Consider the following 125,033-nt stretch of genomic DNA (forward strand, 5'->3'; position numbering starts at 1 on the left):
ACAGGATGTTTCCCATGATGGGACAGTCTAGCTCAAGAGGGCTCAGCCTCAGGATAGAGGGGCGCCCTTTCAAAACAGATGTGGAGAAATTTCTTTAGCCAAAGGGTAGTGAATTTGTGGGAATTAGTTGCCACATGCAGCTGTGGAGGCCGGGTCGTTGGGTGTATCTAAGGCAGAGATTGATAGGTTCTTGATTGGACATGGCATCAACTGTTACAGGGAGAAGGTCAGGAACTGGGATTGAGGAGGAGATGGAAAAAACAAACAGCCATGATTGAATGGCAGAGCAGACTCGATGGAACAGATGGCCTAATTCTGCTCCTATGTCTTATGGTGTTGTGGTCATAACACAAAGTGCCACATATTAACAATGTCCAATGAGAAAGACGAATGCCCTCCCCTTTATATTCATTGGTACCGCCTTCAACCCATCAATCACCTGGGGGGAGGGGGGGTCAGAGTAATTAGAAAGCCTCCAAGTTCAAGGTCAAGGTACCTTTATTATCGAAGTATGTATACATTATACAACCTTCAGATGCCATTCGGCCCTTCAAGCCTGCACCGCCATTCTGAGATCATGGCTGATTATCTACTATCAATACCCGGTTCCTGCCTTGTCCCCATATCCCTTGATTCCCCTATCCATCAGATACCTATCTAGCTCCTTCTTGAAAGCATCCAGAGAATTGGCTTCCACTGCCTTCCGAGGCAGTGCATTCCAGACCCCCACAACTCTCTGGGAGAAGAAGTTTTTCCTTAACTCTGTCCTAGTTGACCTCCCCCTTATTCTCAATCCATGCCCTCTGGTACTGAACTCTCCCATTACAGGCAGCAACAAGACAAAGAAACCCAAAAACAAACCCTATACATATACGTAAAAAAGACCGTTGAACACCCAATGTGCAAGGGGAAAATCACATCAGACAAGCAGTAACCACAAGCTAATAACATTTCTGAACTGATGTGATATCAGGTGAGGTAACTCCTGATGAAGGGTTTCAGCCCGAAATGTCGTCACTCCCTCCTCCCTTAGATGCTGTCTGGCCTGCTGAGTTCTGCCAGCATTTTGGTATCAGGTGGTCTTTGTAGCGCTGTGAGACATGCCCATAACTTGAAATAATGCCAATGGAGAGGGAGAAGCTGAGCCAAGTCACAGACTGATGGCCGGTAGAGACGGCCCATTCTGATCCAGATAAAAACTGTCAGAGGGTTTGCTGGTCAGCCGGGATCTAGTGACCTGTTCCTCCAACTTGCGTTAAACTTCACGGTAGCAGTGTGATGTCAGAGCTCGCCAAAGGCGCTAGAAGTAATTCATCTGAAATGTTGTCCTTCACCCATTGATGTCTTTTGTAAATCTTTTTAAAGGTTAGAAATGGCAAGTCATTTCTGTCCGGGAATGTCAAACACAACAGCACAACGGTTCTGCTGTGTCTGTCCAGATATTTAAGGAGTGGCCAGATAGTTCGTTTGCAACACCAATATTTGTGCTGTCAATCCTTGAAGATGAAGATGAATCTCACCCCAACTGGAAATGTGCTTCGTGTCTGAACTGAAGTGAAGTTTTCTGTTTTAACTCCACTGGAACCGGGGTGCTGAGAACACACCAGCACTGGTTCACCAGAGATCAGTTCTTCAACTGAGGAATTCACCATCTGACACCTGACTTGAGGATCACCAGAGAATCGATAGCAGGGGGATATCATTCCCCCGCGCTCAGTGTGGGAGGGGATACACTCGCTCAGCCCACCCGCAGACACACCAGGAATTTACAAGGGAGGGAGACTGTTCAGCTGTTCCGTGTGTTGACAGAGTTCCGCTCGGACATCCCAGGTACAGACCCACCAGTCGGTTCACACCGGAAAGATGCCGTTCACCTGCTCGGACTGTGGGAAGGGATTCACTCGGACATCTGACCTGTTGGCACACCAGACGGTTCACACTGGGGTGATGCCGTTCACCTGCCCAGACTGTGGGAGGGGATTCACTCAGTCATCTCAACTGAAGGTACATCGGCGAGTTCACACCGGGGAGAGACCGTACGTCTGCGCTGAATGTGGCAGGGGATTCTCTCAGTCGTCCAATCTACAGAAGCACCTGTCAGTCCACACTGGGGAGAGGCCGTTCACCTGCTCGGACTGTGGGAAGGGATTCACAAAGTCATCTGACCTACTGGCTCACCGGTCAATTCACACCGGGGAGATGCCGTTCACCTGCTTTGATTGTGGGAAGGGATTTACTCAGTCATTTCAACTGAAGGTACATCAGCGCGTTCACACTGGGGAGAGGCCGTACACCTGCTCTGAATGTGGGAAGGGATTCACTCAGTCATCTAGCCTACAGACTCACCAGCGAGTTCACACAGGAGAGAGGCCGTTCACCTGTTCCATGTGTGGGAGGGGATTCACTCAGTCGTCCCAACTGCAGACACACCTGTCAGTTCACACTGGGGAGAGGCCGTTTGCCTGCTCCGACTGTGGGAAGAGATTTACTCTGTCATCTCAACTGAAGGTACATCAGCGCGTTCACACTGGGGAGAGGCCATTCACCTGCTCTGAATGTGGGAAGGGATTCACTCAATCATCCAGCCTACAGAAACACCAGTCAGTTCACACTGGGGAGAGGCCGTTCACCTGCTCAGACTGTGGGAAGGGATTTACACAGTCATCTGATCTACTAGCACATCAGTCAGTTCACACTGGGGAGATGCCATTCACCTGCTTATTCTGTGGGAAGGGATTCACTCGGTCTTTTGACCTGCTGGCCCACCAGTCAATTCACACCGGGGAGAGGCCATTCATCTGCTTAGAATGTGGGAAGGGGTTCACTCGGTCTTCTCACCTGTTGACACATCAGCGTGTTCACACCGGGGAGAGACCGTTCACCTGCTCAGTCTGTGGGAAGGGGTTTACTCAGTCATTTCAGCTGAAGGTACATCAGCGGGTTCACACTGGGGAGAGACCGTATGTCTGCTCTGAATGTGGGAAGGGATTCACTCTGTCATCAAATTTGATGAGACACCAGCGAATTCACATGGGTTGAGAGAACGTTCACCTGTTCGGTGCGTGGGAAGGGATTCAATACTCTGAACACAACCGAGTTCACACTGGGGGGAAAGTTTAAACAAGCTGTATGCTGGATGTTTCACCGTCACAGTTGCTGAATCCAGAGGCAAGTTCAAAAGGGACAGTTGGGTGTCGAACTCTGCAATTATCGCTGCTGATGTTCACCTGTAATGGGGCTGGAGTTTAATATTCTGCATCTGTGACTAATAATTAAATTCTATTTTAAACTCTGTCTCGGGTGCTCAGTGAATCTACGGCATACACAGTGAACAGTGGGGGGTCAATTCAGCCCAGCTGGTCCTGACCATGTTTCTGTTCTGTGACAGCCCTTTTAACCCCATCCCTGCTGTTCACCTCTCACTCTCCCTGTGGTGACGGGTTCCAAATGGTCACTGTGCTGTGTGTGAGGAGGTTTCCCTGGAATTCCCTGCGTGACTCTCTGCAGACCGAAGAAGAACGAGCTCACTGCAGTTATGTCTCCCGGGTTCTTTGTCCCTTAAATCCCTGCACTGAGGAAGAATGACGTTGCTTGTTAATCTCCTTATTCCAGACTCATTTCAATGTTGAGGGTCATTCTCACTGCTTCCAAAGAGCTGTGTCTCACACAGCCGGGTTGTTAGAATGCACCACTGCCCCCTGAACTGAGAGAGGAGAGTGGGGGACCATTAGCTGGGTGTTCAATGGAGCAGGATGAGAAACCTGAGACGGGTCGGCAGAGGTCAGGGTTTGGGGCTGTGGGCAGAGGTCAGGGTTTGGGACTGCGGGCAGAGGTCAGGGTTTGGGACTGCGGGCAGAGGTCAGGGTTTGGGACTGCGGGCAGAGGTCAGGGTTTTGGACTGCGGGCAGAGGTCAGGGTTTTGGACTGCGGGCAGAGGTCAGGGTTTTGGACTGCGGGCAGAGGTCAGGGTTTGGGACTGGGCAGAGAGGGTTTGGGACTGCGGGCAGTGGTCAGTGTTTGGGACTGCGGGCAGTGATCAGGGTTTGGGACTGCGGGCAGAGGTCAGGGTTTGGGACTGCGGGCAGAGGTCAGGGTTTGGGACTGCGGGCAGTGATCAGGGTTTGGGACTGCGGGCAGAGGTCAGGGTTTGGGACTGCGGGCAGAGGTCAGGGTTTGGGACTGGGCAGAGGTCAGGGTTTGGGACTGCGGGCAGAGGTCAGGGTTTGGGACTGTGGTCAGTGGTGGGGGTCGGAGCAAATGACGAGGAAGAGAGGTGAGGCAACGAATGACAGAGTGGCAACATTGGGAGGCTGAAGGACAGAGAAAAGAACTCGGTAAACTTTGACTGCACACACACAATGCGCTTTCCCCATCCCGTGTTTTGGCTGCACACGGCACCACGCCGGATTTGTCTGGGCTCTGGTTGCAGACACATGTTTGTTTTGTGGAAGATCCCAGAAGTCCTGTTATTGGGTAAAGGGACTGTTAAAAATTAAGACCGGACATACTTGTTGCCTGGTTCCGATTGATCGGTCACAAACAGGGGAAAATCTGCAGGTGCCGGGAATCCAAGGCCACACACACACAAAATGTAGGGGCAGGTGTGGCACTTGTTCCACTTGCAAGGAGAAGTGCCAGGAGGGAGATCAGTGGAGAGGGGTGAGTGGACTAGGGAGTCGCGCAGGGAACGAACCCTGCGGAAAGCTGGCGGAGAAGGGAAAGATGCCCTTGGTGGGTGTCTGTTTGAGATGACAGAAGTTATGGGGAATAACGTGCTGGACGTGGAGCCTGGTGGGGTGGTAGGTGAGGACAAGAGGAACCCTATCCCCAGTGTGGCGACGGGAGGAAGGGTTGAGGGCAGATGTGCATGAGATGGAAGAGATGTGGGTGAGGGCAGTTTTGATGGTGGAGGAAAGGACTTCTGGAATGAAAAGCGGATGCGGGAGAGACGGAGGAACTGAGAGAAGGGATGGCATTTTTGCATGTGGCAGCGTGAAAGGATGTATAGTGCAGAATCCCTTGTCATTTCGTCCCTTCCACTGATCTCCCTCAGGGCGCTTATCCTTGCCAGCGGAATAAGTGCCCCCACACTCCTATTCAAGGCCGCAAACAGTCCTTCCAGGTGAGCTGACAGTTCACCTGTGAGTTTGTTGGGGTTCTCTGCGTCTGGTGCTCCCGTTGTGGCCTCCTGCATATTGCTGACGCCCAGTGTAGATTAGGAGATCGTTTCGCCGAGGAGCTACGCTCCGCCAGAAAATGCAGGATCTCCCAGGGCCTCCCATTCCCATTCCAACATGTCAGTCCGTGGCCTCCTCTACCGCCGCGATGAGGCCACGCTCAGGTTGGAGGAGTAACACCTTAAATTCCGTTTGGGTCGCCTCCACGCTGATGGCACAACATCGATTTTTCCAACTTCTGGTAACTGCCCCCGCACTTCACTACCCCCCATTCCCGTTTCCCTCTCTCACCTGTCCATCACCGCCCTGTGGCGCTCCTCCCCCTCCCCTTTCTTCCCCGGCCATCTATCCTCTCCTATTAGAATCTGCCTTCTCCGGTCCTGTATCTCTTTGACCAATCAACTTCTCGGGTCTTTACTTCACTCCCTCCCCTTCTGCTGGTTTCCAGAGATGCAATCTGGCTTCCGATTGGCCACTGGGGGTTCGGAGCAGATGACGAGGAGCAGGAAACCAGAGACGGGGCGGCAAGAGGTCAGGGTTTGGGGCAGTGGGCAGTGGTGGGGGTCGGAGCAAATGATGAGGAAGGGGAGGTGTGGCAACGAATGACAGAGTGGCAACATTGGGAGGAGAAAAGAACTCGGTAAATTTTTAACTGTTAACACACACAACACTGGTTAACACCGAGGGCATCGCTTGTGGAGTGTGCTTCGTTAAATTGTTGGCTGAATTCTCATCAACGTATTTAGAAACGGAATCAGGTTTAATACCACTACCACATAGAACATTACAGCACAGAAACAGGCCCTTCGGCCCTTCTTGGCTGTGCCTAACCATCTTTCTGCCTAGTCCCACTGACCCGCACCTGGACCATATCCCTCCATACACCTCTCATACATGTATCTGTCCAAGTTTTTCTTGAATGTTAGAAGTGAGCCCGCATTTACCACTTCATCTGGCAGCTCATTCCACACTCCCACCACTCTCTGTGTGAAGAAGCCCCCCCCCCCATGTTCCCTTTAAACTTTTCCCCCTTCACCCTTAACCCATGTCCTCTGGGTTTTTTCTCCCCTAGCCTCAGTGGAAAAAGCCTGCTTGCATTCACTCTATCTATACCCCTCATAATTTTATACTCCTCTATCAAGTCTGTCAAGAACTTTGTTTTCCGGCAGCAGTACGTTGCAATACATCATTAAATATACCAAATATGATATTAAGAAATATATATTAAAATTAAATGTAGTGCAGAGACCAAATAAAACAGTGAGATAGTGTTCACGGGTTCATTGTCTGTTCAGTAATGGATGGCAGAGGGGAAGAGGCTGTTCCCCCATCGCTGATGTACTGGTGATACGCAACTGTAGACCGATTGGATATGCTAATACAACTAAACCAGGAGATTGCTATAAAAAATGCTATACACAACGACTAGCTCACTGACTGTCTCAGCTTTGATTTGCAAATTGAAGTTTAACCCTTCTTGAAGAATCTTCTGCGTCTCCTGGTCGTTTGCGGGGCACGAGAAACCACGACAATAGTCAGCGAGGAGGCATTATCTACAGATACAGTACTGTAGTTTCCCGGTGAGGAAGTCAGGATCCAACTGCAGTGGCCCAGGTTTTCGATGAGATTGAACGCTGGACTGTAATGAATAAATAGCAGCCTGAGGTAGGCGTTGCTATTGAGTGAGGTTGCGTCTGCTGTTGACCTGTGGTGAGTCTTCTTCCTGAGGCGCATTTACCGTTTCCTTAGCATTTGTCTATTTTTACGAGTCCGAGTTGTAAAGCGTGCAGTGGGCCGGCTGGGTTTGAACCCGGGACTATTCGCCTCACAGTCCGCTGCTGGCGCCACTATACCACCGGCCGGCATTACTCAGGACTGACAAAGGGTCTCGGCCCGAAACGTCGACAGCGCTTCTCCCTATAGATGCTGCCTGGCCTGCTGTGTTCCACCAGCATTTTGTGTGTGTTGACGGAAACAGGCCATTTCGGCCCTTCTAGTCCGTGCCGAACGCTTACTCTCACCTAGTCCCACTGACCCGCACTCAGCCCATAACCCACCACTCCTTTCCTGTCCATATACCTATCCAATCACCGTGGATGTGAGTGCAAATGGGTGATAGTCAGTGAAGCGGCTCACTCTGTCCGTCTTGGGCGGGCACTGGGGTGATTATTGCCCTACCCAGCTGGTGAGACGGAGAGCGCTCCTTACACATGCGCATTTATCGCACACAAACATCGCCTTGTCATTTTGCAGTCATTTCTCGGAGTGAGCGCACTTCAATGTCTCCCCCACCCCGGTATATTCTCATATAATGGGTCCTGGTGCGCTCGGGTTGCCTTGTTGCGGAAATATCCATTTATTTAGTAATGGGGATGCGTAAATGTGTATATATTGCTTGTATACTGCATTTAAGGTAGATACTCCTGCTTATTTTGTAATGTGATTGTAACTACGTTGCGGTATGCGAAAATATTCTAATCCATGTGTAGTCTTAAGTTAACTGTGTGGGTAATTAAAGATGGTATGTCCTAGTGCCTGAAGAAACGAGGCCGTTCGCTCTCAGTGGCAGGGAGAGAGATCGGGCTGCCAGGAGTTCACACTGAAAATAATATGGAGCTATTTATTGTGCTTTTTTATAGGTATCTTTTGTAAATATTGGCAGTTTGCTTTTCACTAAGTTTTGTAAGATTTTTGACGCACCGAATAAACAACTCTTGCACTAAAGTGCTAAGCGATTCCAGCCATCTTTATTTTCAGTCAAAACCCACGTATGGTAACAGGTGAGGGCCGCCGGCTGCGGCAGTGAGAGATTGGAGATGTCCCTGAATGCCCCCGCCAGTTGGTTGGCACGGGTTTTCGATGGCCTACCAGCTACACCATCAGGGCCCGACGCTTTGCAGGGGTTCAAACACCTTGAAAGGTGTTCTGACGTCGGCACAGAGTTACCAGGTGCACGAGTGTAGTTTTTATTCTCCTTTTCATATTGGTTGGATTGGTGCCATTTGGAGGGCGGGGACGGGACAACGCTTGCAGTTGCTTCAATGGTGCTGTTATCACCCAGAATCCTCTGAGCTTCAGAAATTACTGTCACTGCGAATCGAGTGCGCAGGTGCCGACAGTCCAAAGTTGAGCCGAAAGACGTGTCAGCGGTCAGGAATGGTCAGGGCATCAAAGGATAGAGCGAGAAGGCAGGTGTATGGGGTTGAGTGGGATCCGGGATCAGCCATGATGGAATGACGGAGCAGATTCGATGGGCTGAATGGCCCAATTCTCCTCCTAGTAGGTAAGTGATTTTCTATCAATTGAAGTGGAATATTGAGATCAGGCCCGACGTCCAGAACCAGCTGATGTCCATACCTCAGTAGATATCGGGAATAGTTGGTACTGGAGATGGAGCTGACTCTTGACCCAAGCACAGAGCAGTGGAGACAATTTAGCAGTGAATGATAACTTCAATAATAAATTGCAAAATAAGCTGGGAAGGGCATTAAAACGAGAGAGTACAGATACTTAACTCAACAAGGCAACAAGAAAACTGAAGACTAGGAGCTGGCTGGTTCATATGAGTGCACAAGGAATGCGGATGAGAGGTGGGTTTAAATAGGCTGCAGGTGATGAGATGGAAACGAGCGGCAGCTTGCTGCAGTTTGCAGGGTGGAGCCTGCACGTGCAGGCCTGACAGGATCCCCCCACAGTCCAGAATGATACAGATAGACAATAGGTGCAGGAGTAGGCCATTCAGCCCTTTGAGCCAGCACCTCCATTCACTGTGATCATGGCTGATCATCCACAATCAGTACCCTGTTCCTGCCTTCTCCCCATATCCCTTGACTCCGCTATCTTTAAGAGCTCTATCTAACCCTTTCTTGAAAGCATCCAGAGAATTGGCCTCCACTGCCTTCTGAGGCAGAGCATTCATTAGATCCATAACTCTCTGGGTGAAAAAGTTTTTCCTCAACTCTGTTCTATATGCCCTACCCCTTATTCTTAAACTGTGGCCTCTGGTTCTGGACTCTCCCAACATTGGGAACAAGGTTCCTGCCTCCAGCATGTCCAATCCCTTAATAATCTTATATGTTTCAATCAGAAACATCCTTCTAAATTCCAGTGTATACAAGCCCTTGCTTACCCAGAAACACCCCGCGATTCAGAAGCTGCCGTCGGTGATCAGGTGCGCATGTGTCACCTCTCGTCGTCGGTTCCCGAAAACTGCGCATGCGTTGCGTGTCGCTGTCGGTTCCTGAAGACCACGCATGCGTCGCGTGTCCCAGTCTGGTCCCGAACACCGCGCATGCGCCGAGTGGACGAGCGCCCCTCAGTAATCGGCAACAGGTAAGAGCGGGGGGCCCGGGTGGGGATTTAATCAGCGCCGGCGCTCTCCCCCCTTTGAGGGACAATTGCTGTGAGCTCCGGGCACACCTTGGCCCCCGCTACCCCCGGGTGGTGGGCAGTCAATTCCGCCCAACGCCCAACGCGGCACGTATTCTGCCCCGGTCCTCACTGTGGGAGACACGGGCAAGTTCTGGGTGTCAGGGGGCGTGAAGTTCGTCAAGTTACCTTTACTGTGAAGAAGGTTCTTGGGAAGCCGAGAGGTCTGCAAGCTTCCTGCAGACATCCCACCCTGCAAAATCTCATTTCAGGGAGGGAGAGCTCCACCCCCCCCCCCCGTCCCCCGCAACCCCATATCCCGCCCCCTCGGTCGACCTCCATTGTCTTACGAGGAAAACGTGACATTAAAATAGGTAATTATGATGGAGCCGCTTTTTTTTCTCTATTACAACTTTCAGCAAGTCTACAGGGAGTTTGGCCTCATCACATAGGACATCAATAGAGCTGCTCCTTAGCAGCTCGCCAGCTAGTTTAAATAACGTTAGCTACGCTAATGAACGAGTGACAGCTGTTAAACTCAGTGTTGTCTGGGGTGAAGTACGTTTTATTTTTTTTTGGAACACTCTGCCATGGTGCTGCAGGACACTAAACCGAACTGATGGACATAGAGAAAGAGAGAGAGAGAGGTCGACTGTAAAGCCCGCCCACGAAGAAAACTGATAGGCCTACTTAGCACGAAGAGTGACCAATCAGGATGCTCTCTCTGTCTCTCTCCCTCTCCCTCCAAAAAAATCGATTTCAATGATACTGTATATAATTGCGGGAGTGAGGGAGCCGCTATCAATATGCGGGAGACTCCCGGAACTTCCGGGAGAGGTGGGGTGTCTGCAGCTGGACCAGGTGGAGTACACCCCAGGGTTCTGAAGGAGGCACTCGTAGTGATCTTTCAAGAACCACTCGATTCTGGAACGGCTCCAGACGACGGGAGATTGCAAATGTCACTCCACTCTTCAAGAAGTGAAATGGGCAGAAGAGAGGAAATTATAGATCAGTTACTCGTGGAAATCTGACCCCAGTCAGGTGAAAAGAATACTTGACTCCGGAATCTTGTTTTGGGACCTCTATTGTACTTGGCATCAAGGAGAGAGAGAGAGCTGGTATTGTATAGAAATATTACCACACGCTAACAATATTTTACCGTTTACTCAAGAAAAACTTAAGGGGAAAACAGCGGCTCAATGTTAAACTCTCTTGCAGAGCTCAGCAGATTATTTCTTATTTCAATGGTTACAGCAGATTACACTCATTCCTCACTTTGCAAGAGTTAGCACACAATGTTCTCTATTTGCACGCAATGCCCTTTGCGTTGCAGCCTTCCCTGCTCATGTAGCTTATTGATCCTTTCCTCCACACTGTGACCTCGGGTTAGGCAGATGTTGGAGTCGATTATAACGTATGAGGTCTCAGGGTACACGGAGGCACATGATAAAATAGGCCGTAGTCGGCATGGTTTCCTCAAGGGAAAATCCTACCTGGCCAATCTGTTGGAATTCTTTGAAGAAATAACAAGGAGGTTAGACAAAGGAGAATCTGATGGTGTGTATTTGGATTTTCAGAAGGTCTTTGACAAGGTGCCACACATGAGGCTGCTTAACAAGCTATGAGCCCATAGTGTTACAGGAAAGATTCTGGCATGGATAAAACAGTGACTGATTGGCAGGAGGCAAAGAGTTCAAATAAAGGGAGCCTTTACTGATTGGCTGCCGGTGACTCGTGGGTGTTCCTCAGGGGTCTGTGTTGCAACCACTTCCTTTTATGTTATACGTTAGTGATTCTGATGAAAGAATCGATGGCTTTGTTGCAAAGTTTTCAGACTATACAAAGATACATGGAGGGGCATGTAATTTTGAAGAAATAGTGGACTAAGAAGGATTTAGGCAGATTAGGAGAATGGGCAAAGAAATCGGGAAGTGTATGGTCATGTACTTCCATAGAAGAAATGAAAGCATTGACTGTTTTCTAAATGGAGAGAAAAATCAAAAATCTGAGGCACAAGGGGGCTTGGGAGACCTCGTGCAGGATTCCTTAAAGGTTAATTTACAGGTTGAGTCGGTGGTGAGAAAGGGAAAGGTGATGTCAGCATTCATTTTGAGAGGATTAGAATATAAAAGCAAGGATGTAATGTTGAGACTTTATAAAGCACTGGTGAAGCCTCATGGAGTATTGTTAGTAGCCCCTTATCTTAGAAAGGATGTGCTGAAACTGGAGAGGGTTCAAAGGAAGTTTATGCAAACGATTCCAGGATTAAATGGCTTGTCATATGAAGTTTGTTTGATGGGTCTGGACCTGTATTCACTAGAATTCAGAAGAATAAGGGGTGACCTAATTGAAACCGATTGAATGGTGAAAGGCCTCGATAGAGTGGATGTGGAGAGGATGTTTCCTACGGTGGGGGAGTCTAGGACCAGAGGACACAGCCTCAGAATAGAGAGGAGTCTTTTTAGAAAAGAGATAAGGAAGAATTTCCTTAGCCAGAGAGTGATGAATCTGTGGAATTCTTTGCCACAGGCAGCTGTGGAGACCAAGTCTCTATGTAGATTTAAGGCAGAGGTTGGTAGATTCTGGATTGGTCTGGGCATGAAGGGACACGGGGAGAAGGCAGGAGATTGGGGCTGAGAGGGAAAATGGATCAGCCAAGATGAAATGGCAGAGCAGACTTGATGGGCCGAATGGCCTAACCCTGCTCCCGGATCTTCTGGTCTTGTGCGTCTTTAAGGGGTTTGTACATTCTCCCTGTGACCGTGTGGGGGCACAGTTTTAAGGTGTTTGAAAGTAGGTACTGGGGGGATGTTAGAGCTAAGTTCTTCACACAGAAAGTGGTGGGTGTGAGGAATGCACCACCAGAGATGGTGGCGGAGGCGGATACGATAGGGTCTTTTAAGAGACTCTTAGATAGGTACAGGGAGCTTAGAAAAATAGAGGGCTATGCAGTAGGAAAATTCTAGGCCGTTTTTAGAGCAGGTTACATGGTCGGTACAACATTGTGGGCCGAAGGGCCTGTAAAGTGCTGTAGATTCTATATTCAAACTGAGTCCCAGAGCAGCTGGAGTAAACCCCGAGCCTCAGTCATCACACCAGCAGGGCAGAGACACACGGCTTGCCGGATCAGCCGGAGAGAGGAATGAATAAACATTCGCAGAGTACGCAGAGGGTTTGTGAGCTGCTGGGGATGGAGTGGCAGCCGAAGGGTTAATGAAATAAGTAACTCTCTTGTATTTTTCCACTTGAACTTTGCAACCCAGTTGTTCTGAGCCGAGTCCTGCAGACGACAGAGAGATTGCCACAAAACCAGGATGCAGGTTCTGAAAACAGGAACAGGCGCTCTCGTGACTTAACCGCTTTGCTGTTCTGTGATTAAGAACATCCTGTGTAACAGATGCGCTTGCACGCTTGGCGGTCCATGAGTGTAAGCGTGTGCCAGAGTTGCTGTGTAACTCAGAGCCGTGCTCCTTTCTGCAGGCTCTCTACGATAGCATGTTGCTAAAAGAAAGGTATCAAGCTTGAAGACTGGTCTCTGTAGGCAGTCTTCTTTGCCAGCTGCCCACAACACATCACTTTGGTTCACCAGTGCCAGCTTGGCAAAGGTCAATCGAAGTACGTACAGTATTTAAACATAAGGTGTTGTTAAGTTATTTATCTTACGACATTATTTTGTGCTGCATCGGATGCAGAATTACGATGATATACTTCTCATTTCAACTTGTGTGCAGGAAATGATATTAAGCAATCTTAAATAGAGGGTCTTGCCTTAAACAGTGTTGATGAACAGAGGGATCCAGAGGTCCAAGTTGAATGTAGCTGCCCAGATTGACAGGGTTGTGAAGAGGACTGATGCCATGCCACACATTAACTGTCTCGACTTTAACACTCCTCCCTTCTATTCCAACCTCACTCCTTCTGAACACTCATCTCTCCACTCCCTCTGCACCGATCCTAACCTCACCATCAAACCCGCAGATAGGGGAACGTACACAACGCCGGAAAAACTCAGCAGGTCAGGCAGCATTCGTGAGAAAAGAGTAGCCAACGTTTCGGACCGAGACCCTTCGTCAGGAATGGGGGGGAAGAGAGGGCTGAAGCCAAGTAATAGAGATAGGGAGGGGGTAGGGCCTAGAGGCACCTGGTGGAAAACCAATCAGAGGAAAGATAAAGGGGGCAGGGGATAAACATGACAGAACTGTAGAGATAAAGAAGCAGATAAGGGAGGTGCTTGGGTAGTCTGGCCCAGCGCCAACTCTCAAACACCTCCTCCTACTTACCCCTCAAAAAGGACCCCACTAAGGAACACCAGGCCAATGTCTCCCACACCATCACCAACCTTATTGAAGCAGGTGATCTCCCATCCACTGCCACCAACCTCATAGTTCCCGCTCCCTGCACTGCTTGTTTCTACCTCCTACCCAAGATCCACAAACCCGCTTGTCCAGGTATGCAGTCATACGCTGTTGATCTTTTCAAGGATTTCGAGTTCCCTAGCCTCCATCATATTTTCACTGTGGATGTCCAGTCTCTATACACCTCCATCTCCCACCAGCAATGCCTCAAAGCTCTCTCTTTCTTTCTGGACACCAGACCCAACCATTTCCCCTCCACCAACACTCTCCTCCACCCAGCAGAACTTGTCCTCACTCTTAAGTAATTTCTCCTGTGGGTCCTCCCTCTTCCTTCAGCCAAAAGGTGTGGCCATGGGCACTCGCATGGGTCCCAGCTATGTATGCCTGCCTGTTTGCCGGCTATGTGGAACAGTCTATGTTGCAAGCCTACGCTGGTGACCGTCCCGCACTTTTCCTCGGCTACATTGACGTCTGCATTGATGCTGCTTCCTGCTGACTTGCCGACTTCATCCACTTTGCCTCCAACTTTCACCTTGCCCTCAAATTTACCTGGTCTATTTCCGACACCTCCCTCCCCTTTTCTCGATCTCTCTGTCTCTATCCCACCAACGTCTATTACAAACTCACGGACTCTCACAGCTACCTTGACAGCGCCTCGTCCCACCCTGCTACATGTAGAAAGGTCATTCCCTTCTCTCGATTCCTCCATCTCTGTCGCATCTGTTCTCAGGGTCAGGATTTTCATTCTGGAATGAAGGGGATCACCTTTTTCAAAGAAAGTGGTTTCCGTTCCTCCACCATCAATGCTGCTCTTCCATTTCACGCACATCCGCCACCCTACCAGGGATAGGGTTCCTCTTGTCTTCACCTACCACCTTCCGCGTCCAACACGTTATTCTCCGAAACTGCCGACATCTCCAACGGGATCCCATCACCAAACACATCTTTCCCTCTCCCCCCCACCCCCCCAACTTTCTGCTTTCCGCTGGGATCGCTCCCCAAGCGACTCCCTTGTCTATTCATCGCTCCACACTGACCTCCCCACTGGCACTTACCCTTGCAAGCGAAACAAGTGCTACACCTGCCCCTACACCTCCTCCCTCACTGCCAAACAGTCCTTCCAGGTGAGGCAACGCTTCGCCTGCGAGTCTGTCGGGGTGGTATACTGTATCCGTTGCTCCCTGTGTGGCCTTCTGTACATCGGGGAGACCCGACGCAGATTGGGAGACCACTTCACCGAGCATCTACACTGCACTAGAACAAGTGGGGTCTCCCAGTGGCCACCCATTTTAATTTTAACTCCACTTCCCATTCCCATTCTGATACGTCCATCCATGGCCTCCTGCACTGTCGTGATGAGGCCACACTCAGGTTGGAGGAACAATACCTTATGTTGCACCTGTGTAACCTCCAACCTGATAACATCGATTTCTCAAACTTCTGGTAATGCGTCCCACCCCCCCCCCCCCACCATTTCCCATCCCTTTTTCCCTCCTTCACCTTATCTCCTTGCCCGCCCATCACCTCCCCCGCCGTTTTTCTTTCTTCCATAGCCTTCTGTGTCTTTCACCAATCAACGTCCCAGCTCTTTACTTCATCGCTCCCCCTCCAAGTTTCACCTGTGTTGTAGCAGAGTTTAACACTTTACTTGAAATAAAAGAAACAGAGACTCTCTGGGTTCAGTTCGCAGCGAGAACCTTTATTGTCGTGATGATCACGGAGGGCCAACCCTCACGGTGGAGAGGTGGACGCATATGCAAGTTGATCTTTTATACAGAGAGATAGATAGCTTGTCATGCAGAAGGGTGATTATATCTTATGCTATGTCAAGTCTGCAGTTTTAACTGGAACAAGCTGTGCCTGGCCTTGAAGCAGAAGCTGTAGGCTGCGTTTGATAACTAATCTAATTATGTTGCAGTTCCCGTAAGAACATTGCTCTGCAGAAGTGAGGTGTTAACAGACTGGACAGTAAGTCAAGTGCTACAAAGGGCTTTTAGCAGACAGCAAAGAGGAGCGGCAAATGCAGAATTTTCACCACCATTCCTATCACCTCGTGTTTCTCTCTCTCCTCGACCTTTCAAATCTACTCCTCAGCTTTTTTCCTCTGGTCCTGCCAAAGGGTCTCGGCCTGAAACATCGACGGTTTACTTTTTCCATAGAAGCTGTCTGGCCTGTTGAGTTCCTCCAGCATTTTGTGTGTGTTGCCCAATGATATCAGATTCCTTTGTCTGAAGTAACAAGTGATCAGTAGCGTTCACATCTTAACAGTCTCACATTAGCGATCGCTATCGAGAAATTCCAGTCTCTTTCCCTTTGGCACTGCCATTGGTGGGTTCCTCACTGTCAGTCACCCGCTGGGGTAGAGGGGTCAGGGTAACTACAAAGTCTCCAGGAGCAGCCGTGAGCTCGTAGTAGAGCTGTGGGCCTTGACCGGAACTTGAAATAACACTAAAGGAGAGCCAAGTCACAGGTTGTTGACAGTTAGAAATAACCTCATCCGATAGAGTCAGAAAAACAGTCAGAGAATTTGCTGGTCAGTCCAGATGCCTGAACCGTGCCCGGTTAGAAGATGAGAAGTGGTCCCTCTACCTTGGGCTGAACCTCGGTGTGATCGCGAAGTCAGGGCTCACCACAGGGACTGGAATCACCTCGTTTCAAGCACTGTCCCTCACCCACTGATGTACTTTGTAAATCTTTTTACAGGGTAGGAACCGCAAGGGACTTGCGGACAGGAACCGCGGACGCGACAACGCTGGTATCAGTGGGTTCACCAGCACGCGAATGCCATCGATCTTCGAATGTGGAGGAGACGCTCACCAGCCCCAGGGAGAGCTAAAAATCGGGCTCAGTGAAGGGGTGAGATTTGAATAGACCCACCTGGAGACAGACCCGCCTTCGGGTCATTGAAGGAGTGGCCACATATTTTCTGTGTATCTCGCCAGAACTGGAAAAGTGCATCTGCTATTTGTCTTAAAATCTATTGATATCACACCAGCATCTGTTCGCTGGAGATCAGTTCTTCAACTGCATTCATTGTGCAAGGAATTCACCATGTCTGACATCTGACTTGATGAATCGTCAGAGAATTGATAGCAGGGAGATTTCAATCCCCCGCTCTCGGTGTGGGAAGGGATTCACTCGCTCGGCTGACCCGCAGACACAAAGGTGAGTTCGCTGTGGAGAGAGGCCGTGTGTGGGAGGGGATATTCTCAGTCATCCAGACTGAAGATACGCCACGGAGAGACGGTTCCCCCCGTTGTGACTGCGGGAAGCGATTCACTCTGCCAGCCACGCTGAAGATGCTTCAGAAAGTTCACACTGGTTAAGAGGCCGTTCACCTGTGTTTGGGAGGAGATTCACTTGCGTGGCCTGCCAGCAGACATTTCATTCAGTTTGCAAGAGAGAGATCCTGTGTGGGGAGGGATTCACTCCCTCATCCAGTCAGAAACCAGAGTTCACACAGGGGAGAGGCCGTTATCCTGCTCAGAGAGTAGGAAGGGTTTAATTTCACGTGTAGACACTCCAGCGAGTTTTCAGTGCAGAGATGGCGTTCATCTGTACAGTGTGTGGGAGGAGTTTCAATCAGTCGTCTCACCTCCACAGACACAAGCGAGTTCACACCGGAGAGAGGCCGTTCTCCTGCTCTCAGTGTGGGAAGAGTTTCAATCAGTCGTCCATCCTGAAGAGGCACCAAAAGCGATTTCACACCGGGGAGAAGCCGTTCGCCTGCTCCGAGTGTGAGCTGAGATTTACTCAGTCGTCTGAACTGCAGGCACACCAGCGAGTTCACAAGGGGGAGAGGCCGTATATCTGCTCCGACTGCGGGAAGGGGTTCATTCGGTCGTCCCAGCTGCTGACGCACCAGCGAGTTCACACCGGGGACAGGCCGTACACGTGCTCTGAGTGCGGGAAGGGATTCACTCGGCTGTCCCACCTGCAGTCGCACGAGTTCATTCACACTGGGCAGAGGCCTTTCGCCTGTTCGGTGTGCGGGAAGCGATTCATCCGGTCGTCCCACGTTCTGTCACATCAGCGAGTTCATAAAACATAGAACAGTAGGGGGGACGTCACGTGATGACGTAGGATCGAGACCTGGAAATCCAGCTCTCCCGTAAAAATCAGTAAATTAATGTTTAAGTGAAGAAAAGTTAGTAAATACTTTCTAAAAGTTTCTTATAAACTACTCAGGATTGTTCCAAAATATGTCTCTTAAGCAGAAGCAGAAGAAAACTACTACCTTGAAGATGTCACAAGTTGGAAAAGAATCGGGGCCGGCTGCCACGAAAGAGCCTCGGGCTCAAGTGCATTTTACTTCCGGCAATACAGAACACGAAGCTGCGGCAACATCAATCGTCTCCAAAGAAAAAGAGCAACAGGAATTGTGCATGCGTGAAGGAAGGGGCATGCGCAAACACGAGCAACCCAAACTACAAATCCCAGCTACGATCGGAACTGGAAGTGAAAGTGAATCTGAGGCAGATTCAGGTTCTCTGGATAAATCAGACGAAGATGAAGGTAAAAGTTTTTCTGGAGACATAGGAAAAACTTTGGTGCAAATAATGCATGAATTAAAAGCATTAAAAATAATTTACAAAGATATTAAAAATATGAAGATTATGTTTGACAATGATGAAAAAACAGGACAAAATGGATAAGAAAATTAAAGACTTGGAAGAAACAACGGGAGACATCATTGAAAGAATGAATAAAATGGAAGACAGTATTTCTGCCTGGACATCAGAAAGAAAACAGTTGTTGGGAAAAGTGGATGTGCTTGTGTTACGAAGGATGAACAACTCTGATGGGCAGAAGGGTGCAGAGTTGCCCATGCCCCCCCCCCCCTTTGGAGAATTGCAAACCGTTACTATTTCGATGCTGCTAATGAGAGTGAGAGAGACAAAAGAAAACATGCCAGGATATCTGTTACTGATAACAGCTTGAGAGAGAACATATCCACCATGTTATGACTCCCAAAAGACTTATGGCTGCGGAGAGGGTTGTTTACGTGGTACCATCCTGCTCATTAAAATTCCTCAGTGGACAGCCGGAGTGGGCTGGTTTGATGGGTTAAGTCATTCAAACCTGATTGACACCGGAGACCCCGTGAGTGGGGATAAAAGTGAGGTCTGGGGTAACACCCCTCAGATGCACCAGGAGACACACTAGTGAGCATCAGACACCCACGAGAAAGTGTGGGGCATGGGGGACCGAACAAAGGATCGGTCAATTTCACTCACAGTGGTTATAGCGAGGCCGGTGGGGACATGTGTGTGTCTCCACCCTTGCCTGGGTGACGAGTCCACCACGGAAGAACGGTCTAGCTAAAGGACAGCGGGGTCCTGCTTGAATGGCCACAACAACACATCGACGAATCAAGATCGTAAAGGAAGGTTTGAAAGACAATAGCTGTCACTGCTGTTTGATTGCCCTCTCTCTCTCCAACAATTACAACACATCGACCAACAACTACCAATTCAATATGACAATTCAGTATCCCCTAGACAACGATAGAGCTTGTTTATTATTGATTATTATTATACCCACACTTTTAGGCTTAGTGTTGCTAACGTGTATTATCTGTATATTTGCATTGATATCAATTTGTATATTTTACTAATAAACACTGTTGAAAATAGTACCACCAGACTCCAATGGATACTTCTATCTTTGCTGGTAAGACACCCAGTTAAGGGGTACATAACACTTGAAAATTTTAGTAGACGAAATAATATTAAGATTGTTGGACTTAAATAAGGGATAGAGGGAGAGGATCCAATAATTTTTTTTCAAAAATGGATCCTGGAAAATTTGGAAATGGAAGAAGGAACTCAGTTAATTGAAATTGAAAGGGCTCATGGAGCCTGAAGATCAAGACCTCAAGTTGATCAAAACCCACGATCAATCTTAATAAAATGCTTAAGATATCAAGATAAAGAAAAGATCCTGAAGGCGGCTGCCCAACGTGCCAGAAAGAGAAACGGGCCATTGATGATAGAAGGGAAAACAGTTCTTTTTTCCCTGATATAAGTTATGACCTTTTGAAGAGAAAGAAGGAATTTAACCCAGTGAAAAAAGTTTTATGGGAAAAGGGTTATAAATTTATAATGTGTCACCCGGCAACTCTGATAATTTTTTTGGATGATGGAGAAAGATTTTTTACTGATTATCGGGATGCAGAAGAGTTTGCACAAAAACTTCCAGATATTTGCTAACCACAGCCAAAGATTTAAAAGTGAAACGGATTAAAGATGAAGACAGCGACACTGAATGGAATTGATGAACATTTAAGGACAAAATAATATTTGAACATATTCTTAATTATATGATACAGGGGGAGAAAGGTAAAAAATTGTGAAATATTGCGAGTTGTGACATTTTTTTTCTTGTATATATACGTTTTTATGTTACAGGGGAGCTGGGGGAACTTCGGATCGATTGGTATGGGATTCACGTGTGTAATCATGGCGATCACCATGACCCGTACAACGGAGGGGGGTAATGTTATGTTTTTTTTAATCCACAACATTAATAGGGGGGTATTTTGTTACTTTTTTCTTTATAATCTATTTTTCCTCTATCTTTCTTTCTTTGCCTGGATGATCGGGGGGGGGGGGGGGGGGGGAGACACATAGCAAAATGGAGAATTTTAAAAAGATTCCCCAAGGTACTACGAAAGTTGAAAGATTAGGTATTATTATAGATTGGAGTAATCCTATTAAAAATAATGACTAATTTACTGAATTTTTAAAGTTTGAATGTTAATGGGCTTAATGGACTGGTGAAAAGAAAAAGAATTTTAACATACATTAAGAAAATGAAAATAGATATAGCTTTTTTTTACAAGAAACACACTTAACAGAGATAGTACATCAGAAATTTAAAAGAGATTGGGTCGGAAAGGTTATTGCAGCTTCATTTAATTCAAAGGCAAGGGGAGTTGCAATTTTGGTTAATAAAACTTTACCAATTAAAATACAAAATGTATTAATTGATTCGGCAGGGAGATATGTAATTATTCATTGTCAAATTTTTTCAGAACTATGGACTCTTATGAATATTTATGCACCAAATGAAAATGATGTAAAATTTATACAAGAGACCTTTATGAATTTGGCTGACACACATGATAAAATATTAATAGGTGGAGATTTTGACTTTTGTCTAGACCCAGTTTTAGATAGATCAACAAAGGTTGTTACAAAATCAAAAGTAGCAAAATTAACTTTATCATTAATGAAAGATTTAAATTTGATTGACATATGGAGAAGAATTAATCCAAAATAAAGAGATTATTCATTTTATTCATATAGACACAAAACTTATTCAAGGATAGATTTTTTTCTATTATCAATGAATATTCAAGACAGAGTGAAAAATATGGAATATAAAGCAAGAATATTGTCAGATCATTCCCCCTTGATAATGATAATGATGGATAAAGAGGAATCGATTTACAGATGGAGATTTAATTCAATATTATTAAAACGTCAAGATTTTTGTGATTTTATGAAAAAGCAGATTCAGTTTTTTTAGATATAAATTCACATTCAGTTGTTAATAAATTTATATTGTGGGAAGCAATGAAGGCATATTTGAGAGGCCAGATAATAAGTTACAGTTCTAAAATTAAGAAGGAATATATGGTAGAAATAGATCAATTGGAAAAAGAGATTACAAAATTAGAAAAAGAATCTCAAAGATATATGACAGAAGAAAAACAAAGACAACTTGTTAACAAGAAGTTGTAATACACTTCAGACATATCGAACAGAAAAAGCAATTATGAGAACTAAACAGAGATAATACAAACTAGGTGAAAGATCACACAAGATTCTTGCTTGGCAGTTAAAAGCAGACCAGACTTCCAAAATGATAAATGCGATTAGAACAAGTGTAAATAAAATTACTTATAAACCTTTAGAAATTAATGAAACTTTTAAGAATTTTTATTCTGAGCTGTATCAATCAGAATCACAAAATGATAATGTCGAGATAGAAAGGTTTTTATCACAAATAATTCTTCCAAAATTGGATTCGGAAGAACAAAAGGGATTAGATTTACCTTTTACGTTAAAAGATTTACTAATTCCTGCTTTTATGGAGTTAATACACCATGCAGAAAGAACGCATAAACTTCCAGAATCTTTTTTGACAGCTATTTTAATAGTATTGCCAAAAAAAGATAGAGATCTTTTAAAGCCCACATCATATAGACATATTTCTTTGTTAAACACCGATTATAAAATAATAGCAAAAATTTTATCTAGTAGATTATCTAAATACTTACCAAAATTAATACATATGGATCAAACAGGGTTTATCAAAAATAGACAATCAGCAGATAATGTAACCTGGTTACTTAGTATAATTCATTTGGCACAAAAGAGGGAGGAAATGAGTGTGGCAGTTGCTTTAGATGCAGAAAAAGCATTTGCTAGATTGGAATGGGATTTTTATTTAAGGTATTGGAAAAATATGGATTAGGAGTATCCTTTATAAAATGGATTAAAACCTTAAATACTAATCCCAAAGCTAAAGTAGTAACAAATGGTCAAATTTCAACATCATTTCAGTTAACAAGGTCAACTAGGCAAGGTTGTCCATTATCACCTGCTTTATTTGTGTTGGCGATAGAACCATTAGCTGAATTAATTAGAACAGACCCAGATATTAAGGGTTTCAGAGTTAACCAGGAGGAATACAAGATTAACTTATTTGCTGACGATGTTCTGCTTTATTTAACAAACCCATTGTATTCGCTATGTAAATTATCTTCTAGATTGGAAGAATATGGGAAAATATCAGGCTACAAAATAAATTGGGATAAAAGTGAGATTCTACCTCTTATTAAAGGAGATTATAGTCAATGTCGATTAATAACTCAATTTAGATGGCCGATAAATGGTATAAAATATTTAGGTATAAGAGTTGATAATGATATAAAGAATTTATATAAATTAAATTATTTACCATTATTGAAAAAAATTCAAGAAGTTCTTGATAAATGGATGATGTGACCAATAACATTAGTAGGCAGAGTAAGTGCTGTAAAAATGAATATATTCCCTAGATTACAATATTTATTCCAAACACTACCAATACAACTACCCCAGAAGTTTTTTCAAGAGTTAAATAAATGTGTGAGGAAGTTCCTTTGGAAAGGTAAGATGTCAAGAATATCGTTGGAAAAATTGACATGGAAATTTGATCTAGGAGGGTTACAACTTCCAAACTTTAAGAATTACTATAAAGCAAATCAACTTTGCATTTTTTTAATGAAGATAATCCAGCATGGATTAGAATAGAACTAGATAAAATAGGAGAAAATATACCAGAAGATTTTATGTATAAGTGGGAATCTAAATGGATATGGGAAAAGAAAGAATCTCCTATATTAAAACATTTGATTGATTTATGGAATAAGATAAATGTTGACAATGAGATAAGGAAATCTTTATTAGCAAAGAGACCCTTAAATCAAAATGAACTTATTCCTTTCACAATGGATAACCAACTTTTATACAACTGGTTTCAAAAAGGGATTAGATATCTAGGAGACTGTTTTGAAGGAGGTATATTAATGTCATTTGATCAATTAAAGGATAAATACAAAATATCAAACAACACTCTTTTTTGTTATTTTCAATTAAGGCCTTATTTGAGAGATAAACTGGGTCAAACAATGTTATTGCTGAAACCTAATGAAATAGAAACTTTAATTCAAAAAGGAAAAATTAAAAAAAATATTTCTTGAATGTATAGTTTGATTCAAAAACAGGCAATTAAACAAGGAATTCATAAGTCAACAAAAATGGGAAACTGACTTGAATATTAAAATTGAAGAAACAAGTTGGTCAAGACTACGTCTTGACAGTATGACAAATACAACAAATGCCCGGCTAAGATTAGTGCAATATAATTTTTTACATCATTTATATATTACACCACACAAAAAAAATAAATTAAACCCAAATTTATCTGATCAATGCTTCCGATGTAACCAAGAAATTGGTACTTTTTTACATTCTACTTGGTCTTGTTTTAAAATTCAACCTTTTTGGGCAAACTTAAGAGTTTTACTGGAACAAATTATTGGAACACAACTTCCACATAACCCAATATTATTTTTACTAGGCGATATTGAAGGGATAAAACCGAAACCCAAATTGAATAAATATCAAAAAGAATTTATAAAAATTGCATTGGCAGTAGCCAAAAAGGCCATTGCAGTTACTTGGAAATCGGATTCATACTTAAGTATAGATCGTTGGAAGAACAAAATCTTTAGCTGTATTCCACTTGAAAAAATTACTTATAATTTAAGAGATAAATATGAAACATTTCTGAAAATTTGGCACCCTTATTTACAAAAGATAGGACTAAATATATAAGTGCTCCGAAGATAAAATTACTGGTTATTTGGGGAAATAAATAAATATATATACTAAAGCTATTATGAACTCCATGTGGGGATCTTCCGATATCCAGGCACTCTTTCTTTCTATAGGGATCTGTTTGGGGGAAGGGCTGACAATTTTTTTTCTTTTTCTTTTTTTCTTCTATAATCATTGAAAACTTATTTTAAAAAATAGAACAGTACAGCCGGCCTTTCGGCCTGTGATGTTGTGCGGAGCCGGTTTAAAAAAAAATCAAAACACCCTATCACTAATCCCTGCTAACTACACAATGTCCATATCCCTCCACTTTCCTCACATCCGAGGGAGATCGCCCCCCACCCCCGTTCCACGTGTGTATCGGTAAGTGTACGGGTCTAAACGTACAAATAACGACAGTACAAGAAGATCATTACTTTTCATTGGTTTATTTCTTCGAGCTCAGCCGGCGAGTGAACTTGGTCCCGACATCGGGGGAAAAGCGTCTCATCCCTCCGGCGGTTCAACAAGTTCACTGTCTGACATCGGAATTGTTACAATTCATAAGGTCACTGATACACAAGAACAATAAGTTTGATAAACATTCCAGCCAACTCAAAGGGCTATTGAGACAATAGAACAATCAGTTTGATAGATACTCCAGCCACTTCAATTAAAGAAAGGAATGTCCTGAGCAAACACGGGGAGATCTGCAGATGCTGGAAATTCAAACAACTACACAAAACGCTGGTGGAACCCAGCAGGCCAGGCAGCATCTATAGGAGAAGTCCTGTCCTAAGGAATGTCCTGCCTGGTTTGTTGGAGCCAAAACTTAATTACAAAGATAAGAACATCCACTAATTTGTGCTTTAATTAAGAAAGAAATATCCTGTCTAATTTCCATCAGGTACCACCTTTGGTCGAAAGCAAAAGGTGTGAAGAATCAGGAGAGATCTTATGTGGATCTGTGTGAACTTTAACCCTTATCTTCTTCCAAAGAAGCAGCTGTGAGACATTATTCAAACACACTGTAGTCACTCACAAAATACACAGACATACATAGTCGGTACTTAACCCATTATTTACAGGAATCTGAGAATGCCTCCAATTCCCTTAAACTTTATAATGGGTAGGTGTGTGGGTATGAAAATTGGCACGGCAGGGAAATGGTTTACAATTAGGAATTTGTGGGCCTGTTACGTTGTTGGGCAGATTGACCCTTGATACTAGATAAGGGGAGAACAATACGTGACTTTGGTCTACCGGATAACGTGCCTGAGAGCAAAATAAAAGTGCTGATTTGTGTAAAAGTAATCAATCACCTTGTTTCTAAAGAATGTTCTTTACATTGTTTGGTTGTAAGGTTAATAGGATGCATTGCCCTGAGGGGGCAAAGGCTGGTGGTTAAAGGTCATCCGACCGTGGTATTTGCAGGTATGGAGGATGTACGTTAGACTGGCCCAAGTTAGGGTTGTGTAAGCGTCGGATTGGATGCCTTGCCTCGTCCAGCTGGACTGGGAGGTGGCGATAGGGCTATAAAAGTTGGGCAAGTTCTTTCTTGGGCAGACCACTCGCCTGGGTCCCACCTTCGGGCCGGGCAGCTGAACCGGCGCCAAGGACCTCCACCCCAGCCAGTCCGCGATCGATCGCCTGCCTCAGGGACCAAGCAGACGTTGCTAAGTATACTCGGCGGTGTAGACTCCCGCCACCTGCTACGGGATCCCACCACCAAGCCACATCTTCCCCTCTCTCCCCCCCCCCCCCCCACTCTCGGCTTTCCGCAGGGATCGCTCCCTGCGCGACCCCCTTGTCCGTCCCTCCCCACTGACCTCCCTCCGGGCACTCATCCCTGCAGACGGAAGAAGTGCTACACCTGCCCCCACACTTCTTCCCTCACCACCATCCCAGGCCCCAGACAGTACTTTCAGGTGAGGCACCACTTCACCTGCGAGTCAACTGGGGTGATATACTGTATCCGGTGATCCCGATGTGGCCATTTATACATTGGGGAGACCCGCCGCAGACCGGGAGACCGTTTCACCGAACACCGGCGCTCGGTCCTCCAGCAGTGGCGGGATCTCATTGTGGCCACACACTTCAATTCCACAGACCACTCCCACTCCGACATGTCTGTCCATGGCCTCCGCTACTGTCAGGATGAGGCCACACGCAGGTCGATGGAGCAATACCTTATCTCCCGCCTAGGTAGCCTCCATCCTGCCGGCATGAACATCCAGCTCATTGACCTCCGTTGATACCCCTGCCCCCCACCTTTACCCCAATCCCTATCTATTATTTTAGTCTGGTTCTCTCTCTCTCTCTCTCTCTCTCTCGCTTTTATCCCCCCTCACTATAATCTCCCCCCAGCCCTACATTTCTCACTCTTTTATTTCCCATAATTCTCCACCTTCCCCCAACCCATTTCCCTCCAGCCTATCACTTCCCAGCTCTCTACTTTATCCCTCCCTCCACTTCTTATCCCCCCTCGACCATCCCATGTTACTTCACTCCTGATGAAGGGTTTCGGCCCGAAACGTCATCACGACCTCCTCCCATAGATGCTCTCTGGCCTGCTGAGTTCTGTCAGCATTTTGTGTTTTTATTTATTTCCAGCATCTGCAGATTCACTCGTGTAGACTACTTGGGGTTGCTTAAGTTAGCCCTACCTATTAGTGGTATAGGTAGTGTACAATATAAAGCATTTCTCGCAACTCTGTTTTCTTCTCTGTATTAACAATAAAGTGAGTCTCAGAGGAACTGCTGAGTCTAGGTCCTTTGTCCAAGGGAATCCTGATGGGAGTGATTCCTGCAGAAAACGGAAAGGGGAGATAAAGATATGTTTAGGGGTAGGGTCCCATTTGAGATGGCGGAAATTGTGCAGGATAACGTGTTGGATGTGGAGGCTGATGTGGTAGTGAAGGGCAAGAGGAGTTCTATTACCGTTAAGGTGGTGGGAAGATAGGGCGAGTGCGGATGTACGGGAAATGGAAGAGATGCGGGTGAACGGAGTGTCGATAGTAAGGGAGGTAAACCCTGTTCTTTAAAGAAGAAGGAGATCTCTGATGTCCTGGATTGGAAAGTCACGTCCTGAGGAGAGATGTAGCAGAGGTGAAGAAACTGAGAAAAAGGAATAGCATTTTTACAGGAGTTAGGGGTGGGAAGAGATATAATCGAGCTATCCATTGAAGTCAGTAGGATTATAAAAGATGGGGACCAATCGAGAAAAGGAAGGGAAGTGTGGAAAATGGACCGACTGAATTTACAAGCAGGGTGTTCTGGGTAATAAGTGACCTGCAGAACTCACACCACAAAAAATTCCATACGTTAACAATCTCCAACAAGAAAGAATAATCACCTTTACATTCACTGGCATTGCCACTGCTGAGTTTTTTAAAAATAATTAAATCAATCATTTATTTTTGTTCAGTTACGGGATGTGAGTGTCGCCAGCTACATTTATGAAATCTCCTACAAGTTTTATTCCGCTCCATCACGGTTCATCCATCCACCAGGAACAGCCCTCGTTTTATTATAACCAAGCGATCTAGGAATTGATTCCTCAGCTATTGAGTTGAACACAAGGTATTATTACTCATCTTCACATCTGTGTCACTACAACCCTATATAAAGTACTACGAACATTAAAACCTCCAGACCATGTAACCTCATCAACAGAGAATCTTTTGTTGTACAATAATGCACTTTACTCATTGACTTCAATCTGTCTGTATTTTGGATATCAGTAGGTCTCATTGATGCTGTGTCTGCACTTTCTGCAGAGCCTCTGCATATGATATGCCCATTTCAATCCAACATGCTGTACTTCCACAGCTTTCTGAAATATGTTCACTTCTGCATTTGCTACATTTTGGCTTTAAGCCTTTTTCCACAATTGCCATAACCATATTCCCCACTGCATCTACCACACTGGTTTCTACCCTTACACACAGCTGCTATCCGACCAAACTTCTGGCATTGAAAACATCTCAGAGGGGGTGGCAGACCCAAGCCACATACTGAAACATGTAACCTAAAATTAACCCCATTCGGCAATCTTTCATCAAATTTAATTAACACTAATTCTACCACAAAACCCTTATAAACGTTTAACATCCACAACGAACCCCTCCCCCTAACTAAATAATTTATAACTTGGTCCATGGATACATTTGGATGCTCTCCAGACATTACTCCACAAAACCACCGTTCTTCAACATAATTTTTGGTGCTTCTTTCCTTCCTCCCACTGCTTTTAACCCCAAAGGATTCTCACATTGCTAACTATATTTATAAAATTCTAACAGAGCCCACCCAATCTCTTAAGATTTTTGCACCCACACTATCTCCTAATACTCTTTCCCCCGCAAATCAAGTCAAATTGGAATGATATCAGAAACGGGTCCACATTCAAAATTAAACAAAACCTTCTATTCTTCCTTCCTTACTTTCTTTAAATCCTGTCTACTGTCTTCATCACTAGATGATAAGCCACTAAGATCTCCGATTGGCCGAGTCTTTCTCTGTTTCCCAGAAACCTGCCATTCGCCTCCTTCCATACAACTCTTATCACCCACTACCATCTCACATTCACTACCTCCCAACTTCTCCACCATTTCCTGACATCTCTACCCCTACCTCCTTCCTTCCTGAGAGAAAAACCCCAGCTGCAGGCCCAGTCCTTTGCTTGAACCCCAATCAACATAACCAGCTCCTGTGATTATGCCTCGGCCTACCCGTTAATGAAGAGGGATTGTGTTTAGGTCGTGGGGTTAAATAGTCTGCTGGTGATGAGTCTGGAGTGAGCATTGGGTGAATCCTATTCGCCAGACAGAGACTGGGGTGAGGGAGCTGCAGCAGGCCTAACAGAAGGTATTTCCAATAGAGGGAGAGTCTAGGATCAGAGGGCAGAACATCAGAAAACAAAGAGCTCTCTTTAGAAAAGAGATTTGGAACAATTTCCTTAACCAGAGTGGGTGAATCTTTGGAATTCATTGCTTCAGGTGGCTATATAGGGTCATCTTTCGGTGTATTTAAAGGTCGATAGGTTTTTGTTTAGTAAGTTATGGGAAGAAATCAGGAGAATGGGGTTGAGAGGAAATTATAAATCAGATATGATGAAATGGCGGAACAGACTCCACAGACGGAATGGTATTAGAGGCATTTCGCGTCAACACTCGCTCCATCTTAGATGTGGACGGTGCATTCCTCTCAGATGCTGCTGAGTTAGTTCCTCCAGATTCCAGTATCTGCGCGCTCCAGTGTCCATTTTCAGGAAAGCATCTGCGCGTCCTGACACACTGCCCCAACACTGCGTCTTAATTCGTGTTCCAGCCTCCAATGTGGGACAACTGTCACATGCCCTATTACGCCACAGGTACAGTTTCACCTCAGTCAGCCTTTTCCCCTCGCATCTTCACCCTTCAGTTCCTTTAACATACAAAAGCCAGTTGTTTAGGACCCCCTCCCCCTCCCATCCTTCCTGCCCTCAGGGGAAGAGAATTCCTGGGAGTCTCTGCCCAGCAGAGGGGAATGAATTGCAGCTCATCACCGCCCCGAACGGCCTACGTCCGCTCTTGGTTGGTTGCTGCCCCCCAGTGTTCGACCGGTGGAATGACAGTCTGCATTGATGTGCGTCTGCGCACTGCGAGGAACTGTCCCATCAATAGCGGCTTGGCCCCAGAGCAACGCTGTTTCATTCGGCGGCATTCATGTCTGCATGAATGATAATTAAACTTGAATTCGATTTGATTTGACATAGCAAACACACCCCTCCGTCATCCGGGACAGGAGAGGGAGAGGGAGAGGTCACCCACTCTGTGGAAACGCGGGAAGATTCTCAATTTGAATCTTCTCTCAGTCTCCTGAACAGAGACCTCAGGGAGGGTGAGATGAAGGAACACACACCAATCCTCATGGATCAGAAGTGGAGAGAGTGAGCAGCTTCAAGTTCCTGGGTGTCAAGATCTCTGCGGATCCAAGCTGGTGCCAATATATCAATGCAGCTATAAAGAAGGCAAGACTGGGGCTATGTTTCATTGGGAGCTTGAAGAGATTTGTTTTGTCACCTAAAACACTCGGTAACTTCTAAAGATGTACCGCGGAGAGCATTCTGAGAGGGTGTATCACAGTCTGTAGTGGCGGAGCTTCTGCTGGGGTCCAAAAGAATAGCTGCAGAAAGTTGTAAAATTAATCAGCTCCATCTTGGCTACTAGCCTCCGTCATGTCCGAGACATCTTCAAGGTGCGGTGCCTCAGAAAAGCGACGTTTGTTATTAAGGACCCCCATCATCCAGGTCATGTCCTCTTCTCATTGCTACCATCAGGAAGGAGGTACAGACACACTCTCAACGACTCAGGAACAGCTTCTTCCCCTCTGCCACCCAATTTCTAAATGGGTGTTGAACCCATAAACATTACCCCACTTTTTAAAATATATGTATTACTTCTGTCTTGCACTATTTTAGTCTACCTATTTAATATATATATACTTACTGTAATTAATTTACTTATTTATTTTTCTTTCTATATTATCATGTATAACATTGTACTGCTGTGGCAAAGTTAACAAATTTCATGAAACATGCCAATGATATTAAACCTGATTCTGATGACAGATCCGCTCTGCTTAATGTCACCTCATGGGACCATCCCCCTCCCTCATTCCAGGAACCATCCATTGCAGTGAATTTTCGCTGCGTTCCCACTGTCAGACGATTCCCCTAGGCCGGGAGACTGGCGCAGTGAGCAATATTCCCGGGCGGTCTCAGCAGGATCCCGTCTTGTTGGAGTAAGATGTCTTGTACAATCCTCTCCCGCTCCAGTTATCCACTTTAACCCCCTCTTCACCGGAGTAAATGTATGTATAAAGTGTTGAGAAGTGTTCTCAGGTCAGCTGAGAAGATCATCGGGGTCTCTCTTCCCGCCCTTATGGACATTTACACTACACACTGCATCCGCAAAGCAAACAGCATTATGAAGGACCCCACACACCCCTCATACAAACTCTTCTCCTCCTTCCCTTTTTGGAAAAGGCACCGAAGCATTCAGGCTCTCATGACCAGACTGTGCAAGTTTCTTCCCCCAAGATATCAGACTCCTCAATACCCAGAACCTGGACTGACACCTTATTGCCCAATTGTCTTGCTTATTACTTATTGTAATGCCTGCACTGTTTTGTGCATTTTATGCAGTCCTGGGTAGGTCTGTAGTCTAGTGTTGTTTTTTACGTAGTTCAGTCTAGTTTTTGTACTGTTTCATGTAACACCGTGGTCTGAAAAAACGTTGTCTCATTTTTACTGTGTACTGTACCAGCAGTTATGGTCCAAATGACAATAAAAGTGAGTTATAACCATATTACAATTACAGCATGGAATCAGCCCATCTCAGCCCTTCTAGTCCGTACTCTCACCTAGTCCCACTGACCTGCACTCAGCCCATAACCCTCCATTCCTTTCCTGTCCATATACCTATACAACTTTTTTTAAATGACTTGACTTGAGTTGAGGTGGGGAGGGAAGGTGACTTCCTCCACCCCAACACTGAGCAGAGTGAGGGTCTGGGGACAGAGTTAGTTGGGAACTCCGAAAGGCAGTCCGTTGGCCTGTGGAAGGGACTGAGGGATAATCTGTTGGGAAGGAAGGGATCGTTGTGCCATGCGTGGATGAGCTGAGAGCTCGGCTTCTCTCCTGTGATGCCTCTGCTTCACCTGACTGAGTTAGCCTCCTGTGATGGTCAGACCAAAGCTTATTCAGAATGGAGAAAGAGCTTCCCTTTCTTTCTTTTTAAATCTTTTTTATTGATTTTCAAACAAAACATAGTAACAATAGAAATAGAGAGAGATTGGGAATACAAAGTTAATGAGCAGTGTATACAGGTATAAACTATTGATAACACAAATGTAACAAATCTCCCAAACTCATCCTGTATTTATACAGTGAAAAAAAAACCCAAATTGAAAAAAAAACTAACTTACAAACTGAACTGAGAAAAAAAAGCAGGACTATTATATTATAACGGATATAAAGAGTAGTGTCAATAACTCCGCTGCTCTATCCAAATATTTAAAGGTAATGAAAGAGGTTCGGGAAAGGTCAATTTAGCTCATAATGTAAGTGTTGAATAAATGGTCTCCAGGTTTCTTCAAATTTAATAGGAGGGTCAAAAATAACACTTCTGATTTTCTCTAAATTTAAACAAGATATAGTTTGGGAAAACCTTTGGAGTGTAGTTGGAGGATTAATCTCTTTTCAGTTCAATAAAATGGATCTTCTAGCCATTAATGTAACAAATGCAATCATCCGATGAGCTGATGGAGATAAATAACTATTATCCACTATTAGTAAGCCAAAAATTGCAGTAGTAGGGTGAGAATGTAAATTAATACTCAAAATTGTTGAAATAATACCAAAAATATCTTTCCAATTTTTCTCCAAAAGAGGGCAAGACCAGAGCATGTGAGTCAAAGAGGCTACTTTTGGAATGGCATCCATCACAGATAGGATTAATGTGGGAGTAACAGAAAGAGCTTCCCAAGAGGAGAAAAACTTTCAGGGCAAGAAGGGATTGAAGGAGAGAGGTTGGTTCAAGGAGATAATTGGCTGATATTTTGGAATGGGAATGGGAAGTAGAAATGAAATGAGTGGCTACTGAGAAATTCCATGTGTGGTGGTGGCTGTGTGAAGCTGCCCCACGAAGCAGTCCCTCAGTCTAGCTCAGGTCTTGCCATTACACATAGGTAATTTTAACTGAGGGCTGTGTCTCACGCGGTTTACTTGTCGCAATACGCCACTGCCTTCTGAAGTCTGAGTGTTAAATGATGAAGCAGGTTGATGGTGAATGGATCAGGACCAGAAATCAAAGAGGGGCCAGATTTAGGGCTCCAGAAAGTCTCCAACCATAGAGCAGGAGGGTGTAATCAGACCATGAGGATATGGTATGATATGTTGCTTTTTTTACGTAGTTCAGTCTAGTTTTTTTTTGTATGTGTCATGTAACACCATGGTCCTGAAAAAATTATTTCATTTTTACTATGTACTGTACCAGCAGTTATGGTCGAAATGACAATTAAAGTGACCTGACTTGACTTGAATGAAAGATCATATCAGCACCATTGGTAAGCTGACTGACTCATATTTTCTTTTCATATCTACATTCATAAGTCTGTTGTACTTTGAATTTTGACACAAAGACTGCCGGTTGATATTGAATACATTGTATTTGTTGTGTTAAATTAACTGCTGAGTTTTCCACATGAAAATATTGACTGGATTTGAGGCAGGTGCCGGAGAACTGGTATGTCCAAATGCTGCCGATGGCACCGTTCCTACCCAGAAGGCTTTGCGTCAGAGAAAGCGCCATCGGTGACCCGCCGATCAAGTGCGCAGACGCCGAGAGTCGCGGACCGTGCCCGAAGGTCGCGCATGCGGACAAAAGATTCCGGAGGATGGTTGGCAGGTCGGGCCAGGGTTTCGTCAGCACCTGGGCCCGCACCACCCCTGAGAGCTCCGGACGCACCGTGGCCCTGCACCCTGGGACAGACCAGGTACTTCCCCTCTTCCTTTGTCCCACGATCCGCACCCGGGCCCCCGGAAATTTTCTGCTAATGAGCGAAGGTGCTGGCGCCATTTCTGAGGCCCCTGGGCTTCGCTGGGACCGCGACGGATCGGCTGGTTTCTGGCTCGTGGGGGTTTCTGGGTATTGCGGCAGCCATGATTAACACTTCCAGTGCTTCCCCCGCTTTGGAAGCACTGGTGGGAGGAACGAGAGCGGATGCTGCCAAGCTCCAGATATCTAAATCGGAATATCTGGATCTCGGTGTAAAAGTATAGTACCGATTTTCTCCTGATGAAGAACTTCTAAGGCACCTTTCAGACAGATGGATTTATGATTTTACGCTGTTTGAAACCCAAGATGAATAGTGCCATCAGGTCGGATGTCCGGAACCAGCATATGTCCAAATCTAGAAGATCCTTAGTTGAACTCAAGAACTAGAGGAAATTAGTGTCTACCTTCCAGTTAATAAAAATGTCAATTAATGCTCCCTGTGGAATGCTCCAATGTGATCCGGGTGCTCCAATTTCCTATAGTCCAAGGACATACCGGGCATTATAAATTGTCTTCTGATTGGGTTAGGGGTTGTAGGGCAGTGTATTTCTAAATAAAATAATTTGAAAGTCTCCAGGCAAAGCCATGTAATTTCATGTGCTCGTTGTACAGTGGGAGATGCCCAGAACATGATGGAGAGAGGCAAACAGAACCAACTGAGAGACTGATGGTAGGCAGTTGATTGAATGGGCCTTTCCTTTCTGACGCAGACAGGAAGACAGAGAATCTGATAGTTGCGATGTCTGAACTGTGCAGCGTTAGTAGATGATGAATCATTCCTCCAAATTGGGTCGAACCTCACTGTATCAGTGAGACATTGGAGTTCACCATAGGGACTAAAATGATCTAATTGGAAATGCTGTCCTTCACCTGTTGATGCCTTCTGTATATATTTTTTCAGGTTACAAAAGGCAAAGCTGTGGCTGTCGGTTCACTGGCACTTGGATACGGTCGACCTTTGAATGTGAAGGAGGAGATTCCTGTGAAGACAGCACTCCAGTCACAGCAAGGAGAACCCAAACATGTGTTGAGTGTAGGGGTGAGGTTTGGATGAATTTGTCTGGAGATAAACCTTTTAAGTTGCATTCTAATCACTGAAGGAGAGAATAGATATTTTCTTTGTAGAACCAATATATTCATTGTGGATCCTTGGAGAAGATTTATCCATCTTAGATGGATATGTGCATCTACTTTGAGTCCAAAATGAAATTTTCTGTTTAATGTAAATGAAATCCACTGGATGCTGAAAACACACCAGCATTTGTTCACTAGAGATTAGTTCTTCAACTGCATTGATAGTACAAGGGAATCACTACGTCTGACATCTGACTTGAAGTTACTTCAGAGAATTGATAGCAGGGAGAGATCATTCACCTGCACTCAGTGTGGGAAGGGAGTTACTCATTCAGCCAACCTGCAGATACACAAGAGAGTTTACTGTGGGAGGGAGTATTCCCAGTCATCCAGGCTGAAGTTACATCAGCACATTCAGACCATAGCGTTCTGACAGCAGGAGGAATTCACTCTGGCATACCAGCTGCAGGCACTCAAGCAAGTTCGAAGTGGGGAGAGACGGTTTATCTGCACATGTGTAGGAAAAGGTTCACTCATTGATCCCACATGATGAGTCACCAGCAAGTTCATGCTGGGGAGAAGCCGATCACCTGCTCAGACTGTGGGAAGACGTTTACCACATTATCCCAACTGCAGACACACCAGTTTGTTCACAATGGGGAGAGACCATTTATCTGCACTGTATGTGAGAAGGGGTTCGCTCAGTCATCCCACCTGATGATACATCAGCGAGTTCATACCAGGGAGAAGCCATTTGTCTGCTCTGAGTGTGGGAAGGGATTTACTCAGTCATCTCACCTGATGAGACACCAGCAACTTCACACTGGGGAGAGACCATTCACTTGCTCAGATTGTGGGAAGGCATTTACTAAGTCATCTCACCTACAGACACACCAGCGAGTTCACACTGGGGAGAGACCCTTTATCTGCTCTATCTGTGGGAAGCGATTCACTTGGTCATCTGATCTGCTGATACACCAGCGGGTTCACACGGGAGAGAAACCGTTCACCTGTTCTGTATGTAGGAAGGGTTTCAGTTACTCGTCCCACCTAATGAGACACCAGCGACTTCATTCTGGGGAGAAGCCATTTTCCTGCTCTGACTGTGGGAAGGCATTTACTACGTCATCCCAACTGCAGACACACCAGCGAGTTCATAGTGGGGAGAGGCCGTTCATCTGCTCTATCTGTGGGAGGGGATTCATTCAATCATCTGAGTTGCTGAGGCACCAGCGAGTTCACACTGGGGAGAGGCCATTCTCCTGTTCTGAATGTGGAAAGGCTTTTACACGTTCGGCCCACCTGCAGGCACACCAGCGGGTTCACACTGGAGAGAAACCGTTCACTTGTTCTCTTTGTGGGAAGGGATTCACCAGTTCATCCCGTTTAGTGCTGCACCAGCGAGTTCACACTGGGGAGAGGCCATTTACCTGCTCAGACTGTGGGAAGAGATTCACTCTGTCATCTTCCCTGAAGAAACATCAGCGAGTTCACAGTGGGGAGAGACCATTTATCTGCTCTGTCTGTGGAAAAGGATTCATCGAGTCATCTGCTCTGCTCAAACACCAGCGAGTTCACACTGGGGAGAGGCAGTTCACCTGCTCTGAGTGTGGAAAGGGGTACACTCACTTATCCTACCTGATGAGACACCAGCGAGTTCACTCTGGGGAGAGGCCATTCAGCTGCTCAGACTGCGGGAAGAGGTTTACTGAATCATTCCACTTGCTGGAGCACCAGCGAGTTCACAGTACGGAAAGACCGTTCACATGTTCTGAGTGTGGGAAAGGATTTACTCGATCATCCCACCTCGTGACACACCAGCGAATTCACACTGGGGAGAGGCCATTCTCCTGCACTGAATGTGGGAAGGCCTTTACTCAGTCATCCCAGCTGATGAGACACCACAAGCAAGTTCACACTGGGGAAAAGAGTTTAAAGTAGCTTCTTTGTGGATATTGAATGATCAGTTGCTGAATATCCAAAAGCGATTGGTGTTATTGCCGCCGCCCATCAAACCCAGCCCTGCATCCTGGTCACTGGGCAAGGGAGGGATTTCTTCTGCTGATGTTCACGTTTAATGGACTGGAATTTGACAAGTAGGCTCCTCATCCTGGCTTTAAATGTGTGTCTACTTTGTCCGAAATGAAAGTTTTCTCTTTGAGTTTCTCATTGAAGCCAGGGCCCTGAGAAAACTGCAGCTTATCCTCACTGGACAGTAGATTCTGCACTGCTTTTAAGCGTGGAAGGGATTTGGTATGAAGTTTGACCCGATAAGACGCCAGATAGTTCGCAGCAGGGAGAAATTATTTCCGCTGTTCTGAGTATGGGAAGGGATTCAGTCATTCATCCAAATTGCAGGTACACCAGCGAGTTCACACTGGGGAGAGGCCTTTCTCCTGCTCTGAATGTAGGAGGGGACAGTTCCTACAACACCACTTCCTACAGTGGTGATTTCACACTGAGGCCACACACCCGTCCTATGTGAACACAGAGATTTACTCGATCATCCCACCTGCCGAAACACGGGAAGATGTTTAAATAACTGTATTGAATTTTTAAACCGTCACATTTAGTGAGTCCAGTTGCAAGTTCAAGACTGATGGTGTCAGATTCTGCAGTTCACCACGCCCAGGAGCATTTGTGCTGATCATATTAGACTGGAGTTTGATATTTTTGATCTGTGATAAACAAATCAGTTCTAGTTTAAATCTTGAGTCTCAGGTCATTGCTGAATCTGCTGCACATTCAGCGTACCATATAGAGATCCAGCCGGTCTCTGCCAGTGTTTCTGTTCTGTCTCCTCCCGTCACCCTGTAGCAATGTTCTTTCCTAGATCTCTGTTCACTCGACTTCCCCTTAAATCCACCCTGCAGCTCACCTCAGGCTGTCCCTGTGCTGACGGATTCTGAATTGTCACCACTCTGAATGAAGAAGTGACGTCGCCTGTCAACTGGTCTGTGACAGCTCACACGTGGTCTTCCTTCTAACTTCACTTGTGAACAAGGGCAACAGTCACCAAGCTGCTCTGAAACTTCGGCTCAGAATTGTTCCTGTTGCATGCTTATCGACCAGCTGAAATCTTGTGCAGCTTCCAATCCCTGATTTCCATACATACAATCCCAATCATGATACATTCTTACAGGTAGCAATAACCAGCAGAACTACAGGCTATTTACACACACAGAATGCTTGAGGAACTCAACAGGTCAGGTAGCATCTTTGGAGGAGAATAAACAGTTGGTGTTTTCGAGCTGAGATCCTTCATCAGAACATCTTAGACCAAAAGTACTGTTTATTCCGCAGAAGGAGAAAATTGGTATTCATACCACACATCATCTGCCACAAGCAAGACTTCCGGATGGCCAAACATTTTAATTCCAATTCCCATTCTCACGTGTCGATCCGTGGCCTCTTGTTCCAAGATGAGGGCACCCTCGGGTGGAGGAGCAAACTTTACGTTCCATCGGAGTACCTCCAACCTGATGGCACGAGTGTCAATCTCTTCTCCTGGTGAACAAATATCACCCCCCCCCCCCCACCCCGACCTTTCCCTTTGTAACTCCCTGGTTAAGACTTTTACTGCTATGCTGTAGGTATTACCAGTTCTGTAAGAGCTGTCTGTTCTGCTTTCAGCCTGTTTGGGTTTGAGCTAAAGATAAGGGGCTGTGATGTTCAGCTTAGGAACATTGTGTAATTCAATCAGGATGGTGGAATTGGGAGAAGGTTCTCGAGAATGTTGGGCAGGGAAGTTTTTGTGACAGACACTGGCGTGGGTTAAGGTCTTTTGTGGCGGGAGTTGGGAGAAGACAGGAGGAAAGAAGGCTGAGGATGCTGTCCCTGTTGCACAAGGTGCTTTGTGTAGATGAATGGCTTCAGGAGGAAGGAGCAGCACTGCCGTGGGAGAGCCTGTTTCTGCAAGATGGATCTGGAGCAACTTTCAGAAGTTGCTGTGTGCTCTCACGCAGACCGTGGGTCCTGCGCAAGAATTAAAGAACAACTTCAAAATGAGCTCCAATTGTGTGCGCATTTGGACTGGGTTAACTGTAATGTGCCCTTTTCATTTTCTACAAACTGTGATAAAGCTGATATTAGAATGAATGACTGATCTTTATTGTCATTATACACAGATACAATGAAACTCTGGCTTCCTCTCAGGCAATCAAACAAGACAGTAATGGAAAAACAGTATTAAATAGATAAGTAGCAGAAAATAAGTTACAGCAGCACCAGAATATCACAGTAATGCACAAAGTGCCTTTAGTGCAAGTATTGGCGTCCCTGTGTGTGCTCACAGTTTCAGTCATTGTTCTGTGGGAGTGGTGTGATGGAGGCCACAGCTCTGGGGTAGAAGCTGTTCCTCAGTCTATTTGTTCTGGCTTTTAGTGTCCTGCACCTTTTGCTGGACGGCAGCGGGTCAAACAGGGAGTGGCTGGGGTGTGTGGTGTCTCTGGTAATGCTGATTGCTTTCCTCCTGAGGAAATATTCCTCCTTAGTAAATATACTTTATAATTGTACGCAGTTGCTTCTTGCTGATTGATAACTGCAATTTACAGAGCAGTATTCGCTCAGATTGGGGAGTGGGTGGTCAAAACATGCTGGCTCTCCCGGTCTGGTGGGACCCAAGTCATATCGACCCTAGATGTAAGGAATTCAAGAAAGGTAAGGGATAACCAGCCATGTTTCCAGAGGCATGGTAAAAAGGGGTTTCAACATCTTCTTACCTTTCCCCTGGATACCTTCCTCCTTTCCCCATTTCCACCTGAGTCTCCCATCTCTGAGCTGCCCAAATTCTCCCCGTGTCTCTGTGTCGTCTCTTCCTCAATCCCCATCCTGTCGATTAGTTGCCCCTTCAATCTGAGTTGCTCACTCACTACTCCATCTTTGGGTCATTCCCTTCCCCCCCCTCTACCATTCCCATCCCTCTACCCCTCATGAACACCCCTTCCCCATCACCCTCACTCTCTCTGTTTCCCACTTAACCCTTCCCCATCCCTACCTGTCTCTGGTTCAGGTTACCTTTTCCTCTCCCATGATTTGTGACACCACCTATCCCCATCAGCTCCCAGTCCGAGTCACATCCTTCCCTCCCCCACAGGGTCTTTAGGTCAGTGATTTGTGCTTCCCTCTCCCACACCCCTCCTTCACCTTTGTCGCCCCATTCCCCTCACCCCTGCATCTCCAGGTGATCCATTGAAACACATCCAACTCTCTCTGGGTCAACCCCTGAACCCTGCATCTGGCCTGCTGCCGTTTCACTCCGGAGTGTCAGAGTGTGACCACTTAAAACTCCTCCCCAACTTCATTGGGAACCCCCTTTACACCCCATCTACTGGTAGCACCCTTCACCTCCCTCCCATCATGGGCCGGTTCACCCTTCTTCTCTGGGTCAACCCACCCCCCTCTTCCTCTTCCACCCTTCCCTATCCTCACCCCTTTCCCCAGTCTGAGTTGCCACTCCTCCCCATTACTCGATTGCCCCACATCCCAGCCCCTTTATGGGTCCTCCCCTTTCCCCTGCCTGTGTCATCTCCTCCCGCCTCACTCTGGTCTCTGGGTCTCCTCCTACCCCCTGCTCCACTTACTCACACCTCCTCCCTCATCTGTGAGGCACCACTTCCCCGTTTCTCCCAGCTGGGCACACCCCTACCCCCATTCTGCCCTCTCCTGTCCACCCCCAGACCCTCCCATCTCTGGGTCACCACTCACCCATCTTTGGGATGCCACCTTTGCACTCCCTCATATTTCTGTCAACACTTTCAAAATCCTGTGCCTCTAGGTCACCCTCTTCCCTAGTCCTGCCCTTACCACACCCCCACCTCTTCTCTTCACCCTCCACCCCACATCTCTCGGCCTTTCACTCATCCCTTGGACCCTGGCCGTCTCCTTTCGATCACATCTCTTACCCCCTTCATTATGCCCCGTCATCCCCATGCCCCTCAATCTCTAGGTCGCCCTCTCTCTTCAGTAGGCGGGGATCAGTCTGTCTCTTCTCTCCGCCCCGTCCCTCTACCTTGCGCTCTCCGGCTCTACACCGACCTCTCTCCCTGTCTCCGCGCTTTTACCAAGCCGGCGCCGGATTGGTCCAGAGGCCCGCTGCCTTCGTCACGTGTTTCTGCGGACTCGCGGAGCCCCCACTGCCCGCTTCTGATTGGTCGCCACTGTTCGGACTGGTTGGTGTCACTCATCCCGCGGCCGGCGCCATGATTGGCGGGTCTTCCACCAAACTTCAGCAGCGCCCTCCAATCAGAACGGGCGGCTGAGCGCAGGTTGGAGGAGGCGCGAAAGTGAGAGATCGCAGCCAAAAGTGTCGCCCAGAGGCCGCAGTCAGTGATGGAGGGAAGGGAGAGTGAGGAAGGAGACGGAGAGTCAGTGATGGTGGGGAGGGTGAGAACAGGGATAGTGACGGAGGGGACAGGGGGTGTGAGTGAAGGGACAGAGAGTTAGTGATAGTGAGGGAGGAGACAGGGAGAGGCAGTAACAGTGGGAAGGGAGAGTGAGGGAGGAGAGAAGAAACAGTGAAGGGGGTAGGGAGAGATAGAGCCAGTGAGGAGACGGAGAATCTGAGGGGTGGGTAGGAATCATTGAGATTAGAGAGAGATAGTGTGGGTTCAATGAGAGGCACAGTGGGGGAGAGGTGAGTGACGGGGAGAGAAGGATAATGGGTGAGACAGTGAGAGGAGAGATCGTGAGAGGGGCAATGAGGGGGAGAAGGGAATGTTTGAAGGACAGCGAAGGGGGATCGTGAGGTAGAGTGAGAGTGACAGCAGATGAAAGGGGGCAGGGAGTGAATGAGAGGAAGGGGATTGGAGGTTGGACCACAGCAGAGAGGGGTCCAGAGGAGACCGTATACATAAGGAGAGATGCTGGGATTGAGAGGAGATTATTCCCAGATCAGACCAATGCCGGGTAGAGTGAGGGGTGATGGTCATTGACAGTACAGAGTGGGAGTAGATCAGACATGGGGAAGATAGACATTATTCTGAATGCACCATGTTTAATTTCCTGGACATATTGCAGAGTTGGTGAGGTGAAGTCAAAGTTCAAAGTCGATTTATTGTCAAAATACACTTCTGTCACCATGTACAACCCTGACATTCGTTTTCTTGTGGGCATACTCAATAGATCTAATAACATAGAAAACCTACAGCACAATACAGGCCCTTCAGCCCACAAAACTGTGCCAAACATGTCCTTGGCTTAGAAATTACCTGGAGTTTCCCATAGCCCTCTATTTTTCAAAGCTCCATGTACCTATCCAGGAGTCTCTTAAAAGACCCCATCGTATCCACCTCCACCACCGTCACCGGCAGCCCATTCCACACACTCGTCATTCTCTACGTAAAAAACTTACCCCTGACATCTCCTCTGTACCTACTCCCCAGCACCTTAAACCTGTGCCCTTGTATTAGCCTTTCAGCCCTGGGGAAAAGCCTCTGACTATCCACACGATCAATGCCTCTCGTCATCTTATACACCCCTATCAGGTCACCTCTCATCCTCCCTTACTCCAAGGAGAAAAGGCACCATAATAGAATCAATGAAAGACTGCACCCAACAGCAGATAAGAAGTGTGCAAAAGACAACAAATTCTGCAAATACAAAAAGAAAAAAAAAGAAGAAATAACAATAAATAAGCAACAGATATTGAAAACATGAGATGAAGGAGTATTTAAAATTAGTCCATAGGTTTCAGGAACATTTCGGTAAAGTGATTCCCTCTGGTTCAAGAGCCAGAATCTGCTGAGGGATAATAACTTTTCCTGAACCTGGTGGTGCAAGTCTTGAGGCTCCTGTACCTTCTTCCTGAAGGAAGCAGCAAGAAAAGAGCATGTCTTTGGTGGAGGGAGTCCCTGATGATGGATGTTGCTTTCCTGCGACAAAACTCTGTATAGATGTACTCAGTGGCAGGGAGGGCTTTACCGGTGATGGAATGGACCAAATTCACTATTTTTTGTTGGATTTTCCATTCGAGGCATTAGTATTTTCATAACAGGTTGTGATGCGGCCAGTTAATAAACTCTCCACCACTCATCTATAGGAGTTCGTCAAAGTTTCAGCTCCTTGGTTTTGCTGATATTGAGTGAGAGGTTGCTGTGGTGCCACCATGGAGCCACATTTTCAGTCTCCCTCCTATCTGCTGACTTGTCACCACCTTTGATTCGGCCTACAACAGTGGCGTCATCAGCAAACTTGAATATGGCATTAGCCACACAGTCATAAGTGTAAAGCAAGTAGAGTAGGGGGCCTTGTGGTACACCTGTGCTGATGGAGATTGTGAAAAAGATGTTGATGCTAATCCAAGCTGACAGGGGTCTGCAATTGAAGAAATTGGGGATCCAATTACACAAGGAGCTATTGAGGTCAAGACCTTGGAGCTTATTGATTAGATTAGAGGGGATGATAGTATTGAATGCCAAGATGCAGTCAATAAAAAGCATCCTGATGTATGCATTCTTGCTGTCCAGATGTTCCAAGATTGAGTGAAGAGGCAAAGAGATGACATCTGCTGTGGACCTGGGGTGCCACTAGGCAAGTTGGAGCAGTTCCAAGTCGCTTCTCAGGCAGGAGCTGATAATGTTTCATCATCAACCTCTCAAAACACTTCATCACTGTGGATGCAAGCGCTACTAGTCAGTTTCCATGTGATCCGATTGGTGGAAGATGGGGAGCACCTGTGTGGTCAGAATCTGGCAGGTTCAGAGGTCGCACTGTTACCCCGCCCCCCCCCCCCAACTCTCCAGGTCTGAGACCCCTCTCCTGGGACTTAACTCTCGTGTATGCCTGAGCAATTGCTCAAGGATCAGGAATGACTTAAGAGAAAAGGGTAGCCTGTGACATTCAGGATCCTGAGCATCACCCGAGAGTCATTCAACAGGGAAGAAAAGCCCTTTAGCCTACAGTGTGCCAATGTAGGGTCCCCAAACCTTAACTTGGATTCCCACTCCATAGACGCTGCCTGACCTACTGAGGGTGTTGACATATTCTGCTTTTATTTCAGATTTCCAGCTATGATAATGTTTTTAGTGCCCAGCTATAATACTGTATGCCAGTATTTCAGCACACCATGTTTCAAGTGCTCCTGTAAATACATAAATGCTGCAAGATGCTGCCTCCATCCCAAGCCACATGCAATCCTAACCACCGTAAAAATACCTTCGGGCACCTCCAAATCTGTCTCTTACCATTTACCTATGCCATTTACTGAGGGTTTCCTTGATTGCTCTCTGGTTCCTTCCCACACAGGAAGAACAGACCCACAGTGCATTTAGATAGTGTCCTACTAAGCCTTCCTTCACTCCTTTTCTCCTCTCCTTCCCTTGATACCTCTCCTCTCCCACTCCAAATGCTTGTGCTCTCCCTCTTACCCCACCTTCCTCTCTCAGAAAAATTCCCCTATGGACACAGACACACCCACACGCAAACACCCCCACACATGCACAAAGACACACACATCCCACAAACACAGATGGGAAACATTTAATCATGATCCTCCCGCCACACCGTCCCATCACACACTCCCAGGGGCAGACACAGGGTGAGATTCCCATCATGCACTCCCAGGGACAGGGGCAGACACAGGATGAGGCTCCCTTGACACTTTCCTGCGAAGTGGTGGGTGGAAGGGGGAAGAGGGGGCGGAAATAGAGGGATGGGTTTGTTGGTGAAGGAAGATGTTGAGAGAAATCCTCTGGGTTTATACTGGGGATCTAATTCTCCCTGCAGTTTGAGAGGAAGAAGCTAAAATCGGATGTATGAATATTACAGTAGATTAAAGGGGACTATGGGGGCATGGTCGAAGTTGATTGGTAGGGTGACACCAGCGAGGAGGACAGTATGGCAGCAATGTCTGGAGTTTCTGGGAGTATTTTGAAAAATGTGGGATTACAGCATCCCAAAGAAGAAGAACCATTCCAAAGAGAGGAAGTTACTCCCGTGGCTGACAAGGGCAGTCAAAGCAAAGGAGAAGGCATACAATTTAGCAAAAATTATTGGAATCTAGAGGAATGGGAAGCTTTTCAATACCAGTTGATGAAAAAACAAAAGCAACCAAGAGAGACAAGATGAAATATGTAGATAAGCCAGCCAATAATATAAAAGAGCATACCAAAAGATTGATCAGATATATTATATCTATGGTCATGTGGGCTTTTTGTGCCGTAAGGGCCTGTTACCTTGGTGTATCTCTAAATAAAGTAGCAGGCATTTTCAAAAGGCCTTTGATGAGGTGCTGTACGTGAGTCTGCTAAACAAAATTAACATGAAAGAAACTTGCAGTGCAGAGAAGATTTTCCGACTGACAGAAGGCAAAACATTGCAATAATGGGGGCCTTTTATGGTTGGTGGCCGATGACTAATAGTGTTCCTTGGGACTTGGTAAACGCACTCTGTACAGATGCGCATTTTCACACACACACACACACACACACACACACACACAAATTGCCTTGTTATTCTGCTGTCATCCTGCTGCGAGTGTGTACTTCAATGTCTCCCCACTCACCCCCCAGTAGATTCTCATAACGGCTTTATGTTGCCTTTCTTTCCATACACTTCGGAATATTCAATTTATTTAGTAATGGGGATGTGTAGATATTGTTTCTATACTGTATTTAAGGTAGATACTTTTATTTATTCGGTAACATAATTTTAACGAGAGGGAATGATTCTGATAAGATGGAGTCACATTGGGTCATAGCGGCTTCTTCAGGTACAAGAAAAGGTGTTACTACCCCATCTAAACACATATTTAATCAATCAGCATAACCAGACACTTTTCATTGTTAAAATCTTTTTATTAATACATAATCTTCTACAACTATAGAATAATACAAAATTTCAACAAATTAATATGTATACAATTAATAGAGCTGAAGAAAAAAACTAATCGTAATACATAAAAATGAAAAAAAAATTATATAGAAAAAAGAAGTTAAAAAAAAGAACCGCATCTAACTAAGAAAACAAACCCCATTAACTACAAAAACCCCATTAGGAATCAACCCCCGGAAGCAATACGTTAACCATCATCTAGATATATAGAAAAAAAATTCATCAACCGCCAGTTCACATTTTTTTTCATAAAAGATAATAAAATTGGAAGGAAACCATATAGAATAATTAAAATTAAATGGTAATATTTAGTAAAAGAACCCCATCTTCTCTCAAAATCAAATCGAGGTTCAAAAGCTCTACTTCTAATTTTTTTCCAGGCTGAGACATAACATTATTTGAGAAAACCATTCAATTTATGTAAGGGAAGAGATATCTTTCCATTTTAATAAAATAGCCCTTCTTGCCAACAATGTAACAAATGCAATTACATGTTGATCTGAAGATGAAATACCCTGAATATGATGCAGAATTATTCCAAATAGAACAGTTAATCTATTAGGTTGTAAGTTAATTTTAAAAGCCTTAGAGATTGTAGAAAATAAAGATTTCCAAGACAGTTTTAATGAAGGACATGACCAGAACATATGTGACAAAGTAGCTACTTCAGTTTTACATCTATCACAATAATTATCTACACTAGGAAATATTTTAGATAGTCCTTTGCTAAATAATAACGATGGACAATTTTAAATTGAATTAGACAGTGATTGGCACATATAGAAGAAGAATTTACATTTTTCAAAATTTGAACCTAATCTTCATTCACAAAGGTCACATTAAGTTTTCTCTCCCAATCTTGTTTAATCTTTAGTGATAGGTTCTCTTTTTGTAACAAGAGTAAATTATAAATTCTGCTAACGGAAACTTTCACTAAAGGATTCAATTTCAAAATGGTATCCAATAAATCAGATTCTTCTAAGTATGGAAACTTAGGTAAATATTGTTGTAAAAAATGTCTAACCTGAAAATATTGCAAAAAATGTGTATGAGCAACTCTTCAAAAGTCATCAGTCGACCATTATAAAATAAATATGTAAAAAAAGGATCTCTTTATTTTTCCATAGGAGAAAAATGGGGTCAGTTATTGAAGGTTTAAATAAAAAGTTTCAATATAAAAACTTAAATTGTTTAAAGTTTAAAAAATTACAAAACTGAAGCCAAATCCGTAAAGATTGTTTAATAACCAGGTAAAAATTTAAATTTGGAATTTTAGAGAGCTGTAAAGGTAATGGAGCTCCTAATATTGAAGTTAAATGAAATTGTTTAACAGCTTTTAAATCCAAATCAACCCAAAGTGATTTTTGGCTCTTATCGAGCAAATATAACCAAAAACACAATTGTCTAATATTTACAGCCCAGTAATAGTCTTAAATGAGGAAGTGTAAGTCTACCATCTTTTTTAGGTTTTTGTAAATGGTATTTATTCATTCTTGGTTTCTTATTGTTCCAAATAAAGGTAGAAATAATAGAGTCAATTTGATCAAAAAGATTTTTAGTTAAGAAGATATGTATATTTTGGAAAATATATAAAAATCTAGGTAAAATCATTGTTTTCATAGCATGAATGTGACCTATTAAAGAAAGAGTAAGTGGATTCCATCCGGAAAATAGTAATTTCATGGAGTCTACTAAAGGAACGATATTGGCTTTAAAAAGATCTTTATATTTTTTAGTAATTATAATACCTGAATATCTAAATGTATTAAGAATTCTAAAAGGAATATCGTTATATGTACTAACAGTGGCATTAATGGAAATAATTCACTTTTATTCAAATTAAGTTTATATCCAGAAAATTTTCCAAAATCTTTAAGTGTTTCCAAAAGATTAGGAATTAATTCCTCAAGATCCAAAATAAAAATCAAAAGATCATCTGCATAAAGAGAAATCTTATGTATGGTTCCATTTATAGGAATACCATGAATGCTTTTGGCCTCCCATAATGTTATAGCTGAAAGCTCCAATACAAGATTAAATAATAAAGAGCTTAATGGACATTCCTGTCTAGTACCATGAGAAAGTGAAAAGAAAGAAGACCTATAATTGTTAGTAATGACTGTGGCAATAGGGTTCTTATAGATCATTAGAATCCATCTATTAAAATTAATACCAAAACCAAATTTTTCTAATACTTTGAACAAGTATGGCCACTCAACTCTATTGAATGCCTTTTCTGCATCAAGCGATAACACATTGAGGTTGCTTAGATAATGGTGAATAAATAATGTTCATCAATCTCTGAACATTAGAGAAAGAGTAGCGGCCTTTAATAAAGCCTGTCTGGTCCATAGAGATAATTTTAATTAAAATATTTTCCAAGCAATTAGCCATTATTTTAGAAAGAATTTTTGCATCCACATTTAATAGCATAACCAGACACACCACACACCCCGGCCACTCCCTGTTTGACCTGCTACCATCCAGCAAAAGGTTCAAGACATTAAAAGCCAGAACAAATAAACTGAGGAACAGCTTCTACCCCAGAGCTGTGGCCTCCATCACACCACTCCCACAGAACAGTGACTGAAACTGTGAGCACACACAATGTCTCAAATACTTGCACTAACGGCACTTTGTGCATTACTGTGACATTCTGGTGCTGCTGCTACTTATCTATTTAATACTGTTTTTCCATTACTGTCTTGTTTTTATCTACCGCTTTGTTTAATCGCCTGAGAGGAAGCCAAACAGAGTTTCATTGTACCTATGTACAATGACAATAAAGATCATTCAATTCAATAATGATTGCAAGATCCTGCTACACATCAAGAACTTAAACTACTGTAGGTCTACACCATCAGCGAGTTGCTCGCTGGCAAAGAAAATGAAGGAGCTGCTCAACGTGTTGTTGCCTGAGTTGATGGAGGCCCACAGTCTAATAGTGAGTGGCTGTCTTGGCCACATTTCTTGTGATTGCAGGATCCTTTTGGACATTGTTAATGTGGAATGCCTTAAGTTTGATTTACTGGTTTGTTGGCAGGGAGCAGGCGCGGATGGCAGGGGAGCACGCGGCCTCAGTTCTGGTGAGTACTGGCCTCAAGCCAGGAGAGAGGCGCCAAATCTGGAGCACTCAGGCCGGAGTTGATGATAACATCCCCTCCAGTGTTCGCTCAGTAGAAGATAAGCTCTATTGTGGTCGACTGCAGATCTCAGTTGCACCCAGTGGACTCGGGGCCTCAAAGCCACAGGGTGGCCTGGCCACAGCTGCCGGAAGAGAGGAGTTCTGAGCCGGTGCACTCTGCCAGGGCACAGTGTGGCACAGCATCCAGGCTGCAGTCATGCTTGCTCAGCAGAAGACAAGCTCTATTGTGGCTGAGTGAATATTTTAATGGACTGAAGGGTCTGGACGATATACACATATATTTTGCTTGGTTGTATTTTACTGTTATTCTATATATGCTTGTTATCGTGTATGTGCGAAGACTAAGCCTCGAGCCACGGTGTCGCCTGAGGGAAGCTGGGCCACTCCACTGGGAACGGTGTGGCTGGCGTCCAGGCTGGAGTTGGGGCTGCCCTTTCCCCCCAGTGTCTGCCTGACAGAAGACCAGCTCTTATTGTGGTCGATTGCAGATTGATGCCACTAGCTTGGACTTCTATTGTGTGATTGTGATACCATTTGTGCTTGCTGGGTGTGACTGTTGGTACTGCGTTTTGCATCTTGACCCTGGAGTAACGCTGTCTCTTTCAGCTGTATTCATGAGTATTCATGTATGGCTGAATGACAATTAAATAAGTTGAATTGAATGACCTTGTGGGGTGCATCATATTCTGATTCACATATAGTCGTGAGTTAACTTTGTGGGTAATTAATGATACTATATCATGGGGCCTCAATAAAAGGGGGCATAGTGCTGTCAGTGGTAGAGAGAGATTGGGACTACCAGGACTTCACAATAGACAAAATTAGTATGGAGCTATTTATTGTGATTTCTGGTAGATATCTTCTTGTGAATATTGGCTATTGTTTTTTTGCTATTTTCACTAATCTTTGTAAGTTTGACTTTTGACGCACCAAATATACACCCTTGCACTATAGTGCAAAGTGACCCCTGTCTTTGATCAAACCCCACGTATGTGAGATTTAATGGTCTGGACGACAGAATTTGTGACTTTGTGACCAGCTGACAAAGATAGGTGGAGGGGCAGCTAGCGTTGAGGAAGCAGGGAGTCTGCAGCAGGACTTGGATAGATTAGGAGAATGGGTAGAGAAATGGCAAATGGAATATAGTGTAGGGAAGTGTATGTTCATGGACTTTGGTGGAATAAACATGTGGAATGTTATCTAAATGGGAAGCAAATGCTGAATCAAAAGTGCAGAGTGTCTTGAGAGTCCTCGTGCAGGATTCCTTAAGGGTTAATGTGCAGGTTGAATCTGAGGTAAGGTAGGCAAATGCAATGTTAGCATTCATTTCAAGAGGACTAGAATAAAAAAGCAAGGATGTAATGCTGAGGCTTCATAAGGCACTGATCAGACTGCATTTGGAGTATTGTGAGATCCAAAGGATGTGCTCCAAAAGAGGGTCCAGAGGAGGTTCATGAGATTGATCGTGGAATGAAAGGGTTAACCTACGCAGAGTGTTCTTCTCGCCGGAGGTTAGAAGAATGAGGGTGATCTCACTGAAATCTATTGTACATTTAAAGGCCTAGATGGATGTGGAGAGGTTGGTTCCTATAGAGTGGAGGTTTCTGACCAGAGGGCAGAACCTCTAGATACAGGGATGACCATTAAGAGCAGAGATAAAGAAGAATATCTTTAACCAGGGAGTGGTGAATCGGTTCAATTCATTGCCAAGTTCAGCTTTGGAGGTCAAGTTACTGGGTATATTTCAAACAGATAATGTTCTTTATTAGTTAGGATGGCAACGACTACCATGAGAAGACATGAGAATGGTGTTGAGAAAATAAACCAGTCATTGTCGAATGATGAAGCATTATCAATTGGTCGAATGGTCAGATTCTCATGCCACTTATGCCTCATGGTCTTGTGGGTGGAGGAAGTAGGAGGGGGAGGAAGGGGGAGGGAGAGGAGATGAGGGAGGCAGGGGAGGAGGGGAAATGGGAGATTGAGGGCAGTGGGAGTGTGGAGAGAGGAAAGGCTGAGAAGCCGGAAGGGGGAAGTGAAAGAGGTGATGTGGCAAGGGGAGGGGGAGGAGAGGGATGTGGGAGAGAACTTAATGGTAGAGGGGTAAGAAAGACAGGAAAGGGAGGGATTTGAGAGGGTGTGGGGGCAAGGGAGAAGGGGTGGACAAAGGAGGAACATTGGGGAGAGAGGAGGGTGAAGTGGGAGAGAAGATATTGGGGAGGTGGGAGTGGCAGTGAGGGGGAATGGGGAGGGGATAGCGAGAGAAGTGCGAGTGTGAGAATGGGAGGGTAAAGGAGGAGAGGGAGTGAAAGGTGGGTGTAGGTGAGGAGAGAGGAAGAGGATTGGGGGTAGGATGTGTAAGAGTTGGGTTAGGGAGTATGATAGAGGAGGTGAAGGGAGGGGTAGGATGGTTGGGAGGAGGGTGAGAAAGGGGCAGGGCAAAGGGAGAGGGTGAAAGGGAGGAAGGGAAGAGGGTAGTTGTGAGAGTGATATTGGAGTTAGAGAAGATGGGAGAGTAGGAGTTTGTGGGGGAGGGAAGAAGAGGGCATGGGGATTATGTAGGGGGAGGAGTGGGAATGAGAAGGGGGCAGGGAGTAGGAAGGGGAGGAGGAAAGGTGTTGGGTAGAAGAGGGTGTGGTGGATGATGAAGAGGAGGATGAAAGAGGGAGGAGAGGAAAGTGAGGGATGGTGTATGAGTGGGAGGGGGAGGAAGAATTATGTGGGAGGGGAAGAGGAAGCTGCATGAGGGGAAAAGGAGAGGACGGGGTGTTTGCATCTTAGAGATGGGATGGAAGGGAGGGGAGGAGAGGGGAATGGTTCATCACAGAGACGGAATGGGGAGGGACTAATGGGGAAGGGGGATGTAAGTGATCCAGAATTGGGATTGGGTATGGGGGTGGGTGGTGGTGACCCAGAGACGGTATGGGGCACAGAGTGGAAAGGGTCCCTTCAGTAGACAGGGGAAGGTGGGAGGGGTGACCCAGAAGTGGGGTGAGGCACAACCGGAAAGGGTACTTCCAATCGACAGGGGGAAGGCGGTGGGTGACCTAGAGACAGGCTGGGGTGCAGAGTGGAAAGTAGACAGGGGAAGGTGGGAGGGGTGGCCCAGAGACATGGATGAAGGTAAGGAGGTGACCAGGCATCAGGAGAGCTGAGTAATAGGTGACCCAGAGACCTGGGAAGGAAGGGTGTGAGCGTACAGGGGGATCCCAGAGCTGGGGCGAGGGGTGACAAAAAGAACTGGGGGGAGAATGAGACACGAGGAGGTAAAGATGCAACTCAGAGATGGGTTAATGTGTTGAGAAACAGCGAAAGGCTGCAACCTGAGAGAGGGTGGAACCTAGAGACGGGGGTGGGGGGGGGGTGGCTGTGAAGTGTTTAAAGGAGACAGCAAAAGATGGGAGGCTGTAGGGTGAAGGGGAGATCTCTAGATGGGGTATTGAGGGGCTCTGCTGAGATTGGGGAGGCGGGTTAGAGGAGAGATACAGATACTTGGGTAAGAGGATAATGGGTGACTCAGGGAAGGGGGGAAGAGGTGGACCCAAACACAGGTGAGAGGCGGACCCAGACCCAGAGTGGGGTAGGGGGGCTACCCAGCGATGTGGGATGAGGGTGGCATTGAGATCTGATGAGGGTTTGGGAGATCCACAGACAGAGAGAGGGGGAAGTTGGGAACACAGATGGGAGAATATAAAGAGGGGGAAAAGGATGGAGACTTGGGGTGTGGAGAGAAAGGAGGGAGTGAAAGGGTTTAGCTAGTAGATGTGGGGAAGGCAGAAGGAGGGGGCATGGCGGGTTGGGGAGGGAGGAAGGGGCAGCCCAGAGGCTGTGGGAGTCAAAAGGTCAAGCACAGTGGGACTGGTGTCATGAGCTGTGTATACTTCAGTGCAGGGAGTATTGTAGGAAAGGCAAATGCAATTTGACCAAGGATCAGCACAAGGTATTATGACGTTGTAGCCATTAGTGAAACTTGGTGGCAGGAGCAGCAGGACTGGCAGCTCAGTGGTTCCATTGCTTTAGATGTGTCAGAGCAAGAGGGATTAAACGGGGAAGGGTGGCATCACTGGGCAAAATGTCACAGCAGTACTCAGTCAGGACGTTTAGTAAGGCGTTATGGGCAGAACTGAGACATAAGAAAGATATGACCATGTGAATAGGGTTGTATTGTACACGACCGAACAGTCTGGGATTTAGAGGAGCAAATTTGTAAAGAGACTGCAGACTTCAAGGAACATAAGGTTGTGATAGGAGGTGATCATAAACTTTCCACATAGTGACTCGGACTACCATACTGTTAAAGGGATATATGGGAAAGAGTTTGTCAAATCTGTTCTAGAAAGTTTCCTTAATCAGTTCATGACTAGAGGGAGTGTGATTCTAGATCTCCTGTTAGGGAATGAGACAGGGCAGTTGACAGAACTTTGGGTTGCAAACACTTTGCACCTATTAATCATAATGCCAGTAGTCTCAAAGTAGTTACATAAAAGGATAGGTCTGCCCTCGGGCAGAGATTCGAAATTGGAGAAAGGCCAATTTTGACAGAATCAAAAAGGATATGGCAAGTGTGGACTGGAACAGATTGTTTTCTGGCAAAGCTGAGTGGGAGGCCTTCAAAAGTGAACTTTTGAGACTGCAGAATCTGGGTGTCCCTGTCAGAATAAAAGGCATGGATAACAGGCTAAGGGAATGGCTGTTTTCAAGCAGTATCAAAGCCCAGGTTAGGAAAAAGAATGAGGTGCACAGCAAGATGAGGCAGGCAGGTACCTGAGGAGTAAAGGAAACGCAAGAGAACACTTAAGAAGGAAATAGGAAGCGCTGAAGGAAGACATGAGGTTGCTTAGTAGGCAAGGTGAAAAAGAGAATCCTAAGGGCTTCTACATGTAAAAAAAAGGGCAGCAAGAGACAAAATTGATCCTCTGGTAAATCAGAGTGGTAACCTATGCATGGAACTGAAAGAGATTTGGGGAGATCATAAATAAATGTTTTTGCATTTATATTTACTTGGAGGATGCATGCAGTCTATTAATGTGAGGCAATGAAGCAAAGTGGTCATGGACTCTATATGGATTACAGAGGAGGAGTTGTTTGCTGTCTTGAGGAAAATTAGGATGGATAAATCCCCAGGGCCTGACAATGTGTTCCCTGGAACCCCATGGGAAGCAAGTGCAGAAATTGCCAGTGCCCGAGTAAAGAAATTTAAAACATGCTTAGCCACAGGAGAGGTACCTTAGGATTGGAGGATAGCTAATGTTGCTCCATTTTTTATGAAAGGTTCTAAGAAGAAGCTAGGAAATTATAGGCCGTTAGTTGTGGGAAAGTTACTGGAAGGTATGTGAAGGGGACTGATTAAGGATAGTCAACATACTTTTTTTGTGGTAACTTGTGTCCGACCGCTCTTACAGAGTTTTTCAAGGGTGTTACGAGGGAAGATGATGAAGGCAAGGCCGTAGATGTTGCCTGCATGGACAGGAGCAAGGCGTTTGACAAGGTCTCACATGGAAGGTTGGTCAAGAAGGTTCAGCCATTTGGCATTTAAAATGAGGTAGAAAATTGGATTAGACATTGTCTTCACAAAAGAAGCCGGAGAGTAGTTGTAGATGGTTGTCTCTCTGACTGGAGGCCTGGGACTGGTGGTGTGCTGCAGGGACTGATGCTGCGTCCTTTATTGTTTGTCATCTATATCGATGACCTGGATGATGGTGTGGTCAACTGGATCAGCAAATATATGGATGACACCAAGACTGGTGGTGTAGTGGACATTGAGGAAGACTATCAAAGCTTGCAGTGGGGTCTGGACCAACTGGAAATATGGGCTGGACAATGGAAGATCGAATTTAATTCAGAGGTGTTGCAGCTTGGGAGGACCAACTAGGGCAGGTCATTAATGGTAAGCAGTTGGGCACTGAAGAGGGTGGTAGAACATATGGATCTGGGAAAGTAGGTTCATAACTCCTTGAAAGTAGATAGAGTCATAAAGAGAGTTTTCGGCAATATACCTCCATAAATCAATGCATTGAGTACAGTAGTTGGGGTGATATGTTGAAAGTGTATCAGACATTGGTGAGGCCTAATTTGGAGCATTGTGTCCAGTTTTGGTCACCTGCCTACAGGAAAGATGTAAACAAGATGGAAAGAGTGCAGAGGTTTACGAGGATGTTGCAGGGAATTAACAACCTGAGTTATAGGGAAAGGTTGAATATGTTGGGACTTTATTTCCTAGAATTTAGAAGATTGAGGGGAGATTTCATAAAGGTATATGGGGCATAGATCAGGTAAATGCAAACAGGCATTTTCTATTGGCGGTGAATGAGACTACAACTAGAGGTTAAGGGTGAAAGGTGAAATGTTTAAGGGGCACATAAGGTGGAACGTCTTCACTCTGAAGTTGTGAAGTTGCCAGGAGGCTCAAATTTCAACATTTAAGAGGAATTTGGATACTGTAGGTACATGGATGGGAGGGGTATGGTTAGTATGGTCCCAGTGAAGGTCGAAGGGCTCGTTTCTATGCCGGAGTGTTCTAAGGCTCTATAAGATATTAGGCTATTCCATTATGGCTGATTAATACCCCTCCCAGACGCATTCTCCTGCCTTCTCCCTGTAACCTTTGATTACTCAAGAACCTATCAACTGCCGCCTTAAATATATCCAATGATTTGGCCTGCACAGCCATCAGTGGCAATAACTCCCACAGATTCACCTTCTGGCTAAAGAAAATTTTCCTCTTCTCTATTCTGAAAGGATGTTCTTCTGTTCTGAGTCTGTGCCCTCTGGTCCTAGATGGCCACTATAGGAAACAACTGTTCTACATCCACTCTATCACTCTATTTGATAGGTTTCAATGAGAACCACCCCCTACCTTCCCCATTCTCCTAAACTCCAGCGAGTACAGGCTCTAAGCCAACAAATGCTCCCCAGGTGTTAACCCTTGCATTCCTGGGATCATTCTCTTGAAACTCCTACAGAGCCTCTCCAATGTTAGCAGATCTTTTCTTAGATAAGAGGCCCAAAACAGCTCTCAATTTGCCAAATGTAGAATCACCAATGCCTCATAAAGCCTCAGCACTACATTCTTGCTTTTGTATTCTAGTCCTCATGAAATGAATGCTAACATTGCATTTGCATTCCTCGCCACCAATGAAACCTGTATGAGGATTCCCAAGGGTCTTTGCACCTCTGATTTTTGAATTTCTTGCCTACTTAGAAAGTAGTCTCTTGCCTTTATTTTCTTTACGAAAGTTCACAATCATGCACTTTTAAGGATGTGAAGAGCAAGAGGGTAAGCTGTGAGAGAATAGGACCAATCAAGTGTGACAGTGTAAAAATGTAGTGGAAGTACTTAATCAATACTTTGCTTCAGTATTCAGTATGGAAAAGGACCTTGGTGATTGTAGGGAAAACACAGCGGACTGAAAAGTTTGAGCATGTAGACATTAAGAAAGAGGATGTCCTGGAGCTTTTCAAAAGCATCAAGTTGGACAAGTCACCAGGATTGGATGAGATATACCCTAGGCTACCGTGGAAGGAGATTGCATCCGTGAGGGAGGAGATTGCTGAGCCTCTGGCAATGATCTTTGCATCATCAAGGGGGGTGGAGAGGTTCTGGAAGATTTGAGGGTTGTAGATGTTGTTCGCTTGTTCAAGAAAGGGTAGAGATAGCCCAGGAAATAATAGACCAGTGATTGATAAATTGATGCAGAAGATCCTGAGAGGCAGGATTTATGAACATTTGGAGAGGCATAATATGATTAGGAATAGTCAGCATGGCTTTGTCAAAGGCAGGTCGTGCCTTATGAGCCTGATTGAATTTTTTGAGGATGTGACTAAACACATTGATGAAGGTAAAGCCGTAGATTTAGTGTATATGGATTTTAGCAAGGCATTTGACAAGGTACCCCATGCAAGACTTATTGAGAAAGTAAGGAGGCATGGGATCCAAGGGGACCTTGCTTTGTGGATCCAGAATTGGCCTGCCCACAGAAGGTAAAGAGTGGTTGTAGGTTTGGAGGTATGGAGGTGGAGTGGAGGTATGGGTTAGTAAATTTACTGAAAAGATTGAGGGTGTTGTGGATAGTGTGGAGGGCTGTCAGAGGCTACCTTGGGACATTGATAGGATGCAAAACTGGGCTGAGAAGTGGCAGATGGAGTTCAACCCAGACAAGTGTGAGATGATTCATTTTGGTAGGTCAAATATTATGGCAGAATAAAGTATTAATGGTAAGACTCTTGGCAGTGTGGAGGATCAGAGAGATCTTGGGGTTCATGTCTCAAGGCTGCTATGCAGGTTGACTGTGGAGTTAAGAAGGCATACAGTGCATTGGCCTTCATCGATTGAGGGATTGAGTTTGAGCCAAGAGGTAACGTTACAGCTGTATAGCACCCTGGTCAAACCCCACTTGGAGTACTGTGCTCAGTTCTGATCACCTCACTACAGGAAGGATTTGGAAAATATAGAAAGGCTGCAGAGGAGATTTACAAGGTTGTTGCCTGGGTTGAGGAGCATGCCTTATGAGAGTAGGTTGAGTGAATTTGGCCTTTTCTCTTTGGAGTGACGGAGGATGAGAGGTGACCCGATAGAGGTGTATAAGATGATGAGAGGCATAGATTGTGTGGACAGTCAGAGGCTTTTCCCATGGCTGAAATGGCTAGCACAAGAGGGCACAGTTTTACAGTGCTTGGAAGTAGGTACAGAGGGGATGTTGGGTAAGTTTTTTTACACAGAGATTGGCGAGTGTGTGGAATAGGCTGCTGGTGACTGTGGTGGAAGCGGATACAATAGGGTCTTTTAAGAGGCTCCTGGATAGGTACATGGAGCTTAGAAAAATAGAGGGCTATGGATAATTTCTAAAGTACATGTTCAGCACAGCATTGTGGGCCAAAGGGCCTGTATTGTGCTGTAGGTTTTCTATGTTTCTCTACACTATCTGCGGGAGGTGGAGCATCAAACCCTGCAGAACGCCACTAGTCACGAGCAGCCAACCAGAAAGGCTCTCTTTACTCCCACTCTTTGCCTCCTACCTGTCAGCCAATCTTCCATCCATGTTAGTACCTTCCCTGTAATACCATGGGCTCTTATTAAGCAGCCTCATGTGTGACACCTTGTCAAAAGCCTTTTGAAAATCCAAATACACAAATTCCACCGATTCGCCAGTACAATTTTATATTCGGCAGTGTGCGGGGCAATGGCATCAACAGGGGTGATGCCAACAGGCTCAATAAACTGATTGGAAAGGCTGGCTCTATTATGGGAGTCAAACTGGACACACTGGAGGCTGCGGTGGAACAAAGGACACTGCAGAAAATCCTGGATAGTGTTTCTCACCCTCTGCATGCCACCTTGGCTGAACAGAGGGGCATTTTTAATAATAGATTAAAATAACTGTGCTGCTCTGAAGAGCGCTAAGAGGTCATCCTTACCCTTGGCCATTGGGCCAACCTACTGGGCTGGGGAAGTGATGAACCCTTCCTGTTAGACTGTTTCAGCTAACTTATTTTTTATTCTTTCTTACTGCTCTTCTAATATTTGTCTAGCTGTGCACTTGTAATGCTGCTGTGACACTAACCTCCTTTGGGATCAATAAACACATCTTTCAGAAGCCTGGCATGTACTCCATCTAGTCCAGGTGACTTAGCTACATCAAGACCATTCAGCTTCACCAGTACCTTCTACTTAATAATAGCAATGGCAATCACTCACTCACATTTCTGTCATTCTGTGAAGACTGTCGGAAAACACTGATTAAGTTCGTCTGCCATTTCTTCTCCCCACCACCCCTCATTACTACCTCTCTAGCGTCATTTTCCATTGGTCCAATATCCAATCTCATCTTTTACTCTTTGTATACCTGAGAATAACTTTTTGTATCTTCTTTTATATGATTGACTAGCCAACCCTCATATTTAATCTTTTCTCTCTTTATGGCTTTTTAGTTGCCTTCCTTTGGTTTTAAAAGCTTCCCAATCCCACCTTCCCAATAATTTTTGCTATTATTATATGCCTCCCCTTTTGCCTTCACATTGCCTTTGTCTTTCTTTGTCAGCCGTGGTTACTCATCCTCGCTTAAGAATACTTTTTCATATTTGGAATATACTGTATCTATCTTGTCTTCCAAATTGCTCCCAGAAACTCCAACCATTGCTTTTCTGCCATTATCCCTGAAAGTGTCTTCTTCCAATTAACTGTTATCAGCTCATCTCAACATGCCTTTATAATTCCCTTTACTCCACTATCATACTGATACCTCTGATTTTAGTTTCTCCTTCTCTAACTGCAAGTTGAATTCTATGATCATTGCCTCCTAAGGGTTCCTAGTTCCCTACTCAAGCCTGTCATAACACCAAATCCAGAATGGCTGTTCCCCCAGTAGGCTCAACCCCAAACTGCTTTAAAAATCCATCTCATAGGCATCCTGCAAAATCCTCCTCTTGGGATTTCCCCAATCTGCCTACATTTGAAATCCCCATGACTATCACTTTTATATCTCTCATTGAAATTTATAGCCCATATCCTGGCTGCTGTTTGGAGGCCTGAAAATAACTCCCATCAGGGTCTTTTTATCCTTGCAGTTTCTTAACTCTGCCCACAAGGATTCTATATCTTCCAATCTTATGTCATCTCTTTCTACAGATTTGATTTCATTTTTTTTAACCAACCGAGCCACCCAACATTCTTGTAGTAATTTTCGGGCCGAGACCCTTTGTCAGGACTAACTGAAAGGAAAGATAGTAAGAGATTTGAAAGTAGTGGGGGGAGGGGGAAGTGTGAAATGATAGAAGACGGGAGGGGGTGGGATGAAGCTAAGAGCTGGAAAGGTGATTGGCAAAAGTGATACAGAGCTGGAGAAGGGAAAGGATCATGGGACAGGAGGCATTTCCCCCTCTACTTTCAAATCTCTTAGTATCTTTCCTTTCAGTTAGTCCTGACGAAGGGTCTCGGCCTGAAACATCGACAGTGCTTCTCCCTATAGATGCTGCCTGGCCTGCTGTGTTCCACCAGCATTTTGTGTGTGCACTTTAAATGTCACTCTTTTTGTAATATGCATGTGTATTTAGAATGAAAATTTTTAATATCACATACATTTGATTTTATTTATTAATTGAAGGGTATAATGAAATACAGTACAACAAAGAAAATCTTTCATGTCTTGTAAACTTATTTCTCATCCATCTTTACTACAAATCCATGGTCTATAAACACTGTCCGGTTAATTTCACAGATGAAAGATACATATTAATCCTCATTAGATCATCCAAATGTTCCTCTTCTAGTCTGTTTCTGGATTTACAATTGAGTGAATTGATAACACTGAATTCAAGTACACAATTAGCACTAGAAGCTTGAAATGTTCTGACAAGGATTGACAGTTCTTCAGATTCATTTTTCAGCATGTTGTTCGTCAGTGAATTTCTTAATTGAACCAGTCTTAACTTCCTCAGAAATTACAAATCTGAAATCAAAATATTGCTGCAATATTTGTGAGGCAACACTTTCGTCATAGTTTGTAAGAGTAATCGAGTATTCTTTTGTCAGTCTCACAGCATTCAGAATTGGTTGCGTTTGCAATAGCAGCAGAGTCAAAATCCTGCCATTCTCTTCAAAGAATTGTCACACCATTATTCTTGCCAAGCGTAACATTTGCCCCATCTGACGTAAACATCAGAATATCAAGATTGCTTCAACAATAGTGATACTGTCATATACAGTTAGTTTCAGAATACCCACAACAGTCTCATAGGAAGTTTCATTTTCCAGTAGAAACAAAATTAAAATTTGTCATTTTCAGTACAGAAAGGTCTGTACCTCTGTCAGCAATTAGTGTATGGAAAGCAGATTTCCACAGTTCTTCCATTATCTGTTTCTGAAACACAAAGTTGATGCACCCAACAGATTCAAACACATTCTCATTTAGATATATACAGATTTAGCCAAATGAGTATGAATTTCTGGAATAAAATATTAAATTTTAATTGCACAATGATGTTATCAATTACTACTTAGACCAGATCAGAGTTAGATTTCTTTCAAACATCTTGTTTCACTCTTGCTTCACATTCCTTTCAAGTTTCAGTTAACGTGCGCAAAACTTAACATTTCTTCTGGTTGTATTATTTGACAATGCCACCTACGTGAATTCTCTGGTTAAGATGTTTTAAGTAATCTAACTTCCCTTCTTCCAATTTCTTTCCACCACTGAACTCACCCTCTACTTTCACTGCTGCATAAATGGTGCATACATTGTAAGTATCTTACGTAAAAATCTTTCAATTTTCTTTTTTGACGCGAAGATGGTAGTTCTGTATCTATGAGCTGCAAAAAAGCAATTCTACCTTAAATTTTGTACAAGCTTTGTCCTTCAAAGCATTTAACTCTTCAGCTTTTCTTTTTGACATCCTTAGGATATTCAAAAATAATAATTATTATTAGATAATACAAAAAAATAATTATTATTTGAAAATTTTAACATGGTAAGCCGAAAAAAATTATAATTTTAATAACTAGTCATGCAAACAATTTTATAAAAAAGTTTTTACATTTTTCTAACAATTTTAAATAAGAAAATCTCTCATTACACTGATTTTTTTTTGGAAGTTTGATTACAAAAAAAATTCACACCAAACAAACGCAAACCACAACACAAGTAAACGATGCCAGGCAGTCAAAACAACTGACAGATGCAAAGGCAAAAGTAAAATGTTTTGACTAGATGGCGTTGCTGTTCAGTGGCTGACGGTATATTAACAAGGAGCTACCAACTTCCATTCTGTGCTTACTGTTACAATTTGTAACAGCATTTTAAATTGAAACACTGACAATATAAATACACTGAAGTTCTAAAATGTTTCAAAGTAAATGTTGTGGTACATTTATTTAGAATATTTATGGATTATATTCATTAACACACAATTTCACAATTATATTAACATAGATTTCAAAATTATATTGACATTACATAAAAGAAAATTCCATCTGTGTGGAAACAAAGGCAATGTGTGCAGCAGCATTTTGGTTATGGTGTGGCTGTGCAGTCTCCCAGCTTAGAGGGAACAGTGGAGCTCACTCATCACCTCTGCCTGTTTTTTCGATACAATGTGAATCTTTCGATGTTAAACCAACTATCATCTTCTTTCAACCATGACTCAATGCTGTCCATGACATCATGCCTGTCAAACCCTAACTGCGCCACAAAATCACCTACCTTATTCTGTATGCATTCAAATATAACACCGTCAGTCCTGTATTCATCACCTTTTTTGATTTTGTTTTTGTTACACTTAAAGCGCGTTGCACTGTCTGCAATTTTGCCCCATCATTTGTCTTTAAGTCTCACTACATACGGCATCTAGTTGTATACCAACTGCCCCTTCCTCAGCCCTATCACTCTAGTTACCATCCCTCTGCAAAATTACTCTAACCACATCCCCCCCCCCCCAAATAGTTCTAGCAACCCTGTATGGAAGGATATTAGTCCTCTAGGGTGTAGGCGTACAGGTCATACCTTCCCCAAAAGAGATCCCAATGATCTAGAAATCTGAAACCTTGCCCCTTCACTAATTCTTAAGCCATGCATTCATGTTTCAAATCAACCTATTCTTACCTTCACTGGCACGTGGCACATGCAGCAATCTAGAGATTACTACTCTGAAGGTTCTCCTTTTCAGCTTTCAGCCTAACTCTTTATAATCTCTTTGCAGGTCCTACTCCCTTTACAACTAATACAACTTCCAGCTGTTCACCTTCTCTCTTTAGGCCGCTGTGGACTTGATCTGAGACATCCCTAACCTGACAACATACCATCTGCGTGACTCTTTCACGTCCTCAGAAATGCTTCCCTACCCCTATGGAATTATCATTACTGCACTCCTTTTCTCCCTCCTTCCCTTTGAACCATAAGGTCACCGTGGCTTCCGCAGGTAGGTCATCCCCTCCCACCCGGCTGTATACTTAATATTGATGCCGGCCAATGGTGTAGTGGCATCCACACCAGACTGTGAGACGAGCGATCTTAGGTTCAAATCTGGCCAGCTCCTTGCACACTTTCCATCCATGCAGTGTTGAGCATCGAGCTAGCAACTCAGCCTCATAAAAAACAGATAAGTGCAAGGGCAAGGTTGCCACTCAATGCGCCACAAGATGCAGACAGGAACTCAGAACTCATTATTCAGGGGAATAGCCAGGGTTACTCTGCACTGGCTGCCTATCCCCTCTCCCTCTCCTGAAGTCACTCAAGTACCTGCCTCCTGGAGCTCGAAAGTGGCTACCTCCCTGTAGCTCCCATCTATCACCTCCTCATTTTCCCTGTCAGCAAAAAGTCATCCAGCTGCAGCTCGATGTACTTTATGCAGATAGCTATCAGGGAGACAGGAGGTCTCACAGATTTCTCACATCTCACACAAGGAACGTGCCGCTAACTTTGGACACATTTTCAGTGCACTAGCTACGTACTCACAAAAAAAAACTTACTTAGAACCTCCTGGCCACTCTAACACTGTCCATTTGCACAATGGCCACTCAGCTTACACCTCACTTCTTTTTATTATTATTATTAGATCATTATGATGATGAAAGCACCCGAGCTCTTAATAAATCTTGTGCTGACTGCAACCTGCCAGTTTCCAGCTGGAATGACATGCTTTCTTTTCCAAAGATTGAGATCTGATATGCTAGTGTAACAAAGGAAATATTTGTCCACTCCCTTCAGTAACTTGAAGGCAATTTACAAGGTTTATTTCCAAGTTGCTTCATAAAATCTTCACCCTTACACTAAACGGTTGTCCGGGTTCTCCTTGCTGCGACTGGTGTGGTACTGATCTAGATGCTTTCCAGCAATCCACCACCGCATTCAAAGATCGATGGTGAACTGACATTCACAGCAGGACTGAAGTGCTCTTGTGTTTGAGACCACTTTACACTTATCATTTGCCTTTTTGACCCTGTAAAAAGTTTACAAAAGGCATTGAAGGGTGAAGGGCATCATTTCAGAAGAGATAAATTTAGCCTCTAAGGTAAGCTCTTACGTCACACTGTTACGGTGAGACTCCACGCAGGTTAAGAGAACCAATCCTCATCTTTAATCCGGTCATGGCTCAAGCGTCTGGACTCAGCATCAAATTTGCCGAATGTCTCACAATGGGTCAATCCTGCCTGCAAGCATCTGTGATGTGGCTCAGTCCATTGTTATAGTTTAACAATTCTGGTATGTCCCACTGCCCAATGAGAAGCTAACAGTATTTCGACAGTCAGACTTGGAGACTTTCTGATCTCTGTTACCCTGAGGAGATTGATGCGAACTCAACAACGGCAATGCTAATGAATGCCAAGGGTAGGTGATCAGACATTCGTGTTGGAAATTATTAATATATGAAACTTCTCCAGTATGAATGCTACAGGTCGCTTGTTGCCCAAAATCTCTACATCACACACCCAGAGAGAGAGGAAGAAGCAAGGCCTCACTCGGCAGAAGGGTCCAGAAGCAGATGACGTTCAACAAAGGTGATTTGCTAAAGAACCAAAAGTGATGCAAAGAGTTTGCTTTTCCCATGCAGCTCCAATTTTAATTCAGTGTAAGTTGGATCCAGTACTTTCTTTTAAGCCTCAGCCTCAGTAGATATTCCCTTCATCTACCGAGGTATGGATACCGGACTTGATCTCATTGCTCCATTTCAACTGGTAGAAAATTGATCATCTACTCATCTGAAAGATACCTTATCCATATTTTATCTCAGAATTACAATTTTGGTCTGAGTCCCAATTCCTTAGAAAAGAGAAGGGAATAAGGAGGTTAAAAAACAATTTCATTCTTCCTCAGCCTAGAGATCTCAAGGGACTAAGAACATCAGACATAATTGCAGTGAATTCATCTTCTTCTTCTTCAGTCTGCAGAAACTCATGCAGGAAATTCAAGGGAAACCTCTTCACCCGCAGAGTGGTACCATTTGGAACCCTTCGCCACAGGGCGAGGTGGACAGCAGGCATGGATTGAAAAAGGCTGTCATGGAACAGGAACTCTGGCAGGGATCAGCTGGGCTGAGTTGACTCCCTACTGTACACATGTTACACATTTGGAGGTTCTCTAAATACCTAAGACAGAGTTTAAAATAGAATTTATTTGTCACAGATGCAGGCCCATTAAAGATGAAAATCAGCAGAAGAAACTTCTCCAATTCCCAGTGACCGGGGGGGGGGGAACACTGGGTGTGACGAACAGCAGCAATAATTGCAGTCTGATATTAACTGCCGCTTTTGAACTTGCTTCTGGATACAGCAACCACGATGGGCAAATATCCAACATGCAGCTTATTTAAACTTCCTCCGCACTGTGATCTCAACAGTTTTTTACAAGATGGGATAACTGAGTGAATCCCTTCCCACATTCAGAGCAGATGAACAGGCTCTCCCCAGTGTGATCTGACTGGTGTGCCAGTAGGTCAGATAACTGAGTGAATCCCTTCCCACAGTCTGAGCAGGTGAACGGCCTCTCCCCAGTGTGATCTGATTGGTCTGTTTGCAAGTGGGATGACTGAGAAAATCCCTTTGTACATTCAGGGCAAGTGAATGGTCTCTCCCGTGTGTGAACTGATTGGTGCGTCTGCAAGTGGGATGACCGAGTGAATCCCTTCCCACATTCAGAGCAGGTGAATGGCCTCTCCCCAGTGTGAACTCGCTGATGTACCTTCAGCTGAGACGACTGAGTAAATCCCTTCCCACAGTCTGAGCAGGCAAACGGTTTCTCCCCAGTGTGAACTGACTGGTGTGCCAATAGATCAGAGGACCGAGTGAATCTCTTCCCACATTCAGAGCAAGTGAACGGTCTCACGCCAGTGTGAACGGACTGGTGCGTTTGAAGGTGGGATGAACGAGTAAATGCCTTCCCACATACCGAGCAGGTGAATGGCCTCGCCCCGGTGTGAACTGCCTGGTGTGTCTGCAGGTGGGATAAACGACTGAATGCTCTCCCACATTCGGAGCAGCTGAACGGCCTCTCCCCAGTGTGAATTCGCTGATGTACCTTCAGTTGAGATGACTGAGTAAATGACTTCCCACAGTCTGAGCAGGAGAATGGCTTCTCCCCAGTGTGAACTGACTTGTGTGCCAGTAGGTCAGATGACCGAGTGAACCCCTTCCCACATTCAGAGCAGGTAAATGGTCTCTCCCCAGTGTGAACTAACTGGTGTGCTTGTAGGTGGGATGACCGAGTGAATCCCTTCCCACATTCAGAGCAGGTGTATGGCCTCTCCCCAGTGTGAACTCGCTGGTGTACCTTCAGTTGAGATGACTGAGTAAATCCCTTCCCACAGTCTAAGCAGGTGAATGGCATCTCCCCGGTATGAATTGACTTGTGTGCTAGTAGGTCAGATGATCGAGTGAATCCTTTTCCACATTCTGAGCAGGTGAATGGTCTCACTCCAGTGTGAACTGACTGGTGTGTCCGTAAGTGGGATGCCCGTGTAAATCCTTTACCACATTCAGAGCAAATGAATGGTCTCTCCCCTGTGTGAACTGTCTGGTGGGTCTGCAGGTGTGATAACCGAGTAAATCCCTTCCCACAATCTGAGCAGGTGAACGGCCTCTCCCCAGTGTGAACTCGCTGATGTACCTTCAGTTGAGATGACTGAGTAAATCCCTTCCCACAGTCTGAGCAGGTGAATGGCTTCTCCCCAGTGTGAACTCGCTGGTGTGTCTGCAGATCAGATGACCGAATGAATCCCTTCCCACAATCGGAGCAGATGTATGGCCTTTCACCAGTGTGAACTCGCTGGTGTGTCAGCAGATCAGATGACCGAGTGAACCTCTTCCCACACACGGAGCAGACAAAAGGTTTCTCCCCACTGTGAACGGACTGGTGTGTCTGAAGGTAGGACGATCGAGTGAATCCCTTCCCACACTGGGAGCAGACATATGGCCTCTCCTCGGAGTGAGCTGGCTGTTGCTTCATCACGAGGTATGAGTGAGTGAATCACTTCTCACAGAACAGTTGAATGGTCCCTCTGCCTTGTGAACTCAATGGTGTGTCTGAAGGAGAGCTGAGTGAGTGATCTCTCCCCACACACGGAAATAGTGAACCGTCTCACCGTGCAGTGAACTTGCTGATGTATCTTCAGGAGGGCTGAGTGAGCGAATCCCTCCCCGCCCTGAGAGCAGGTGAACGATACCTGCCTGCTATCAGCTCTCTGGCAATTTATCAAGTCAGATGTCAAACGTAGTGAATCCCTTGCGCAATCAATGCAGTTGAAGAACTCATCACTAGTGAGCAAATGCTGGTGTGTCCTCAGCAACCCGTTTCCAGTGGATCTCACGGAGTTACAACATTTCAGAGACAAAGCATGTGTCTAGCTGGGATGAGATACTTCTTCTTTCCAAAGATCGACAACAGGTATTTTGTGGTTACAGAGGAAATATCTGGGCACTCCTTAAGTATCTGGACAGACACAGCAGAACGGAGGTGTTGTTGTGTTTGAAGTTCCTTTACACAAATTCTTTGCCGCTTCTAACCTGTGAATAGATTTACAAAAGACATTAAAGGGTGAAGACCAGAATTTCAGCTGAGAGAATTTTAAATTCTATAGTGAGCCAGATCTGTCATCACACTGTTTCGAGTTTCAACCCAAGTTGGAGCAGCAACTCATCTGTTAACAGAAGGATCAGGCATCCAAATTGACCTACTGAGGTAGAGTGTGCAGCGAGTACATTTGCTTTAATTATAATCCCCTCAAATAATATCAACAAGCTCAGAGAGTCAAATACAGACTTACATACATTACGATGGCGGTGACACCCTGACAATCTTTCCGCGTTAAACTGGGTCTGTCTCAAAGATCTGTTTAGCAATTAGATGTTGCCTTTACACATAGAAACATAGAAAATAGGTGCAGGAGTAGGCCATTCAGCCCTTCGAGCCTGCACCGCCGCTCAGTATGATCATGGCTGATCATCCAACTCAGAACCCTGTACCTGCTTTCTCTCCATACCCCCTGATCCCTTTAGCCACAAGGGCCATATCTAACTTCCTCTTAAACATAGCCAATGAACCGGCCTCAAATGTTTCGTGTGGCAGAGAATTCAATAGAGAATAGACAATAGGTGCAGAAGTAGACCATTCGGCCCTTCGAGCCTGCACCACCATTTTGAGATCATGGCTGATCAATTACTATCAATACCCGGTTCCTGCCTTGTCCCCATATCCCTTGATTCCCCTATCCATAAGATACCTATCTAGCTCCTTCTTGAAAGTATCCAGAGAATTGGCCTCCACTGCCTTCCGAGGCAGTGCATTCCAGACCCCCACAACTCTCTGGGAGAAGAAGTTTTTCCCTAACTCTGTCCTAAATGACCTACCCCTTATTCTCAAACCATGCCCTCTGGTACTGGACTCTCCCAGCATCTGGAACATATTTCCTGCCTCTATCTTGTCCAATCCCTTAATAATCTTATATGTTTCAATCAGATCCCCTCTCAATCTCCTTAATTCCAGCATGTACAAGCCCAGTCTCTCTAACCTCTCTGCGTAAGACAGTCCAGACATCCCAGGAATTAACCTCGTGAATTTACGCTGCACTTCCTTTACAGCCAGGATGTCCTTCCTTAACCCTGGAGACCAAAACTGTACACAATACTCCAGGTGTGGTCTCACCAGGGCTCTGTACAAATGCAAGAGGATTTCCTTGCTCTTGTACTCAATTCCCTTTGTAATAAAGGCCAACATTCCACAGATACACCTCATCAGAACTGCACCCAAACAATATACGCTGCACCGTTTCTTGAGAAAAGCACTCCATACAAATGCTATCATGCATATTAATTCTGACAAATTTTTCAACCCAGCATATCCAATCTGGAAATGTGTCAGTGTAACTTCTTCATAGAGTGCGCCCAATTCTTTATTAATGTTGCCAATATTAGGTAACTAACTTTATGCCCTCTTCCGTTAACCTAGTAAACCAATACTAACTGTAACCTGTGTAGATGTAAAGGCACTTCACCCACTTCTACCACTAATACCAGAACTGGAGATTATTTAATAGCATTACAATGTAATCTCAATGCTCGAGCTTGAATTTTATCTCGGCACTTCACGATCACTGGTGGGTTGACCCATAAGCAACACATCCAAAATCAAAGACAGATCTGATTAAAACAATATACATTCGCTTAAGCCACCTCCAACTCGCACTCCAGTCCACCCAACTGAGGGCTTTTTTTTACACCTCTCTGGAATTTTATTCGCATGCACCTTCCATGTCAGCCTTCTGTCCATCCGTATACCTAGAAACTTCACCACTGACTCTTGTTTAAGAGTTGAGATCAATTGTGGGTGTAATGTGACTTTGAGGAAAGCAACTAACTTGAGTCATTGCAACAGAAAATTTAAATTCCTGCTGATGTCCCCATTCCTCTACTTCATTAAAAGCTGCCTGCATTTTCCTAACTATATAATTTATATTCCTGCCTCTCTTTCAGACTGCACCATCAGCAGATAACGATTTGGAAATGGCTGAGCCAACATTTAAGAAAATATCATTAATCATAACATTAACAAGGGGTGGGCTACACACTTCCCTGTGGAGTCCCACTCTCTATCTTTAGAGAATGTTGTCTTCACCCCAACCTCTATCTTCCTGTCACACAAAAAATTCTTGAATCTAAATGAATATTTTCAACGGTTCAATTTAATGTCAGAGAATGTATATAGTACATGTGGCCCCCACTTTTCGAACGTTCGCTTTACGACAGCTCGCTGTTACGAAAGACCTACACTGGTACCTGTTTTCGCTAACCAAAGAGGATTTTCGCTTTTACGAAAGAAAGGCGCCCGCTTTATATGTGTTTACCCCGCGAAAGACTACAATTACCCCAAAGTCTTGTGCGTGCAGTTGTGTGTGCATACGTGTACATGTGTTTGTGTGTACGTACGTAGGCGTGTAGATGCACATGCACGTACATGTCGATTTTTTTTCTCAAAATCAACTTTGGCTTGCTGTCTTCCTGACGCTGATAAGTGAAACTACACAGAACATACAATATTTCTACTTTATACAAGCTGTGTATTTATCATATCATTCCTGCTTTTACAATATATTAGTGTTATTTTAGGTTTTATGTGTTATTTGGTTTGATTTGGTAGGTTATTTTTTAGGTCTGGAAACGCTCAAAAATGTTTCCCATATAAATTAATGATAATTGCTTCCTCGCTTTACGACATTTCAGCTTACAAAAGGTTTCATAGGAACGCTCTACTTTCGGATAGCGGGGAAATCCTGTATACAACCTGAAATTCTGAACCCTTCAGACATCCACAAACAGATGAAAACCTCCAAATGGCAGAAAATGTTAGAACCCCAAAGCCCCCCTCTCCCTGCCACACACAAGCAGCCGCAATAGCATCAACGCTCCCCTCTCCTCCTCCCTCTACTTGCTCCAGCAAAAGCATCAACCCCCCCCCACCCACCATGTAAGCAATAGCGCAGCCCCCAGAGACCATGATCTGGAGTCCATCAAAAACTACTGTCCATCCCACCATGTCGACACGAGGCACCCTCTCTCATGAATGAGGGCTGGCGAGGAATTGCTCCTGTCACAGCGAGAGGGGAGGCCAACAGCTCACTGATTTGATGTTACAATCTACCACCTACTCCCATCTTAAGCAGCAATCCTTGTGCCCATAATATAGCATCTCTACATCATGGAAACCTAGTGCCACTGACTCTTTGGCTTTACGAGTATCAGATTCCAGACGTAACACTGAGTCCAAGGCCATTCTCCCTTTATGAAATCCAGACTGGTGTACGGCTAACTTTCCACAAAATAAGAAAACTTGGCTATAACTATTCATTCCATTATCTTTCATGTGTGTGAAATAGATCTAAAACTGGAAGGATTTGATTGGTCCTTACCAGGTTTCAACTCAGGGATAACAACTGCTAACTTCCAGGAAGCAGGAAGTCACACGACAGCCCATAGTATATTAAAAGTTTCCAAAACCGATGCGAGTTACAAATCTGACAACTGTGTAAACATATTATAACAAACATCACCCTTTCCTGGTTTTGTTTGACCAGCACTATTAATAGCCCTTTTAAGTTCACAGAATGTAAATTCAATATCCAAGCAAGAACTGGAACATTCTTTCCTCTCAGCAATCTGAGGATTGGTTGCCAAAGCTGGTTTTGTACAAGACCTCTCTCCATTACTAAAATTGACCGAACAAGGAAAGATCTGCAGATGCTGGAAATCTGAGTAACACACACACACGATGCTGGAGGAACTCAGCAGGCCAGGCAGCATCTATGGAAAAGAGTACAGTCGACGTTTTGGGCCGAGACCCTTCACGATGTCTGAAGGGCAGCATGGTGTCTCAGTGGTTAGAGCTTCTGCCTCAAAGTCCCAGCAACCAGAGTTCAATCCCAATCTCCACATCGGAACACATGTACACTGACACCTGTTTTTGCTGATAATTCTGCTTTTTCAGAGTTGGTTGCTTCCATCTTCTCCCCACTAAAACCAGTAATACATCAAGTTTTCTAACTCCTATTTTCTGTATCATACTCCAAACTTCTCTAACAGTATCTCTGACCCAATACCATCATAGTATGTTCTCCAATACATTTTATTTGCCTTTCTCACAAATTTTCTAATAAAACTTGAGCTCTTTTATATTGTATGAAAGCTGAATAGGAGTAACACTGCCCAACTTTCCAACAAGTTTTATTCCGTTCCATCACAGACCATCCAGCCGACACGGAATAGCCCTCCTTTTGTTATAACCCAACAATCTAGGCAACTGATTCCTCAGCTATTGAGTCGATTAGAACACGAGACACTATTCAGGAAACCTACTTTCTTATAAATCATCAAATACATCCCAAGTTACCTATTTTTAAACTTCCATCTGGGGATACAAGGAACTTTCCTCAGATACAGATCCACTGTACAGATACCAGGGAAATGATTATCCCCACCATTATACACTTCCTAGGTACACACACTTGCTGTACTCTTAGACACAGAGCGTAAGATCTATAGCAGAAACAGTGTTGTTAAATATTTTCTCCTACCATCATTCAAGCACACAACTTTGTCTCCCAAAAAGTCATCCACCTCCATCCCACTACATGGCCACATAGTATGAGTATTAAAATCTCCAGACCATATAACCTTATATTTCCCATTTCCACCCACAATTTCCAATATATCAAGTGTTAACCTTTCACAAGGGTTATAAAAAAATTATCTGTACAGTCGGCCCTCTGTATCCATAGGGGTTTGGTTCCGGAACCCCCCCGCGGATACCAAATTCCATGGAAGCTCAAGTCCCGTATATAAAATGGCGTATTTGCATACAACCCACGCACATCCTCCCGTATACTTCAAATCATCTCTAGATTACTTATAATACCTAATACAATGTAAATGCTATGTAAATAGTTGTTATACTGTCTTGTTTAGGGAATAATGACGAGAAAAAAATGTCTGTACATGTTCAGTACAGATGCAACCATTGTAGCTCTTCTGGGAATGTTGATGCTGCCTTGCTTTGACCATTTAATGGCTGTTTAGGAGCCATTTTTTCACAGAAACAAAGGGTGCACAAGTAGCGTCCGAACGAGACGCGAGGCGAACAATGCTCAAACAACGAGTGCTGGAGAGAGAACTTCTGGGTTTTTTTCTCGGTCTCAATCTGTGGTTGGTTGAATCCGTGGATATGGAGGGCCGATTGTTCTTTACTGTTCTTTCCCCAAATTTCAACCACAATTGACTCATAAACAGCCCCAATTTCCACCACTCCTCCACCATCCCCCATTTTCCAATCACGTCTTATATCACCGTAACTTTGTTTCATAAACTTACAGATGATTTGAACGTACACATATAACATCAGGTTTATCTGGTAAATCTTCAATACATTTCTTAACTTTTTCACCATTAGCTAACAAGTCTGAACACTATTGACTCCATCTTGTAAAGTGTAATTTATAACTTCGAAAGTCCTTCATCCTGCAATTTAATTTTTTTTTATTGTGATAACAGCGCAGAATGGGCCTTTCCAGCCCTACAGCCCCAATTTAATCCCAGCCTAACCACAGGAGAATTTACGATGTCCAAATAACCTACCAACCAGTACGTCTTTGGACTGTGGGAGGAAATCTGAGCACCCAGAGGAAACCCACATGGTCAAGAGAAGGATGTACAGATTCCTTACAGACAGCGGCAGGAATTGAACCTGGGTCACAGTACTGTAAAGTGTTGTGCTAGCCACTAAGCTACTGTATGACTTTTGATATAATTTTTCTCTTCTACTCGTGCCAGACAATTTACCACATCTGCCATGAAAATGAGGAACTTTGGTTTATTAAAAAAAATCATCAAATCCTTTGTTATAAATCCTGGACTTTACACTATGCCTTTAGCATCTCTGTATTCTAAATATGAACTTTCCATTGACACAGTACTCTGTGCTTTTTGCATTTGAAATGCTCATTTGCACCTAGCACACTGCACTTCCACAGCTTTCTTATATACAGGCCACCCTGCATAGGCAGAGCTATGTTCCCATCCGCTGTTGCTTATTTTAGCTTAACACTTTCTTCATAATTGCCATAATGAGCAAGCCTTCAGGAATTTCATGGTGCACCTTGCTGGTGCCGACTCTCTGGGCGGAGAGCTCGGAAAAAGCGACGCAACAGATTTTTACATCGTATGTCAGCGTTTTGTTTGTTACCTCTCCCCTCTCGCTGTGAAACAGGAACACCCATTTTCCCCTTCGACCGCAAAACTTCCTCACAACATTTACTATCTTTGCAAGATACTAAGAGAGCTGGTGGTGTGTGGAATTATCGGGTGAATGAGTAGATTTTGGGTTACTGCAAGCCCGTGTCTTTAATAATGCTCGCTGCATGCTTGAGCGCTCGGTGGAGGGCGCTGCTGCTTTTCTGGGGTTGGGGGTGGGGGAGTCGTTGCCTTACTGCTGTGTGTGGCAGGGGAAGTTTTAACATTTTAACTATCATTCATTCTTTGGGGCACTCCTCTGCTTTCATGGATGTCTGTGAAGAAAAAGAACTTAAGGAGGTATATTGTATACATCTCTCTGACATGAAAAGCACCTACTGATAATCATGTTCTCCACCATCTCGACCATGCCCCACTTAACCCCTACATGATCAAATTCTGGCACTAAAAACATCAGTTACAGGGGAGAAAACAGCACATAGACCATATAACCATATAACCTAAATTACCCTATCCAGCAACTTTTTTCTATCAAACGTAATCAACAATGATAAATCAACAAATCAGCTTTAACTTGGTCCACAGAATATATCTTGGGCCAAACAGAACAATGCAGTTACAAAGAAGGTGACACAGCAGATTAGGAATTTGAGATTAGTTATGTCACCAAAGACTCTTTCAAATTTCTACTGATGCACCGTGCAGAGTACAGTCGGCCCTCCTTATCCGCAAGGGATTGGTTCTTGGACCCTTTGCGGATACAAAATTCACGGATGCTCAAGTCCCTTATTCAACCTGTCTCAATGCAATGGACCTCAGGACCCAGCGGCAGAGATCTGAATGCGCAGTGTTTCTGTTCACAAAAATAATCACGATAACGATTGAAATTAAAGTGGAAATAATAAAGCGATCGGAAAGAGGTGAAATGCCATCGGTCATTGAAAAAGCGTTAGACTACGTCGGTCAACAATTGGAACAATTTTAAAGGATAAAGTGAGAAAGGCTGTGCCTCGATGAAATCTACAATTATTACTAAGCAACGCAGTGGTTTAATTATTGGGTTTTGGGTTTTGATCCTCCACATCAACCCGGCGCGGTGCAGAACGCACTCCATAGCGATCTGTCACTAGATTGAACTCGGGAACTTCCCGAGCCTGGCGCTGAAACATATGTTCTTAAGTGTTTTATATGCATAGAAAGGTAAAATATATACGATATACAAATGCAAAAGTTTGACTGACACTAAATAATACCAGATGTACATTTAGTAAGAGAACTTCCGATTTTTTTCGATCCCAATCCCCGATAACCCACGCACATCATCCCATATACTGTACTTTAAATCATCTCTAGATTACTTATAATACCTAATACAATGTAAATGCTATGTAAGTAGTTGTTATACTGCATTGTTTAGGGAATAATGACAAGAAGAAAAGTCTGTACATGCTCAAACAACAAGCGCTGGAAGAGCACTTCCGGGTTTTCGTGATTCGTGGTTGGTTGAATTCGCGGATAAGGAGGGCCGACTGTATTCTAACAAACTGCATCATCATTTTGTATGCGGGGAAAGTGGGTGGGGGGCAGCAGCAGGGTTGGAAAAAGCTGCAAAGAGTTGTGAACTCGGTCAGTTCTGTCTAGCCTCCATAGTATCCAGGACATCTTTAAGCAGCGATGCCTCAGTGGCTTAGGGACATCACGTCCAGTCTATACCTTGAGAAGATCCATTATTCAACTCTCAATTCAGACATAAAGTTCAAAAAGGTGTGGGGACCCTTTCTTGAATACTTTCAGAATTCCCAGCCAAACTAAAGGTTCATCCCTTCTTCCTTTCCTCTGCACATAACTCCCTAACTTTTAGCATTTTCCAGTAAAATTCTACCAACTCAGATGTGTAAACATACAACTATTTGTGTGTTAGGAAAATACACCTTCTCTATACCAATGCAGCTCTGTGGGGATAAAGGTTCTGTTTAATCCTTTTTGCTAATGCAATGATAGCTTGGAGATGGGAATTGGGAGGGGTAGGTCGAGGCAGGGAGGCAACCAAAGCACGATTGTACTATGGGTGTATCTATTTCACAGTCCTTTGTACTATGCTTTCTAAATTAAAAAAACAATAAAAATATTGCATCTATCATTGAAGACCTTCATCACCCACACACCTTCTTCTCAGTGCTACCATCAGGGAGGAGGTACAGGAGCCTAAAGCCACATGTTCAACGATTCAAGAACAACTTCTTCCACCCGCCACAAGATTTCTGACCTGACACTGAACCTACGGACACTGCCTCACTACTTTTTGTTCTACCTCTCTATTTAACTTTTCAAATATATATATATATATTTACTGTAATTTACAGTTTTTATTATGTATTGCAACGTTCTGTTGTCACAACAAAATTCACGATATATGCCAGTGATATTAAACCTGCTTCTGACTTTAAGACACCTGGAGGCACGACAGAGAATACTCGTCAAAGCCACTGTTATTGAATATAATTCCTTGGAGGTACTTTCCTTCCTTCCCACAGCTTTAACCCCAAAGCTTCCTTACAACGTTTACTATCTTTGCAGGATACTAAAAGCACCCCTTAAGTTCTGCGTCCACAATATCCCCAAATTCTTAGTTACTCTAATTGGATTTTTTTAACATCAGAAACAAGGCCACATTCAAAACTCAACAAAAGCTTAAACTCTTCCTTCCTTCTTTTATTTAGCGCTGTCTACCGTTTCCATCACTAGACGACAAACCACTACAATCGTGGAGAAGCCGCCAAATTTTCCCTTTTCCCAGAAACTTGCCTTTCACCTTCTTTTATACCAGCCCAGTCACCCAGTTCCACCTCCCGTTCGCTACTTCCGCCTTCTCCGTCACTTCCTGCCACCGCTACCCACCCCCCACTTCCGGCGTGAGAGCAAGTCGCAGCAGCGGGCTCGGTCCTTTTGTGGGAGCCACCCCGATTCTGCAACCCGCTCCACCGGATCCTGGCCGCGTACACGCCCTCGGGACCACTTTCAGAGTCTAGCTCAACGCGAGAAAGAAAAAATGAGAGCCGATCAACTCGACGTCTCTACCTCACCCCTCGGAGCCCCGCTCCTTACCGACTGCCGATCCTCCAGAGCCTGTTGTCCTCCAGGCGCATGCGCGGTTTTCCGGAACTCTCGGCAGACTTCACGCCTGCGCATTTGATCAGTGGGTCACAGCAGGCGGATTCTGGCACCCCGGAGATTTCTGGGTAAGCAAGGTGCCATTTCCCTAACAATTTGTTTTGAGCAGCTGGGGTTGTTAGCCCTGAGCTAAAATCCCGAAGCTAGAGGACTGGTGGACCACCCTTAGTCTGGCCTCTACCCTTTCACATGCTTGGCATGGGTAATTCTACCAAGAGTCAAAGCAGAACGCCCTGACTCCAGCCAAATAGCTCTCCAGGTCATTGAGGCACACAAGCCTCCAAACCCTACAACAAGGTTGTGATCCTTTTGGAAACAGCCTTCCCTGCAGTTCTGAACACCAAAAGTGTATCGGGCAGTAAGTAAGGTGCCATTTAAAGTTACTGGAAGCACCAGTTCCCCTGTGCCACGAGCCTTGAAACCAGTCAACATTTTTATGTGGGGAACTCTGCACTTACTTTAATGCAGTAAGCTCGCACAGACAATATACTCAACAATATGCCAACAGGCTGTCAAAGTCCAACCCACTTACAAATGCAGATTAAAAACACAAATCATTCTGCAGATGCTGGAAATGTGCAGGAAAACACTCAATGGGGCAGGGTCGGAAAGCACTGGGCAGGGCTTTAGGGCTGAGTGGGAAATAGTCTACAGAGAGGAGGAAGAGGGAAGCAGACCAGAAGGATGTGTCTATAAATGAAAGATCAGCAACACGTGGAGACCTTGACTAAAAATAAATGCTTTATTTCTGCAAAATGCTGGAGGAACTCACTGGGTCAGATAGCTTTGATGGAGAGGAATAAACAGTTGACATTTCCCTAGTGAACTTGCAACTGGATTCAGCTACAGTGATGATTAAAACTTTAACATACAGCTTATTTGAACTTCCTCCTCAACATGAAGTAACTGGTGTTTCAGCAGGTGGGAGGGTTGCATGAATTTCTCTGCTCACTCTGGACAGAAGTTAGGCTTCTACTTATTGTGAACTCACTGGAGCAGGTTAAGGCGGGTAAACTGAATGCCTTCCCACACTCAGAACAAGTATAGAGCGAATCCCCTGTGTGAACTCACTGATATTTCAGTAGCTCAGGTGAGTTTATATATCCCTTCTCACACTCGGAATAATTAAATGGCCTCTCTCCATTGTGACTGAATTAAACCCTTCCCACACAGGAAGCAGTTGAATGCTACCACAACCCATAATCTCACTTTAAGGACTCATTATCTCATGTTCTCGTTATTTATTGCTATTTATTTACATTTGCATTGGCACAGTTTGTTGTCTTCTGCACTCTGGTTGATCTTTCATTGATCCTGTTACAGTTACTATTCTATAGATTTGCTGAGTATGCCCACAGGCAAATGAATCTCAGGGTTGTATGTGGTGACATACATGTACTTTGATAAAAAATTTACTTTGAACGTGAACTCGCTGACGTGATTGTAGTTGGGATGACTGAGTAGGAACAGGTGAACAGCCGCTCTCCAGTGTGAATTTTCGGATGCGTTCTCACGTTTGACAACTGCATGAGTTCTTCCCCACTGTCAGAACAGTTTCTGTGCAGTGTGACCTTGCTGAAGTTCCTTCAGACTGACAGAGTATATCCTTTCCCACCCACACAGCACGTGAAAAGCCTCTTCCCGGTGTGAACTCGCTGGTGTATGTGCAGATTCGAAGGCCCAGTCAGCGAATATCTTCTAAAGTGAGAGCCAATGAGTGACATCTCAGAGCTATTAACTGGAGGGCGATTTTTCAGGTCAGACCAGGACGCAATGAATCCTCCCCCCGCCCCCCATACACTTAAAGCTGTTGAGCACCTGATCTCTAATGATGGTGTGCTCTTAGGGCCTTGGTCCAACTGAAGGCAAATTTCAGGTTTTACCTCTGGGCTGGTTCATTAAAATCTCACCCGTACACTGAACACAAGTGCGGGTTCTCCTCGCCATGACTGGTGTGCTGACTCAAGTCCTGTGTGTGTGGGTCTCTCCCAATGTAAGTACGTTGTGTGAACTTTACCTTGCTGAACAGCAACTCTGTATTCCTTTGTCTTTTAGTGAACATATCTCTCTCCGTCTCTCCTCTCTCTCCCCATCCTTCCTCTCTCAGCCTCTCTCCCTCTCTCCTTCCCTCTCCATCTCCCTCCTCTCTCTCAGCCTCTCTCCCTCCCTGTCCGCCTCTCTCTCTCCCCTCTCCCTCTCTCTTTCCCCCTCTTTCACTCTCTTCTCTCTCTATCTACCTATCTCTCGCTCTCCTCTCTATCTCTCATTCTTTGTGTGTGTGTGTGTGTCTCCCCGCCTGTCTATGTGCCTTTCTGTCTGTAAATTTTAAATCGGGGGTGGGGGGAGGGCAGATGGAGAATTACCGCGCCGTTAGTAACCAACTATTTAAAATATTTAACATTCCGTTGTGGGCCGATTGCGATTTCTCCTGGTAACATGAGCTGAGGTTACGTGCCTCTCCCCGTGCGCAGCCACACACACGGAATGCTGGAGGACTGTCAGTGCCTGTGGAAAGAGAGCCTTCGTCGGGAGTGGTGTACAGAGTCTGACTCTGCCTCACAGACTCCGCAACTGGGGTTCGATCCCAACCTCCACTGAGGTGCATGTGCGTGCAGTTTGCTGGGACCCGTGCTTTCCCACGGGTGCTCCATTTTCCTGCCGCGGTCCACAGCCGTGCGTGCCAGCGGGTTAACCGAGCCCTATGAAAAACACGAGATGGAAAATGGGACTCGGGAGTGGGTGGAAAAGTGTGGATAAACGACTTCTGCACAGAACAGAGCGCAAACTGAGCTCAGTCGGATGTGAGCAATTTAGTTGTTGAAGTGACATTCAAACACAGGAAACACTAATTACACTGGGCAACGATTTTTTCCGGAAGTGTTGCTTCCTCGGAATTTTTTTTTTGGTTTATTATAGACCGTTTGAAGCTGAAGACAAATGTAATTTCAGACTATATGCATCATGTAGGAATTTGGAGAAACAAGAAATTATTTTTATTATATATTATACATTTGACTGCATGACTTCCCAATGGTTCCACTAAGCTAAAAATATCTGCGCCTTCTCGCCTAAGTGTCCGACAAGAATCAGCCAGCATTGATGGATTCCAGTTGCCCTGATACCGTTTTTCCATGACCGCAATGTCCTGGTGAAACCTTTCACCGTGCTCGTCACTGACAGCGCCAAGATTTGCAGGGAAGAAGTCTAAATGGGAATGCAGAAAATGAATCTTTGTATGCTTGAAGCATGTTGTCAACCAGCTCCAGGTAGTTCAGTGCTCTGCAGTTGCCAGGAAAATTTTCAACAACATCCTCGAATTCCTTCCATGTGGTTTTCTCCCGTCCCACTGGAAGTTCTTCGATTTGCCTGTCATTGATGTCCTATTTGGTTTGTGGACCAACAAAACTTCCTTAATCCTGGCATCAGTTATTCTGACGTGAATTATGAACTGAAATAGCGAACATAGTCGATTTAAAATGGAGCATGATAGGGAGATGTCATGGTTGGCAGCCCAAAGTCCCTAAGATACACCCAAAAGTATTCAGGAAACAAAATCTTTGTTGTCCAGTTATGTCAAGACCAATGCACCGTTAGGGACACAGTGGAACTTCATTAGCACAAACAGTGGAGCTTGCCACAACAGAAAACGGGCTGGTATTCGGGGAAAAGCAGAGAAGCTCAGGAGCAGCCCCTCTGTCACAAGGTGGGCTGCACACTTGCCTGTGTAAGGGAAGCTTTTAAACACCAACAGAAGGCAACTAAAAAGCCATTAAAAGGAAAAGGAGTATGAAGCTAAGCTCGCCAATGACATAAAAGAGGATACAATTTTTCTCAGATATATAAATAAACACAGAAACAAAGCTGTGCTGAATATGTCCTTACCTGAGAACTACATAGGCTTACCCATTTTTCTAAGCTCCATGTATCCACCCAGGAGTCTCTTAAAGGACTCTATCATTTCCGCCACCACCCATTCCATGCACTCACCACACTCTGCGTAAAAAACTTACCCCTGTATCTACTTCCAAGCCTTAAAACTTATGCTAGCCATTTCCGCCCTGGGAAAAAGCCTCTGACTATCCACACAATCAATGCCTCTCATCATCTTGTACACCTCTATCAGATCCAATGAGAAAAGGCCGAGTTCACTCAACCTATTCTCATAGGGCATGCTCCCCAATCCAGGCAACATCCCTGTAAATCTCCTCTGCACCCTTTCTATGGCTTCCACATCCTTCCTGTAGTGAGGTGACCAGAACTGAGCACAGTACTCCAAGTGGGGTCTGACCAGGGTCCTATATAGCTGCACCATTACCTCTCGGCTCCTAAACTCAATCCCACAATTATGAAGGCCAATGCGCCATACTGTAAACTGGAAGAGTAAAAGAAAGTGGCAGATGGAGTTCAAACCAAATAAATGTGAAGTGGTTCATCTTGGTAGGTCAAATATGATGGCAGAATATAGTATTAATGGTAAGACTCTTGGCAGTGTTGAGGATCAGAGGGATCTTAGGGTACGAGTCCATAGGATGCTCAAAACAGCTGCACAGGTTGACTCTGTGATTAAGAAGGCGTACAGCCTTCATCAGTCGTGGGATTGAGTTTAGGAGCCGAGAGGTAATGCTGCAGCTATATAGGACCCTGGTCAGACCCCACTTGGAGTACTGTGCTCAGTTCTGGTTCTGATTTTCCAATTCTGGGAAACTCAAACTTCTCACTTTTCACCCTTAACCCACACTCTCTAGTTGTAGTCCCACCCAACCCCAGTGGAACAAAACCTTATTTAACAGTTTCTTCCCCCAAGCTATCAGACTCCTCAATACTGACCCTGGACTGACATCTTACTGCCCTATTGTCCTGTTTATTATTTATTGTAATGCCTGCACTGTTTTGTGCACTTTATGCAGTCTGGGATGGGTCTGTAGTCTAGCGTAGTTTTTTTCTGTGTTGTTTTTCACGTAGTTCAGTCTAGTTTTTGTACTGTGTCATGTAACACCATGGTCCTGAAAAAACGTTGTCTCATTTTTACTATGTACTGTACCAGCAGTTATGGTCGAAATGACAATAAAAGTGACTTGACTTGACTTATACCCCTAATAACTTTGTATACCTCTCTCAAATCTTCTACATTCCAAGAAATAAAGTCCTAACTTATTCAATCTTTCCATATAACTCAGGTCCTCCAGATCTGGCAACATAGTTGTAAATGTTTTCAGTACTCTGATTTACATCTTTCCCGCAGGTAGATGACAAAAACTGCATGCAATACTCCAAATTAGGCCCCAGCAATGTCTTATACAACTTCAACATAACATCCCATCTCCTGTACTCAATTTATGGAGACTGATATCTGTACCAAAATGAAAAGCAGAAGCTAAAGGGTAGTAATGGTTTGTTTAATGCCCCAATGAGGATAAGGTTCGGCAGAGGAATATGTGCCTGAGGAACTGGTGCAAGAATCAGGGTTTCAGATTTCTTCTGGGATCTCTTTTAATGACCGCGCTCTGTGGTTAAATCTTCGTTGTGCTCAGTCGTGATGATTCTGCCTCAGTCTTGCTCACCTGGCCCCTGGCCTGGAACGTCTTGCGGTCAAGCATCGTCAGGAAAAGGAAAGGGAATAGGAAGCCAGAATAGAACACCTCTGTATGGTGTAGATTGACCCTCCAGCAGGATCTAATGTTTGGGATCTCCTCTGGGGAAGGCACGACCTGGGAAAAAATGGGTGGGTTACACTTGAACTCTGGGGAGAGATCCAATATCCTTGTGGGCAGGTTTGCTAGAGCTTTTGGAGCTGGCTCAAGCTAATTTGGCAGGGTTTTGGAAACCAGAGCAACAGGACTGAGAATGGGGTGGTTGGTATACAAATAGATGCTGTGTGTAGAGAGATTGTGAGAAGGAATGGGCAGGTGGGCAAAATTGCAATAGGTGGGATGAGTTGAAGTGTAACATGGGGGCATAGTTGAAAAAGGTGTTGAGTACAGTATTCAAATGCACACAGTATACAGAGTAAGGTAGATGATGTTGTAGCAGAGTTCCAGATTGGCAGGTTTGACATTGTGGACATCACTGAGTTGTGGCTGAAAGAAGATCATAGTTGGGAGCTTAACATCCGGGGGTACACATTGTATCAAAAGGACAGGCAGGTAGGCAGAAGGGGTGACGTGGCATAAAATGAAATCAAATTCTTAGAAAGATGTGACATGAGATCGGAAGATATGGAATACTTGTGAGTACAGAGATTTACTTGAATATTACCTGGGTCTCAGCACCTAAGTTACAGAGGAAGGTTGAACAAGTTAGGTCTTTATTCTTTGGAGCGTAGAAGGTTGAGGGGGGACTTGATAGAGGTATTTAAAATTATGAAGGTGATAGATAGAGTTGACGTGGATAGGCTTTTTCCATTGAGAGTAGGGGAGATTCAAACAAGAGGACATGAGTTGAGAGTTAAGGGGCAAAAGTTTAGGGGTAACATGAGGGGGAACTTCTTAACTAAGAGAGTGGTAGCTGTGTGGAACGAGCTTCCAGTAGAAGTGGTAGAGGCAGGTTTGATTTTGTCATTTAAAGTAAAATTGGATAGGTAGATGGACAGGGGAGGAATGGAGGGTTATGGGCTGAGTGCAGGTCAGTGGGACTAGGTGAGAGTAAGCATTCAGCATGGACCAGAAGGGCCGAGATGGTCTGTTTCTGTTTCTGTGGTTATATAGCAGAGTTAAGAAACTGCAAGGGTAAAAAGACCCTCATGAGATTTAAACACAGGCTTCTGAACGGTAGCCGGGATGTGGGGTACAAATTACAATGGGAGATAGAAAAGGCATGTAACTTGGGCAACGTTACGATCATAGTGAGAGATTTCAATATGCAGGTAGATGGGGAAAATCAGATTGGTGCTGAATCCCAAGAGGTGGCATTTGTAGAATGCTTACGAGACAGATTTTTAGAGCAGCTTATGGTTGAGCCTACTGGGTGTTTTGTAATGAACCAGGTTTGATGAGGGAGGTTGAGGTAAAGGAACTGTTGGGGGAGCATTGATCATAATATGATAGAATTCACCCTGCAGTTTGAAAGGCAGAAGCTAAGGTCATATATATATCAGTAAATACAAAAGTACACTGCAGATGCTTTTGTAAAAAGCAAAACGTACAACACGCTGCAGAAACTCAGCAGGTCGGGCAGCACCTGTGGAAACGAGCAGTCAACATTTCGGGCCGAGACCCTTCGTCAGGACTGAAGAGGGAGGGGGCAGGAGCTCTATAAAGCCGGTGGGGGGAGGGTGGAAGGTGCCTGGTGAAAAACCAATCAGAGGAAAGATCAAGGGGTGGGAGAGGGAAAGCAGGGAGGGGATAGGCAGCAAAGGTGAAGAAGGAATGTAAGGGGAAAGCACTATGGGTAGTAGAAGAAGGCAGAATCATGAGGGAGGTGATAGGCAGCTGGAGGAGGAGGCAGAGTGAAACTGGGATGGGAGAAGGGAGAGGGAGGGAATTACCGGAAGTTGAAGAATTCGATGTTCATACCAAGGGGCTGGAGGCTACCCAGACAGTATAGGAGGTGTTGCTCCTCCATCCTGAGTTTGGCCTCATCATGGCTGTAGAGGAGGCCATGTATGGACATATCCAAATGGGTATGTGAAGCAGTATTACAGTACTGTAAAGGGAATTACAGAAACATAAGACAGGAGCTGGCCAAAGTTGATTGGAAGGGGACACCAGCAGGGATGACGGCAGAGGAGCAATTTGGAAGGCACTGGATAAATAGGTCCCAAAGAAGAAGCATTCTAAAGAGAGGGTGATGCAACCATGGCTGACAAAAGAAATCAAAGACAACATAAAAGAAAAAGAGAGGGCATATAATAGAGGAAATTTAGAAGCTTTTAAAAATCAACAGAAGGCAACTGAAAAAGCAATAGAAAGAGAAAAGAAGAAATATGAAGGCAATCTAGTTAAAGATATAAAAGAGGATAGAAAAAACTTTTTAATCAAGTATTTACAGAGTTAAAGAGAGACAAGTGTGGATATCAGACCACTGGGAGGTGATGCTGGAGAGATAGAAATGGGGGATAAAGAAATGGTGGTCAATCTTAATTAGTACTTTGAATCAGTCCTCACTGTGGAAGACGCTGGCAGTGCGCCAGAAACTGGACAGTGTCAGGAGGTAGAAGTGAGTGTGAATGCTGCTGCTGCTAAGGCGAAGCTGCTTAGGGAGCTGAAACGTCTGAAAGGAAATAACTGCCCCAGATGAACTACATTCTGAAAGGGGTAGGTGAAGTGATTGTGGAGGCATTAGTAATGATCTTTCAAGAATCAATAGGTCCTGGAATGGTCCCAGAGAACTGGAATATTGCAAATGTCACTCCACTCTATAGAGGGAGGCAGAAAATTGAAATTATAAGCCAGTTAGCCTGACTTCTGTAGTTGGGAAGATGTTATTGTGAAATGTTAAGGATGAAGGTTCAGGGTACTTAGAGACATATGATAAAATAGGCCAATGTCCGGCTGGTTTCCTGAAAAGGAAATCTCATCTGACAAATCTTTGAGGAAACAACAGGCAGGATAGACAAAAGAGAATCAGCGGATGTTGTTTGTTTTGCTACAAGGATTAAGTCATCATGACAATCATGGGTTAGGCACAGACAGAATCTGTATTTGCTGGCAAGCCCCTGTATTAGTTCAGTTCATGAAGATGTGAACTGATGCAATGAAGTAGCTGTGTGCACACCTGCTAAGCTTCCCTGATCCTCCATGATCATGCAGAGAAGAGAGAGGTTAATCCTCGGGAAGAGTGACTATGAGTTCCTCATGATGCAATGACAACGTGTCCAACCTCTGCAATGGTGGGAGAAGGGGTTGTCGGTGCAAGGTGGTGGGGGGGGGGGGGGTCCTTGCCAAAGAGATCAGCTGCTCCCCTACATCATCCCCAGCCACCTGCCACCTCCAACCCCAACCTACCTCTGGGCAGGAGGAGGGCCCATGGCACCCCAGAGTCTCCGTGGAGGCAGGCAGCTGGTTCATTTCTCTGGGGCTATTTTGCCTGGGCAGAGAGAGGAGGGGGTGGTGGTTGGGTGGAAGGAGAGGAGAGTCAGGGGGTTCTCCACAATCCGGAAGCAGCCCGTGAGGCCTCTGGGATAGAGCGGAGGGTCACCACACCACAGGGCGTCGGGAACAGACCCAAATGCAAGACACAGACACTGAAGTACTGAGAACTGGACTGGACTAGAGCTAGGGACAGGACTGGACACAGGCTAGGGCTAGGAAAGTGGGACCAGGACATGGAACTGGGAACTAGGAGGCTGGGCTTGAACTCCGAGCCAGAGACTGGACAAGGACCCAGAACCTGGGTCTTGATTCGGGCTCAGACCCCGGAACTAGGCGGGACATGACGTGGCTACAGGACTGGACGAGGCTTGGATTCTTCGAGGCTTTCCTGGGCAGGACGAGGTACTCCTTCTTGGATCACAGGGCCGGGACCCTTTCTAGGACGCAGGGCCGGGATGCTTTCTAGGATGCGGGATCAGGATGACTGCCGAGGTAAACCACTGAGGAAACTGTCAGGGATTCAGATGGGGAGGGGAAGAGAACAGTCCTGCCTCAGGGTAATGGCAAAGTCAGCCTGACTTACCCCACGGAGGCAAGGACAGGAAGGGAGCACAATCCGGGGCGGCTCCGAGTCTCGGGGTGGCCAGCAACCTTGGCTGGCCTTGGAAATGGCCGAATCCATACCCCAGTGGCTGCTCCGACTAGAGACAGCAAGGCTGCGTGAAGCAGTGGTCCTCCAACCAGGCCTAGGGATCACAAACAGCTGCTCCAAGGGGATACTGACGAGACAAACCAGCACCCACACTCGATCCCAGGGCCAATTTTATTCCCAGCCCCAAGACGAGCATCAGGTGCCTACAATCAAGCCCAACGGAAACAGGGGACAGCCGGAAGACCCGGAATCCGTTGTCCACGGACCGGACCGTGACACAGGGAGCCAGGACTGATGGCCTGAATGGCCTCCTATTTATTTATTTAGCAATACTCCGCAGAGGAGGCCCTTCCTGCCCTTCGAGCCATGCTGTCCCACAACCCCGATTAACCCCAACCTAACCAAAGACCAATTAAGCTAGGTTAATCCACCATGTCTTTGGACTGTGGAAACAGACTGGGGAAAAGCCAAGCACAGGGAGGACGTACAGAGACGCCTCACAGAATGATGCTGGAATTGAACTCGGAACTGCACAACGCCCCGAGCTGTAATAGTGTCGTGTTAACCCGTACGCTACCGTGACGCTCCCTTCTGCTCGGTAACAACTCCACATGTTCCGCCAGCACCGCTCTCCCTTCGGAGAGATTAAACAGTCCTTTTGATGGGTGAAGAAATTCACCAGCTGTTGTTAAATGGGCTCTGGGTGATAACGAGTCAGTTTATCGGAGTGAGATCGGTCATCGGGCTGAGTGCTGCCACTGCAACAACCTCTCTCTCAGCAGTGCACGGGATGGAGAGCCGGCGCGGGGGGTGGGGGAGAGGATGTGATCGCAAAGACGGGGACGGCAGACTGGGCAGTGCGAGAGCACCAGCGGGTTAGAGAGGGGGGTGGGGGGAGACTGTGAGAAAAAGAGTGGAGGGAGGGGGACTGAATGAGGGCAGATGGGTAGAGAGAGGAGGGGACAGAGACAAGGGGACACAAAGTGAGAGTGGGGGACAAAGAGGAGAGTGTGAGATGGAAAGAGAAAAAGAGTGTGTGTGGAGGAGCGGTTCCAGAATGAGGAAGTGGGGTCAGACAGAAAGGAAAGGGCTGGCTACGCTGTTCTAATTTCAGCTGGCCTCTCGAGACCACGGCTCACGCCCTCAGGCCCGACTCCAGGAAACTGGTTGCAGGCTCTGGGCAGAAGTTCCTTGTGCGTGGCCGCGGCAAGGCCGCACGCTGAGAAGAAATGAGCTATTTTGGAGGAGACGTGAATCCGGGGGATTTCACCGTGCACGGCCGCCTTCCCTGGGAGGGATGTCCAAGGTCCGACAATACCTAGAGTCACCTGGCAGAACCGTGGAGACCGCCAATGGGACACCACTGACCTCCGCCTCCTGTGCAGGCGGCTTTCGAACTCCGGTCAGGAAACCCTGACAGCAGAAATACAATGAGGAAGTTCAAAGTAAATTTTATTTTCAAAGTGCATACATGTCACTATATACAACCCTGAGATTCATTTTCCTGCGGGCATACACAGCAAATCTATAGAACAGTAAATATAACAGGATCAATGAAAGATCAGCTAGAGTGCAGATAACAACAAACCCTGTGAATACTAATGTAAATAAATGGCAATAAATAATGAAACAGGTACAAATAAGCTGGAGGAACTCAGCAGGTCGTCAGGACTGACGAAGGGTCTCGGCCCGAAACGTTGACGGTTCATTTTCACAGATGCTGCCCGACCTGCTGAGTTCCTCCAGCTTGTTTGTACGTGTTGATTTGACCCCAGCATCTGCAGTGTTCTTTGCGTTTAATAAATAATGAGAACCCGAAATAACAAGATAAAGGGTCCTCAAAGTGAGATCATTGGTTGTGGGAACATCTCAATGGATGGGCAAGTTATACGCTTTCGTTCAACAGCCTAATGGTTGAGGGGTAGTAACTGTTCTTGAACCAGGTGGTGTGAGTCCTGAGGCTCTTGTGCCTTCTTCCTGGCGGCAGCAGCGAGAAAAGAGCTCGGTCTGGGTGGAGGATCTTTGATGATGAATGCTGCTTTCCTGTAACGGGGTTTCATGTAGGTGTGTTCAATGGAGGACCTTACTCCTGATGTACTGGGCCAAAGGCATTGGTGTTTCCATACCAGGAAGTCAATCCCTTCCCGCTGCCTGAACTGGTAACGGCCTCTCCCCATGTGAACTTGCTGGTGTATTATCAGATGGGACAAATGAATGAGTCTCTTCCCACAATGATCGGTCTGTCCCCTGCTGGAACTCACTGCTGTATCACCAGATGAGGGGATTGAGTGTATCCCTTCCCACAGTTGGTCTCCGCTAGCCAGGAACCTGGTCCGATGACGAAGTGAATGCCTCCCACACTTCAAGCAGCCGATCTTCTGATCTCCAGTGAAGATATTCTCAGGGCCTGTCCTTCCTGTTCCTTATCCCAACTTCGTTGCCGCAGTGATTGGAGAGATTTTTTAATTGTGGTTTTCACCTTTAACAGAAGCCTAGACCTTGAAGCCTCAACTGATGTTTTCCGATCTCAAGAAGGATGTCTGGCCTACAATTTGAAATAAGAGCTTTGATGGATGTCAAAACCTACAATGAATCAGACCACAGAAGTACATAATCAGCCCATTCCAAGGCTACAAGGATAGTAACCATCTCAGATGTGAATACTGATACTTTGTCTGATAACCTTTTCTGAATAGTTGCCTGAAAGTTTGAAAGGTAAACAGACACACCTGAATAACCTGTCATTGGAGCATTTCAATCATCTGTATAAATATGCATGAGGCCATAACTCTTTGTCCTTGGCCATTTCTCCTTGGAACAACAGAGGACAAGAGGTGACCTGATAGAGGTGTATAAGATGCTGAGAGCCATTGATCGCGCAGATAGCTTTTTCCCAGGGATGAAATGGCTAACACAAGGTGGCATAGTTTTAAGGTGCTTGGGAGTAGGTACAGAGGGGATGTCAGGGGTAACTTCTTCACACAGAGAGTGGTGGGCGTGTGGAATACACTGCTGGTGATGGCGGTGGAGGTGGATACAATAGGTTCTTTTAAGAGACTCTTAGATAGGTACATGGAGCTTAGAAAAATAGAGGGTCATGTGTTAGGGTAATTCTAGGCAGTTTCTAGAGTAGGTTACATGGTCAGCATAACGTGGGCCGAAGGGCCTGTAATGTGCTGTAGATTTCTATCTTCTATAATATTTGCCATGAATATATTGCTGAACCACAGTCAAATGGAAACACCATAGAGGAGTGATAGAAAGAGATACACTGGGACCACAATCCACACTGAACAACCCAAGATTTTGTGCCCGTTAATTTCCCATCCACCCAAAACTGAAAACCTTACGAATGGATTGCTCCCAACGCTCTGCCAGCGTTGCCAATATTGGATGACCAATTTTATGCCCTCTTCCAATAAACAATTACTAACTGTAACCCACATAGATGTAAAGGCACTTTTCTAACAGTAATACCGGAAGCGGGGATTATTTAATACCATCACAACATAATCTCAATGCTTGAGCTTGAATCTTATCTCGGCGCTTCACGATCACCGGTAAGGTTGACCTATAAGCAACACATCCAAAATCAAAGACAGATGCGACTAAAACAATATACATTTTCTTAAGCAACCTCCAACTCGCACTCCAATCCACCCAGCTGAGTACTTTAGGGTTTTTACACCTCTCTAGAATTTTATTCACATGCACCTTACATGTTAGCCTTGTGCCCATCCATATACCTGGAAACTTCACCACTGACTCTTAAGAGTTGTACCATATAGCTTGAGATCAATTATGGGTGTAATGTTCCTCATAGAAAAACAAGTAACTTGAGGCACTGCAACAGACAATTTACACCTCTACTGACATCCCCATTTCTCCGCTGCCTGGGCTACACTGTCACTCCTGTGATGTCCCACGCTCAATCTCATACTCCTTAGAGAACCCTAACTTCTACCTTCCGGCCACATAAAAAAATCTTGGATTCGGCTGGACGTTCTACCACCTGTTCCCATGTTTTCCATAACACAAGTGTTTTCTACATCAAAGGAGGGTGAGTGGTCAGAGGGATTAGAAAGTCTCAAGGAACAGCCATGTCATGTGATTAGCTCTCTGTGTCTCTGTGCGACATGCCCAGCGTGTGAAGCAGAGAGAAGACTGTGCCAGGTCACAGACTGATGACGGGCAGAGATGCCCCATTCTGATGCAGAGTGTCGGAGAATTTGACGCTGATGGCAATGTGAATCCAAAGGGGAGGCGATTCGATCTTGAGGAAGGAGATTGTTAAAGTGGGGCATGTTACGGGTCACTTGTTACCCTGGAGGAAAATGCCTGATATCAATTACGTTCCCAGAGAGAATGGGGCAAAACATGTTCTTATGAGTAGAAAGGTCCTCAGACAGAGGAGGTTGAAGGAAGATGGATTTCTATAGAACAAAAGCGGATGTAGAGGTTGTGTTTGCTTTTTTTTCTGTATAGTTCTCCACTGACAGCTCAGCTGAGAACTGGCTCTGTGGCTGCGCACTCACTTTTGGAGACACTGCGGTTCATGACCCTTGTGTTGTTTGCTCTCTTTTTTAATGTTTGCACACTGGGTGTTCGACCGTCTCTGTTCTGTGGGTTAATAGGTTGTACGGCGTTTTATTGTGTCGTTTTTGAAGACACATCTCAAGGTTGGATTATGTACACATACTTTGATTATAGATGTACTTTGTACAGGATTGATCCAGTACTTTCCTTTGGACCTCAGTGTCAACTGTCTACCAGGATTTGGACATAAACTGGTTCTGAACCCCGGACCTGATCTCAGTGTTCGCCTTGTGTTTCTGCCATAACATCAAGTCAACTCACTTTTTATTGTCATTTCGACCATAACTGCTGGTACAGTACACGGTAAAAACGAGACAGCGTTCTTCAGGACCGTGGTGCTGCATGGAACAGCACAAAAAAATACACGGAACTACGTACAACACAGAAAATCCTCTTATTAGAAAGGCCCTGGACGTTCTTCATAGGGGATTAAACCGGAACTCGGAGTTTCAAATCGTGGATTTAGACAGCTGAAGCCCGGCAGTGTCTGGGAAGGGCCGGGAATGCCCCCGTGTGCCCGGAACTCGCATGAATTTCCCCTCTCCGCTCCAAACCCCTTTTATCCACTGAGCGCATGCGCGATTTTCTGCCCCCCCCCCCAACTGCGACTCTCGGCGCATGCGCACCCGGTCTGCAGGCGAATTCGGAAGCAGGAACATTTCGGATTAACGAAGGCTGACAATCGATGGCGACACTCACACAAAGTGCTGGGGGGAAATGCCCGGCCTGCTGAGTTCCTCCGGCATCTTGCGTGTGTGTGCGTCGCTTGGCTTTCCGGCATCTGCAGAGTCTCTGACCGTGTCTGCCACTGGCTCAAAGACCCGTCAGGCAGGGAGCAAAGCGGTCAATGTACCATGACATCTCCCAAAAACAATGTACTCAGTAACTCTGTGACAAAAGTCAAAGTCCAACCGGCTCACAGAAACAAAAAAAAAACCCACAGGAGATTCTGCAGATGCTGGAAACCCAGAGCGACACACACAAACTGCGGGAGAAATCAAGCAGGTCAGACTGCTGACATTAAGGGCGGAGACTCTGCACCATCATGCCTGACCTACTGGAGTTCCTCCAGCATTTTGCACTTGTAAAACATTTTTATTCAGCCAATCAGCTTCCAAATGCGGCTAGTCCAAATCAGAGAAAATCTGCAGATGCTGGGAATCAGCAACGGGCGCACAAAATGCTGGAGTAACTCCGCAGGTCAGGCAGCATCTATGGAATTGAATAAACAGTTAATGTTTCGGGCCGCGACCTCAGGAAATGTTATCAATCGGCCTTTCGTTGCCACATACCCCTGGTCTGATCTGGAAGCCCAAGCCTGCCCTGTGCTGGCCCCTCCTCGTTTTCCGCTGTCGGACTCCAGAGGGCAGCGGCATGTTGCAACGACCCGTGATATTCTCCACCCGCCCCCCCCAAAACGCAGAATACTGGAGGCAAAATCAGAATCAGGTTTAATATCACCGGCATGAGGGGTGAAATCTGTTAACTTTTGGGGAAGCATTCCAATGCAAAACATATTAAAAAAAAGTAAATAATTTACAGTAAGTATATTTACCTATATTAAATGGTTAAATTAAAAATAGTGCAAAAACAGAAATAATAAAAGAGAGGCAGTGTTCAGGGGTTCAATGTCCATTTAGGAATCGGATGGCATAGGGAAGAAGCTGTTCCTGAATCGCTGAGTGTGTGTCTTCAGGCTCCTGTACCTCCTCCCTGATGGCGGAGGGGAAGAAGCTGTTCCTGAATCGCTGAGTGTGTGTCTTCAGCCTCCTTTACCCCCTTCCTGAGGGCATAGGGAAGAAGCTGTTCCTGAATCATTGAGTGTGTGTCTTCAGGCTCCTGTACCTCCTCCCTGATGGCGGAGGGGAAGAAGCTGTTCCTGAATCGCTGAGTGTGTGCCTTTAGGGTGCATTACCTCCTACCTGACGGTAACAGTTTGGAGGCCATGTCCTGGGTGATGGTGGGGTCCTTAATTAATGGGGGCCGCCTTTATGAGGCGCATTTCCTTGAAGTCCAGAGTCTTTTTCTGTCGTCTGGAATTGTCAGAGATAATCTTGGATTATTAGACCCCACTTGGAGTGGGGTCCAAACTCAGTTCTGGTCGCCTCACTACAGGAAGGATGTGGGAGCCACAGAAAGGGTGCAGACGAGATTTACAAGGATGTTGCCTAGATTGGGGAGCGTGCCTTATGAGAGTAGGTTGAGTGAACTTGGCCTTTTCTCCTTGGAGTGATGGAGGTTGAGGGGTGACCTGATAGAGGTGTATATGATGATGAGAGGCATTGATCGTGTGGATAGTCGGAGGCTTTTTCCCCAGGGCTGGAATGGCTGCCACAAGAGGACACAGGTTTAAGGTGCTGGGGAGTAGGTACAGAGGAGATGTCAGGGGTAAGTTTTTTACTCAGAGAGTGGTGAGTGTGTGGAATGGGCTGCCGGCAACGGTGATGGAGGCGGTTACGATAGGGTCTTTTAATTGACTTTTAGATAGGTACATGGAGCTTAGAAAAATAGAGAGCTATGGGTAAGCCTAGTAATTTCTGAGGTAGGGACATGTTCAGCATAACTCTGTGGGCCAAAGGGCCTGTATTGTGCTGTAGGTTTTCTATGTTTCTATAAAATTCAAGGTAACCACTTCACCCCACAAGAGTGGTGATCCGGTGGAACCTGCCGTCGTGGGAAGAGTGAGAGGCGAACAGCAGGGATGGATTTAAAAGGACAGACGTGGTAGAGAAAAATGGGCAGGGACCAGATGGGCTGAGTGGCCTCCCTACTGCATATTGGACCTGTGGCAGAAAGAGTAAGCAGCTGAAACACAGGGTATGAAACAGAAATTTATTTGTCACAGGTGCACGTTATTAAACGTCAGTCTCGTTTAAGGCTGGTATTCGCAGAACCCTCAAGGACCAGGGTCCAGTCCCGAGCGTGATGAGCAGCCACAATAACCGCAAAACCTGACATCAACAACCCCTTGGGAATCTGCGACTGGATTCAGTCATCATGTTGGTTAGGTATTTAATAGACAGCTATTTGAACAATCTCCCTCATGTGAAGTTGCTGGCATTTCAGCAGATGGGACAGTTGCAGTGTGACTGAAGCCAGTGGAGAGATACCGAAGCTAGTGGATACAGAAGTGCTTTTTTCAACAAAGTGAGACCCTCTGGGAGGAAGAGGGCTGATCGACCCGATATTACATGACATTTTATATGTCATCAAAGATGGCAGAACAATTCTGTAGTTACAATGTATGTACAATGCTTCCTGTAAATTACAGACAGTTTTCAATCGTCTTCTTCTTCGCACCCGCACTCCAGACACCCAAAATGAATGTTAATCAGCATTGCCTGGTTCGCAGTCAACTCCAGGAAAACTACTGTTCAGGGCTTTACTCTACAATCCATGTTCAGGTCTGGAGTATAGCTGCTGTTGAGCTCAATGTCTGTTATATATCCCAACTCCAGAATACGCCCTAACAGTGACAATCGAATAAATCTCTTTGCTCACACAGTGGCCCCTCAATGCGACTGCGCTTATGCTTTCTGAGGTGGGATAACTGAGTGAATGCCTTCCCACATCCCGAGCAGGTGAATGGCCTCTCCCCTCTGTGAACTCGCTGGTGTCTCAGCAGTTGTGATTATCGAATGCAAACCTTTCCCTGCTCAGAACAAGTGGCACGACCACTCTCCAGTGTGAACTCTTGATGAATCGCTTCCCGACAGTCAGAACAGGTGAACGGTCCCCGATGCGTCTTCAGGTCCGATGACTGAGTATATCCCCCCCGCCCCACACATAGAGCAGCCGAATGCCCTCTTCCAGTGTGAACTTGGTGTGTCCACAGGTGAACTGAGTGAGTGAACCCCTCCCCGCACATCGAGCAGATAACTGTGGACTCACTGGTGTGTCTGCAGGTGAGATGTGTCAAATCTGAGGTCATTTAAAAACAGAGATTTTTATTGTCAACTAGTATATGGACTCTAATTTCTTGGGGTCACCTACTGCACGTTTACCTTTATGTCTAATTGTTTTTGGACCAGCTCTGGGTTTTCACTTTGTGTTACAGGTGTCTCATGTGGGATGATGGGGATTGTTAAGCTTTCTTTGTATTTATCACTTTTATTCAATTTGGGGCAATTTAATGAGCATGCTCCATAGTGTGTCTCTATGTTGGGTCTTTTTGCTCCCTTGTCTGGTGAAACTTGGACAGAGTCCTTCTGTGTGTTGTCAGAGATTTGGGTTCCTTACGATTCCGTGTTTGTTTGACCTCTTGTTAGTTTTCCCAGTTAAATTTTGTAAGAGATCTTGAGTTTTGTTTTAACAGCCAAAGCCTCCCTGATTCCTGCACTTGAGAGGCTAGTGACCCTCACAAGATGACACAGTAAATTGTTTCCCACTGTCTGAGCAGCTGAACCCCCTGACTGACCTCGCCGGTCTATACTGCCCGAGTGGACCTCTTTGCTCACACGGGGGAGGGGTGTGGCCGCTCAGTGTGAATGCGCTTGTGCTTTCCCAGGTGGGACAACTGCGTGAATCCCTTCCCACATACGGGGCAGGTGAACGGCCTCTCGCCGGTGTGAACCCGCTGGTGCCTGAGCAGCTGAGACGACAGGATGAACCCCTTCCCGCAGACGGAGCAGATAAACGGCCTCTCTCCCGTGTGGATCCGCTGGTGCGCCTGCAGGTGGGACGACTGCGTGAACGCCTTCCCGCAGTCCGGGCAGGTGAACGGCTTCTCCCCGGAGTGAACCCGCTGGTGCCTCACCACGTGGGAGGAGTGGGTGAACCCCTTCCCGCACACCGGACAGGTGAACGGCCTCTCCCCGGTGTGAACCCGCTGGTGCGCCTGCAGGTGGGACGACTCGGTGAACCCCTTCCCGCAGTCCAAGCAGGTGAACGGCCGCTCCCCGGTGTGAACCGTCTGGTGGGCCAGCAGGTGGGAGGACCGAGTGAATCCCTTCCCGCAGTCGGAGCAACTGAATGGCCTCTCCCCAGAGTGGATCAGCTGGTGCCTCCTCAGGTAGCAGGTATGAGAGAATCCCTTCCCACATTCAGAGCAGGTGAACAGGCTCTCCCCAGAGTGAGCCCTCTGATGCTTCAGCAGTTCAGATGACTGAGTGAATCCCTTTCCGCAGTCGGGGCAGACGAACGGTCTCTCGCCTCTGTGAATCCGCTGGTGCGTCTGCAGGGACGATGACTGAGTGAACGCCTTCCCACAGTCCGGACAGCTGAACGGCCTCTCCCCGGAGTGAACCACCTGGTGTCTCATCACGTGCGAGGAGTGGGTGAACCCCTTCCCGCACACCGAACAGGTGAATGGCCTCTCCCCGGTGTGAACCCGCTGGTGCGCCTGCAGGTGGGACTGCTCGGTGAACCCCTTCCCGCAGTCCGAGCAGGTGAACGGCCGCTCCCCGGTGTGAACCGTCTGGTGGGCCAGCAAGTGGGAGGACCGAGTGAACCCCTTCCCGCAATCAGAGCAGGTGAACGGCCTGGCATTGGAGTGAGCTTGCTGGAGACTCATCCCATGGGACGAACTGGCGGGTCCCAGCCCCCACACGTTGACAGATGAACGGTACCCACCCCCTCCACCCCTCTCACGCGAACTCGCTGGCGTCAGTAGGATGTAGGAGTGAGTGGATCTCTTCAGACCCAGAGCGGATGAACAGCCTCTCACCACGGTGAATTCTTTGGTTAGTATCTTCAGCTAGGATGAATCGTGCCCCACCCCAACAGTCAGAACATCTGAACAGTCCCTACGTCGCCCAGACTTACTGATTATCCTCAGGCTGGGAAGACAGAGTATATTCCCTCAAACAACCTCATGTGCTTGAGGTTGGGCTGAGTGAGTGAATCTCCGACCACACTGATCTTTATGTTGTGAAGAGTCGCTGATTTCCTCTCTCCCTGCTATCAATCCTCCGACGACTCAGCGAGTGAGACCTGATGTAGTGAATCCCTCGCACACTCAATGCAGTCGAAGACCTGGTCTCCGGTGAACAGATGCACCCCAGCTCCAGTGGGCTCCGCACGAGGACTCAGACGCAAAGCACGTCTCCAGCTGGGACGAGATGCGACGCCTTCTCCAAGGATCGGCGCCAGAAATATTGGTGTTACAAAGGGAATAACTGGTTGCTCCTTCATAACACAAACTCCAGGCAGGTTCACCCAACTCTCTGTCCTTAAGTATCCTCCATAATCAGAGACTGACGGAACTCAAGTGCTGGTACACTGGCTGATACGGTGGATCTGACGTGTTGGTGTGGTCAAGCTTTGCATCTACAAATCCTTTGCCTTTTCTACCCTGTAAAAAGATTAACAGGTCAAAAAAAAAATCAATTTCTTAAGGACAGCATTAAAGACAAGTTTAGTCCTGACAGTGAATCTTACTTAAAACACCGTTATATCCAGGCTCAACCCAAGTCGGAGGCATGACTCCTCACCTTTAACGGAGCACAGTTCAGACAAACAGGCACGACACCAAATTCTCTCTATCTTTCTGCCTGCACTTCTGCCCGTCATCAATCTGCGGCTTGGCTCAGTTTGACTCTCCCCATTCGTACAACTTCACGTTCTGGGCATATCCCACCAGCAATACACAGAGCACATCAGACTACATCCAGGAGACAGTCTAACTACCCTGACCAATCACCAGATGCTTGCCGGTAGTAAATTCACTGACCGCAATGTGAATACAAAGGGGAGGAGACTCGATTTTAGTGATGCAGATTGTTAAAGTGTGGCACTTTTGCAATGTAAAATCTTATTGGTCACTTGTTACCACAGGAAAAGATATCTGTAATAATAATAATTACTTTATTGATCCTGAGTGGGAAATTCTTTCGTTACAGCAGCAAGATTTATAAACACATATTTAAGTGTGCAGACTTAACTAATGATAAAGTACAGAATAATAATATGCACGATAAAAATTTACCAATGTGCAATAAGGTTCAATAACATACGAAATAATAAAACAGAGACTATTTACTATGATGTGCGTTCTCCCGTCACTCAGAGATGAACTGTTGTATACGCTTATTGCACTTGGTAGGAAAGATTTTCTATAACAATCCTTGTGACAGTGGGGCTGAATGAGTCTGTTTGAAAGAGTGCTCCACTGCTCAATACCCGAAGTCAGGACTGACACCTTGCCCTATTGTCCTGTTTATTATTTATTGTAATGCCTGCACTATTTTTGTGCACTTTATGCAGTCCTGTGTAGGTCTGTAGTCTAGTGTAGCTTTCTCTGTGTTGTGTTTTTTTACGTAGTTCAGTCTAGTTTTTGTACTGTGTCATTTAACACCATGGTCCTGAAAAACATCTCATTTTTACTGTGTACTGTACCAGCAGTTATGGTCAAAATGACAATAAAAGTGACTTGACTGGACTTGCCTATTCAGTAGGTCATGGATAGGGGATGTGTCAGATTGTCCATAATGGATAATAGTTTGTTTAGTGACCTCTTCTCCACCGCTAACTCAGAAGAGTCCAGGTTGTAGCCAAGGACGGATCCAGCCTTTTTAGACAATAGACAATAGACAGTAGGTGCAGGAGTAGGCCATTTGGCCCCTCTAGCCAGCACCACCATTCACTGTGATCATGGCTGATCATTCACAATCAGTACCACGTTCCTGCCCTCTCCCCATATCCCTTGACCCTGCTATCTATAAGAGCTCTATCTAACTCTCTCTTGAATGCATCGAGAGACTAGGCCTCCACTGCCTTCCATTCCACATTCCACATATCCACCACTCTCTGGGTGAAAAAGTTTTTCCTCAACTCCGTTCTAAATGGCCTACCCCTTAGTCTTAAACTGTGGCCTCTAGTTCTGGATTCACCCATCAGCAGGAACATGCTTCCTGCCTCCAGCGTGTCCAATCCCTTAATAATCTTATATGTTTCAATCAGATCCCCTCTTATCCTTCTCATTTCCAGTGTATACAAGCCCAGTCGCTCCAACCTTTCAACACATGACAGTCCCGCCATTCCGGGAATTAACCTTGTGAACCTATGCTGCACTCCCTCAATAGCAAGAATGTCCTTCCTCAAACTTGGAGACCAAAACTGAACACAATACTCCAGGTGGGGTCTCACCAGGGCCCTGTACAGCTGCAGAAGGACCTCTTTACTCCTATACTCAATTCCTCTTGTTATAAAGGCCAACATGCCATTAGCTTTCTTCACTGCCTGCCGTACCTGCGTGCTTGCTTTCATTACTAGAACACCTAGATCTCGTTGTACTTCCCCTTTTCCTAACTTGACTCCATTTAGATAGTAATCTGCCTTCCTGTTCTTGCCACCAAAGTGGATAACCTCACATTTATCCACATTAAACTGCATCTGCCATACATTTGCCCACTCACCCAACCTGTCCAAGTCACCCTGCGTTCTCTTAACATCCTCCTGACATTTCACACTGCCACCCAGCTTTGTGTCATCAGCAAATTTGCTAATGTTACTTTTAATCCCTTCATCTAAATCATTAATATACATTGTAAACAGCTGCGGTCCCAGCACTGAACCTTGCGGTACCCCACTGGTCACAACCTGCCATTCTGAAAGGGACCTGTTAATCGCTACTCTGTTTCCTGTCAGCCAGCCAATTTTCAATCCATGTCAGTACTCTGCCCCCAATACCATGTGCCTTAATTTTGCCCACTAATCTCCTATGTGGGACTTTATCAAAAGCTTTCTGGAAGTCCAGGCACACTACATCCACTGGCTCTCCCTTGTCCATTTTCATAGTTACATCCTCAAAAAACTCCAGAAGATTAGTCAAGCATGATTTTCCCTTCATAAATCCATGCTGACTCGGACTGATCCTTCTACTGCTATCCAAATGTGTCGTAATTTCATCTTTTATAATTGACTCCAGCATCTTTCCCACCACTGACGTCAGGCTAACCGGTCTATAATTCCCTGTTTTCTCTCTCTCTCCTTTCTTGAAAAGTGGGACAACATTAGCCACCCTCCAATCAGCAGGAACTGTTCCTGAATCTACAGAACATTGGAAAATGATTACCAATGCGTCCACAATTTCTAGAGCCACCTCTTTAAGTACCCTGGGATGCAGACCATCAGGTCCCGGGGACTTATCAGCCTTCAGACTCAACAGTCTATCCAACACCGTATCTTGCCTAATATAAATTTCCTTCAGTTCATCCTTTACCCTAGTTCCTTTGGCCACTATTACATCTGGGAGATTGTTTGTGTCTTCCCTAGTGAAGACAGATCCAAAGTACCTGTTCAACTCGTCTGCCATTTCCTTGTTCCCATAATAAATTCACCCGTTTCTGTCTTTGATGGAATTTTGGTCTTAACTTATTTTTTTGCTATTCACATACCTAAGGAAGCTTTTACTATACCCCTTTATATTCTTGGCTGGTTTACCTTCGTACCTGATTTTTTCTTGGTGTATTGCCTTTTTTGTTATCTTCTGATGTTCTTTAAAAGCTTCCCAGTCCTCCGGTTTCCCGCTCATCTTTGCTATGTTATACTTCTTCTCTTTTATTTTTATACTGTCCTTTACTTCCCTCGTCAGCCACGGCCACCCCTTACTCCCCTTAGGATCTTTCTTCCTCTTTGGAATGAACCGATCCTGCACCTTCTGCATTATTCCCAGAAATACCTGCCATTGTTGTTCCACTGTCTTCCCTGCTAGGGTATTGTTCCATTGAACTTTGGCCAGCTCCTCCCTCATAGCTCCATAGTTCCCTTTGTTCAACTGTAATACTGACACATCCGATTTTCCCTTCTCCTTCTCAAATTGTAGGTTAAAACATATCATATTATGGTCACTACATCCTAATGGTTCCTTTACTTCCAGGTCCCTGATCAACTCTGGTTCATTGCACAACACTAAATCTAGAATTGCCTTCTCCCTGGTAGGCTCCAGTAAAAACTGTTCTAAGAATCCATCTCGGAGACACTCCACAAACTCCCTTTCTTAGGGTCCAGTACCATTCTGATTCTCCCAGTCTATCTGCATGTTGAAAATCCCCCATGACAACGGTATCATTGCCTTTGCGACATGCCAATTTTAACTCTTCATTCAACTTACACCCTACATCCAGACTGCTGTTTGGGGGCCTGCGGATAACTCCCATTAGGGTCTTTCTACCCTTAGAATTTCTCAGTTCTAACCATACTGACTCTACATCCCCAGATTCTCTGTCCCCCCTCGCAAGGGACTGAATATCATTCCTCACCAACAGAGCCACTCTGCCAGTCAGTCTGTCCTTTCGATAAGATGTATATCCTTGAATATTCATTTTCCAGGCCCTGTCCGCTTGAAGCCATGTCTCTGTTATTCCCACAACATCATACTTGCCAATTTCCAACTGAGCCTCAAGCTCATGTACGTTATTCCTTATACTTTGTGCATTCATATATAATACTTTTAATTCGTTACTCCCCTCTCCTTATCAATTCCTATTTCACTTGGCCAGACTGTATGATCTCTTCTTGAGCTTTCTACTCCATTGATTCTTTTTGATGAGTTTATTTGGACTTTTTGTATCTCCAGCACCGATGCTGCCCCTCCCCTCAACATGAAGTCACAAAATTGACTGCCCTCACTACAAAAGACTGGTAGAAGATCTCCAACATCCTGCTGCACACATTGATATATCTCAGCTTCCTTAGAAAACAGAGTCTGCTCACGCCCTGCTTGTAAACAGCCTTGCTGTGGTTTTCAAGTCTGGTTTGTTAAAAAATTTTTTTGTAGAAGAAATACAGCACATCCACAAAAATGTGAGGGGGGGGGGGGGGTGACCTGACAGAGGACGACCACGGCGATCGGGTCTCTGGCACTGAGCCTGGTTCCGTGGTGCAGAAGGGACAGAAGCAGATGAGGAATGCAGTAGTCACAGGGGATTCCATAGTGATGGAGCCTGATGGAGATACCTACATGGGGTGTTGCCTCCCAGGTGCCAGGGTACAGGATGTCTCGGATCGGGTGCAGAGTATTCTGAAGGGAGAGGGTAAACAGCCTGAAGTCTCGGTAAACGTCGGTACCAATGACATGGGTAGAAAAAGGGAGGAGGTCCTGAAGAGAGAATTCAGGGAGTTGGGTAGGGAGCTGAAAAACAGGACCTCTAGGGCAGTAATCTCAGGATTGCTGCCTGTGCCACGTGCTAACGAGCACAGGAATAGCATGATCAGGCATATTAATGTGTGGCTGAGAGACCGGTGTACGGGTTCCTGGATCATTGGGGCCTCTTCTGGGGGAGGACAGATTACACCTGAACCCAAAGGGGTCCAATATCCTAGCAGGCAGGTTTAACAGAGCTGTTAGGGAGGGTTTATACTAATTTGACAGGGGATGGGAACCAGTGATAAGGCTGAGGAAGGGGAAAACAGAAATAAATTAAAGGTAGCATGCAAATTATAGAAAGAACAGGCAGGAGATGAGGTATAATCACAACCAGTGGGATGATTTACAGGGCAATAGAGGCAAGGTGCAGATAAAACAGAAAGCAACACTGGACTGAAAGTGTTATATTTGAACACACACAGCATAAAAAATAAAATGGACGATTTTGAAATTCAGCTATAGATCAGCAAGCACGACATTGTGGCCATCACTGAAACTTGGCTAAAGGATGGCTGCCATTGGGAGCTGACTATCCAAGGATATACAGTGTGTTGGAAAGATAGGTTAGTAGGTAGAGGGGGTGGTGTGGCCCTGTGTATAAGAAATAATATTAAAGCTTTAGAAAAGGATGACATAGGATTGGAAGGTGCAGAGCCTCTATGGGTTGAGTTAAGAAATGGCAAGGGTAAAAGGACCCCAATGGCAGTTGTATACAGGCCTCCAAACAGCAGCCGGGATGTGAATTTCAAATTACAGTAGGAGATAGAAAAGGCACGTCAGAGGGACAATGTCATGATCATCATTTGTGGATTTTAACATGCAAGTGATTAGGAAAACCAGGCCAATACTGGACCTCAAGAGAGAGAATCTGTAAGAATGTCTGAGGGAAGGCTTTTTAGAACAGCTTGTTGTTGAGCCCACTAGGGGATCGGCTGTGCTGGACTGGGTGTTGTACAATGATCTGGAGGTGATAAGAGAGCTTAAGGTTAAGGAACCCAACACGATAAAGTTCACTTTGAAGTTTGAGAAGGAGAAACTAAATGCCAATGGAATAAAGGAAATTCCAATGGCATGAGAGGGGAACTGGCCAAGGTTGGCGGGAAAGGGACACCAACAGGAAGGACGGCAGAGCAGCAATGGCCGGAATTTCTGCGAAAAATGAGGGAAGTGCAAGCCAGGTATATGGAATACAAGAAGAAATTTTTGAATGGAAGAAAGACTGACAAGTGAAGTCAGAGTCAAAGTAAAAGCAAAAGAGAGGGCATACAAGGAAACCAAAGTTAGTGGGAAGATAGAGGATTGGGAAGCTTTTAAAAACTTACAGAAAGAAACTAAGGTCAGGAAGGAAATGATGAATTATGAGAGGAATCTGGAAACTAATATCAAAGAAGATACTAAAAGCTTTTTTAAGTATATAAAGGGTAAAAAAAAGTTGATGGTAGATATAGGACCAATAGAAAATTATGCTGGGGATATTATAATGATAGATGCAGAGATGGCAGAGCAAATTAATGCGTATTTTGAAAGTCTTCACAGTGGAAGGCATCTGCAGTACACTGGACACTCAAGAGTGTTAGGGAAGTGAAGTACACGCAGTGAAAATTACGACTGAGTTAACTACCAAGATTTGGTAATCAGCTAGTTCTGATCACCAAACCCGATCTCAGTGCAGTGTTCAGCTTGTGATTCAGTTGGTGGAAAATTGCTAACCCATTTGCCCAAAGGAGCCTTCAAAGTTCTTCACTAACACACACACACACACACACACACAAACTGCTGGTGGAGCTCAGAAGGTCAGGCAGCATTTACTGAAACGCACTAATGAGCAAGACTCTTGGCTGACACCGTTCATCAGGACTGGAAAAGGGGGGGAAGAAGCCAGGATAAGAAAGTTGGGGAAGGGGAAGGAGGACAAGCTCGAAGGAGAGAGGTGAAGCCAGGCGGGTGGGAGAGGAGGAATGAAGTAAGAAACTGGGAGGTGATAGGTGGTGAAGGTACAAGGCCGGAGAAGAAGGAGTCTGATAGGAGAGGAGAATGGAGCGTGGATGAAAAGGAAGGAGGTGGAACATCAGGAGAGGTGCCCCTTCATTGGTGAGAACCCTACAGACGTACCATGGAGATAATTCTAACTGGTTGCATCACCTTCTGGCGTGGAGGGGCCACTGCACAGGATCGGGAAAAGCCGCAGAGAGTTGCAAACTCAGCCATCTCCATCGTGGGCACCAGCCTCCTCAATATTGAGGGCACCTTCAAAAGGCGATGCCTCAAAAAGGCCGCATCCACCCCTAAAGACACCCAATCACCCAGGACCTGCCCTCTTCTCACGGCTACCATTGAGGGGCAGGTACAGGAGCCTGGAGACACACTCTCAAAGCTTTAGGAACAGCTCCTTTACCACCATCAGATTTCTGAATGGACAATGAATCCTTGTACACTATCTCAGGTTGAATTTTCCTTTTTTTGCTCTCTTTTCAAATCTTTTTTTTAATTATTATTATCCAGGACACAAGGGTAGATCAAAGCAGGTAACACTTACAATGTATCAAAAGAAAGAAAAAAAACAATATTAAGGTTTGAAAAATATGGTGACACACAAAAAAAAGAAAAAAACCCTACTAAAGGAAGAAAAAGGTGAGAAAAAGACCCGTTAGGTGTTCAACCCCGGAGCCGTGCGTCGTACAAAAAGACCCGTTAGGTGTTCAACCCCGGAGCCACGCGTCGTACAAAAAGACCCGTTAGGTGTTCAACCCCGGAGCCGTGCGTCGTACAAAAAGACCCGTTAGGTGTTCAACCCCGGAGCCGTGCGTCGTACAAAAAGACCCGTTAGGTGTTCAACCCCGGAGCCACGCGTCGTACAAAAAGACCCGTTAGGTGTTCAACCCCGGAGCCGTGCGTCGTACAAAAAGACCCGTTAGGTGTTCAACCCCGGAGCCACGCGTCGTACAAAAAGACCCGTTAGGTGTTCAACCCCGGAGCCGTGCGTCGTACAAAAAGACCCGTTAGGTGTTCAACCCCGGAGCCACGCGTCGTACAAAAAGACCCGTTAGGTGTTCAACCCCGGAGCCGTGCGTCGTACAAAAAGCTTCCAAAGATGAACATCAAACCACCAGCAAAAATAAAATTACACCAAAATTTACAATTAGATCGTGGAGAAAACCCATCAATTAACTCAAATGAACAAACGAACCAGCCAATGAACCCCATTATTATTATTTGACGAAGGAGAGATCTTTCCTAATGTTGATAGTTTCTGTGATAGATGTAAAACTGAGACAGCTACACTGACACACATGTTTTGGTCTTGTTCTCTACTGGAACAGTTTTGGAAGTAAGTTTTTTCCTACAATTTCTAAAGCGCTTAAAATTCATCTACAACCTAACAAATTAACTGTGTGCTCTTTGGAATAATTCCTCAAAATACCCGCGGTAATTCTTTGTCTGACCAACATGTTATTGCGTTTGGTACATTGATAGCTAGGAGGGCCATTCTGTTGAAGTGGAAGAATACGTCGGCTCCCACTCTGTCACAAAGGTTCCCTCAAGTGATGTTATGTCTTAGTTTAGAGAAAATTAGAAGTCGAACCTATGTTTGATTTTGTGAAAGGATGGGGTTCATTTGTTTGCTCTCTTTTTACATTACTTATTTAATTTATATATCTTATTGTAATTTATAGCTTTTTTTAAACTATGTAATGCAATGTACCGCCGCTGCGAAACAAAATATTTCACAACATATGTCAGTGATATTAAACTGTTCAAGAGAGGCAGAAGAAAGGAAACTACAAGGTCTCAGTGTACTTGAAGTCACATGATAAAATAGGCCCTAGTCCACCTGGTTTCCTCAAGGGCAAATCTTGCCTGATGATTCTGCTGGAATTCTTTGAAGAAGTAACAAGCAGGATAGACAAAGGAGAACTGGTTGATGGTGTGTACTTGGATTTTCCAAGGCCTTTGACAAGGTGCTGCACACGAGACTGCACAACGAGCTACGAACCAATGGTACTGCAGGAAAGACTGTAGTGAGGATAAAGCAGTGGGTGATTGGCAGGAGGCAAAGGGTGGGAATAAACGGAGCCTTTTCTGATTGGCGGCCGGTGACTAATGGTGTTCCACAGGGGTCTGTGTTGGGATAGATTCTGTTAATGTTATATGTCAATGATTTGATGATGGAATTGTTGGTTTTGTTGCAAAGTTTGCAGACGATATGAAAATAGGTGGAGGGGCAGGAAGTTCTGAGGAAGTAGAGAAGCTACAGAATTAGGAGAATGAACAAAGAAATGATAGATAGATAGAATACAATGCTGGGAAGTGTATGGTCATGCACTTTGGTAGAAGAAATGGAAGGTTGACTATTTTCTAAATGGAGAGAAAATACAGAAATCTGAGGCGCAAAGGGATTTGGGAGTGTTGTGCAGGATTCCCAAAGGTTAATTTACAGGTTAAGTCTGTGGAAAGCAAGTGTGATGTTAGCATTCATTTCAAGAGAACTGGAACTTTATAAAGCACTGGTGAGGCCTCATTTGGAGTATTGTGAGCAGGTTTGGGCCCCTTATCTTAGAAAAGATGTGCTGAAACTGGGGAGGGTTCAAAGGAGGTTTGCGAAAATGATTCCAGGATTGAATGGCTTGTCATATGAAGAGCGTTGGATGGCTCCGGGTCTGTATTCACTGGAATTCAGAAGAATGAGGGGTGACCTCACTGAAGCCTATCAAATGGTGAAAGGTCTTGTTAGAGTGGATGTGGGGAGAATGCTTCCTGTGGTGGGAGAGTCTAAGACCAGAGGACACAGCCTCAGAATAGAGGGGTGTCCTTTCAGAAGGGAGATGCAGAAGAATTTCTTCAGCCAAAAGCTGGTGAATTTGTGCAATTCTTTGCCACAGGCAGCTGTGGCGGCCAAGTCCATCTGTACATTTAAGGCCGTGCTTGACAGATTCTTGATTGGTCAGGGCATAAAGGGATACGAGGAGATTGGGGCTGAGAGGAAAATTGGATCAGCCATGATGGAGCAGACTCGATGGATCAAACGGCCTCATTCTGCTCCTATACCTTATGGTCTAAAACTGATTACGATTCTGATACAGATGAGACCTGTTGTAGATTGGGGGGCTGCATTGTCGAGAACCTTTACTTCATCCACAAAAAGATCTACCAGCGACCAACCATTTTAATTCCTATCCCCATTCACATTCCAACCTGTCTCCTAACACTACTATGAAGCCTCTCTCTGGATGGAGGAACAACACCTCATGTTCTGATGGAATGAGTTATTTCAATTTCTCAAGGTCCACTGCTTATTCCCCCTTACTCAACCCTCTTCTACAATTCCCCACTCTGACCCATTACCACTTCTCTCCTTCCTATTACCCCCCTCTGGTTCCTCTCCTCCTTCACTTCCTCCAATGGTCCACTCCTCTCTCCTTCTTCTTCTCCAACCCTTTATCTTTTCCACCTGTTGCCTCCCACTTCACCTATTACATGGCAACACAGACAAAATGCTGGAAGAACTCAGCAGGTCAGGCAGCATCTGTGGCAATGAACATGACTCATCACTCTGCCTGTTCTCCATCTCCCTCTTGTTCTCCCCCACTCTTTCTTTCTCCTGAGGCCTCCCGTCCCATGATCCTTTCCCTTCTCCAGCTCTGTATCATTTTCGCCAATCACCTTTCCAGCTCTTAGCTTCATCCCACCCCCTCCGGTCTTCTCCTCCTATCATTTCGCATTTCCCCCTCCCCCCACTACTTTCAAATCTCTCAGTATCTTTCCTTTCAGTTAGTCCTGACGAAGGGTCTCGGCCCAAAACGTCGACAGCGCTTCTCCTTGTAGATGCTGCCTGGCCTGCTGTGTTCCACCAGCATTTTGCGTGTGTTGTATGACTCACCAATCACTTTCTAGTTTGTACTCCTTCTGCTCCCCCACCCTCTCATTGTGACTCTTCCCACTTCATTTCCAGTCCTGAGGAAGAGTCCCCTCCTAAAACGTCATTTCCATAGACACTGCCCCACCTGCTGAGTTTCTCCAGCGTTCTGTGTGTGTGTGTGTGTGTGTGTGTGTGTGTGTGTGTGTTGCTCTGGATTTCCAGCATCTGCAGAATCTCTTGTGTTATAAGTTCTCCATTCTCTAAGAGGACCACAACCTTGTTGAAGGGTTTTGGAAGCTTCTGAGTGGAGGTGGGGGGGGGGGGAATTTTTGGGGTTGATGATCGTGCTGCGTTTCTTGGCTACCCGGAGAAGTATTTCAGAGTTGTATATTTTAATAAATGAAACTTTGAACCTGTTTTAGAAGCCTGGACACCGCCAGATATGGAGGACCTTCACTGCTGCCCTAAATACCACCGGCATAACTGGCAGACAGTCAGAAGTTCTCCATCCGGGATTGGATCGGAATTGTATCTTTACTCAAAGAGTTCCAAATCCTTGCATTTAGATACCGGAAGCTCGACAGTGTTTGGGAGGTCCCTCCGGAGCTGAGGGGGTCGGGGAGAGCTGTAAGAGTCACTCATGCCTGCCCTCCCCTCCCAAAATGCCCACAAGCCAGTGAATCGTCTCTCCGCCCCGGACCCGGCACCAGCACTTAGCTTTATCAGCCGAGAATTCCCCAGGGCCCGGGTGCGGATCGTAGGGTAGAGAGGGTGGGAAAAGACTGGGACTCTCCCAGTGTGTAGGGATACGATGGAGTGTCCGGAACTCGCGGCAATTGCCCCCAGTCGGGGTGCGGACGCCGTTCCCGATCTCAAACCCCGACCCAATACCCCCCTCCTACCTGCGGCCGATCCTCCGGAGCTGTTAACCGAACGCATGCGCGACTTTTTGGCACAAATTGCTACTCTCGACGCATGCGCGATTCTCTGACACAAATCGCTACTCTTGGCGCATGCGCAGATCGTCTGATACTACTATACTCTGCGCATGCGCAATTTGATACGAACCGGTACTCTCGACGCATGCGCGCCTAATCAGCAGCCATACCCTCCCCCCAAACAAAAGGCGAATTCTGATTTCTAGGTAATGGGGGTTTAAAGTGAATTGCAAGAAGGGTCTCGGTGCGAAAAGTTCCTCCGGCAGTTGCTTTGAAAATGAATTAACCGTGTCTGCCAGTACCGGCTCCCCCTCTGCCACCTGCCTCAAATCCGTCAATGTTTAAATGTGCAGAACTCAGCGCTTAATTTAACACAACAAGATCCTAAAATACTATAATTAACAACCGTCACTCAATGCTTTAATAGTCAAAGTACATAATTTTATTTTTGAATAAAGTATATTTTATTTTTAAAAAGTCCAACATACTGGCAGGAAAAACAAAATCAAAATCTTCTGCAAATGCTGGAAATCCGGAGCAACACACACACACAATGCAGGAAGAACTCAACAGGTCAGGCAGCCTCTGTGGAGGCGAATAACGTTTAAGGCTGAGACTCTTCACGATGCTATCCGACCTGGCGAGTTCCTCCAGAAACGGATGGAAGGGGGTATGAGTCCCGATGAAAGGTCTCAGCCCGAAACGTCGACTGTTTACTCTTTTCCATAGATGCTGCCTGGCCTGCTGAGTTCCTCCAGCATTTTGTGTGTGTGTTTGCAGAATCTCTTGTGATAGAAGATCTGCAGATTTTCTCCTGTTTGTGATTGGACTACTATACTGCGAAGTCTCTTCAGGGATGCCTACCCTGAAGGAGTTTAAATCTCCCCTTCAACACGTACAACACGCTGGAGGAACTCAGCAGGTCGGGCAGCATCCATGGAAATGAACAGTCAACGTTTCACTAGACTCTAGAACACTACAGCACAATACAGGCCCTTGGCCCTCAATGTTGTGCCGACCCATATATTCCTTTAATAAAAGTACTAACCCCACACTACCCAGTAACCCTGTTTTTCTTTCATCCATGTGCTTGTCCAAGAGGCTCTTAAATACCCCTAATGTTTTAGCCTCCACCACCATCCCTGGCAAGTCATTCCAGGCACCCACCACCCTTTGTATAAAAAAACTTACCCCGATGTCTCCCCTAAACTTCCCTCCCTTAACTTTGTATATATGCCCTCTGATGTTTGGTATTCATGTCCCGGGAAACAGGTACTGGCTATCCACCATATCTTTGCCTCTCAATCTTGTAGACCTCTATCAAGTCCCCTCTCATTCTTCTACGCTCCAAAGAGAAAAGTTCCAGCTCTGCTAACCTTGACTCATAAGACTTGTTTTTCGATCTGGGCAACATCCTCTCCGTAGCTTCCTCTCCATAATCCTCTCCATTATTCCTATAATGAGGTGACCAGAATTGAACATAGTACTCTAAGTGCGGTCTCACCAGAAATTTATAGAGTTGCAACATGACCTCTCTACTCTTGGACTCAATCCCGTAGGCCTTCATAACTATCCTATCAACCTGTGCAGCGACTTTAAGGGATGTATGGATTCGAAATCTAAGGTCCCTCTGTTCATCCACTCTCTTAAACAACCATTAACCCTGTACTCAGCCTTCTGAATTGTCCTTCCAAAATGCATCACCTCACATTTATCTGGATTGAACTCCATCTGCCATTTTTCTGCCCAATTCTGCAGCCTGTCTATATCCTCTTGTAACCTTCGACAACCTGCAGCTCCATCCACAACTCCTCCAATCTTCGTGTCATCCACAAACTTACTCACCCATCCTTCCACCTCTTCATCCATTTAATTTATAAAAATAACAAAGAGCAGGGGTCCCAGGGCAGATCCTTGCGGCACTCCACTAGTCACTGACTTCCAGGCAGAATGCTTTCCTTCCACTACTACCCTCTGCTTTCTTCCTGTAAGCCAATTTTTCATCCAAACAGCCAAGGTTCCACTGATCCCATGCCTCATAGACTGCATCTACCGCCCTACCCTCATCAATTTCTTTTGTTACCTCTTCAAAAAACTCGTGAGGCACAACCTTCCCTTCACAAAGCCATGTTGACTATCCTTGAGTAGACTGTACTTCTCCAAATGCTTGTAGATCATATCCTTAAGAATTCTTTCCAATAGTTTGCAGACCTCCTACGTAAGACTCACTGGTCTATAGTTCCCAGGATTCTCTCTATTACCTTTTTTAAACGAAGGAACTACATTTGCCATGTCCTAGTTCACCAGTCAATGAAGGTGAATGAGCAAGTGCAACAGGCAGTGAAGAGGGCAAATGGAATGTTGGCCTTTGTTACAAGGGGAATTGAGTACAAGAGCAAGGATGTCCTTTTGCATTTGTACAGGGCCCTGGTGAGACCACACCTGGAATATTGTGTACAGTTTTGGTCTCCAGGCTGAAGGAAGGACATTCTGGCAATTGAGGAAGTGCAGCGTAGATTCACTAGGTTGATTCCTGGGATGGCAGGGCTGTCTTACGCAGAGAGTTTGGGCTTGTACACGCTGGAATTGAGGAGATTGAGAGGGGATCTGATTGAAACGTTTAAGATAATTAAAGGATTTGATAGGATTGAGGCAGGAAATATGTTCCAGATGTTGGGAGAGTCCAGTACCAGAGGGCATGGATTGAGAATAAGAGGTCAGTTATTTAAAACAGAGTTGAGGAAAAACTTCTTCTCCCAGAGAGTTGTGGAGGTGTGGAATGCACTGCCTCGGAAGACGGTGGAGGCCAATTCTCTGGATGCTTTCAAGAAGGAGCTAGATAGATATCTGATGGATAGGGGAATCAAGGGATATGGGGACAAGGCAGGGACTGGGTATTGATAGTGAATGATCAGCCATGATCTCAGAATGGCGGTGCAGACTCGAGGGGCCGAATGGTCTACTTCTGCACCTATTGTCTATTGACACCTTCCCTGCAGCCAAAGAGGATTCAAAAATCATAGCTACTGCTCCAGCGATCTCTTCTCACAGCAACCAGGGGTATATCACATCCGGCCCTGGGGACTTAACAATCTTTATGTTTTTAAGAAGATCCAACACTCCTTCTTCCTTAATCTCCACATTGTCCAACACATAGGCCTGCTCTGTTTCAACCTTACCCTGACCAAGGTCCTTTTCACTTGTGAATACTAAAGCAAAGTATTCATTTAGAACCTCCCCAACCTCCAGGCATATGTTGCCACTTTATCCTTTAGCGGCCCCACCTTCATTCTTGACATGCTTCTATTCTTCACATACGCATAGAATGCCTTGGGGTTCTCCTTAATCCTACACGCCAAGGCCTTCTCATGCCCCCTTTGAGCTCTCCTAAGTCCTTTCTTTAGCTCCTTCCTGGCTACCCTATATTTCTCATGAACCCCTCCTACTTCCTGCTTCTTATATCTAACATATGCTTCCTTCTTCCTCTTGACGAGTTACTTCACATGTTTAATCAGCCATGATTCCCTTTTCCTACCATTTTTTCCTTGTCTCAGTGCACAAACCTATCCTGAACCCAGCCCAAGTGGTCCCTAAACTTCCTCCAGATTACTTTGTGCTTTCACCCTTGAACATCTGTTTCCAAGTTACTCTCGCTAGTTCCTGCCTCACCCCTTCATAGTTAGCCCTTCCCCAGTTAAGCACTTTCTCATTTTGACTGCTTTTATCATTTTCCATAGCTATGCTGAAGCTAAGGGAGTTGTGGTCACTCTCACCAAAATGCTCCCCCACCAAGAGGTCTGTCACCTGACCAGGTTCATTACCCAGAACTAGATCCAGTATGGCCTCTCCTCTCATCGGCCGGTCCACGTACTGTGTCGGGAATCCTTCTTGAACACATCTGACAAATTCAGCCCCATCTATCCACCTTGCACTCAGGAGGTGCCAGTCAATATGAGGGAAGTTGAAATCACCCACCGGGGGTAGGGTTCCTCTTGTCCTTACCTACCACCCCACCAGCCTCCATGTCCAGCATATAATTCCTCACAACTTTTGTCAGCACCAACAGATACCCACCACCAAGTGCACCTTTCCCTTCTCCGCCAACTTTCCGCAGGGTTCGTTCCCTGCGCGACTCCCTAGTCCACTCACCCCTCTCCACTGATCTCCCTCCTGGCACTTCTCCTTGCAAGTGGAACAAGTGCCACACCTGCCCCTACATTTTGTGTGTGTGTGGCCTTGGATTCCCGGCACCTGCAGATTTTCCCCTGTTTGTGACCGATCAATCGGAACCAGGCAACAAGTATGTCCGGTCTTAATTTTTAACAGTCCCTTTACCCAATAACAGGGCTTCTGGGATCTTCCACAAAACAAACATGTGTCTGCAACCAGAGCCCGGACAAATCCGGCGTGGTGCCGTGTGCAGCCAAAACACGGGATGGGGAAAGCGCATTCTGTGTGTGCAGTCAAAGTTTACCGAGTTCTTTTCTCTGTCCTTCAGCCTCCCAATGTTGCCACTCTGTCATTCGTTGCCTCACCTCTCTTCCTCATCATTTGCTCCGACCCCCACCACTGCCCACAGTCCCAAACCCTGACCTCTGCCGTCCCAAACCCTGACCTCTGCCCGCAGTCCCAAACCCTGACCTCTGCCCGCAGTCCCAAACCCTGACCTCTGCCCGCAGTCCCAAACCCTGACCTCTGCCCGCAGTCCCAAACCCTGACCTCTGCCCGCAGTCCCAAACCCTGACCTCTGCCCACAGTCCCAAACCCTGACCTCTGCCCACAGTCCCAAACCCTGACCACTGCCCGCATTCCCAAACCCTGACCTCTGCCCGCAGTCCCAAACACTGACCACTGCCCGCAGTCCCAAACCCTGACCTCTGCCCACAGTCCCAAACCCTGACCACTGCCCACAGTCCCAAACCCTGACCTCTGCCCACAGTCCCAAACCCTGACTTCTGCCCACAGTCCCAAACCCTGACAACTGCCCTGACCCAAACCCTGACCTCTGCCCACAGTCCCAAACCCTGACCTCTGCCCACAGTCCCAAACCCTGACCACTGCCCACAGTCCCAAACCCTGACCACTGCCCACAGTCCCAAACCCTGACCACTGCCCACAGTCCCAAACCCTGACCTCTGCCCACAGTCCCAAACCCTGACCACTGCCACAGTCCCAAACCCTGACCTCTGCCCACAGTCCCAAACCCTGACCACTGCCCACAGTCCCAAACCCTGACCACTGCCCACATTCCCAAACCCTGACCACTGCCCACATTCCCAAACCCTGATCACTGCCCACAGTCCCAAAACCTGACCTCTGCCCGCAGTCCCAAACCCTGACCTCTGCCCGCAGTCCCAAACCCTGACCTCTGCCCACAGTCCCAAACCCTGACCACTGCCCACAGTCCCAAACCCTGACCTCTGCCCACAGTCCCAAACCCTGACCACTGCCCACAGTCCCAAACCCTGACCACTGCCCGCATTCCCAAACCCTGACCACTGCCCACATTCCCAAACCCTGATCACTGCCCACAGTCCCAAAACCTGACCTCTGCCCGCAGTCCCAAACCCTGACCTCTGCCCGCAGTCCCAAACCCTGACCTCTGCCCACAGTCCCAAACCCTGACCACTGCCCACAGTCCCAAACCCTGACCACTGCCCACAGTCCCAAACCCTGACATCTGCCCACAGTCCCAAACCCTCCCTGCCCATAGTCCCAAACCCTGACCTCTGCCCACAGTCCCAAACCCTGACCTCTGCCCACAGTCCCAAACCCTGACCACTGCCCACAGTCCCAAACCCTGACCTCTGCCCACAGTCCCAAACCCTGACCACTGCCCACAGTCCCAAACCCTGACCACTGCCCACAGTCCCAAACCCTGACCACTGCCCACAGTCCCAAACCCTCTCTGCCCACAGTCCCAAACCCTCTCTGCCCACAGTCCCAAACCCTGACCTCTGCCCACAGTCCCAAACCCTGACCACTGCCCACAGTCCCAAACCCTGACCTCTGCCCACAGTCCCAAACCCTGACCACTGCCCACAGTCCCAAACCCTGACCACTGCCCGCATTCCCAAACCCTGACCACTGCCCACATTCCCAAACCCTGATCACTGCCCACAGTCCCAAAACCTGACCTCTGCCCGCAGTCCCAAACCCTGACCTCTGCCCGCAGTCCCAAACCCTGACCTCTGCCCACAGTCCCAAACCCTGACCTCTGCCCGCAGTCCCAAACCCTGACCTCTGCCCGCAGTCCCAAACCCTGACCTCTGCCCGCAGTCCCAAACCCTGACCTCTGCCCACAGTCCAAAACCCTGACCTCTGCCCGCAGTCCCAAACCCTGACCTCTGCCCGCAGTCCCAAACCCTGACCTCTGCCCGCAGCCCCAAACCCTGACCTCTGCCGACCCGACTCAGGTTTCTCATCCTGCTCCATTGAACACCCAGCTAATGGTCCCCCACTCTCCTCTCTCAGTTCAGGGGGCAGTGGTGCATTCTAACAACCCGGCTGTGTGAGACACAGCTCTTTGGAAGCAGTGAGAATGACCCTCAACATTGAAATGAGTCTGGAATAAGGAGATTAACAAGCAACGCCATTCTTCCTCAGTGCAGGGATTTAAGGGACAAAGAACCCGGGAGACATAACTGCAGTGAGCTCGTTCTTCTTCGGTCTGCAGAGAGTCACGCAGGGAATTCCAGGGAAACCTCCTCACACACAGCACAGTGACCATTTGGAACCCGTCACCACAGGGAGAGTGAGAGGTGAACAGCAGGGATGGGGTTAAAAGGGCTGTCACGGAACAGAAACACGGTCAGGACCAGCTGGGCTGAATTGACTCCCCACTGTTCACTGTGTATGCCGTAGATTCACTGAGCACCCGAGACAGAGTTTAAAATAGAATTTAATTATTAGTCACAGATGCAGAATATGGAACTCCAGTCCCATTACAGGTGAACATCTTCAGAGGAAACTCCTCCCATTCCCAGTGACCAGGGTGGAGCATTGGGTGCTGAGCAGCAGCGATAATGGCAGAGTTCGACACCCAAATGTCCCATTTCAACTTCCTTCTGGATTCAGCAACTGTGATGGTGAAATATCCAACATGCAGCTTGTTTAAACTTCTTCCCCAGTGTGAACTCGGTGGTGTTCACTCACCTCCGAGGTTGGGAGAGTGAGTGACTCATTTCCCAGACACTGAAGAGTTGAACGACCCCTCAACCCTGTGAACTTTCTGGTGCCTTATCAGGTTGGACGACAGAGTGAATCCCTTCCCACATTCAGCGCAGACGTACGGCCTCTCCCCGGTGTGAACTCGCTGGTGTACCTTCAGTTGAAATGACGTGGTGAATCCCTTCCCACAGTCTAAGCAGGTGAACGGTCTCTCCCCAGTGTGAACTAACTGGTGTGCCAGTAGGTCAGACGACCGAGTGAATCCCTTCCCACACTCAGAGCAGGTGAATGGCCTCTCCCCCGAATGAGCTCGCTGATGTGTCTGTAGGTTGGATGATGTGATGAACCCCTTCCCACACACTGAGCAGGTGAAGGGTCTCTCCCCAGTGTGAACTGACTGGTGTTTCTGCAGGTCAGATGACCGAATGAAACTCTTCCCACATTCCGAGCAGGTGAACGGCCTCTCACCCACGTGAACTCGCTGATGTGTCTGTAGATTGGACGACTGAGTAAATCCCTTCCCACATTCAGAGCAGGTGAACGGCCTCTCCCCGGTGTGAACTTGCTGATGTACCTTCAGTTGAGACGACCGAGGAAATCCCTTCCCACAGTCTGAGCAGATGAATGGCATCTGCCCGGTGTGAACTGACTGGTGTGCCAGCAGGTCATTTGACCTAGTAAATCCCTTCCCACAGTCTGAGCATGTATACGCCCTGTCGCCAGTGTGAACTCGCTGATGAGTCTGTAGGTTGGATGATGTGGTGAATCCCTTCCCACATTCCGAGCAGGTGAACGGCCTCTCCCCAGTGTGAACTCGCTGGTGTACCTTCAGTTGAGACGACTCAGTGAATCCCTTCCCACAGTCTGAGCAGGTGAACGGCCTCTCCCCAGTGTGACGTGACTGGTGTTTCTGTAGGTTGGACGACTGAGTGAACCCCTTCCCACATTCAGCGCAGATGTACGGCCTCTCCCCGGTGTGAACGCGCCGGTGCCTTTGCAGGTAAGAGAGGTGAGGAAATGCCTTCCCACAGTCTGAGCAGGTGAACGGCATCTCCGCAGTGTGAACGGACCGCTGTTTCTGTACGTGGTATGTCGGAGTAAATCGCTCCTCAGCAACTCGGCAGGTCAGTGGCCTCTCCCTGGCGTGACTGTAGGTGGAATGACTGAGCAAATCACTTGCCGCCTGAAGAGGAGGTGAGCAGCCTCTCCCCCATGCAAACTCACTGATATACCTTTAGTTAAGATAACTGAGCGGATCCCTTCCAACAATCTGAGCAGATCTACAGTCTCTCTCTCTCATGTGTCAGCACATCAGATGACTGAGGAAAGTCGAACGGTCTCTCTCATTTGTAAGTTCGCTGCTGTGCCTGCCGTGTGGTGAGTGAGTGAATCCCCTTCCACACAAGGAGCAGGTGGACTGCCTCACTGGTGTGAATTCTCTCGCATCTCCTCAGCTTGACCGACAGAGTGAAGCGCTTCCCGCAGTCAGGTCTCCCTGTGGTGTGAACTTGCTGACGTGTCTTTAGCCTGGATGACTGAGTAATATCCCCTCCCGCACACGGAGGTGAGTGGCCTCTCCCCCAATGTGAACTGACCGGTGTGTTTGTAGGTGGGATGACTGCGTGAACCCCTTCCCACATTCAGAGCAGATATACAGCCTCTCCCTTGTGTATCAAAAGATCAGATGACTGAGTGGAACTAATCCCATATGCAGAACAGTTGAACCGTCTCTCTGCCTTGTAAATTCCCAGTGTGTCTGATGGTCGACTCAGCAAGTGAATCCCTTCCCACACTGAAAGTGGGGGAATGAAATCTCCCCGCTGTCAATTCTCTGGTGATTCCTCAAGTCAGATGGTGAATTCCTCAGTTGAAGAACTGATCTCTGGTGAACCAGTGCTGGTGTGTTCTCAGCACCCCGGTTCCAGTGGAGTTAAAACCGAAAACTTCACTTCAGTTCAGACAAGAAGCACATTTCCAGTTGGGGTGAGATTCATCTTCATCTTCAAGGATTGACAGCACAAATATTGGTGTTGCAAACGAACTATCTGGCCACTCCTTAAATATCTGTACAGACACGGCAGAACCGTTGTGTTGTTGTGTTTGACATTCCCGTACAGAAGTGATTTGCTGTTTCTAACCTATAAAAAGATTTACAAAAGACATCAATGGGTGAAGGACAGCATTTAAGATGAATTAATTTTGGTCCATATGGTGAGCTCTGACATCAGGCTGTTACAGTGAAGTCCAACACAAGTTGGAGAAATAGCGCGATTTTTAACTGGACACGGATCAGATATCTGGAAGGATTTTCTGACCTTTTTTCTGTCTGTATCAGAATGGACTTTTTCTAACTGTCATCAATTTGTGACATGACTCAGTTTGTCTCTCTTGATTAGTATTATTTCAAGTTCTGGTCAAGATCCACAGCACTACTAAAAGCACAAGATATAATATGGTTGATCCTGGAGCCTTTCCAATTACTCTGACCATTCTCTCAGCGATTATCTCAGAACTATGTTCTTGTTCCAAGTTCCCAATCCTTGGATTTAGTCAAGTCACTTTCTTTGTCATTTCCACCAGAACTGCTGGAACAGGACATGGTAAAAACAAGATAACGTTTTTCAGGACCATGGTGCTACATGAAACAGTAAAAAAATTACACTGAAATACCTACAACACAGAAAAAAACTACACTAGACTACATCCCTACCCAGGACTGCATAAAGTGCACAAAACAGCGCAGGCATTACAATGAATAATAAACAAGATAATAGGCACAGTGGAGGGCAGTAAGTCGGTGTCAGTTCAGACTCTGGGTATTGAGGAGTCTGATGGCTTGGGGGAAGAAACTGTTACATAGTCTGGTCGTGAGAGCCCGAATGCTTCGAAGCCTTTTCCCAGATGACAGGAAAAGTTAGAGGAGAGTTAGACAGCAGGAACTCGGCAGTGGGGAGATGCATCCGCCCCGGGCCCTCCACCTTCAAACAAACCCTACAGGCAGGCGGCCAAAGCTCTGGAATTGTCACCCATGGCTGCTTTTGTACCCAGAAGACCCCACGAACCAGATACCCACCTGCTCGGCACGGTCCGGGCGATACGCATGCGTCGCAGAAATGACGGCGGGGCCGTCACTGATCAGCAGACAGCTCCCCGGGTCCGGATCGCGGGGCGGATAAAGAGGGGAAGGATCGGGACTGCCCCGTGGTGCGGAGCCACGGTGTGTCCTGAGCTCGCAGGAGCTGCCCCCAGTTGGGATGCGCGACCCGCTCCTCCCTGCCGCCGACGCACCGGCGGCTTTTGTCCACTGAGCGCATGCGCGGTATTCGGGACCCGCGGCGACCCAGGCGCATGCGCAGTATTCGGGACTCCCTGCGTCCTCGGCGCCTGCGCATTCGATTCCTGAGGATCAAATTCTGAGAATGTGAATGCTGAAGCGCGGAGATTTCAACGAAAATACCGGTCCCGTCCGCCACATGCCTCAAATTCGGTCTTTATATGTAGGACCCAGCAGCCACCTTAACGGAGCAAGCTCCCCCCAAATAATCTGCTCGGTATCACCTGTCACTCCGACTCGAAGTCCAATCCACTTCAAAATGCAGAAATAAAACACGAGATTCTTCAAATTCTGGAAACAGTAAGCAACGCTGGCAAAGTATTGGAGGAACTCGGCAGGTCAGGCAGCATCTATGAGCAGTCGAGTCTTCAGGCCGAATCCCTTCACTCGGACGAATAAGGAACGGGAACCAGCTGGACTGAGTTGCCTCTCCGGCTATACATTGGGCGCGTAGCTGACACAGAATGGGAAAAAAGAACTGACTTATTTGCCACTGATCCACGATAGCAAACACTGGGACAATTAAAGGCTAACGTCGGCAGAACAAACCTCCCCAGTGCTCAGAGACCGGGATTCAGTCCCGGGTGCGATGAGCAGCTTCTATAGCTGCAGAATCTGGCGCCCAGGACCGGTCGGGAACTTGCAACTGGATGATTCAGAATTCCACGCAGAGTTTATTCGAACCGCCCCCCCCCCACCCCCGTTGTGAAGTGGCTGGTGTTTCAGCAGGTGGGACGGATCAGTGTCCGTCCCTCTCTCCAATGTGAACTCTTGTTTCAGCAGCTCTCACGACCGAATTAATCTCTTCGCACACAGCGAGCGATTGAACGGCCTCCCCGCAGTGTGAGCTCACTGACGTGAATGCATTTGGGATGTCTGATCGAATTCCCTCCCGTAGTCAGAACAGGCGAACGGCCGCTCTCCGGGGTGAACCTTCCGATGTCCCCTCACGTCGGAATGAATCCCTTCCCGCGTTCCGAACCGTTGAATGGTTTCTGTGCGGCCTGAACTCGCTGCTCTTTCCCACACACGGAACAAGTTATCAGCCTCCCCCCGGAGTGAATTCATCGGTGTTTCTGCGGATCAGATGCTTAGCCACGCACAGAGCAGGTGAAAGGCCACTCCCTTGTGTGAACACGCGGCTGTATCTGCGGGTGCGACGGCCGAGTGAATCCCTTCCAAAAATGCGAGCCAGTGAATGCCATTTCACCATGTTCAAGTCTGTGGCCACCGATCAGGTCAGCTCACGGACGTAGTAAATCCCTCCACTATAAAGGTGGTCTCTATTGTGGAAATATAACCATATAACAATTACAGCACGGAAACAGGCCATCTCGGCCCTCCTCGTCCGTACCGAACGCTCACTCTCACCTAGTCCCACTGACCCGCACTCAGCCCATAACCCTCCACTCCTTTCCTGTCCATATACCTATCCAACTTTTTTAAATGACAACATCGAACCACTTCTACTGGAAGCTCGTTCCACACAGCTACCACTCTCTGAGTAAAGAAGTGTTACCCCTTAACTCTCAACTCATGTCCTCTTGTTTGAATCTCCCCTACTCTCAATGGAAAAAGCCTATCCCCGTCATATGCTGATGTCTTCGCAGAGCCCTTGGGAAGTTAAAACTGAAACTTCATCTCAGACACAAAGCAGATGGGCATTTCCATCTGGGAGCTGATGACTCTCTTTCCCAGGATTGGCAACAAATACGTTGTTACTACGTTTGTACAAAGGTAAGCTGCTAACTCATTCAAGACTTATCTCCCGGTGTGTGCAGCCCCGCCCTGAACACATGCTCGCGTTCTGACTGGTCGGCGCGCTTCCGCATTCAAGCACGTCAGCTGCCTCTACAAGGATCCACATATATGGGCGATATTCTCTAGACCCAATAAAAACATTCTCCCGATTTAATGATACAGCGAACTGTGGCACATATAGTGATGATGGAAAGCTGCTTGTTGCAGGCTGCGAGGATGGGATTGTTCGTCTTTTTGATGTTGATGGGCATGCAGCACAGTGGACATACAAAAGCGGTTCAAGTCACTGCGTTCTTATCCGACAAAAAACGTTTAATGTCAGGATCAGATGATTACTCTGAACGTCTCTGGGACATTCCAACTGCAGTGGAACTTCACACCTTTGCAGAACATACTGATTATGTACGATGTGGTTGCACTAACAATTTGAATACAGATCTCTTTGTTACAGGTTCATATTGTTGAAACACCCCGTAACTGGGTCACTCACCAGCAAAGATAGAGAGGTCCGTTGAAGTCCGATGGTACTATTTTTAACAGTATTTATTGACAAAAATACACAAAAATAATATCAATGCAAACACACAGATAATATACGTCGTCAACACTGAATCTAAAAGCGCGGGTATAATAAGAATCAATAAGAAATAGCTCAATCGTTGTCTAGGGGATAATGTATTGTCCGATGGAAATATAAAAGTCATTTTAGTTCATTCAAGCTGCAGCGTTTTGGTTGGAGAGAAAGACGGGTTAAAACTTGCCTTTTCCTTTTATGATGTCAATTCTTCGAGAGTCGTTGGGAGTTGGTTTCCCCGTTGTTAGCTAAAAACCGTTCTTCCGTGGTAAAGGCACACCGATTCCGGGGCAAATAGAAACGGACGCACGTGGCCTTCACACCGGCTTTCGCTATTACGGGATCGCTAGCGTTTCTTCTGGTGCATCTGAGGGGCTGTTCCCACAGACCCTCTTTTATCCTGACTCCCAGGATCTCAGATGTCAATCAGGTCGGGATGGTGCAATCCCCCCACCAACCTCCCCCTCGGTTCATTGCCTGGGGCTTCGATGCATCGTACAGGATTCAATACAAAATCCCGTCTCCAAGAGACAATAGCCGGTATCCATGGCTCCGTTTTTCGGAGGCCAGGACACATTCCAACTCTTCGTGGATTCTGCATGTCTTTCTCTCATTTCCTGGGTCTCCTGAACTGACTTAATAGTGATCTTGCGATTCTCGCAAAGGAGGGGGCTACCCCGCACCCTTCGGCCCCTCAGAGCGGTGGCACATTCGTAACACCCCCTTTCTTCAAAGCGTTTTCACCAGCGGTGAAAACGAAGTAGTACAGAGTCTTACAGGACTTTAGAATCTAACACAATACAAAAGTTTTTTTTTCTATAGAGTAATACAGTTATACATTCAGTTCAGCATCTAAACAGTTAACGATTACAGTGTTACTTCCTTTAATATCTTAACATCTTGTACCTTACTAAAGTCTTGTAGCATCAGACTTCAATTGAATAACCATCTATTTTTATTTCTTCCCTTCAGCAAACAAAAACTAAAGAGTTGTGATCTTAGCTTACGTGTATACTACAAAAGTTCATGTAAATACTAATCTTTCTGTTGCTTTCAAACTTAACAGGCAGGCTTCCATGGGGTTGTCTTTATTATTCACATGCTTTGTCGAAATCCCGTAAAACCGGCTTTTGCTATTTAAAAATGGCGTCCCATTAACCCTCACCTCTTTTCCGGTTAATTCCCACGTGGGGAGCTTAGGTACCCTGGCGAAATAGGCTTTCGCCAGCTTCTTCCATAGGAGTTATTTTATCAACACTGTGTCCCAAACTTAGACCATCTTCTGAATTTCCACCCAATTCTTTAATTTTACGTAAGTTGCTAGTTTTCTCTTCAGGACCCTTCAGGCGATTAGTTGTTAGTTCGAACTCTTTGTTCAAGCAGCATTTCAAATTCTGCCTTTTCACACCACACTCTGGAATAACAATAGCATGTGGGGCCCCGCCTTCTTCCAACTCAATCTTTAAGTGATCTGCAGGCTTTGTGGTACCACGCCATTGAAATGACTGGAGCCTGGTTGCTGCCTTTGATATTAATGCAGCCTTTAAATTTTCTTCATTCGATTTGGGAACTACAGATTTCCCTTTTCCTTCAATAATAATATTCATCTTCCCACTTTTGATCTCCGCATTAACTTTTAACACACCTTCGAGCACAAACACCTGGGAACTCTCACTTCCCACTATTACCAAGGTTAACCCTTTCTTCACTGAACCAAGTCTATCTGACCCACAAGGACGGCCTTCCTTTTCAACTGAATCAAGTACCTCAGACTTTTTCTGAGCTCCATTAGTAGGTTCAGTACCACGTGCATCCACATCTTGGACACACTCAAACGGGACATTTGCCTCTTCCAGGCTTTCAATACCCGTACTCGGTCCAAATTCTAAATTCCCCTGATTCTCCCAGCTACTCTCTGGGCAACTCCCTTCCGGAGTAAACTCAACCACGCGGGCTGAAACAACCTCACCTGCCAACCCAGCAGACTTCTTCGAGGTAAGGGCACCCTTTTCATCTAGGACTGCCCTCATTTCATTATCGGGAACACCTTTAGAATTTTCAACTTCTTCAAACAGTTCTGCCAAACCAGATAGATCATCCATGTCCAAACCTGGACCTTTTAACAGCTCTATCTGTTTCTCATCTTTATCTCCTGCCTCTAGAACTTTTCTCCTCGCTAAGGGCAGGTCTACCTCCTCTCCCTTACTCTCTTTCACTTTACTACTCTTCGTTTTACTACCCTCTAAACCCTCGTGGTACAGGGTCGGTAAGAATGTCTCGGCCAAATCGATACTGGCCTGATTTAAACTGCTCTCTGTCTCAGCTGCCTTTTTCGACATGCTGCGAGTGACCGCGCATGCGGGATAGATCTGGGAATCTAGGGGCGAAGCCTCAACTCTCACAGGCTGTTTTGTCAGCGTCATTGCGTCATTGCTGCCCTTACCACCGGCTAAATCATTGCCCAGAAGGACGTCCGCGTCAGTTCTCGGGAATTCTGATCGCACCCCCATTTCAACTGGTCCAGAGACTAGCTCACAATTCATAATGACCCTATGCAAGGGCACCATTTCCGTCCCTTTGCCTATTCATTTCACAGCTACCATTCCCGTCTTGCGACCAAAATCTAGTACCTTACTGCTGATCAATGATAGCTCAGCCCCCGTGTCTCTCCAGATCCGTACTGGAACTGGGGTGTCTCCCTCCCTCACAGACATGGTTCCGTTTGACATACAAGTCTCAGACCCTTCTCGTACTCTGTCTACCCGGGGCTCTCTTGTCGATTTCCTGATTACCACGGCACATCCGATAGGGACTGCTGCTTTCCCTTTTCCTGTCTCTTTCCTCGGAGCAAAGCACCTAGATGCAATATGCCCCCCCCCCCCTTTCCACAATTAAAAAAGGTCAAGCCCGGAAATCTCTGGCCGTCTGGCCTTTCCCCCTCAACCTTACCACTAGCTCCCGGCGGGACCTCTGCCTCAGCCGCGGACTTTCTTGATCGTTCCCACGGTCTCTCGAGTAACTTTTATTCGAGGAAAACTTTGTCTTGTGGGTTAGGGCATATTCATCTGCGAACATAGCAAATTCTGAGATGGACTTATTCGGCTTCTACATCCGGATATCCTCCGAAACACAACCTTTAAATTCCTCAATCAGAATTAACTCCCTGAGAAGCCAATAACCTTCTTCCGCTATCTCTGCTGTGCACCAACGGTCCAAGAGCACA

At 45.9% G+C, this 125,033-nt stretch overlaps 3 protein-coding genes and 1 long non-coding RNA gene across 6 annotated transcripts in view; 2 read left to right on the forward strand and 2 right to left on the reverse strand.

The window, feature by feature from the left end:
* The window catches only part of LOC132381745 (zinc finger protein 521-like), a 69,944-nt gene extending 19,110 nt beyond the window's left edge, over positions 1–50,834 (forward strand). Inside the window, exons 6-17 of the mRNA XM_059951317.1 lie at positions 974–978; positions 1,810–3,034; positions 8,239–8,336; positions 9,286–9,509; positions 12,926–13,057; positions 13,972–13,993; positions 16,604–16,756; positions 16,896–17,065; positions 17,504–17,885; positions 33,550–33,951; positions 34,777–34,908; positions 35,493–50,834. Coding sequence (XP_059807300.1) covers positions 974–978; positions 1,810–3,034; positions 8,239–8,336; positions 9,286–9,509; positions 12,926–13,057; positions 13,972–13,993; positions 16,604–16,756; positions 16,896–17,065; positions 17,504–17,885; positions 33,550–33,951; positions 34,777–34,908; positions 35,493–36,890 — 4,343 coding nt within the window. The 3' untranslated portion in view covers positions 36,891–50,834. The remainder of the gene's footprint in view (positions 1–973; positions 979–1,809; positions 3,035–8,238; positions 8,337–9,285; positions 9,510–12,925; positions 13,058–13,971; positions 13,994–16,603; positions 16,757–16,895; positions 17,066–17,503; positions 17,886–33,549; positions 33,952–34,776; positions 34,909–35,492) is intronic.
* Positions 8,309–19,535, forward strand: LOC132381462 (zinc finger protein 239-like). Of its 3 annotated transcripts, none has more exons than XM_059950888.1 (2): positions 8,309–8,460; positions 16,604–19,535. In XM_059950888.1, exon 2 carries the CDS (start codon positions 17,445–17,447, stop codon positions 17,949–17,951), a length of 507 nt encoding a protein of 168 aa, XP_059806871.1. In that variant the 5' UTR covers positions 8,309–8,460; positions 16,604–17,444; the 3' UTR covers positions 17,952–19,535. The 3 variants fall into 3 exon arrangements, with proteins under 3 accessions (XP_059806871.1, XP_059806870.1, XP_059806872.1); XM_059950887.1 differs by lacking the exon at positions 8,309–8,460 and adding an exon at positions 9,457–9,509; XM_059950889.1 differs by lacking the exon at positions 8,309–8,460 and adding an exon at positions 10,642–10,663.
* A 9,147-nt stretch (positions 50,835–59,981) lies between the features above and the next one.
* LOC132381746 (zinc finger protein 546-like) lies at positions 59,982–119,470 on the reverse strand. Its single transcript, XM_059951318.1, has 11 exons — positions 119,215–119,470; positions 95,548–97,382; positions 94,737–94,989; positions 92,383–92,517; positions 87,634–87,822; positions 82,375–82,521; positions 79,403–79,512; positions 78,410–78,511; positions 76,748–76,823; positions 66,991–67,089; positions 59,982–66,875 (listed from the first exon to the last, which is right to left on the reverse strand). The coding sequence occupies exons 2-11, from the start codon at positions 96,600–96,602 to the stop codon at positions 65,244–65,246; spliced, it is 3,798 nt and encodes a 1,265-aa protein (XP_059807301.1). The 5' UTR covers positions 96,603–97,382; positions 119,215–119,470; the 3' UTR covers positions 59,982–65,243.
* LOC132381464 (uncharacterized) lies at positions 87,930–92,360 on the reverse strand. The gene is made up of 2 exons (XR_009508043.1): positions 91,790–92,360; positions 87,930–89,077 (listed from the first exon to the last, which is right to left on the reverse strand). It is a non-coding gene; the product is annotated as an uncharacterized LOC132381464 (long non-coding RNA).
* Positions 119,471–125,033: the final 5,563 nt, after the last annotated feature.

The sequence above is a fragment of the Hypanus sabinus genome, chromosome 26 (genome assembly GCF_030144855.1).
Source record: "Hypanus sabinus isolate sHypSab1 chromosome 26, sHypSab1.hap1, whole genome shotgun sequence".
NCBI classification, from domain to species: domain Eukaryota; kingdom Metazoa; phylum Chordata; class Chondrichthyes; order Myliobatiformes; family Dasyatidae; genus Hypanus; species Hypanus sabinus.

What these genes read in the sequence shown, in the direction of transcription:
- LOC132381462 (XM_059950888.1), top strand. Translation starts at nt 17,445, where the DNA reads ATGGCGTTCATCTGTACAGTGTGTGGGAGGAGTTTCAATCAGTCGTCT.
- LOC132381746 (XM_059951318.1), bottom strand. Translation starts at nt 96,602, where the DNA reads ATGAGTCTCCAGCAAGCTCACTCCAATGCCAGGCCGTTCACCTGCTCT. An exon ending in GCTTCCAGATCAGACCAGGG is followed by an intron (nt 87,823 to 92,382) that starts GTATGTGGCAAC and finishes CGGTTCTGCCAG; the next exon opens with GTGACTCTAGGTATTGTCGG. An exon ending in CGTTCCAGGCCAGGGGCCAG is followed by an intron (nt 79,513 to 82,374) that starts GTGAGCAAGACT and finishes TGTTTTTCATAG; the next exon opens with GGCTCGGTTAACCCGCTGGC.